A 144,179-nucleotide genomic window follows, 5' to 3' on the forward strand; every position below is an offset into this window, starting at 1 on the left:
CACCTGACCATCTTCATCAGATGTTCCTCAGATACTTTTGTTTGATGACCACTCTCCCGGGGATCAGAACGAGAAGACCAGTTTGCCCGGGGCAGTATCCATCTCCCTCAATATTCCACTAAAACAGTTAATCAAGCTTTAATGATCTTTTCTTATTAGAATGGAGGAATTTCTCCCATCATCTTTGGTGGTTCAGAAGGAAAGCAAAACACAACAGATGTAACAGCCACACGATCTGAACACCTAACAAACAGAATCCACAACTGGACATAAACATCAAATCATACACAAATCATCATCAAAGCATTTGTAACCTACTTTTTACCACAAAAGATGGATTCTTTTGCAGTCAATCAACTGCTATTAAACACTGCCACCAGTAAAAGCAACATGCAGACTATCTGGATACAATACTTGAGAGCAGGGGTCAAGAGGACTACAGGGGATCAATGTGCCCAAACATAAGGTCCATTTTTAGATCCTTTTAAGACCTGCAAAAGTTCCTTCCAGTCAGTAGACAACTGTTACTCAACAGCAGAAACACTGCTTACAGATGTTAGAAGGACCCAAAGCTTTCCCTGCACAAACAGAAGATTCCCTCTCAAAGCACTGGCTTTATACATTTTTACTATAGTAAAATTTGCTAGTAAAATTACTATAGTAATATTTGCATAGAAGTAACTCGAACTGGAAAGCGTGGCAAGAAAAGAGAATAAACTGTAGAGATAGAGACCAATGAGGGGAAAAGGGAAACTATACCTGTGATACTGTTCCCAGCAGATTAATTTATTTTCACCTTCCTAATGCAGATACACCTTTTTTTTTGTGCAAGTCACCGCAGTGTTTGCTTCAGGAAGAGTCTGGTAACAGGATGCGAACATTTGTGAAGTTAAGAAGGGGCTGATAATAGGAAACAGCTTAGAAACTATACATTTGTAATTGAAACAGCAGGGCATATCAGTTCAGCACAATAGTTAGAATTTGCCAGACATTAATGGGTTGACTTGCAAAGAAACAAAAAACAACCCTCCATACACTACATGATCCTTAATAACCGCAGCAGCTACATCATTGTTTTATGCCTTACAATCCTCAACCACAGGAAAGAAAAATAAACAACCCACCCCAGCAGTATCTTCAGGAGCAAAGCGCCCTCTTCTCGAAGGGCAGCCGTCATCTCCAATTAGGACAAGAAAGTTAAGACAAATAACCATCCATTCACAAACACCCACAGTGTTTACCCACAGACTTCTCCTACCTCTCTTACAACACAGTATTCCCCCAAAGAAGTCATTGTGGAAGAGTAACATAAACAGTTAAATTCACTGTTACTGGTCAGAATTGTCTTGATATTCTGACCATTTGCAAGCAAAATGAACCAGCTAAATTCTGTAATATTATAATCAATATAATTGGGACTGTAAGCAAGCAGGTGAACATGATTTGCTCTTCACTACAGGGTGCCTAGCGAGAACGGTCCCACACACTCGGTCTGGATCTGTGACCGATTTTCTTTCTGAATGGGGGAGCAAGCAAAGTTATTGCATGATGCAGACACCAGATTTTCTTTTCAGAAGAGCCATTGTGTTCAGAGAAATCTTGACTCAAAGCATTTTGAAATCATGAGAATTCTTCTCTGCATTTTAGCAGGTTTTTTAGCCTCCCCATTTAGCAGGCTCAATAGGGAGCATATCAGACAGGCATTTCAAAATCTGTTGTTCTAGTAAGGAATGACCTTCAGCTTATTTTCTGGAATGCCTCTGCTAAATTCTTCATTGCCTACCTTTTTAATTTGTGTACATGGCACCATGCAGTGAATAACATCACTAGCAATGTTGCTACCAACCCTCCCTCCCCCCACCAGTGTCAGTAACATGATATAAAAAGTCAGAACTTTGTGTTAAAGATGATCTACACACAAAAATTTTACTCAGCTCATTTAACAAAACCATTTTGTTAAAAAACGACTTAGTAATGATTGGAATTTTACATAGAAAATTCAGAAATTACAAAAAATGGCATTATATAATAAATATAACCTGCATATATGAGAAGAGTTAGACAAATTTGGTAGTAAGGTCTACAGAAAACCTATGCAGAAGAAAGGTCAGCTGCTCCTGAGTTGATTGTGTTTCTGTTGTGTTCTTCTGAGATAACACGATTGCAGTGTAGAATACTCTTTTTCTACCTGAGCCTTTGTGCTAGGTACATCTTTTCTATCCATTTCATGACACTGATGTTACACATGCCTTCTCCTGAAACGGTTAAGAGGCTCTCCAAGTGCCTGAGAAAGAAAATATCTGAGGCCTAAAAGAAGTAGTCCAAATGAAAAGCAGTGTACTGTGAGCAGCCTACAGGTAAAAAAAACCTCAACTCTTCCTATGCTGGCTAGCCAGAGATGCACATCTAGTAGCTGCCCTGAATGCCAGGGCTGCCACATAAAAGCTTGTTGCCTTCTTAGCCAACTCATTCTGCAATAAATTATAATGCTCCCTTGTGAGAAGTATAATTTTACTTACATACCATTACACGTCAGTAAGTCTCAAAGATTTAGAGAGCGATGGCAAGAGAGAGAGGGTGAGAGCAAGCAAAGGGAAAGAGTGAGAGAGAGAGAGAAGGATGAGGGGGAAGAGAGCGAGCACACAAGAGAGCAAGAGTGAGAGGGAGCATGAATGGTGTGAGAGAGCGTGAGCAAAGGGCGCAAGTGAGTGTAAGCCTCTGCAAGTCCTTCCATTCCTATGGCATCCCTACCAGCTCTGTGCTACCAAGCCTCTCGGCCTCCAAGCCACAGCTGCGCAAGTCAGATGGTGCCACGTGGCAACAGTGACAGGTGGTCTGGAGCCCAAGTTCGGGCAAAAGCATCTTCTCTGATTGACTGAAGCGGCCAGCCAGCACCTATCTCATCTGTCAAAGTCCCTCAGGACACCTTCCCTGTCTTCCTGCTGAAAGAGTCACTGACAGACCTCCAAGGTCTGTATTTGGATACTACATTTTAGAAGAAATTTCCTGCATATGTTAGGCTGTTCTATCAAAGTGCATCTTTCCTCTATACATATACCCATTTCTGTGAATTATTCCTTCATAAGGCTTTACAATATATCTGAAATGTTTCAAATCTGTATCTAATAAATATTACATGAAAATATTTTTCAGTATTTACATATGAAACATATAAAAATATGATCATTGTAAGATTACTTCTTTAATTTCATCTTCTAAAGAACCAAGGGTCTTAACTCCTGGCTTGCTTGTAGTGTGTTGCAAACGGTGTCTGTTTAGGTTTCTTCCTTCACCAAAAAGCTCATTGTTTTCTTTTACTTTGACTTTACTGTTTTTATCGACAAGAAGAGTATTACTAGAGTCCCAATCTATGTCAAAAACTGTTGTATCGTTATTTTTAGAAAGAAGGATGGTACTGGCACTGCTTCCAAAGAGTTGTTCCATTAAATTGGACTTCTTTTCTTTCTTACTATTGAAATCTGCATTTTCCTTAACATTTTCTTCTAAGTTGACACTTTTTTGAGTCAGCCAACTCGGTCTCCCTGATCCTTTCCCAAAGGAAGGTACATAACTACCAAATGTTAACTCACTACTTAAATCTACGGTCCTTAGATTCCGTTGCTTCTGCCCTTGTGCTCTTGTGGCATCACCCTGGCTGTCATCTACAGGAAATCCATTAGTAACCTCCCCAGGAATCTCAGAGAATTGATTAGTTTTTTCTTTTTTCTCCAGGGAATCAGATTTTCTTGCTGTATTTATGAGTGGTGCTTGGGAAGCAGGTTTCATGTTCGTTACATTTTGAGTTTCTCTATCAATTTCTTGCATTTTAGCAAGCAGGAACTCTCTTTTTCGCAGCTCTTCCAGCATTTCAGTGCTTTCTCTCTCTACTTCAGGTTTGTGGATTTCTGTCTCCATCTTGGTTTTCTCTTCTTTATCCAATGAAAAGCTGCTTTCTTTTTTCATTTTGTCATATTCTTCCCTTTCCCACTCTGCAGGAAATGTTTAAACATTATTTAAAATGTTTTAGTTTTAAAATGCCTTTAAAAGAATATTTTGAAAATAATGCAAGCAAAACCCACTGAGTTTTTAATATGCTCTTCTATACATAATGTGGTTTTTCTACTGCAAAAATAAATTCGTCAAAAATTACAACTAAATTCACACCAGGTTCTCTACTAAGATATGGAAGTTTACTGTCATCTTCCAAAGGTATTAGGACATTATCCACGTTCTAGAATTTTCAGAGGAATTTCATTTCTGCCAATTGAGTTCCGATTTCCTGAGTTTGAATGAACATGAATACAACATCACTGATTTTAATAGTTCTGACTTTCACAGTACTTTATTTTTCTTTGTCAGCACCACTGACATTAGGACAGTTCTGGGACATATGTTTGGGGTTTTTTTTTCCATAAAGGGAACTACTCCTGTGAAGCTATCAGGCCACAAAGTCATAGGAGTCATTACTGGTTTCAAGTAGTGAATGATTTAAAATATATTGCAACTGCTGCATACAGAAAACACCTTTACACGAGTGTTCTGTGCATCACCACGTGAACTCAATGAGAGTGTCTGTGCAAATACCAAATGTCAGTTTGCACAGCTATAAAGGGACACCAAAGGTGCAAAACAGTAATAAACTTCTAGATAGAACCTTTCAAATTCTTATGTGTACAAGAAAAAGGAAGGTTCTCAAATATTTCTCTCTTCAAAATATTTTTCTATTGAGACAACAGACCTGTGTTTGGCCAAAAGTTGAATGTGACTACTTGGCCCCTTCAACATACTGGCATTCCTCTTTGAACACTTCATTAAAATTTCTGACTGATGTTTTCACAAAGTTCCATGTTATCTATTGTACTTCAGCTCAAGCTTACAGAAATAACTGCAACAGTTCAGTTAATATATTTAATATATATATTTTTTCAATAGCATACCATTATACCAAGTTAAGTAAGGAGCTACCTTTCTGTATGTAAAGTGGGGAAAATAGCAGCTTATACTGTAAGACGGGTAAGGTGGTCAAATCATCTTACTTAAGAGAAGACAGAACAGAGCAGATTCTTGGCTTATGTAAGTTGTGCACTGATGCCAGCGGAGGTATAAGATTTTACACAGAATTTACCTCTGAAAGCAGCTACAGATTTTTAGAATTCTTCCTTGTCATCTAGAATAAGTGTTACTGTTCATTAACTATAATCACTGAAAGAGTATTTTAACATGACAGGATGCAGTCCATCTAAAATACTTTAGATTAAGAGACTTATGAATGTAAGTCATTAAGATGTTGTGAAAACCACATGAATATCATTATATTTTAATATTGCTTTTTTAGAAACTGACATTTCTCAAATAGCCACACCAAATGATTCAGATAACCACAAGTGAAAAGAGAAACTATAATTTCAAATGATACAAGTGAAGTAGATATGTACTGAAAAACCAGGCCATATTAAGGAAAGCAGATTCATTCTCCAATTGTAAAAATCTACTGCCTACCTCAATAACATCTAGCAAGTCAGAGATAACATCAGCATTTACCTGCTATGTCATCCTTGTTTTGTAAAGCAAAATCTCTCAGGCTTCAATAATTTTCCGTGGACAGCATTTTTTGCTGCTGCATACTTAATCACAGCTGAGTACAGATTATTCTATATCCCGTATTTCTTTCTGATTCTCTTTGCATAATATAACTGAAAATAATTTTCCACTGTAGTGATCTCTGCAAAATCATTTTGCTCTTCTCACAAGAAACTAGCAGCCTCACTTGATTAGTATTCTATGGTGTATTTTCCAGCCTTCAGCTGCCCGTTTCCTTACCATCATGTAGTTTTTGAACCCTCTCCTCTAAAGCCTGTATTTCTTGAAAACGTTTCAATTTCTCTTCCCTTTCCCTGTCTTGGTCTTGTCTTAGGAGGTCTGCTTGCTCTTTCCATCCTTTGTCTTGAGTTTCTTTTTCCTGAAATAAATTAATACAAAACTGAAACTGATGGGGAAAAATAATCAATAAAAGAAACAAACAAACGAAATCATATGAACTTCTATGTCATCCTGAAATCACATTCTTACTGCTAAACATAAAAACGAGCAAGCCATCTAAACCAAACCAGCTTTGACAACCCAGGGGTTTGGCCCTAAAATCTTATCACCTCTAACATAGTTTTATGCACCTGAAACAAAATGAATAGACAATCAACTCTATTCTGTATTACACATTTCAGGAAAGTTGCAGCTCCAATGTCATAAAGCAAAATTATCACCGTGTTAGGGTAGTTCTCTTTAGAAGTCAGAATTTGTCTTTTTCAAGGACTTTAATAGAAGGCCAGACCCCACCACCTCGTTCTTTTAACAAGCAAGCAATTAGTTACCCTCTATTTCCACAATCTGATCTTTTTACTCAAGTGAGTGGGTTGTAGATTCAGTTAGTTTCACGGTGGTACTTAAAGTTATGGAGTATTAAGTAACAAACAGTGAAAGAGAAAGGTTTAACCTTGGCTGAAAAATTCAGCTAGGGAGTATACATACACATTTGAAAGGGAAGAATCTGCAGAAAAGATATTAATGTCAGCAGTAAAAATCACTAACACAGAAAAGTAGTGACAATGAAGTGACGAGAAAGCCAGCGTAATCCAACAAGTGGATGCTAACTTCGTAGTTTGTGCTTATTTTAGAGTGAAATAAGCTTCTAGATTAAAATACACTTCTAAGAGAAACAGTTACTACTTAATGAACAAAGAAAATATGAATATTAGCCAAAAGAAATATTTTCCTTTAATGTACAACATTATCATTATTATATTTAAAAAAAAAACAAAACAAACTTCATAAAGAGATGGTGGCCAAGTATTTAAAGTGCTTGACTTAGAAAACTGATGAAAGCACAGGCTACCCAAATCTAATTTATGTTACTTAAAGCAATAGCCATACACAAACTAGAGAGGTTTGTAAGATGACATATAGTTGGACTCCATGAGCTGCACTTGTACCAACTGTGTGGTTCTGTAACTGACACACCAAAGTATATGCTGGAAGAATGCACACCTTGAACTACATCCACGCTTACAGAAAGGATTTTGGAAGAGAGAGGATATGAATGAAACAGCCATGAAAAAGCTTCAGTCCTACCAGGAAGCCAGTCAGGACCATCATGAGAGCATTATTTCTGACAAATAATCCTAGTCTTATGTAATCAGAATTTATACAATTTGTACCAGAATCTGTGTCATTCTGATTTGCAATACCTTACAAATCTCTTTGATTTTAGCCTGAGGTCACAGAAGTATTAGCAATACTTCTAATGGCACTATTTTATAATAAAAAGGGAAATGGGAAAAACAAAACAAAAAAAAATCCAACCATATTCACAAAGCTGGAAAAACGACAGAAGAAATACCAGCACTATGACAATAAGAGGAAGTATTAGATTTATGCATTGTGAAATATCTGGAAAGTAAAAGAAACCATAATTAAGGCCAAAGCAAAAAGAGAGACGAGGCAGCCAGCACTGTTACAACAGATTGCTCAAATAAGCATTAGAAATAAAGAAAAAGGGAAGAAAACCAAAATGAAGTCTTAAAAACTTCAAAGAAATTACAGTGGCAGAAAAAGAAACAAATTGAGCTAATGGTTATCAGTAAGACATAGAATATGATGAACTCAGCGTCACAAAAATGCAGTATGAGATTTCTGGAAAGGTAGAGTTTCTCTTAAAGATCAGAATGTTTTCTAAATTATATTTTCTATATATTTGTCTATTTACACATATTTTCTAAAATATAAGCTCTGCATTAAACATTCAGTCTGATAGGCGAGTTATCTAGAGCAAGTCTCAAATTTTTATGGAACTCACTGTTTTAGGAAGAATCCCTTCTTTCTTGTTTACTGTGTCGCCACAGACAAGTTCTGATTCTGGAAGAAATTCTACTGGTGAGAAGTATCCACTGGTCTGTACACCTTTTGTGAGCTGTGCTCCTTTTTTAATATTTTGGTTGTTGGCTGTAGAAAATACAAACTAATTAAATCATGTTTTCACTTGAAAATATCCCACTATATACCTATCTAATTTTTAATGATTTGCAGCAAACATAAAAGACTGTATCAGAGCCAATGGAAGTGGAAACTGTTGACAAGTTTCACATAGCTGTTTTCAGCATCTGTAAAAGCTAATTAAAAAAAGAGTTGCATGCAAAACTTCTACTGGAAAAAAATACCCCCCCACCCTAAAGCTACTTATGAAGTCATTACAGTATACTGAATATTTGTTAAAAAACCCCCACAATATATTTCACTCATCTTACTGCTTGTCACAGAAGCAACGTGTAGAGAAGCAAACGCATAAAATTAAAATTAACTTATTTGCATCTTTGAAACACATATACTTATCTCTATGGAATGACATTTTTAAAAATATGAACCTGAAATGGAATAATAGTAGAGTATCTATAATAAAATGAGCAGCAGACAAACTGTTTGAAATGCTGGCATTAAATATTTAAAACAGTCCCATAAATTCCTGCTTCTTCTGACAAGCAGGTTCTACTGATCCAGTGAAAATTAAGTACACACACAGACACATATATACACACATATTTATGTGGGTAGCATAAGGCTTGAGGCTGCCTTGTCACACTAGAAGAAATCACTGCACTGGTACTTTTAGAAGATTATGTTCTGGGACATATGTACTCTTTGAGGAAATAAAAGTGCAGCTTATCTGACAGACAGTAAATTTGAATTAGTTAAAAAAAAAAAAATCACCAAAATATTCATAGCAGTGAACTTCCATATTTTTAAAGCCTCTGTAATTTATTGTCACGTAGACGTTATCTATGATCTATTAGAGAATTTACTAAAAAAAATCTTCCCCTCCTCCTTCACCCAGGAACATCTGGTATGAAAGGAGTTAAGAACGCGGTTTGATGAAGTTCTGGGTTTTGGTTCTGCTGCAGTTACAGAACAGTCAAACAAACAATGTGCCCTTCTTTGTAACCAGTGCTGTGTTGAAAGCAGTGCAAAAAAGTAAACGCTCTTGAACAAGCAGCGGCAGGGTCAAACACTGAATGGCATGAATGATACAACCTAGCAGAGTAATTTAAAAGTGTCACTATTAACTTTTCTGCCTTTATTGCTTTATATAAGTTACCTCTTTTTCTTTGTATAATATCCATGTCTTTTCTTGGTGAAAGCTTCAACATACGATTAGCGTATATATTTTTTGCTTCAAGTTCCCTTTCTTTTTCCTGTGAATGAAAGAGGTAGGTATAACAATGAGTTACTAACATTTCATTTACAGCAAAGCTGTAAATTAAATTAAAAATACATGTTGTAAATAGAAACAGAGTAAAGTAATCAATAGTAACACCCAATGTTTTAAGGAGAACAATCACATTCCTAAGTTTGCTTATGCTGTAAGAAAGCAGATAGAACTTCCTCCCCCAAAAAACTCATTAGCAAAATATTCGGGGGGCGAGGGGGGGAAAGCACCTCTGCAGTGAAAATTAACCTAAATGCCAATGCTTCTATAAACTTGAATAAGACTTACAATGTATGTACAGATTGCACAACTGAATTTTCACTATTGTAAAGAGTTAAACATTTCAATGCTAGCAATGTTACTTGTCACAGGGCATGTCAGTACCATGGAGCAGAGGCCCACTGCATCATAGAGGAAGAGACATATTCTTCTTTAATGACATTTATTGAATAAAATACAGACATGAACAGTGAGTTATCAGAAATCATCTGATAATGAAAATATTTTCAAAATATCAAACTCTCCACTAACAAATCAGGCTTAAAACACTTACTCTAAACAAATACATTTTTGAGTTACTAACGGTACTGCTACTTGCTTGATAGCTAGTAAGGTGGTAAACTGGTACATCTCCATTATAAAAGTATGTTTGAGACTTGGGGTTTCGAGGAAATTCTTCTAGAAGCTAAGTACTTTAGCTCAAGTCTTATTTAATCTTTTTTTCTGACTAGGTAGAACATAACAATATTTTCAGTCCTTGAATTTAGAATTTGGGCAACGATGGGGTGGGGGGATGCAAATAAACCTTTGCACAAATTTAGCAACACACATGGATATCACAAATACATGAAATTAATCTTTACACAAACCTACTGTAATGCAAGTACATTAGTAACATAAAAGTACTGTATATACCTGCAGATTTAATTTTAAAAGTCAAGCCTTCAAAACGTAATTTTCCAGTAGATCTTGTGGTTTAATCGCAACGCTTGGCTATGTACTTGATCTTGCTTTTCTTAACTAGTGCTAACAATAATGATTAACATAGAGACATTCCTGTTACAAACACTGTAGGGTCAGAGCACAGAACATTTCAATTTAAAGCAGGAAAAGAACTCACATGTGGTACATAATTAAGTACACATCAGAGAGTGCAGTCACTGGTAAACTATTCAAACCTGATTACAGATACTTCCAAAGATAAAATGCCAGAACATGGTCAGCGACTTCACATTTTACCTTCAGCTTCTGATTTAGTTGATTAAGCTCTTCTTGGAGAACTCTGTTTTCTTCTTGAGCCTCATACATCTTTTTTTTCTTTGAATGTAACTCTCGTTGAAAACTGCTACCACTTAATTCAAGATTTTTTTCCAGATCCTTCAATTAAAACAAAATAATGTTTTTTAATAACTGAAGTACTTTTCTTATAGTCAAATTACGTAAGTAAAATTACAGTAAACCAGCATCTTGGATTCAGATATCGGCTCCACCACTGCTGTAACACTGAATACATTTAAACCCGTAATCCTAACTTTGAGGGGGCAGACAGAGCACCTGCAGATGCTGCAGCTCATCCTTCTGGAGTATTGAGAGGTGATGTGAGGACACAATGGGAACACACACTACTTTCTGCGAGGCTCTTGGCACAGTGGACCTCCGGATCTCTTAAGACAAATCTCAAACTGATGCTTAAGAAACAGAATACCTCCTGGAAAGCGCAGGATTAAGAAGGAAGACAACAAGAAATAATTTTTAACCTTTGTACTAGAAACAAATTTGTGATTGTGATTTCATTTACATACCCTTGCCTTGCAATAGCTGTTTTAAGTGAACCTGTGAAGATGAGAGAAGGAAAAAAAGTAGAAGAAAATCCCTTACTTTAGAGCATGATTCATTTTAACATTATCCAGTACTACACATGCTGAAATACCTGATCATAAAACTACAGATGCCAGATGGTGACAATACAGGGTGAGGTGATTTGGGTAACTCAGCAGTTTATATCTTGGTATTTTGGGATTTATTTTATGAAAGCTTAGTTTCCAGCTTAATCCTTTGGATTTCCAGATCTATTATCTCTGTAATATAATTTAGGTTTAATTACTAATACAGACACCAAACTTTAACACCGTTTTAATGACCAACATAATTTCAGCTAAAAATAGTATTGCATACAACTGCCAACAGTTTAATAGTGTTAACACAATTATTTTTAAATGAGTTTTTAGACATGTTTACAAAAATGTAAACATTTTTTCTGAACAAAATTAAAATATACTGCACAAAATTCTTAAAATGGATACCTGTAAAATGTTCTAAAGCTCATTTTGATATTAAAAAAATTGCTGTAATTTTGTTCAGCTCGGCTCTCAGATGTACAGAATAGTAGACTATCAAACACTGCATGAATGCAGTTCACAAAATTGAAAAAGAATTACTATACATATGCTTTTTAGAATTTTAGTATAGAGTTCCCTAAATACCCAGAAAATTTCTAACAAATGCTTCCCCTCCAAGAGGATAAGTTAGATTGCATAAAGTTCTATTATAGCTGCATGCATTTCTGAAACATTATTACTAGTTATAAAAGCACTTAAAAGCACAAGTCCACAGTATATATTCTGACAAAATACACTTAATTTGTAAACAGAAATTTGAATGCACAACTACCAAGTATGTAACTATATAATCACGTTGGAAATAATTTACTTGATTGTACTTATGCATAAAAAAAAAAAAGAATGATTTTCTATTTGCTCCACAACTATGAAAAAATACAATTCATGAAGCTCATTATGGTACGAAATATCTGTACCAGAATTTCTTACAAAAAGAAAGTCATCTCACCTTAATTCTTTTTTCACTGTCCTCTAGCCTGCTCTCTGCATAGGCTAGTTTCTTTGCCAGGTCATCTCTTTCAGCAAGGTGCTTATCTGCAGACAGCTTTTTCAGTTTCTGCAAGACAGTTTTTGTTCTGTACAGTTCATCTTCTGAATCTTTCAGCCGTCTCTCAGTTGCACGTTCTCTCTCTTGAGATTTTCGTAGGCGCTCCCTTAATATTCTAATCTCATTGCTGTGCCGAGCAAGGAGCTGAGAGATTTCATTTTCTGTATCTTCGAACTTATTCAAGGCTTTCTCCTGCCTGTGCTGAAGCCTCTTCAGTGCCCTGTTTTCCTTCTGCAGCTCATCTAGTTTGATGTGGAGTTCGCTCAGTTCATTTCGGAGCTCATTGATTTTCAGCAGCCTAGCAGAAAGAACTCTTTTTGTAACAAGATCTATATCTTTTGCAGGAGAATCCCTAGTGAGGCTCTGAGAACGGAAACCCCACCGCGTCCCTCTTTTGCTTGGTGCATATTTGGAACCCAATTTCTTTGTGGCTAAGAGAGGAAAAATAAAAAGCATGTTTACTATAAGACAATGCAGTTTTTCTATTCAGACATCCTTCTTGGAACAAAGCTCTGCCTGAAACAATTTTACAATACTTAGCAGAGATTGCAGCTTTCAAACCAGACAATAAAAGGCATATATATATGATAGACTTATGCTCCTTTTGATAGATTAAAAAAATTGAGATTTATGTTTGTGATCTACTGTAAGAGGTAATATTTGCAGCCATCAATATAGGACCACTGTAAAGTAATCATCTGCAAATTGTATCAGAAATAAGTGTCATATTTTGTTAATATTTGATGATGTTTACTAAAATGTTCTAGAAATACTGTACTCTTATGCATACAATATTATCAAATGCTTTTAAAATGGCAACAATTAGCTGAGTGTTAGCTAGTTATGTATTATGCAATACGTAATTCTCTCAGACAAATGCAGTAGTGTTTTCAAATCCAGCTGCCACGCTTACAGACAAAACAGCAAATTTCAAAGGCTCAAAGCAAAAAGCCTCCAAAGCAAAATTATAAATCCCATGAAAATTCGGTTTTCCCCTGAATAATTTATTCTTGTATCACAAGTTATTTTCCACACAGTATCCTTAGCTGATTACTAGTATGCATCACTCGCATTCCTGTTTGATATTATTATTTTATTATCATCCCCATAGATAAAAGGTAAACATTTTATTTCTATCTTATTTGCCTCTCAAGCCACACTCAAAGAATGAAGCATACAATCCACCAAAAATATCTCTTAAAATAACTGAATATATAGAGAGTGCGGAATTCATCAGTGGTCGGAAGCAACATACTGAGCAGCAGCTTGTAATTCAGGCTCGAAAGCTGGGGTACAGCAATAGTGCAGTTACCTATACACAGACAGTTGAGTGTGTGTGACAGCAAATTCTTCCTCCCCTTTGGCGCTGACCATGTTTCTATTCTACAGAGAATATTTTACAGCAAAAATAACAGCTTTAAAATACTTTTTTATAATTTCCTCTAAACATTTTGCACAAATACTCATTCATTTTCTGCTTGATGCTCATTTTTTCCACAGCTTGGGCAAACAAAAGGAGGGGTTTTTTTCCTTTACAAAGAACACTTGTATCACATTCAGGTGTGAAAAGATTATCTAATACGTGCACTGCAGGAATGATGCCACTCCTATCACCAACTAAGGGAATTCCCATTAACCCTAGACTTCCAGCCCCTTCAAGAATTTCTCCACATTTAGGGCAGAACAAAAATTTCCAATACCAACTTTGCACTTTTGACCATATAGTTAAATTGGGGAATAGTGTCTTTTGAGAACAACATGACATTCACAATACCTGCATGTAATAATTATGTTCAATTCTGGCTATGTAATCAAAGAACTAGTCATTCATTTGCCCCCTCCAAATTAAATAGCACAGTGGAACTGCAGTTTTTGTTTCCCAGAAAGCTAACCCATGACTGCTATGGAGAAGATGCCACTTCTGAACACAGAGAAGCTCGGCAAAACACCAGTTGCACCAGGACACCAACACTGTCAAGGATCTGAAGAGATATGCTCCCTGGGCAACTTCAATATTTACGGTTAGATCTTCTGGCACACTCTAGATCATGATGTTGACCAATGATTCACATGGTATCAAGCACTCACGAATGAAATAGAGCACTTGCGTGAGAAAGGCAGGATATGCTCTGACTTCGCCAGAAAATGTGTGCAATTCTTTACAACAAGCTGTCAAAGTGTGGCAGAGAGGCTTCACATCCCTACTTCAGCACAGGACCTGTATAACCATTCTCTCCCTTTTTGTAGGGATGTTCACTTCCCCACAATCTCAACCAAGAAAGCAGCTTATGCAGGTGAGGTGCGTGTGAGGGAGCTCAAAGTGGAGCTATTTCATCTCAAATTGGAGATGTTTTACCCTCAAGGAAGGACCAGGAAAAACTTTCTTTTCAATTTCCACATGCACCTAACTTTCACCAAACACATTTTCTCTCTCTTGCCACATCAGTGGTCTTTCATTTGTTTGTTTTTTGAAAGTACCCAGTATTACACTGTAAAGCTTAGTCAACTAGACTTCCACAAAAGAAATATCTTTAGGGGTATTTTGTCAGAGAAATTTTAACAATTCTCTCTCTTTTACTGACTGCATAATAAGGACTTGCCTTGAGTCCTTGGCCTCGAGTCTTTTTGTCAAAGACAAAAGAGAGCATCAGCATGATTCAACAAAAGGCTAGTATAAAAGCCACGTTCACTTGTTAAGAAAAATATGAATAATTCTGAAAACAACCAAAAATCCTCCTTATGCAAGAACATGTTAATTTCAGTTTTCAACAGAGCAGTTACAGTCTACCTGCCATCTGTAGCATAATTCATATGAACCTTATTTGTAGATCCTCATAACGGTAGTTTCCCACTTTTATTTCGGCTTTCAGAGATAATTAACTCTTTAGAGCAGTTACAAAGCAGCAACTTCTGCTATCTACCTACCTTGGTAGTGTACAAGGCTGTTTGAAGTTTGTGTTTTGTGATCTCTTTTTTCTTGGCTTGTAGATGGATAGCTTAGTGTTGGCGACTGGCCAGATGAATGAGATGCATTATCTTCATCTGAATAATAGGAGTCACTATTTTTATCCCCATCTGATTTCCTGTCATGTTCAGAATCTGGGCTCCTTACTCTTTCTCCCATTTTTCAGATTTAACTGCTTTCCAGATTTTTCTCAAAGACTGTTCATTTTGACACAAAGGACCTTTCAGTTGCCACAATGGCAGCAGCTGGATTATTTCCTTGGATTTATCATCTTCATCTCCAAAGCATGAGATATTTGCAGTTCAGTTCAGCGAGCAGTAGTTATCATTCAGAATGCATTTTTTCTGTAACAGTTTAGAGAGGAAAAAAGTGAGAATGGTTTTGCTGTTTAGTTAAGAAAGAAAGGTAAAAAAACCCTGTAAACTTATTCAGGATTCCTATAACCTTATGCCACCTTATGCCTTATTATTTATATTAAATGTGACAGACATCACTCTAGGAATGCTACTAGTATTACACTCAGTAGTTTGAGGCACTTCATCCCCAAAAGAGAAATCAGAAAATCAACACAGCTAAATCTAGAGTAAGAAATTACTCCCAGGTTAGAGAGAGAGGAAAAGAAGCATTTGGAAAACAAAACAGAAAACAGAAAGCTTGATGCTATTCAGGAAAATAATTTAAACATGTTTTAAAACTTTTTAACCAAATAAATTAACAACTTATTCATGTGACTAGAATTGAGACATTTGTAGAATTTTACTAAATCTTCCATATCTCAATTTCTGACACTCCAATGATGTTAAATAATGGGCTTGAAAATCAGTTGTCCCGTTTGTCTGGAGGACATTCTGTTCCTAACTGCTAATGAGACTGTACCTACGTATCACAGTCTTTGTCGCGGAAAGTACTCTTGTACCCTACAACATCTAGTGTTTCATGCCTTCAAGAACTGGCAGGAGCACACACACTTGTGTCATGTGCTTTATAGGAAAATGCAAATATAGCCTTTTGGGTTTTTTATATCTGATAAGAGAGACCACACTGCTGGTATATGGTAAATGTTATCTCTGCAGCAGGTATAAAATAAGAAGGGCTGCTCCTGCAGCCTGTCTTCTGATGGAAACGGAAAAATCCCCTAATCTCAAGGTAAAATCACCTTATTTTGCATTTTTTGAGACACTTCCTGAGAATATAATGGAGCAAATACATCCAAAATTTTCCTCACCTTCTCAGTCAAAAGAATTTTCTCATCAGTTTAGCAAGTATTTTACTGACTACGCTCAGCCCCCCATGTCTTTGTCCCTCTCACCACTCTTCACAGCTCTCAAGCTTATTTCACCATCTATCTCCCTTCAGTCCAACTCCAGGACAACAGGCCTCTAATGCGTGAATAAATAGGACTTGCATCAGAGCCCATCAGTTCTGCCTGTTGAATGACATAAGCTCCTAGCCCATTTCTAAATGGTAAAGCAAACTACACACAAAAAATTGAGCAGCTTTCAATCAAAACTCTTCTACGCTGCAGGGCATACAACATACCTGCAAATGAGCTGTAAATTTTTCACTGTATTATTTCCCAATAAAATAAACTTAGCATGCTTCTCAGCCTTCTATTCCACCGTCTATACATGCATAGCCAAGGAGAACAGAAGCGTCAGCTGCCAAGACAGGTTTCATCACAAGTCTGGGCTTTCTGGCCCAGTTCACTGTTAGCACAACTCCAGCGTGTTACACACACAAGTCTCCAGTGACTGGAATCCATTTGCCCTCATAATCTATACAGAAGGAATTAGAGGAATAAATATCCCAACAGATTTCTAAATTGGGAAGCTGCTGGGAAATTAATACTGAATTATTTGGAAGAGGGTGGTTTTCTTTACTTAGGGAGTAACTTTCCAAAATAATGTCTTTTAAGCACCTAAATATTTTCTAAGTGGTTCAAATACATTACATGCCTAAAACTTATGTCAGAGAGGATCCTGATGAAAACTAAAATTGCACTGCAAAGCCCAGAAAGAAGACAAGCTATGCTTGAGATCACTTGTCCTAGAGATTGCTAAACACAGGCTGGAAGGTATCAGCTATTGCGAACATTCAAATGATCAGTAACGACTGTCCTTTTTTCTTCTGAAATAATGCAGTTATTAAAGATATTTCAAAAGTATATACCTAACCACAATTGTATTATCTTGTTTGTCTTTAAGTGCCACGAAGACCCCCAGAGATATTCATGAGCGCAAAACTAAGATCATGTAAGAATATTAGAACATATCAGGGTGCATCCCTATTCCCAAACAGCTCCACTCCCAAGTCCCGGCCTCACAAACATCTACACAGAATGTATGTTATTTTGCTCCTTGAAGAGCAAACCAAGCCCAAACTGACACACAGGCAGAATTTGGGGGACAACCTGTTCTCTAGAGGGTGCACAGGCAAGACTGCATCAGTTCTGTCTCCACAGGACAGAATCTCAGGGAATGCAAAAAATATATAAAAAAAATAAACTAACATATTTATATTAAAATACTAAAATAATATAAAATACAAAAATAGTACTCTGGAGGGCTGTAACACAGACCTCATATTATAACAGTCATCCTGACTGAAAAAACCATTAAAAACAGTAGTTGCATTTGTAACCCACACAAAGTGTGGTGTTGTCACTGAAGCCAAAGGCTTCATTTCCAGCTAACAACACGGGCCACAAAACTTGTCAGACTTTGTCTGAACTCATCTTGGGTGCCTGGAGCTTTGCTATAGCTTATTTAGCTGCAACAAAATCAGTTAACAACCAGGGAACTTATCCAATTTGTTTTAGTTTTTTGCTTAGCTTTGTACAACTGTCTAGCACCTACTGTTACATTTATGTTTCTAAGTAACAGACAGCAGTAACAAGTAGTTACTCTGTGCAGAGCGAACTATCTACAACCCTTGCAAAAACGCAGCATAGAGGAGTAGGGGCATGGGGTCACTGCAGGGGCCTGAAAGCACAAACACAGGACAATACTGGGGCCCTAAGCTAGAACAGCTCACCTGTGCTTAATTACTGGTCATCAACGGGATGCAGTCTTGGGAGCTGGGTAAAACCAGTTTTATAGGCAACATATAGAACAAAGAACAAGGACTCAACATATGTAAAACACACCATGTAGTAAATTCAGATGTAATGTGGAATCATGAATCAATGTATAGAATAGAATAGAACAGAACAGAATAGAACAAAGAGCAAGGTGTGCAGTGTGTTAACAAGCGTATAAAAATGATCCTAAATGGACCCAAGGCAAGGAGGAAGAAATCATCACCATCCTCCCTCCTGCCAGGGAAGGATTTGGGATGCTGATGACTTGCTGTAAAGACTTTCCCCTCCCAATTGAAGCCAGTCAAGTCCCAGAGGGAGAGTGGGTGGCTGAAGATAACACCAGAGAAAGGGTTTGGTACTGGAGTTTGTGCCTATATCACTGTAACCGTATATAACTTGAACTGTGTTAGTATCTGGACTAATACTAAGTCTTTGATTAGACTGTTAAGATTTTAATTAGACTAACAATCAATTGTTGGCTCTGCATCTAAGATGTGTTCCCTGTTCTGCTCGTAACAACATACCGAATAAAACAAACTGGTGGGAATTCAAGCAACCTCGTCTGTTACTCGGATGCAAGTCTGTCCCAGGGCCACAGGGGCGCAGGTGGCATCCAGAGGAGTCCTGGACTTCTGGAGTGGGCGCATCGGTGTTAGAGGCACACCACATCCAGAGGTGTTAACCTAGCCCTGTGTGGAGGCAGGGATTACTCTATGGGGCAAATATCTTCAACAGTGTAGATATAACCAAGATACACCCAAATTTTGTCTGCCTTCAGGACACAGGAGGACAGAAAGAAATCATCATGCACAGACTTTTTCTTGAGAAGAGAACAAATATGAATGAAAACAAATGGGACTGCATTTAGGGAAAACATAAATGCCTACAGTTCAATCATCAAGATGTCTAATTATATATATAAAACAAGAACACTCAACTTTCACTTACTGACTTAAAGCTGATCAGTTATTTTACAGTCCCACAAGCGTTCACTGAAGAGGCAATAATCTTTTTGAAGAATGCTTTTCATAACAGTGTATTTAAAACAGACAAATTGTAAGAACTGGAGGATTAGAATTATCCATCACTTCTGTACTGGACATTCCCCACTTTTGAGAATATTTTGCTAAGTATCATTTTGGCATACAGCAACATAAATGAACAGTAATTTTTTATGCATTCTGGAAGTACTTTGAAAAGCAACAGACTGAAAACAAATTGAAAAAGGTAAACCAAGAAAAGCTCCCTTGAGGAATGGCCAAAAACACTTTCTGAATCTTCAAATGGTTTTCCGTTTTATAAATTGGTAATATTATCGTATTTTCCATACAAAACAAGAAAACTTAGTCTGTCAAGTCTTGCCAAATTCAGTTTTCCACCAATTTATAATGTAATTTGATTAACATAAAGAATGCACAGTTTATCTTGAGAATGAATGAATCACTAGGATATTTGAGTTTCACTTCAGTTAGCCTAAAGACTGCCTAATTAAGAAACGCTTTGGTTCATTGACTTTTCAATTGTTACCAACTAGTTCAAGCTGATTATAAAGTAAGTTCAACTTGTGTGAGTAAGATCCACAAAGATATCTATTCTCCCCTGGTACCTTTAATAAGTTTGTGAGGAGTGAAACATTGTGGGTTAGCAGTGGGGCTACTAAGCTCCACCACCACCACCAAAACCCCAACCCGCTCCCCCAAAAGCTCCATGCATGCTTTTAGAAGTCTAATGCATCAAGATCAGATCAGTATAGAATGGCTGAAGTAAATCTGGGACTTGTACAAACTTTAGAAACAGTTTTGTCTCCAGAATTTCATACTCCTTCACTTGAGCAACTTCTACTATTGCTATTATTTACATATTTTGTATTGAAAACATGCTTATTATTACAAAAACCAGTCAAGCTCCAGGTCACTGCGAAGGACGTGACAGACAAAATAGAGAACACAAACCAACTGCAGCGGTGACAGAATACTGTCTCCATATCACTCCTAAGTAAATCACAGAAACTGAAATTGAACTACTGGATTACAGGTATTAAGCAATAGAGAGAAAGGAAAATTACTCAGTAATTCTTCTCTCAACAGTACACCCAGAGCGCAGTTCTGTAATGCAAGACTCACAGAACTTTTTAAGTCCTTTTCAATCTTAATACCCTTCCAAGACCAGAAGAAGCTAGATGCTTTTACTGGTCACCATATGACACTTCCTGAGTACAAATGCTGACCTCTAACGGTCCACTCAGTTTTTCCACCCGTTCTGTGGAAGGCACAGTGCAAGAAAGAGCCAGCTTCAGACAAGTACAAAAGCATCAATCGAAATTATTAAAGTGCTGAACTTAAGAGCAAAGAATAACTTCAAAAGAAATTTGTCTCCCTCCTCTTCCTCCACCCATCTTTTTCACATCTAAATACTGTAGTTTCTCCCGAAAAGAGAGGATCAAAAGAATTAACTTGTATCACATCAAAACATATTCACTGATGAGGCTTTAGTGAAGAGCAAATGTTTTATTAGGGAAGCTTTCTGCAGCTGCTAACTTAACTGTATGCATTTCTTCCAGGTTTACCAGCTTTTTGGGAATTAAAATGCTATATCGTTTTAAAAGCCAATGTTAAATTTATCTGAGTCTGTGACAGTAATACTTCGTGTTACTTTCATCCGCAGATCTCCAAATAAAAAAGTTGCAGTAAGTCCCAGGTCAGAGATAAGGAAACGGTAGTCCAAATAGGTAATATGCAGGCCAGTCCTACAACCAGGAAAAAAGGTTATCTTTCTAAATCCACTATCAAGGAGGCCGATGCTGTCGTTCATATTTCCACTTATACCTCCGGTGTGTGTAGACTTACCTAGTTCAACTTAGCCATTCCTGAAAGCAGCTCTCCAGTTCCCAAAGTGTAAGCAAAGCAATTTTCTTTCACTGGGGCGAAGTTCTTAAAGAGCATATCGAATATTATTTTTAATTAACACTTTTTAAAACAACTAACGACTACAGGTGAGAGCACATTTTAAGTACAATCATTTAGCCCTACAATAAATGAGTTCCGAGGAAAGGGACTGAACATCGGCGGCCCCGCATACGCTGCTTTTCAGAAGGCCTACCGCCTGAAACCCGCCGCTGCTCGGGACGAAGCCTCTCCTCCGCGCCCGAGCTCCGCCGCTGCGAGCCCCGGGGCCCAGCCGCTGTCCCCGCTGCCTGTCCCGGGACCGAGCCGGTCAGCCCGGCCCACACAGCACGTCGGGAGCAAGATCCGCAGCTGCGGATCCGACCACCCCCCTCGCCGGAGGCTAAGCCTAGGCCTGGGCCTAGGCCCGGGCCCGCTCCCAACCCCCTCAGCCCCCAGGAACAGCCCCCCCCCCCCGCCCGGGCTCCTCCCTCCGCTCCGCGATACCTCAGTCGCCCCGGCCGGCCCCGGCCCGACCCCGCGGCGCCCCCCGAGCGGCCCCGCCGCCGAACGGTACCTGTCCGCCCGCCCGCCCGGCGGACGCGCCGGCGGTTGCCACGCTACGCTTAAAGGGGCCGCCGCGGCGCGGGGGCTATTGACAGCGGCTGCCCGAGCAACGGGGCGGAAGAGGAGGCGGGCTCTCGTCGTCAGCCATTGGCTACCCGCCCTGCCAGCTCGACGGCGCGCGGCGGCTCGCGGCGGCTGATTGGTACGGGCGGCTGGCGGCGGCCGAGTGGCAACCGCTCTCCCCATTGGTGGGAGGCTACATTCCGTCTGCTGATTGGTTGAGGCCCTGCGGGGGAGACGTGAGGGGGCTCAGCGCCCGGGCGCTGCCTGTGTCTCACCATGCTCCGGCGGCCGCGCAGGCTGGCGGCAGGGGCCGGGCCGGGCCTTGCGCCGTGTGAGCCCGACCAACCGCCCCGCCCCGCCCCGCGGGGAGCCTCCGGCGGGGGTGGCCACCCCGAGGCCCCGCCCCGAGGCCGGCAGGCTCCGAGGCCCCGCCCTGACGCCGCCACCTTGGCGTCACAGGGACGCGTGTGTGTCATCGAAGGAGGCGTCAAGTGCAAGACCGGAGGGGCGCCCAGGAGCGCAGGGGATGAGGGCAGCAGTCCGTCTTCGAGCTAGCACCCACCGCGTGGTGATGCGCCGTCCCCCTCCCAGCCTCTCCAAGGAGGGGGGCCGAGGGAAACCTTGGGCGGCCTCGGGCGCTTACCGTCATCTGGGGTTTGAAATGAGGCCTTGGGTCAGAGCGACCTCTGGGAGTAATGACTGATCCGGGAAGATAGCAAAAGGGATTAAAAATACTCTTTGCTTTAACATTTAAGTAGGATGGGAAGCGAGATGAATAACCAATATATGACAGGTTTTATGCATATATACATATAGATATGTATGTCTGCGTGTGCACACTGTCTGTGTGAGATGCGATTTAAAAGCAAAGTTCCCCTAAACCGGGGGAAAGAAAAAGAGGAATGGTATCTAATTATAAAATACCCCAGAACTTAAAGCAAAATGGATTATACTGGCAAAAGGATAAAACTGCTGCGTAAAGCTAGCAAATAAGCTTGAATTCAAAGGCGGGCCCAATTCAGCAAGGCTGTTGTGTTTTATTCCACAAAGAAGTAAGAGGGTTTCTAAACCTCGGCTTTTATTACTCCGTTACTGCTATTTTTTTTCCTAATGCTGACCTTTAATAATGAATATAGTCACGCAAACTTCTTTCCGAAGAGAGGAAGGGAAAAAGAAAGAAACAGCAGATCTTGCTTACCTTGCTTACTGATGGAATATGTTATTGATAGCACAGTGATGAAAGTGAGATAAGAATTTGGGTGGAGTAGAATAAAACAGAACGTTTCATATCAAAGTAGTTATAACCTGCCTGCACGGGAAGGCATAAACGGGACATTCAGGAGAGAGAGACAGATTTGCACTCAGCAGAACCGTCTCTCTGCAGTTCCGAATGTTTGAAGTTAACACTCGTTGACCACTAAATTAAAATTTAAAAAATGGAGGAAACGGGACAAGGTACCAGTTTTGTTAACCAAGGTAATGTTTTCAGGCAAAAAACCTCACCACCTTCACAATAAAATATAAGGAAATATGTGAGAAAATACAGTTTTAATGCACTTGCAATTAAAAGATTGCCATCCCCCCAGAATATAAATTTTAGGAGGAATAATTGTATCCATTTCAATGGAAAAAGAAATTAATTCATGATTATGAAAGTCTTAATCGAGAGATTCTCAAAACTGACATTGTGCACAAGAACTCTGAATATCCGTAATTAAATTTCTTGAAAATGTAATTTAATGAGTAGGCTAGAATGCAGTCATAAACGTGTCAGCATAAACTCCTGCAAAGGAAGAGGGGACGGGAATGGGTATTTCAAAAGCACAAAAGCACCTGGGAGGCATAGACCTGACATGGAGTCGCCCAAGCTGAATGGAGCTTTTAATTTTTTGCTCCTAAAATCCCAGAAAACAGGCATGAAGCATGCAAAAGAACCAACAACCAGACCGTGAATTTCGTAATTTTGATTGTCTCCCTAATTGAACTTAATATTTTTGCTATATTTGCATTACTATTATGAAATTGGTTTTACAAAACCAACAAAACCTCATGTGGATCGTTTTTTAAATTCATCCTCCTGTGGCTTTGTATAGCTCACCCTTGTGCTAAACAGCTAAAGCATATAATTCATCACAGCAACGCTGGCAGAGAATCATTGATGTCCTTCAAAAAGATCCAGGGAAATGCGGAATAACAAAGACAGAATAATTTTATTGCTTGCAACTGGAGTAAATGTATTGCTTGTATCTGGCAGCAGGCCAGGCCAGAATGTGAAATGCTGTTGCTGCTGTAAATAGGATGAAAGGGATTCATAATCCATCTCCATGCCCACTGTAGCTAGGAAAATTGTAAGCAGAAAAAGCAATTAAAAAAAAAAAAAAAGGGAAAGCATTAAAAAACGTGGAAGAGACTTTTTTTTGTGTTGATAATTTATACGCTAATTGTCATGACTAACCATTTGGAGCTTGATTAGCAGCTAGTCATTAGTTATTGAGCATAGGTAATATAGGTATTGAATTTAGGCAGTATGTATATTTAATACAGGAATTGAATACAGGTTTTGAATTATACTGAATGCAGGCCTTCTGTTCAGAAGAAATGACATCTCATCAGACCTCTCCATCAACTGCTCCATCCAGAATAACGCTAACATACTTGAATCAGCTGCTGAACTGGAATAAATTCAGATATTGTGCAATTATCGGCACAGGCATTAATTGATGGAAATTTGTTAATCTAAAACCTACAATTATTATTACATTGTGCCTTAATGTATTTAAGGTATTGTCCTCTGTGTAACAGTTGATACAGTGCAGGTAAATGGTGCGGTATTTCAGGTTCCCTTGGACAGGACAAATACATGAATCATCTGAGCAAGAAGTAATGTTTCGCAGTTTTCTTCTGTCTCTGTAAAGCAAACCTGATGTCTTAAATGCTTGCTTGGGTGGGAAGGGCGTTGAAACAGAGTATTTCATTCAGGAGCTGGAGGGAGAAGTAGAAGGCTTGAAAGGAACAGCCCTAGCTTCAGAGCTTAACTGAGGGGAGAGCTGCTTCAGAAAGGAGGGTGGAAAACTTCAAAAAATGAATGGGGTCATGGTGCCACGCAGTTTGATATTCCCAGAGGTGCCAACACGGGTAAAGCTCCCGGGCTTATTCGGATGAGTGGAACCCGTGCTCATTTAATTGTTATACGTAAATATTGATGGGAAATCCCTGATGTACAGAAAAAATGCTATTGATTTCCACTGCACTGTAGCAATGGCTGTGGCATACAGGGCAGGAACTATTACAATGACTGTATCTAGTGTGATGGATAAAACAGATTCCCTGAATTGCCAGAACAAAGACGGTGTTCAAATTTGGAAGGGGAAAATCTTCATGGTATTGCTTTGAATACCATAACTTCTTCAAGAAGTGGGGACTTAAGGAATGCGTGATGATGTAAATGAGGGAGCTAAAGCGACATGCTGCTTGCTTTAACCAGGAGCATGGCATGATGTGAAACTTCACTGTGAGATTCAAACTTTGTGGTGGGTTGACCCTGGCTGGACGCCAGGTGCCCACCAAGCTGCTCTGTCGCTCCCCTCCTCAGCTGGACAGGGCAGAGAAAATATAAGAAAAGGCTCGTGGGCCGAGATAAGGACAGGGAGATCACTCAGCAGTTACCGTCAGGGGCAAAACAGACTCGACTTGGGGAAAATTAATTTAATTTATTACCAATCAAATTAGAGTAGGATAATGAGAAAACAAAACCTAAATCTTAAAACACCTTCCCCCCACCCCTTCCTTCGCCTGGGCTTAACTTTACTCCCAATTTTCTCCACCTCCTCCCCCCGAGCAGCGCAGGGGGACGGGAATGGGGGTTGGGGTCGGTTCATCACACGTTGCCTCTGCCGCTCCTTCCTCCTCAGGGAGGAGGAGGACTCGTACTCTTCCCCTGCTGTAGTGTGGGGTCCCTCCCACGGGAGGCAGTCCTCCACGAACTTCTCCAATGTGAGTCCTTCCTACGGGCTGCAGTTCTTCATGAACTGCTCCAGCGTGGGTCCCTTCCACGGGGTGCAGTCCTTCAGGAACAGACTGCTCCAGCGTGGGTCCCCCATGGGATCACAAGTCCTGCCAGCAAACCTGCTCCAGCATGGGTTTCTCTCTCCATGGGTCCACAGGTCCTGCCAGGAGCCTGCTCCAGTGCGGGCTCTCCACAGGGTCACAGCCTCCTTTGGGCACCCACCTGCTCTGGCGTGGGGTCCTCCACGGGCTGCAGGTGGATATCTGCTCCACCATTAACTTCCATGGGCTGCAGGGGGACAGCCTGCCTCACCATGGTCTTCACCAGGGGCTGCAGGGGAATCTCTGCTCCGGCTCCTGGAGCACCTTCTCCCCCTCCTTCTTCACTGACCTTGGTGTCTGCAGGGTTGTTTCTCTCACATATTCTCACTCCTCTCTCTGGCTGCTTTTGTGCAGCAGTTTTTTTCCCCTTCTCAAATATGTTATCACAGAGGCGCTACCACCGTCGCTGATGGGCTCAGCCTTGGCCAGCGGCGGGTCCATCTTGGAGCTGGCTGGAACTGGCTCTGTTGCACATGGGGGAAGAAGCTTCTAGCAGCTTCTCACAGAAGCTGCCCCTGTAGCCCCCCTGCTACCAAAACCTTGCCACATGAACCCAATACGGACTTAGACACTCAATTTCTGCAAAAGATCAAAGGCTGGTGAAAACCATCAGACCGAGTGTGAAATACCAAAGAAGATCCCTTTCGGCTCCTTCAGCCTTCACATTTTCTGATGCTTTCCCTCAGAATAGGCTATATGATACTGCCTTGCGCATTGGAACAGATGCATAAACGTTTATACACATCTCTCTACATATACACCAGAGGGAGTATTTTGCATCTGCGCTTACAGAAAAGCTTTGTTCAAAATCCAGGAATTGATACTAAAGAGATTTTGGATCAAAGCCGTTCCGCAGATCTGGGTAGCCAAGAGTGCCAGTTCAGGCTGCTCTTTCCAGAAGCAAGGTAGATATTTGTTCCCTCTGTCCACCGCTATAAAGGTGGCCTACGATGTGACTAAGATCTCTGTATTAGAGCACGGGTATGGATGTAGTTTAACATATGTTGGAATATTCTCCTGCATACAAGATACGTTGTGTATGAGCACATACTCCCCTTTGCTCTCAGTTATCTGCGATCATATAAAAATATTTTAAATTCTAATGCAAATAAAATTAAATGTCAGTCTGTTTCGATGCTATAAATATTCATGGTCTCCTTGTACTTTTTAATGCATTTATCAAAATAAGCTATGTTTTTGTTGGAGGCTGGCTGCTTTTCTTACTGCATGCTCACCTACCTTGAGAAATGAGAGGCCCAAGATCACTTTCAAAGCTTGTCTCCCATGCTCTGGACTCTAAAATGACCCAAAATCTTCTTACTGTTTCCTTTCTCAAGTGCTCCCGAGTCATATGCTGAAAAGTAACCGCTCACCTTTTACAATTTAGTGTTATAATTCTTTGAAAGAATGTCTATTGGTGTCAATTCTCATACTGTGACTGGTTGCAGCCCGCTCAAGGGGGTTTTCTTGAGCATTCTCTGACTGCGGTGGCATTGGAGCTGTCACGGCGTTACTGACACCCCTTTTGTGCCTCTGAGAGGCAACGGAGAATGGGCTTCCGTGAACTCAGCTGAACTTGAAGATGTATAAAAGCAGCACGTTGGGCATTGTTCACGGGGAATTCTTTTTAACAATACAATTTTCCAAGGCTGTGAAATATTGAAATATTAAAGGGAAGATATAGTGCACTGAAAGAAACATTTACATATACTTCACACCACTAGTTGATCTTGGAGATTTTGCAAATTTGTTACAATTCTTTGTTTTGGTATACCTGCTTGGATTTTGAGCTCACAACTGCCTTTTGGAGAAATACTAGGTGAATAACAAAAGTGGTTGCTGGTGAATCACAGGAATATAATTTACAATGTGATGAATTAACACTTCCACATAATAAAATAAGATGCTCCATTACTACAATATGAAGCTTTAACTGCTCATGTTGTGGATATAGGTGTGTTTTAACAAAGGCCCAAATTAAAACAATGTAATTATTGCTTATGAGCTAGCAACAAGTATTTTATAAGCAATTTACATAACAAAAAAGCCCAGTAAAACCTGGGAAGGTGGAGAAGATGCTGAGGAAGCAAGTATTGAATGTTTGTTTAGAAAAAAATATTTGAACAAGACACTTCAGTTAAGGACATCTTTATCCAGAAGACATATGCTGCTGGGAGGAAAATTTCACGCAGATTGTTCAGGATCTGGCAGTTTTATGTTAAATGCTGCATTTGTTCTTAGAAGATTTTAGTAATGTTTTTCCAGAAAACTGCTTTGTGAAGGACAAACGTGGTATCTGTGGACTTGTTTCTGCTGCCTTTGCATAATCTACAATTTCATATTCACAATATGTAGATTAGTCTTTGGAAAAAATTTAATGCAGTGACCAAATAATTTTGACATATTCTTTAATCAAAAGCAATGTGTGTGGCTTCTGAACATCCATCTCTTTTGGCTTTAAAATTAATTTCTATTGCTAGGATAGCAAATGAATTTCGTTCTGTGTCTGTAGAGTTTAGTGATATAAATTATGTTGTAGGGAAATAAGGTCAAATGTATCTTTGAAACCAGTAAAGAGAATGGATATTTTATCAAAATAAATTCAGCCTCAGTGTTGACTGTGACTGCTTTGAAAACATTTTTATTGTCCCAGTTACACAAGCATCGTATAGGGACGAAGAAAAATCTTCCCCTTAAAAAAATCTTCATTCAAAATATAAATACATCTTGATTATTAGTGTTAGACTCAGAAAGAGACCTAGGCAACTCACACCACTTCTAGGCACCTGATGGTACCATCAAAAATTTTTTTTTTTTTTTAAATGCAAAATGGAATGCTTCCAGTGAGGGGGGAGAATTGCCAATATCTCAGCTCACAGTCTCACGTATCACAGACTTTGGGCAAGTAGGAGGTAGGGATTTGTGCCCGCTCAGAGGAGGGAGTTGAAACTTGGGCCCTCGAATTTCTGGATGTGCCTCCCAAGTCAAGCTTGTTAAGGGAGGGTAGGCAGACTGAAGTTATCCATGAGATATGTCCTAAGCTGCCCATCACTGCGAAGGCTGAGTTGCCTCTGAGCATAACACGTGCCTTGGAAACTTCGGGCACCGCTGGTTAGGACAGCAATGAGACTCATCTTCACTGGAAACTGAAGCTGCTGTTCTGGGGAAGGGAGAATTGTATCACGCTAAATTACCATAGCAGTGTTTGCCAGAACTGGTGGGTTGCATCCTCATTACACCGTGAGAACAATGTGGAAGGCCTGGTTGACTGTGACTACGTGTCATTTGGTGAAATAAGTGCGATGAAGCAGGCTGGAGTAGTTCTCAAAAGCAGGAAGCTGAAATCAGCTAACCTCGTGGTTTTAACTGGATCCTAGCTCCAAGGTCCAGTCTGGACCAGCCTCTGTGTGACAAGGATAGCTGGGTACCTGTGCCAGGCAGATAATTAGGTACTGATCGCTTCAACAGAACATACAACCAAGTGCATGCTAGGATACATCATGCGTGATATATGAGCAATGCACCCTTGTGGCAATGGCAGCCGGGGCTGCAGGAGGGGGAGCGCTGCCAGCAGGTGAGGGAGGTGACCCTTCTCCTCTGCTCAGCACTGGTGGGGCACATCGGGAGTGCTGGGACCAGTTCTGGGCTCCCCAGTACACGGGAGGCATGGACATACTGGAGTGGGTCCAGTGAAGGGCCATGAAGGTGATGAAGGGGTTGAGGCATCTGATATACAAGGAGAGGCTGAGCAAGCTGGGACTGTTCAGCCTGGAGAAGAGAAGGCTCAGGGGGATCTTATCAATGCCTATAAATACCTGATGTGGGGACTACAGGAAAAGGAACCAAACTCTTCTCAGTGGTGGCCAGAGACAGGACAAGAAGCAATGAGCACACTCTGAAATACAGGAAATTCCATTTAAACGTAAGAAAACACTTCTTACTGTGCAGGTGATCAAAGACAAGAAGTTTGCCCAAGGAGGTTTTGGAGTCTCCATCCTTGGAGATACTCAGAACCTGACTGGACACGGTCCTGGACAACCTACTCTGGCTGAGCCTGCTTGAGCAGAGGCGGGATTGGACTGGACGATCTCTGGAGTTCCCCACAACCTCAGCCATTCTGTGATTCTGCGATACTAGAACGCGTATTACATGCGAGGAGTCCTGGGGCTGACAATACCGGTCCTAATAAGATACTTTATCATTTGAATTCTCATGTATGCAATGTTTTGATTAGGACTTTTCACTCTGGCATCAGCACCCAACTGCTGTTGATTAATCCCTTGGGATTTCGTCTGATGGGGTTCTTTCTCCATGTCCTATTGCATTTTAGGACTCAGCCCCAGATCTAGAAATTTGATGATGTGTTTTGTTCTTAGGTGCATGAGCTTGCACCTAAGGCTCACATCTGCATTAACAAAACTGGACATTTTTTTATCTCAACAAATGATCAGTCAGTCTGTATAATAGAACTGTTGCCTTTGTTGTTTTCCACAATACCAATTTGTGTGTCATATTGCAAATTTTATGTGCAGTGATGCTATATTTTCATCAAGGGCATTGATAAATGTATTGAAAAAAATCATGCCCAAACAGATCCTTCTATAAGCTCACAAAATATGCAATCCCTTGGAATGAAAACGCTTCAACTACAGTATATTTTTATGACCTGGTTGTTACCCGGTTTTAAAAATTATCATTTAATATGTGTTACATTGATTTTGTTTAGAGTTATTTTTTAATGCGAGATTATGTCATACGTTTGGTAAAGACACTTTTTCAACCACAATCTTCATTATCAGTCTAATGCTTAATCTCATTAAAACAGTATCAGATTTGTTTGACAGTCTGGGTTCCTGGGAACCCGTGTTGACTGACATTAATAAATCCGTAATCCGTTAATTCTTTCATTAATATCCCATATCAGCATTTCTATTAGTTTGCTTGATGACGCTTGCTAGCTAAAGCTGCCTGTAGTTACCCAACCGACTATATTTATTGTCTGGAAATATTGGTTCAGCATTAACTTTTTCTATACAAAGTCCGAAACTCAAATTACTGAAGTACGACTGCCCAGCGACCCGAGGGCGGAAGCGCAGGATTGCCGCGCAGACCACTTTGTCCCCAGTTCCTTAACCCTCCCCCACTTCCTTAAAGGCGGTGGACGCGCTATTTGTCGCTCCCCCCCCCCCCCCCGCCCGCCCCGGAGCGCTGCCGGTGGCCGGTCCCGGCGGGGCGGGGCGGGGCGGGGCGGGGCGGGGCGGGGCGGGGCGGCGGGCGCAGTAGCGCGGCGATGCTCTAGGTGGGGCTTCAGCACCGGCAGAGGCAGCGAGCTGGCCTGCCCACCTCCGTAAGAGTAAAACCAGCCCTTCAAGGCGATGGAGGGATTCGAAACGGCTTTGCCCCGTCTTCAAATTCGTCCTTGTTCCTTTGATCGAATTGCCTTCTTACACCGGCTTGCCGGGCTGCTTCCTTTTCATCGTGTTAACGAGAAAACCTTTTTGTCCGGTCCTGTTTATCTTCCCTTAAAATTCACGTGCGTGTGGCAACCAGCCAGCGTGCATGGGGGAGGCTTGCACGGCAGTGCAAGGGTGTAGTCTTGTTAGCAGAAGATACATCCACAAGTCCTCTAAACTATTTTGAACGTCTCGGCCTCCCATCTTACGGCACTAGCGGGGAACATCATCACCTTGGTCCGGCACTGAGGCCTCTGCAGGCAGAAGGAGAGCTGGCCCAGCATGCGATTCGGGGTCTGAGCTGCAGGCTGGGACTCTGCATCCGCAGCAGTGAACCGAACCATGCTTGGAGCCTCTTGGTGAGCACGGCTGCCAGTTGCTGTGGTCTGCCCACTTCCATGCCTTTAGCTCTCAGCCTCCACGGGACACTTAATTTCGGAGACTTGATAAGGTGGGTGAAAACCGCAAATCAAAAGTTTGTGATCTACACTAAAAAGTCCAGCTGGGTGCTGGTGACTAGAGGCATCCCTCAGGGAGGGATACTGGAGCCAGTATTGTTTGATGTCTTTATTGTTGAGCTGGACAAGGGGGTGGAGTTTGTCAGGGCTTTGAGTATGTTCTCCCACTCCTGGGGTTTGGTTGCTGGGTTTGGGGCTAGCTCCATGCCTGTGCAGCCAAGAGTGACCTCTGGAGACTGGGGGGGCGGGGGGGCTCTCAAATGTGCTGTGGAGGGGTTGCAGCCAGAGCCAGCCCTTGCCATCGGGAGCTGCTTTCAGCTGTGTGTCTTGCACCAAGGGCGCTGATGTGCAGATGGGACCTCTCAGCTCATCCACAGGCAGCCCCGTGGCTGTGGACCAGCCTGGTGACTGCAGGGTCTGGGCTGACCCCATCACCGCCCCAGCACAGCCCTGCTGGCTTTGCAGGTGCTGTGTGGCTGGCCCCAGCCGGTGAGACCCTGTGGGCCTCACTGTCACCCTCGGGGATGGAGTAGCCCCATGTGGCAATGCACACTGGGCAAGTATGGGCCAGGAAGCAGCTCTCCAGAAAAAGCCCTGGGATCCTGGTGGACAACAGGTTGAACATGAGTCAGCAATGCGACCTGGGATCCCCAGTACGAAAAAACCATTGAAAACGTGGAGTGAGCCCTGCAGAGGAGCACCAAGCTAGCGAGGGGCTGGAGCACAGGATGTTCGAGGACAGGCTGAGGCCACTGGGTTTGCTCAGCCTGGAGAAGAGATGCTTCGGGGAGAACTTACTGCTGTCTACAGTTAGTTACCTGCCGGGAGGATGCAGAGAAGATTGATCCAGACTCTTCGCCGAGGTGCCTGGTGGAAGGACGAGAGGCAGTTGGACACACGTTGCAACATGGGGAATTCTGACCAGATGTTAGGAAAAGATTGTTCACCGCGAGGCTGGTCAAACACTGGAGCAGGCTGCCCAGAGAGGTCGTGGAGTCCCTGTCTTTGGAGCTATTCAAAACTTGACTGGACACAGCCCCAAGCAACCCAATCTAGTTGCCCCTACTTTGAGCAGATTGTCTGACTGATGACCTCCAGAAGTCCCTTCCAAACTATCTTAGTCTGTGAGCCTGTGATTCTGAAATTGTGTAGCTGTATCCAAACCAGCAGTGCTCCCTGGCCTGTGCTGCCTCCCAAACCGTGCACGGGGATCGTTGGGGAGAGTGCTAGCTGACTAGGGGGAAAGCCATGGCACTGGCCACGGTCACAATTTAACAGTGAAGGAGACCGAGTTCCAGTGTCTGGTATGGTTTAAGTAAACAAACGCAATTTCCAAAAATAGAAACATAAATATAAATATGGAAAATAAAAACACTGCTTTATTTTCATGCAAATGCTCTTAGCTTGTTCATTCCGTTAATTTCCTTTATGGCAATAGTTACAAATGTGAAATCCTGATCCTCCTCAGGCTGCATACTGGACAGGTATCACTGAAGGCTTGTGCACACCATTACTATATGCAAATATTTTTTCATTAGCAGTGATATTTCATTTGCGCTTTTGTAGATTGAAACGCCTTTTTGAAACTGAAACCTGAAATTTCAGAACCAAACTAAAGAGTTCTTAACATTTGACTGCTTTTCTGTAATAATACATATATCTAATTATTAATTCCTTATTCCTGGTTAAGATCCATTCATATCAAGATTTATAAAACATGATGACTTTCAGGTTTGCTCAATTTTTTGCATACAGAAGGCAGTACTCACTGTATACATATTTTTAAGCAGGTTTTCTGGAAAAACAGGAAGCTGAGAATCTTTCCTGCGCCTTCCAAGTTCACAGTGTCATTCCTAGGGGGGGAATACAATCCAAAGCAATTGAAAATGCCCTGCCATCAGCCTTTCTCTGTTTAATCTATTAGCCACTCAGCTGTATAATGTATTATCTGACACACACTGATAAGCAGCTTGGGTGTCTGAGATCATATTAAATGTGTTCGGTTTAGCCTAATTCTGCAGTGCAGCACGGGGAGACACCCTGATGTCCATCTGGAGCCCTTTTGAAATCAGGGATGGGGACCCTCCTGCATGGCTCATGGCCTTGGAGGAGAATGTGCTTTCTGATTGTCTCGTCCTTCCTTCTTTTCTAAAAGCCCTTCTTCAGCTCCTGTTCATGTACTTAAGAAATGAAATATTCAAGTGAGTTCATGCCCTAGAAAACAAAAATATCCCTGTAGCAGATCATCCAGAAGTTTATAGGTTAGAATGGAACTGCCTTGATCTCGTTTAATGAGTTCTGCTGGAAAAACACATTTGAAAAAGAACTCCTACCCTGCATTTTCCATACTTCAAAAATACATCTTTTTTAGTATTTTGTTAATAGTTCATTGGAAGATTGACAATCACTTCTACTCCCTATCTTCTGTCTTTAATTACTTGTAAAATCCATGTCACCTTGCAACAAACCTTGAATAATCAGGTTTCTCTTGGGTCTGCCGAAAGCCCCGACACTGAGACACAGGTGAGGTAGCAGTCTTTGCCTCTTTTTGACACCTCTCTGAGGTCGAAAGGATAAAGACTCTGTAATGACAGATCCTCTCAGCCCCCTCTCCGCTGTGGCTCCAACTGTTCCTGGCACGGATGCGTGGACTCCTTTTGCTCTTCGGGGAGCTCCATCTGCAGCTCAGTGATCACAAGCTGAATTTTAACCAATAGATATAAATAGATTTGATGGGGATGATGAATGTGATAGTCATCCCTAGACAGCCACTGCCAAGAAAACAGTGATATTTAAGAAAAAAAATCCAAAATGTTTAGCTTTTTTTTTGGGGGGGGGAAATGGGGATAAACTGAGGTGGAAGGAAGAAGCAGTTAAGACAACTGTAGAACTCAAAAATATTATTAACTGATATGAACATTGGCTAAATATAATAAATATAGCACTGGCTAAAACGCAGGTCTACCAGTATTGGTGGGTGACCCTGAAGTAAGAATTGGTGAATACTGCTTGTGGTAGGAAAAGGAGAACAAGCACAAGTTTCTGCTTTTTTTTGCTTGACTTTTCTATTCATTCTTTGCATATTTTTAAACAAAATCACAGCCCTCAGAACATTAGCTTTAAAAAAAAAATTCTGCTCAGGCTTCTTCTCCTTATAAATTCTAAAATGCCTATTTTAAGGGGATTGCTTGTACTCCTTTTGGTGGGAAATTACATTCAACGTTGGAGTTAAAGGTCATATGACCTCAAACAAGATGGGTGCCAGTGCTGAGAAAACTGAATAGAGTAGTACAATTTCCACAGGATTTAAAATTAACCTCAATGCATGATTGGCTTACATTTCTAATCCGATATATCAGGCTAAATATAGCCTTTGAAGACAATTTCCTTCCATACAAATAATCACTGCAGGCTAAAAATGAGTAAAAATGTAAATTAAGAAAGAAAAATGTTAAATTAAATTATAGACAAACTGTCATCTTGCTAGAATATTGACCTGAAACTGCTCATACAGAAGACACCTGCAAGGGAGAGAAGGCAAAAGGGAAAAAATAAATAAGAGAAATTAGTATGTTTGAATATGTATTTATAGAGGGAGAGTTTCTGATGCTGTCAGCAATTTCTGTCAAAGATCTACCTTCAGAGGCATCACTGTTGACTTTCAAATGTTTCATGTTTTATTACTGCATTTTAATCATTAACTATGAATGGCGTCCCTGGATGATCTGCAGGAGCTATGAATCATTCATTATAACTAAAACAAACTTTTTTTTTTCATTAAAATAAACAAATACAAAATAGTTTCCAAAAAACCAGGACAGCAAAACCTTTAGAAAAGAACTAATATTTTAGGAAATGCTACAAATCAATACCACAAAAAACTCCAAGGTCAGAGAAGGAACCAGAGTGTGAGGAGCTGAGATTAAGACTGTATGCAGGTTTTTTTGTTTTCTCCTCTAGTCTCCTAAATTCCCAAAGAATGCAAATATCATAAAATGTATTACATAAGCGGATATTTAATAAGTCCATACCAACATTTTGTAGATAAGAGCTGCTTCCATGTGAGAACCAGCTCTGTGGCACTAAAACCATTTGGGAACAGTCTTTCATTTCCCATATTAGCACAAGACATGAATTTCCATGTGACAGACAAAAAAGATTTGCTTCACCGACAAAGGTTCCTATCTCTGTTGGCATTCAGCAAGCTCCAAACATAGGAGAAATATTATAACCCAGTTCACTTGGTTTTATTTATTTGTTAGTGTAACTTGTACCAAGAAGTATAAATAGCCCTTAGTTCCTGGGGAAGTTCACAGCACTGTTTTTGATCAGCCTCACAAGAAATTTGCTCTGCATGCCTAAGGGGTTTATTCTTAATACATGAATTCCAACCTATGAGAGAAACTACATCTTCAACCGTGGTCTTCATTAAATCCAAGTCCCATAAAAATCAGTCTCATTCGGTTCCACGCCTAGATGCAGCTTTCAGATAAACAGGTGAGACAACCCAGGCTTGGAAGTGACAGCAACATGGAAACAGCGTGAAGATACCACAGGTAAAGCTGAATCTGAGTAAGATGGAGATGTCTGTAGGTGTGAAAACCATGACTAACAATTATCTACGGCTTGTCATGCTTAATGGCTGCATCCCAGTGAGTGACAAAATGGAAAGATCCTAAAAGAAATATTGAAAGAGAGAGAAATTGCTTAAAAAAAGACAAGCCTGCTGTACAGTCAGTCAACTGCAAAACTCAGAACCGAGCCAGGTTTCTTGGCCTATAGGCCAGTGTCTCACCACCGTGTCATGCTATGTAAGGTTTGTAAGGCCCTCAGTAGTCATATCCCAAAGAGAAGTCTGCTGTTTGAGTTCACGCTGATTCACAGTTGCTATCTCACAGCCTGAATCTGCAACCCAGTTTGCTGAGTATCATTCAGTCACACAGATATTTTTCCTTTCTGGGAAGTCTTCCATGAGGTCTTCGCTAGACCCTTGCTAGTCTTTGACCCACTGATGATGTGAGTGATCTCAGGAGGGACCCCTGACACTGGCCTCCAATGCAGCCTACCTTAGCCCAAAAACCCTGAGAAAGGGTCTGTTGTATGTTGTATGTATATTCCATGAAGAAATGCCGCATCCAATTATGATACCAAAGTATACATTGTGCTGAGTTTAATGTTTCTCAGACTTTCCTAGACTGCAGTCATCAACATTAAAAAGTTAATATTGAGTCAAAGTTATCTCTTGTTATTTTAAAATAGAACTGTTTTTTTAAGTGTAGAAAGCAGACTGGGCATCACAGATTTACCCACTTAGGGTCTGAAATAGCTGTGGTATCATATTTGTCCATTTGTGGTCAAAAGACAACTTGCTGTATACAAGTAAGGAAATAATTCATTAAAAAATTAGGTTTTTAAAAATTGCAGCTTCTTTTTCAGGAGTTATCTAAGAGCAGCCTATGCAGACCAATTCATGGCTAAAATAATAGGTTATGATTGAGACAGGTATGCTGTCTAAATTAGGCTAGTTTGCATGCATTGCTTTTGTAAACCTTAAGATTTGAGGTGTATTTCTACTTGCTAAACAACCTCCTTAATCATGTTATCTTTTAAATTTTAGTCCAATCTTTAGCATTTTTTACATAGCCCAGGGTCATATTCTGCACTCAGATTCATCCCTCAAAGCACCTGAGAGCAAAAGGTTGCTGTTAGGTTTAGCAACATAGTTGCCTGACCATACCTTCATTAGTTATTTTATATCTGCTATTCTGAAAGTAATTCTAGTTCAGTCCAGCTGCATTTAGAAAAAATCAATAGCAGCTTTGACACGCTTATCCTTGCCATGCCATTAGTACAACAGCAGACTTGACCCTGCTGGCTGCATGATACGTCTGTTGCTTAGTGAAACAGAAAGTATGTATCTTGAGAAGATGATTTTGATGAATTGAGCAAATAATATTTCTTGCAGCAAGATTAATTTTGCTAACCTCTCATAACTTCTCATTTGGCTTGCCATGGTTTTTTTACAGATTTCAGGCGAAGACCAGTTGTGTTCCTTTCACCATCCTTTTCCAATTAATTAAAAAAACCGAGTTGAATTAGTTTTTTGTTCTTACCATCCAAGTCATGCTCTGAATAGTCTGGAAGCTGTCCTAAGCTGTGCCTTCACTGGCAAAAGTAATACATACTTATTGTGTCAACCAGCAGTTCTCCCAATGGAAAAACATGGACACGAATGTCATTTTTTCTGCAGAGAAGAGCTGGTAAGGTCAAATGTGACCAGGGGTAATAGCACGGACTTTTGTAGCTAACTTTTGGGAAGTGCTAAAAATGCCACTTAGCATTTTCACCACTTTACATTTTAGAACTGAACAACAGTTATAGGTTAATTAGTCCTCTATGGAAAATATTACTTCCCAACCGCTACCTCCCCAGTACCTTTACGGCAGTAGAAAATAAATCTCAGTTAGCTCTGAGACAGAGTAAGAGCTGCACCGAAGATCTGATCTGGGAAAACATGGTGCAAAAACCAGGACATGGAAATGCAAAATGTAACAAACTTTATGCTACAAATCTGAAATGAATAAATGAATGTTAGCAAATTTTGCAGGGTTACTTTACCAAAGAATACAAAAAGTGTATCTGCTTTCACAGGTGGGTTCATGCTTAGCAAAAAAGGAGCCTGGGTTGAGAATAATGAGATGATGCATGGAAGGGCAATAATTTGTTTACCCATCACTTGAGAAGTTGTACGGTTTCTCATTTATTTAGCTGCTGCTTAGCCTGGCTTACATTGCCTCCTACATGCTCCTTTGCTCAGCGCATTAGCTGCCAGGCCAGGCAGCTGGTTTCAGCCCAGTGTGCTCCTGCTCTGAATCCACATCTCTTTTGCTTCTGTCCAGGCAGGAGAGGGTCCTCTCTGTTCAAACTAGCTCGTGAAATTGCAATCAGTTCTCACATGGGTCAATACAACCTGCCTGCAGCACATCCCTAATCACTGCTGCCACATTTTCCTTTTCTGCCTTCTTCCTCTACCGGCTCCGGCTCCCACTTGCTAGTTCCCTCTCCAGTTTGGGAAACAGGACCTGAGCACTTTCCCCACCCCGACCTTTATCACCATTCTCCTTGGGCCCTGCCCACAAAGCCTGCAATGCTGACAGGGCATCACACCCCTGGTCTAGAAGGATGCCAGTAGGTTGGCTGCAGCCATCTGCGCTGCTTTTACGGAGCTAAATTCATGCCATTTACACAGCTTCTCTGCGGGGAAGGGCTCTGTCAGTCGCGCGGCATCATCTCCAGAAAGACAGGATACACCTGCGACAGGGCAGGGGCCAGACAACACGACTGGGCCACCCACGCGGCACACAGGGACACCTTTGGCTCTGAGCTGGTGATTAGTCTGGGCCAAAGACTCTTCCCTGCTGATTCCTAAAGGTCACCTCAAACCTGTGCCCGAGTACAGTCTTGTGTCCCCACGACGTGAACGTGGCCTCCATTTGTGGGCTTGAACTCATGTTTGAAATGCAGTGCACACATAATCTTTATCCTCAAATTTATGTCAGCTTTCCAAGTTTGAGATTCTTTTTCCCCTCTCTGTTCTGTGAAACATCTAAAAAACTTCTAAGTACTATAAAAATAATAACTATTCTTAGTTTATTTGGTGCGTACACTTTAGGAAAGTTGCCAGTATTCATGTACTCAGCTGCTTCTTATTCTCCACAAGATTACTCGCTCTTTGTCCTCGTATACATAAATATTATTGCTGACCCACTTCTCCTGCATCCTGCAAGAAATGAATCTTCTAAAGTGCCTTGTCAGAGTGGAACTGGACAGACATGGAAAACCAGCTGGAAAATGGCCAAAATGAATGTGGTGGTAGATTGCTTTTCCAAGGGCTTGGCAGACTGTCCCCCAGAAAAGGGCTGGCAGGAATGTAATGCTCTATGACTGCTCCCGGAGTACACTTCGCATCTCGAGTGCTTGCTAATTCAAGTTTTGTTGGAACTGCAGATCGGGAAATGAGATTTGTGGGGGCTTTCATCCCTCATCCCTTTGCAGTAATGTAGATTACGAAAGGTTGTTCAAATTAGCAGAAATAAAGATTAATCCTTTCCCTAAATTGCAAATAAAAAAAAAAGAGAAAGCTGCTCACAAATTTGGTTTCACCAAGAAATGCAAGCCTACTGGGCTTGACATTGTTGAGCCTGTTTTGTTTGCAATATCTTGGGCTGAAAGAACGGATGGGGTAGAAGGCTGGGCACTGACTGAAACCTGCCTGGATTCCTTCCTGGATTAAAGACACAAGGGCAAAATGAACTCTGGCACTTCGTAGACAATGTAGCTGTAAGTTTAAGGAATGATGAATGATTTAATACAGAGCATGAAAGATGTTTTTACCTCTGGGTTCAGTTATTGCCAGTCAGATGACTGAGCTGAATTTCACAGGAAAATGTTTTTCTTTTCAAAGGTCCTTAGTATTAGGAATTCATGGAGGGAATCAAAGCAGCCACAGATACTAACAACTAGTCATGCTTCAACTAAAGGGCAGCAGATTGTGACTTTAACTAAAGGGCAGCAGCTGAGAAGAATGGACTCTCATATAGCTTTGGAATTATCTAGGTACATTTAGATTCAAATGGCATGAAGGAAGGTTTACTCAGCTCCCTGTGGTTTGTTTTTTTGTTTGTTTGTTTTGGTTTGTTTTTTTTTTTTTTTTTGCTGGTGGTTATAAAGAGATGGTACACAAATCATTCTGAAATCAAGAACGGCTGTACCTTTCTGCTTTCCTCAACATGGCACAAATTTGTGAATGCAAGAATCAAAACCTTTCCCAAAATTGTTCCAGCTCTGTCTCTTCCCAAGAGCCTGCTTTAACACCTGTGCTTTGTAGTAGCTTCAGAGTAATTCAAGTCAAAAGAGAAAAAGCTTTATCTTGGGATGTTATCTCTAAAATCTGACTGTGGGGAAAGCTGTGAAATGCTCTGAATGTAAACCTCTAGCCACAGTCAAGGTTCTGGAAAAAACAGAGTCCTGCACGAAACTGGGTTTGTAATTGGGACACTCTGGTGTGACTTACAAAACCCGTGAAGCCATTTTTCAAGGGATAGGGTGAACTTGACTAGGAGCTGCTTGACCTGTTGTGCATGTGGAGGAGGAGTCATAATATTATGAACAACCCATGACTGCAGGCATTAATGCACAACTGAGAGAGTGTACCCTGGAGGTTCCTTCTGTGATTAAATTAATACCGTAAAAATACAGTGGCTTCTAGGACGTATGTGGAGAATCAGGCTCCAAACAGCATTATCTCACATATATAAATATATATAAATATAAATACAAATATATCTCACCTATATAAATATAGGCTATCAGCCACCACACTGAGTGCCATTACTCAACAAGTGGAACAATCCTGTACTTACACCACATTACTTCGGCCATTTTGTGTGTTTTAGAACCTTTAAGTTATCTACTTTCTCTTGGGGTCTGCAGTGCAACATCAGCTGATGATAATCCATAGCTCTATTGCAGCTGGAGTATTCTGTTTTCTCTACCATTTATCTTCTCCTTTTGCTGCTCCCTGGCATGACAGTCGCATTTCTACCAAGGAATATTGCTCAGGAGTGTCAGAGCTTTTAACGACACTCTAAACCAGTAATTTTCAACATGTTTTGATGCTTAGAATTTTTAAAAAGTGCTAAATACCCCTTTAGAAATTTCAAGTACGTGGATTGCTGCAGAGTCTATGTGAATTCACTACTTCTTAGCAACCTTTCACAGAACCCAGAGAAATAACTGATGGGTACCAACAACCCACAGACCAGAAAACTTCTAAAATGCCTCAGACTGCTCCTTTCAGGTGAGAGATGATGCCATCTTAACCACTTTTTCAGTTCCGAATGTAATATGCCATTTCTCCAGGATTTTTCTCCTATGCCTGTTGCATCTTGCTATACAAGTAATCTTTTATCATAATTAGAATCTTCTTTGTCTGAGGTTGTACTTTTATACTTCTATTTTCACATATTCGCAAGCCTTGGTTTTGTGTGTTCTTTGTTACCTGAGCAGCAGCAAAGTTCTGTTTAATCTTCCATGAAGATCTGGCGTAACAATGAATCATTCTTACCACGAAATCTTTAGAAACTGCCCCTGCCCCCTATAAGTTCACATTTTCAACTCTAGTCTGCACCTCCTGTAAACATGGAAAACTGCTCATAAATAATTTTAACGACGTTTTTAATTTATTACATTTCTTCTACTTAACCAAATGTTTGCACCATTTGGTCTTCAAGCCTCTAGAACTGTACAATAGAAACGGAGTTAAAGGTATGGCCTCAGGACATTTACCAGCAGTGGCTGCAGGATGGAGGATGATGGCCAGTCTTAACCTGTACACCACCTGAAAGTGCAAAATGTTATGTGGTGGTATCCAATAGGTTTTACCCTCCACAGAGTAATAGTCCTCTGCTTAGGAGCCATGTAAAGTAAGAGGCTGCTCTACAGGCTTTGAAATCTTCAACTTCTCAGTGTAATACTTCTTTTTCCTAACTTTCTGGATTACTTCCACGACAGAACTAGCTTCTTTGTGTGTATGGAAACACTAACAAAAGAGAGAAATGAAAAAGCTGTCTGGATTCTCAATGTCCATGCTATATTAAAGTTGATACTGAGAAGTTATAGGTGCAAGATTTTTAGCCCAAAATATTACAAACTTACTTACAAAAATTGAGAATTACAAGAAAATTCATTGAAATACAGCTTCAGATTGTTCAAAATCTGTTTCAAAGTATGTTTGAAATGACACTTTAATTAAGTTGCTGCATTCATGACCAAGTAGTTGAATGCAGGCAGAAAGCCCCCTGCTCTGTCTTTGATGGTGTCTCTAAATATGTGTGGAATAAGGATACTGAAGCGTTGGCTAGAAGCTGTATCAAGTGTGACGGATGGAAGATCTCCATGAGCTCTGGCACTTTAGCTCAATTTGGGTCTATCAACTTTGGCCATGAGTTTGGCTGCTCAGACTCTGTTTTGAAGTTCAAGCTGTAGCAGTCTACTCACCCAAGGGCTACAGGAACAAAAGGCAGACTCTAAAAATCAGGAGAAAAAGGTACATTGTCTTGGCTGGCTGGGGATCAGTTTAGGGCATTCGAAATGGAGCAGTGGGTTTGGATTCTGCTAATGGGTGCTGGTTTTACCTGGTTTTACCACCTCTTTTTTCCCCACAGCTTTGGAGAATTTATGCAGCTCAGTAATACTTTCAAGCGGACTGAAATGAAAGTTGTTTGTTTTCCATGATGGGAAAGGAGACTAGATTTGTGGCTTTTGGAGCTGACAAAGTAGAGAACTCTTACAAGGAGAGGAAACAACCTTAAAACTACCTTAGTTACAGTTTTTGCAGTCCTATTAGAATTTCTTTATTTTCTTATTTAAATCTCATGCTTTTTTCCAGTTAGTGCTATTGCACTCTATTTCAGACTCTGCCACATGGTTATTGGTTATGTGTCAAGGTTGTCTCTGAGAGGTAGGAGCATCCTCTTCTGTTTAGCGAGAGTGAAAGATGTTCAGCACCCTTCAGAATTAGATTTCACTACCCTTTTTTCTGTTTGGTGTATCTAAGAAATATATTAGAAGGCAGGGGTTATTAATATTATAATTTAATGCTATATATTAATGCTGTGAGAGAATCAAATACAACCAGCTGTAGTGACTTGCCCTGATTCTATTTGTATGTATGGCCAAACTAGAATATTAAACCCAGTATTTTCTAGTAGGGAGTAAAGAAGGAAGTAAGTGGTAGTAAACATAGTAAACCTTTTAAAGAAAATTTAGAGAAAGACAGGAAAATATATTGGCAGAAATAATACTGAAGTGTGAAGGAATTTCACTCAGAGGTAATGGGGATTTTCCAGCAAATTCCTATAATTATTCACCTATCACAGAGTTTTAACAAGTTGCTCGGAGTTACCTTACAAACCAACATAAAAAAAAGTTTGCCTCCTTTGCTCCTTTTGCTGGTCGTTCAGCAGCAATTAACCAGTAAACACTTGCTGGTCACTGGTTTGTGGTTCCCACACTAAGAGTTGTGCTCAAATGAAGACAGGAGCACTGAAGCCAGAAAATCTTAACCTTTGTACCTAAGTCTGCTCCAATGAAGTTTACTCTGTTTTCAACAAGCACTCTCATGAAAGCAAAGTAATGCATAGTTATAAATCTTTGCAAGATTGGTACCTGAATTTACATTACAGGATTGGACTTTATATTGCTGATATTGAGCTCCACTCCAGAGTACAGTGAAGTCAGTGGAAAGTCTCCCAATGAATTCCACAAGACATAAATCAAGCTCAAAATGAGCACTGAGCATCCTGATTATTTTTTATGGCTCTTGCTAGGTATCTTCCACGAGACCTGCAGGATTTCAAAATAAATGATCAATATTAAAATGTAAAGAAAGCTTTAAGGACATATTTGGCAGCAAGTCGGGGTCTGTGCTTAGTCTGGATGATGGAGTTCACTGAGGGCGGTGGCGGTACAAAGATGTGAAGAAGGCTGACACCACGCACTTCATCATTGGGGTGAAACGGTGGGAAGGGAGAGTTTAGTCAGAGGGAATGAGTAACCATCTGGCTGTGTGTAAGGAAGTAAGAGGATGAGGGTTACAACTGTAGTAACACGTATAAGACTGCCAGCTACGTGGTTCTGAGTCTTTAAATAAAGACAGGCCACGTCCTCGCAGACCCAAAAGCTGATGAGGGCCATAGGGATTCCCCTCAGCCACTTGCAGATGAGCTGACTGATGAAGGGTTATTTGGGGTTATCTGCTTATCCTGTTGATTAATAACATCTGTTCCACAGCTGACAATATTGAGAACTGTGCATCTATACCAGGGAGTGAAAATAGACAGTGCTGTTTAACTCCTTTGAGATGTATGGTATTGGAGAGCCCTCTCGCCCAGTGGCCTACCTCCCTTGCATTGTCCCTTTTGCCTGCCCTGACAGGAATGTGCCTGTGTGGCCTGACCAGAATGGCACCATTTTCCACCCCTTCACCGCTGTAAATGGCGGCCAGCGGGGCTGGACCCAGGCCTGGCAGAGCAGAGGTGGCGCTCTGCATGGGGTAGGAGGACCAGGAGCAGCCAGGCGGGCCGAGCTGTCAGGAGAAGCAGCCCTGATGGCGGAGGGTATGAATTTAAGCGCGTTGTTCATCATACGCTGGGGCCACCTCGACCTGCGGGCAGCACACCTGGAGGGCAGCACAAGCCCCTTCTCAGCCTCTCAAACGCGAATGGTGGCACTTGGCAGCCCGGGGGGTCGGGGGCATGGCAGCTTGGAGCACGCAGGCTGCCGGCTTGGCTCGGTTTTGCTGGTGAAGCATGACCAACAGCGGGCTGGCCCCCGCCCGGGCAGAACTACAGCGCCCGTCGGCCCCTGCGCGCCGCCCCCACCTTTCCCTCCTCTCGCCGTTATCGTCTGCCTCCTGTCAGCGAGCAGCCGGACCCGGCTCGCCCGAGAGGGGCTGCCGCCGCGGGGAAAGGGGGTGCTGAGGGTGGCGGCCGCCCTCAGGGGGCGGCGACGGGGTGGAGCGGGGCGGCCCTGTCCCCGTCCCGTGCTGGGGAGCGGCGTTCCCGCAGCCTCGCTGCCCCGTCCCGTCTGGTCCCGTCGCCGCGGCTCATGAGGTGAAGATGGTGATCCGCGTCTTCGTCGCCTCCTCCTCGGGCTCGGTGGCGGTGAGTGGGGACGAGCGGCGGGGAGAAGGGAGAGAAGCGGGCCGAGGGGCCGCCGCGGCCAGGGCTCAGCCTCCGGGGCCGGGGAGAGCGCGGGGCGAAGCTGCCCGGTGGTTGTCAGCCGCCGCTCGCCGTCCCCGCGGTTGCCGAGCCTGCCGTCAGCTCCGAGACCTCGCCCCGCACGCCGACATGGACCTGAGAGTCAGGAGGCTGTTGTGAAACGCGGGTCTGAATTTGCCGGGGTTGCGTGTGCAATGGGGGAAAAAAAAGACAACTACCCCCTCCTGCCCCGCGAAAGGCTGCCAAAGCTTAACTTGTTCGTAAATTGCCTTTGGCAAACCAAGCCCCCCTGAAACCTCTTTGTAGGGGACAAATATTGGGTGTGTTTAAAGGGTCTTAAAGGTGATTAAAGTGGGCTAAACTTGCCCGCTTGGGAGGGGGGTTCAGCGCCTTGGTGCAGGGGGAGACCGCCCTGAGGCATGCTGAACCCGGTCAGGTGCGGTGTCTTGGTGCCTGCCAACTACTGCAGGTTTAAAAAATAAGAAAAGGAGAGCCTAGAGACAAACTTCAGGCCAGTAGCACCTCTCTGCATTAACAAATACTGTGGACAAGGTACAACTCCTTTCAAACTAGGTTTTGAAAGGCATCATTGCGTCCTCTGCTTAATTGAAGCTCTTATAGCTTTCTCTTATTGAATTAATTGTGCATGTGACCTATGAATTTCCATATTTTCATATAAAGTGACAGCTCTGATTTCCGTTAAGGCAATCTGAGCGTAAGCGTTCTACTGAATTTGCTCTTTAATGAGAAACATCAGAAGGATTTAGATATAATTGCTATTCTTTATGCTTCAACAGTGAAGGCAGTGGCATTTTTGCATTGTGGAAGGATGTAGCACTGTATTTTCTCATCTAAAGGTTTATTGTGTGTTCACTTCCTTCAGCCTTTTACTGCGTGATACTTGTTTTCAGTTCAGTGGCATGGTGACAGGTATGTGTTCTGATATGTTTTGGCATGAAGTGTTCAAAATGCTTAGTGGCTGCATTTCAGCTAATAACAACTAATTATCCATTTCAGTAGCCAACTGGGTAAACACAGAGTGTCTTCAGAACTCTATAATCCATGTTCATTAAGCATCCATAATAGAAACATCTCCTTCCCTGCATGGGCAGTTGGTTCATGCTGTGGTCGCTCAGTATTGCTAGGTTTAGTTTCTGTTTCATGCCTCATAGCTTGAACAATAAGGCATAGTTTTATATTTTGTTTTTGCTGAAGGGGGGGAACAGGGCCACGTAATTAGCTCAACCATATCTCCTGTTCTGACCAGTCTGCAAATATGTTATTGATGGGAGTTTTTCATTCTGCCCTCTCCTTCCCCTGTCTTTGCCTGCAAGGTACGTATCCTGTTAGCAGCAGCAATATAACCCTCTTCACTATCTAATAACCCAGCAAACCAAATGTGAGGTTGACAAGCAATTAAATTTGCACATCAGTTCATTTGCTGACTTCTTTCTGGGTTGGACAACAAGAAGATGACATGTAGCACGGATAACAGTTTGCATACTGGTGATAATCAACTTTCTTCATCTAGACAGCAGGACGTCCGAGTACAGCCTAGCCAGAGAAGAATAGGTAATTTAGTGATTGAAGGTACTGTTACAACAGGACCAGAGCTGTGACACCTCTTTTCTGTCAGTTTTTCTTCATCTGTGTTACCACAGCATTTAGGAACCTTCATTATGGGCTAGGTTCCTGCTGTGCTCAGTGTTGTATCACTGAGGCTTTTTACTGTGGGCTTTGCAGGGGGTGTCCATAGATCACGGCTAAGTGATTGAGGAAAATGACAAAGAAAAAATTATCAGCTGGTTATGTGGGAATCTGCATCTGGAGAAAAGGGTGGTTACTGTATTGCACGTCTCTAAACAGGGAAGTTTTAAACTTATTTTCATCCTCCTGGAACTAAACGTTAGTGAAAGGAAACAAAAAGTGCTTGAATCATGTAATTCCTTGTCGTCTCCTCCAGCCTTCAGCAAAACTACGTCAGCTACTTTCTGGGATCCTGTGCAATTCATGAGACAGGATGATTTCCCTGTCTAGAGAAATGAGTACCCCTTATAGATCCTACTCTGTCTTCTGCTAAAAACAGTGTCAGAATCCATGGTTTAATTTCCACCTGTAGGTCAGCTTGAGTCAAATTGTAGGCTAGCTGCTTGTGTGAGTGGATGTGGCTGAGGTTAGTATCTGTCCTGCTGTAATTGACCAAAAACTTCTATATGTAATATTTGTTGATAAACTAAGAGCAATGTCATAGTGACATGATTCACTTTGCTAATCTCACTAGAGACATTTTGTTAAATTACTCTTTCTTTTAAAATGAAAAGTCCATCTAGTCTGTCAAGTAAGCTTTTGGTTTTGTTTGTTACCTCACCAGCAGTGTGCTGTTAAAGCAGGGGCACTTCTCAGTCCTCTTTCCTCTTTGTGCCTGCAATAAGACTGGTTTGAGTTTGCAGAGAGGGAGGGGTGAAAGCAGTGATTTGTTTAAATAAAAATATGCAGCAATTTCCTTATGTTAACTTGTGAAAGAGATGATATTACCTAGCAAATATAGTAAGCTAAACTCTTTGTGTATGACTTCTTTTGAAATCTTCAGAATACCCGGGTCAAATGATAGACATTTGGCTGAAACATTCCTGAGAAATATACCAGTTGTATAGTCAGCAAAGGCTTCAGTTTGCATAAATATAACTTTCCCTGGAAACTTTTGAAATGTTTATTGATCCTCATACTTGGTGTAATTTATTTTGTGCTAAAGAAGACAAAAATATGTAATAGTCATACATAATTCTAAGAGTTCAGTGCATAAGATGTTTTGGGGGTCATTCTGGAGAATGAGAAAAGGAAATAATTGGAGTGGACGCAAAGAAGCCAAGAACAACATGAACCTTCCCTCCATTTGGTCTTGGACTTCTCCCTGCAGCATCTTCCTCGCATCTGAAGGTTCTTAGACCCCTGAGAGGTTAATGGAAGTAACTGTTTTTTGTTGTTTTTTTAAACAAAACTTGTGAATATAAATGCCTCATGAGCTTAAAAGAGCTCACAGATCCCAAAACCTAGTTATTGCTTGAGTGGAAACATTCATCTTCAGTGTTTACGGAAGCTGGACTATGGGTTTACCCTGTAGGGCTGCTGTAGACAGGTTCCGGAGACCCTTTTGTGGGAAGGGAGGAGAGAGGCATTGTGTGTATGTGTACATTTCTAAATAACCTCGTGTTGTTTTAAGCATGCATTAGGCAGATCCAATTGAATCACAATGGGAAGCCTCTGAATAGGCAGGCAGGCATGTTTCTACAAGCCTTATTGTCTCCTACTTTTTCTGACCTGAATTTCTACTTGTTGTTGGTAAGCTGTGTCTCGAATTCCAAGCACTTCTTTGTAGGACTGGGGAGGCAGGCTTTGCTACTCCTCCCTGATAAGGACAATCACTGTTCTTTTGTGCTTAAGAGAAAGGCTACTTAAAATTAGCGTTTACTTTTCTCCCTCAGCAGTGCTTCACTGTTTTCAGGAAATAGTTTATGCCCTCGTTTTTCACCAAATCATTCCAAGGTGACTGTAATTTAATCTGTTTCACATTTTCCAGTCTATCAATAAAAATTTACACTTGTGCTACCGTACTATGTATTGACTGAGTTAAATGGTTTTCCGTGTTTCAAAGCAGCTCTACCTTTGACAGGAAGCTGGTAGTATGAGCTAAGTAACCCTATGCCTGGAATTCCTACAGTTATCTAGAAGTGTCAAACCAGAGGAGACTTCAGTCCTCTTGCAGTCAGAGAACTGAAGATCAGGTAAGGGGAATGTCACTGAAGAGCTTTCAAATAATGAAGAAACTTCAAATGACTGTCTCACTTGTACTTTCTCCTCTGTGGCAATAATTTATTGCCTTGGAGCTTCATCTGTTAAGCTGAACAGATAATACAGGGGAGTTACTGAAAGAATGGAACAGCGGGTAGAATCTACTCTGACTAGTGAGAGATGCAAAACACCTTCCCATTGAAATTTTTGTGTGTTCACGAGATGTGAAAAACACACCACTGAAATGAATTGCATTTAGTGTACAGGGGCAAGTGCTGCTCAGCCACATTCTCCATGAGAACATGTTTAGTGGTACAGGAGGGTTTGGGGAGGAACAGCACCAACCCGAAAAGAATAGACTTTTTTAAATGACCAAAACTTGGACTTTGACTCTTGCTACTGAAGAGAATTATGGATTTTTTACTAGGAAGCTTGATAAGATAGGTGCAGTTATAGTTAAATTGTTTCTATAGCAAATACTGGTTTTGTGAGACTAAAGCTCTGCTTTTGTCTAAGCATATTATGGAGGTCAAACGAGTTGGAATTTTTGTTTCCTGGAATGACTTTAAATCACAGTATAAAACATCAGAATGTCAGAATAATTACAGTCATGTTTGTTTGGTTCATGTGTTGTTGCATAATGTAATGAAGATAAATACAATGCTAACATTCTTAAGGCTAAGCTTGTCTCCTAGCGATAATGATGAATTTCAACTTCACCTTTGTTTGTACAAAGTCATTGTAACTCAACATTTCTCATAGCACTTCTCAGGAAGAATGTGCTTCTTGTTGAGAGGTGTGGAATAAATTAACTTAGAATATGTCACATATAGAATATCCACCATCTAACAGTTTTTTTGCCTCTCTGGACCCCAAAAGCACAACAGTTAAAACTGAAAGTGATTTGTTTGAGTGATACAAGTGCCTTTTGTGAAAACTGTATTAGTTATGGTGGTCATTTGGAGGGATTTACAACTTGTTGCATGTGATTTACGGAAATTCAACCACCTATGATATAAAATATTAAGCTTTGCAAATTATAAACGCTATCATGATTTTTTAATATTAGAAATTTGTAAAATCAGATCAGGTAAGTTAGCTTTTCAGAAATGAGACAATAATCTTTACAATTAGAAGTGATCCTGCAATATTTACATGGGAAATAGCAGTATTTTAAATGCATAACCACAGTATTGTCTAACATCTGTCAGCATGCTGAGGATACACCTGTTGGATTGGATCCTCAAAGCCTGATTTATGAATCTCACATGAACATTGTACTGTGTCACTTCACTTGGTCAAGATGGTGGTGCTATTGGTTGTGCACCTACAGAGTAGTGCTGTAGCAACAGCAGCTATACTGGAAGAAAAGTTCGATCCTTGCTCAGTCATAGGACAAGTTATGTGTATCCGTGTCTTGGACCTTAGCGATTATATCGTGCCCATAGGAGAGATCTGGGGGCTTTCTGGGACCTAGTCCCTTTGACTGACAGAATTAGTTCCCTCATCCTTCCTCAAGTTTCTTATTGTCAGGTCAGGTGGCTCATATTCATCTTTGCTGTCTTCTGTCAGTTCTGTTTTGCAGGGTTCACGTGGCAGAGGGAGCCTGAGAGTCTTGCTTGCGACTGTGAATTCTGCGAGGCAGGGAGGTCAGTGCTGAAGACTTTAGCTATTTTTCACCCTAAGGACCCTCTGTGGATCTAGCTCTCAAGTCTGTATTCCAAAGAAGTCTAAATTATAGTTACGTCCTCCTGTCTCATGATGGAGAGAACTAAGAGCCTCTGAACAGCAGTTCAGATAGCTTAAGGAACGTGTTCAGCAGGGAGCCGGGTGAGAACCCTAGTCACAAGGATACTGGTGGAATTTAGACCATCTGTGCATGGTATTCAGTACCTAATTGTTGCACCATTCTTGTGTGCTCTAGCGCTTTTCAAATATTTACATTTCTTCTTGGCAGAGAGATTATGTCAGAAATAATGCTACCTTGAAGAACACGCTTTAGACTACATAGTGTCATGAGCAGTAGGACCGTTACTGACTTTTGATTGCAATTGTAGCTGTAATAAAACTTCAAAGGAGGTATTGTTCTCACTGGGTTTCTGAAGGCTGGAGTGTGTGTTTTGAATCTCCATATACTGATCTGCTTTGTACAGGCATATGGTTTAATGTCTCTAACTACTATATAGTGACATTTTCATTAAAGATTTAGCCTTCTATTTTGAATATATTCACATGGGTTGGAAAGAATAAAATGAGTAATAAAAGGCAACTTGTTCATTTTGGGAAGGTTTTTCCCCTCTGTTTTTCTATAGAGTACAGCAGTGTCAAAGTGCAAGTCCCTGAACGGACATACTTCACTGATGGTGACCTATTCTCCTTAATCTTCCACCCATATCATCAAAGCCTAGAAATTCTTTTTTCTAACCCTGGTCATAGTGTCAGCAATCACAGGAGGTCACATATAACTGAATTTATTACATTAATGGAAAAAAAAAAATTGAAGTAACAACTAACTTGCATGCAATTTATTAGTACAAATTACTTTTGGATTACTTTTATTTTCCACATTGTTTTGTGAAATGAAAATTAATTTGGGCACATAACTCACCTGTCTGTTTTCTAGAGGGTACAAGCCAGAAGGAAAGGCAGGGAATGAAGCATATGCCATTCTTTGGTTGTCCCCATTTTGTTGTCTGGCACTACTACACCAACATATAAACTGCCACATTTGCAGTTATGGTCGTCACATTATTCTCTGCCAACATTGCTCCTGCAGAGAGAAACTCCAGCAGAGGGGCAAGGCACATTGCTGTAACACACTGGATCACTGCAATTGCTTGCTTCAGTGCTGCTGAACTGGAGATCTTGGTACCAGCAACTTTAATCTTGTGAATTCAAATTGAAAGCAGCATGTTTTCCATATGCAGCCTACTGCAGGCTCAGTGTCTGGTTTCTTGTCACTACAAAGGTTGCTCAGCCAAGGGACAATGAACTGAATTCCATTATGTTTGGGCATCACAGAACTGCTTTCCCAAAATTTGTTTGGCTATTCTTCTGTAAACCTAGGTCAGATACTCACTTCCTCTCTAGATTTTTATTTTTTTTCCAAGAAGTCTTATTTGGGCAAAATATGCTAAGCACCAGAGCGTCGTTTGTTTTTTGTTTTTTTTTTTTTTTTGAGCTAAGTATCTTTGTAAAAAGAGATATTAAAAGAAGATGTTGAATTAAAGTCACTGCTGGACTAATGTGAATCCTGTGATCTGCAGTCATTTACTGGGATGTGGTGTCTGGTGTAGTAAATTCATGTAAGATGTGATCCAAAGCTTGTTGAAATTGGTGAAAACATCTTCATTGACCGACTGGGCTTTCATCCAAGCCAGGTGGCTTCCATGCTTACCATTAAACCTAAATGGTGTCTCGTGTGTGTGAAAAGTTCAGGACTTCAATAATGCGTATTGTTCTAAATGTTTTTATTCATGCATGTAAACAGTACAATGCTGCTGGCTCCAACCTGGGATTGCTCGAGTACTGTCTGCAAATATAACATGTCCTCATTAGCAGTAAGGAGAAATGAACCTCGGGATATAATCTTCTACCTAAAATGAGAGAACTAGATTGTTGGTAGAAGAGTTGTATTGGACTCCTAAGCCTCTGTCCTTGGGCAAACCGTAGCAAGTAAGTACCAGTTGCATGACTTACAGGCCACATTCTAGGCAAGAGAGCTGAATTTCCTGAACCTCCACCATTCTGGTGGACAGTGAGGCTAGAAAGAAATAACTAGCTCTTGCAAAGTTATGTCTCTCTTCTATTCCTGAATATTTCCCCATTTTTAAAATTTAAGGACCTATAGATGAAATGCAAGAAACAGTGAAGGCATACCAGTGTAAATGTGAAAGTGTACTAGTCAAAGTCACCTGATAGTACCAAAGCGCACCAAAGCTTGCCAATGTAATGGGACAATATTTATTCAGAGTAAATTACCTTTCTTAGTACTTGTAGGAGCTTAAAAAAAAATCCTATATTTTAACTGATATATTGAATATTCTGGTTCTAATAGTCTTGTCAAAGGTGAAGTATATTGCTGAGTAAGTCCATTTCACTTGCTATATGAATGCTTTTGATTTTAATTAAAATCCAAGCAAAAATTAAGTCTATAATGCAACATGTTTCAGTTGACCTCTGTTAGATTCTCTCTGGTACTCTTCTGTACAATCCATCTTCCAATTTAATTATTTCAGAGAGTTTATATTTCTGTTATCCAAAGAGGGAAATGTAGACAAAATTAGGATTTGTGGAAAAATAGTCAGCATTTAAGGAAGTTCTTTATTGTATAAAATCAGGATCACTTTTGTCTTTAGCAATCTGAGTGCAACTTGGAGATAAAGAATTGTCACTAAGCTGGTAACCCGGAGTGTATCGTTTTACTAGCAAGTACACTAAGGGCAACAGTTTCCTCACCTGCAGCCTCCTAAGGGAGTCTATCCAGAAGGAAATACTGCAATCTTTGTTTTGCTTGCAGAGTGAGAGCTTGATGAGAAGAGTAATGAACACAGAAATGCAGTAGTCCTTGGAATCTATTCTTAGTTGAAATCTACTGTATCCAAAACCATAATCAAGTTCCGGTATGTGAGTGTTTTTTACCAGCTTAATGTTTTGATAAGTTTTACAGAAGATAGTTAACATTTTGCAAGGCCCTTAAGTTGGTGGATTTCCTTCTTGGTGAGGTGAGGGGACATGCAGAGGCGGTCGTAGTGTTTCTTACCTGTGACTGTCAATGGAAACAGTCTGCAGTTAGCTGCAATAGCTTGGAAGAGCTTCCGAGTTCCTCAGTAGCCATTAGATTGTTTCCTTAATCTTCTCTCCTGGGGTTGGTATGTTGTTTAGTCAGCACCTGTTGGATGGGCAGATGGAGTCAATTCAGAAACCTGAGTCACTGTCGAGTCTCATTTCTAAAAACAAACATCAGATTCATTTTAGTGGGACTCATGTAGGTGAGCAAAGTTTGACCTGATCTTTCAAGGAATGACTCAAAGTTGTTGGTGAACTTCAGATGCTTTGACTGGGAGGAAGAGGTGACTGAGATACAAATATTGTGCAGGCAACTCATTTAACATCGTTTGTCTCATAGCAAGAGAGCATGGATACAAAACCTGCTTTCTTGTCTTTCTTGGGCTTTAGGCCCAAGCATGAAGTGAAGTATTTTGGGGTGAAATCTTTTGATTCTTCTGTACAAGGCTGTGGCAGTCCTTCCATTCAGGTGTGCTGAATGTAATAACAGTAATAATGTAATAAATAACTAAGTTATTTATCACCACTCTGAAGGAGCTGAGTCTAAAGCATGTGGATATCCTTCTTTTGGGGTGATAAGAGCTATAGTGATGAGGAACTTTCTTAAAACAAATTATTTCTCTCTCGTTAGTGGGGGAAGAGAAAAACAACTGGATTTTACAACAGTAAACAAGCTTATTTAGTCTAAATTTAATATTGTACTTCACTATAAAGTAATTGAATTTGGCACAGAGGAAGGGGAGTAACTGCCTTGCTAGCTGATTTATGAAGAGAAGCTCTTGGGAGACGCAGGTTGTTCAGTGACTCATGTTAATCATCAATAACAGCATGCCCTTCTGTTGTTGCCCATCTCCCTTGGGCAGGATAGAGCTTGTCTTGACAGTTAAGAGTTCCAGGATTTGTTGTTGTTGGTTTTGCTCTTTTACCTCTGGATAACTAATCCCCACCATTCCTAGTAAGACAATGTGGAAAACTGCAAGATGTTTCTCATTTCACTGCAAGGAATAAACTTGCAGAAGTTAATGCCTGGGAGTGACCTTTCCATATGTGTCAACCTGCCTTTTGTTTGAATATACATACGTAGATGAGTATTTTTGCATACACACATACATATTTATATATATATTTATGTGTATATATATAGTGTGTATATGTTATGTATATTTTTATCTGTGTGTATGTGTGTGTGTCTGTTTCTTAACCTTGGAATCACTGATAGATGCTAATGATGACTCGGTAAAAATAAACCACTGATTTTTGCATCCCAGAAGAGAAATAAAGATAACATCCTGGTGCCTCACATTGGTTGCTCAAGATATGTCAGCATCTGTTGGGGCCCTGTCAAAAATGACTGCACCTTTATTTGAATGGCTGGACGTTATGGAATTGTAACCATGGATGTCTGTCTTCTGTGTAAGCTAGAGTGCTAAAATCGTGGTGCTTGCTCAGCTATCTCTGTTACTCCATGTGTCTGGCTTATACTTAAGAGCTTTACTTATGTAACTTATTTCAGATAATGAGGTGCTTGCTTACAAAACATCAAAATAGTTATACCAATGTAAGATATCCACCAATATAATTGTGCTGGCTAATGGGGACATACAGTGTCATAAATATTTCCCTTCCTACCTAGGAAAAAGGTAACATCAGTGTAAACAATGTTACGAAGATTTTTATCTGAGACTTCTGACAGGGCTAACGGTGGCAGTTGAAGACCTTACTGCTGATAACTTCAAAGTTGCTCTTCTGCCTGCTGCAGAGCTCCAGGACAGAACACGTGCCTGCAGTCTAACCTCTTCGGTCGCAGCCTTGTGTGTTTGCCTTCACGGGTGCTGAAGGTGGGCTAGTAATACATTGAACTGTGAAACTGAGCATCTGCAGCACCAGGACATGTCCGGTTTTGCCACTGTTGCAGGGGTGATAATAACTTTTGGCAAGAGGAGGATAGCAAGCTTCTGCTTGTGACAAAACCTTAAACAGCCACAGTTTCTGGCTTTCTGAATGTCCCATTTCATGGGATTGTTCTGCTGCAAACTCTGTCAGCAGGGTTACTCTCAGAGCTTTTGTTTGTAGGCAGAGCCCTGAAACCGTGAACTTGTACTCCGTATTAAATACAAATCAAAACCTGTGATTGTGTATGTTCCCTTCGCACATGCTGATAAGTTTTTCCTGTTGGCTTTTGGCTTTTTATGCTTTTACAAAAAGACAGAATTTTGTTAACCTGCACGTGCTGGGAGATACAGCCTGTTGTGATCCTTTTCACCAATCTGCTATGTAACATGGGTCCTCTGAATTCACTGGATAGATCCCAGTTGAAGCGAGAGAATGTGACTCAGAAAAAAAATTCATCAGAATTTAATGGTGGAAATTCCATCACAACGTTCACAAATTTGTGTTATTCCCTGATATTTTCATATGCTGCAGAGGATGATATTGGGTATTATCTGTACTATTAAAAGCTTTATGAGTGATTATTTGGAACACTTTCATAGTAACATTGCAAATCAATTAAACACTGGTTTCTTAATCATGGAATTGGGGTCTGTGTTTTTCAGAGAAAGGCAAGTGAATTTTTGTGTGTCTTCATTTGAAAGCAAGCTTCCTTTGATCTGATGAACAATAGAGCATCAGCAACTGAAACCTGTCATTACTTTGCTGCAGGCTTAGTGAAATTATCATCCCTGTCTAATCTAAAGAAACACAATTCAAGTATGCATTAAACCTTTGATCTGGATCTGCATCTCCTAAGGTCAAACAATCTTCCTGAAGCATCTCTAATGGAGTGATCTGATATGTTTATATAGAAGCAGAGACACGAGTGGCATTTGAAGGATTTCGATAGCATCAAATTCTTCAGTAGGAACCTGCTAGGAAGCTAAAATTAGTTAGAAAGGAGATACAAAACTGGTCTTTGATCAGAGAAGACAGCTGCCTTGAAGGCCCCAATGTGCAAGCAGTCCCTTCCTACTCAGTGAGACTGGCTTGTGTGCAGCAAGGTCTATTTTCTGCTAAAGGTTCCCAGCATCAGGCCCCAGGAAAGTCTGAAAATCTGTGAGTTTTTTCAGCATAGTATTCAGTGATACCTTTGGCTGTGTGGAGGGGACTCCTGTTGACCTTACAGGAGATGTGTCTGCAGTTCATGGGATAATAATCAGATGGCTGCTGTGTTTGGGGACGCAGCTAGTCATTAAGAAATGGGGCTGCAGAAGTATAAAAGCAGAGGTAATTTGCACATACAGAACTGCAAGAACACACAAGCTACATGGGTATACTTGCGTTTGTTGAAAGAGAAATAACGTTGACATTTGTTAATAAAGTTAAAAGCCTCATTCTGCTCTCACTTGAGTCAAAGGTAATTCTGTTATTGATCTGAATAATAGTGGCAGTCAGCCCTAGCTTAGAGAATATCAACAAAATCCATCATCCTAGCCTTACAAAAACATACTGATAGGACTTTGCAGTAATACAGTTCAATTTTATCTGAAATCTGACATTTGTCTAGAGCTGCAAATGCATTTTTCTGTTGCTGTTTCATATACTGCTGGGAAAACCTGTAAATGTCTGTAAAAACTTAGCACAACAAATTCTGAATGACTAGCACTGCTGTTACTGCTGTTATTTTAAAGTGCATTATCAGGGGTGTGTATATCTGTAGTTGGCAGATTGACACATCTGTGCTGTGCGGATAGTAGCTGTCAGGAGAAAATAGTGAAAGTATTGACAGCTTTATTTCACAAACTTGTTTTTCATATTCTTTGGAGCATTTTGGAATCATAATCTCTCTGATCCTTCAGGATGAGAAAACAAATAAATGCAGGCATAGTTCTTCTTAGGGAAAGGCTAGATGTTTTTTCCAAGTATCCAATCATTCTCTCAAATTCATGGTGGGGGATTAGTAGCTGTGTGGGAGAAATACGGATGTGACCTTGTGTTTATGTGGGAACAGGGTTCTCCATGAAACCCAGTATACCACTGCTAGGCTAGGCAGTACTGTAGTCTTGGAGTTTGCCTTAATGTCTCTCTGAAACTCTATCATACTGTCAGGAGACTCTGCTGCATGTGGCATCTTAGGACTCCATATTCTTCATCAACTAGCTCTCGTTTCAGAAATAGCTGGAGCTGCAGTTGGGTGTAACTGGGTGTTGGGCAATGCATCCTGAGTGACAACATATCGAGGGTGCAGCCTCTCGGGTAGGGTAGGAGGTGGCCAGCGGGATTTACATCTTGAGCTGACAGAACTGAGACCCCACCCAGACGAAATGGGGCTAATTACTTATTACGTCTCATGGGCTGCTAAGTGTTTTTATCCATTCTAATAGAAAAATATTCCTATGCCACTGGGTTTTGATGCTTAAAGCTAATGAGAAGGAAGAAACATGACCTATTTTTTTTTTTGCCAAGAAATTTGCTTTTATATCTCGTTTGCAGTAAGTACAGAAAATACAGCTGGGGATGCTTTTATTCATTGTTACAAAACAATGTGACTGGTAAATACATAGAACTAGTTCACAACACTTTCAGTGCTCTGCTGATTCACAGTGTCACAAAAAAAAGCCAATTGTGTGTTTTCATCTTAAACGTTTAGGTGATAAACATGTTACATAATAGGAAATGTGTGTGTATTTCTTGTTAGGGGGATTTTTTGTTTTTAAACTTTTATTTTTCTTCACAGAATTTAGAATAGAACAGAATATTTCAGTTGGAAGGAACCTGCAACGATCATCTAGTCCAACTGCCTGACCACTTCAGGGCTCACCAAAAGTTAAAGCATGTTATTGAGGGCATTGTCCAAATGCCTCTTAAACACTGACAGGTTTGGGGCATCGACCACCTCTCTAGGAAGCCTGTTCCAGGGTTTGACCACCCTCTCGGTAAAGAAAAGCTTCCTAATGTCCAGTCTGAACCTCCCCTGGCGCAGCTTTGAACCATTCCCACGCGTCCTATCACTGGATACCAGGGAGAAGAGATGAGCACCTCTCCCTCCACTTCCCCTCCTCAGGAAGCTGTAGAGAGCAATGAGGTCGCCCCTCAGCCTCCTTTTCTCCAAACTAGACAAACCCAACGTCCTTAGCCGCTCCTCACAGGGCATGCCTTCCAGCCCTGCCACCAGCTTTGTTGCCCTCCTTGCATTCGAGTGTCTTAATATCCTTCTTAAATCGTGGGGCCCAGAACTGCACACAGTATCCAAGGTGAGGCCGCACCAACGCTGAATACAACAGGATAATCACCTCTTTTGCCCGGCTGGTTATACTGTGTTTGATGCACCCCAGGATGCGGTTTGCCCTCTTGGCTGCCAGGGCACACTGCTGAATCATACAAGTATTATAGCATTTGCTTACTTTCCAAAACCTGCTTATAAAACTGCTCTCTTCAGTGCTATTTCAGTGAACTTTAAACAATTAACAAATATTTAACATATTTTAAGAAAATAAAGAAACAAAACATAGTTATCATGGTTTTCTTCCCTCCACAAAATCATAATTCTACCAAGCAAGCTTGATTCACATTAACAAAGTGATATCTCTTAAGTCTCTGCAGATTTTCAGCTATAGCAGTGTTGGACTTCCATGTGCAAGACACCAAACTATTCCCTGCTCTCCTAACTCTGCAGGAGGAACTGTGAGATTCAAAGGTCAATTTTCTGTTCATTACTGCAGGACTAAGGACTGAGTTTCCAGTAGTTCAGAACTTTACAGTTCTCAACTACCTTGCTGAACTGGGACTTTACTGGGAAGCAAAGGGTATTCTTTGGGGGAGGTCCCGGAAGACTGGAGGCTTGTCAATGTGACGCCCATCCACAAGAAGGGCCGGAAGGAGGATCCGGGGAACTACAGGCCTGTCAGCCTGACCTCGGTGCCGGGGAAGATTATGGAGCGGCTCATCTTGAGGGCGCTCACAAGGCATGAGCGGGACAACCAGGGGATCCGGCCTAGCCAGCACGGGTTCATGAGAGGCAGGTCCTGCTTGACCAACCTGATCTCCTTCTATGACCAGGTGACCCGCCTAGTGGATGAGGGAAAGGCTGTGGATGTGGTCTACCTGGACTTCAGCAAGGCCTTTGACACTGTCTCCCACAGCATTCTCCTCGAGAAGCTGGCGGCTCACGGCTTAGACAGGTGGACTCTGCGCTGGGTCAAAAACTGGCTGGATGGCCGGGCCCAGAGAGTTGTGGTGAATGGAGTTACATCCAGTTGGCAGCCGGTCACGAGCGGTGTTCCCCAGGGCTCAGTACTGGGGCCGGTCTTGTTTAATATCTTTATTGATGATCTGGATGAGGGGATTGAGTGCACCCTCAGTAAGTTTGCAGACGACACCAAGTTGGGTGGGAGTGTTGATCTGCTCGAGGGTAGGAAGGCTCTGCAGAGGGACCTGGACAGGCTGGATGGATGGGCCCAGGCCAACTGTATGAGGTTCAACAAGGCCAAGTGCCGGGTCCTGCACTTTGGCCACAACAACCCCATGCAGCGCTACAGGCTTGGGGAAGAGTGGCTGGAAAGCTGCCTGTCGGAAAAGGACCTGGGGGTGTTGGTTGACAGCCGGCTGAACATGAGCCGGCAGTGTGCCCAGGCGGCCAAGAAGGCCAATGGCCTCCTGGCCTGTATCAGAACTAGTGTGGCCAGCAGGAGTAGGGAAGTGATCGTGCCCCTGTACTCAGCACTGGTGAGGCCGCACCTCGAATACTGTGTTCAGTTTTGGGCCCCTCACTACAAGAAGGACGTTGAGGTGCTGGAGCGTGTCCAGAGAAGGGCAACGAGGCTGGTGAGGGGTCTGGAGAACAAGTCTTATGAGGAGCGGCTGAGGGAACTGGGACTATTCAGCCTGGAGAAAAGGAGGCTGAGGGGAGACCTCATCGCTCTCTACAACTACCTGAAAGGAAGTTGTAGCGAGGTGGGTGTTGGTCTTTTCTCCGAAGTAACAAGCGATAGGACGAGAGGAAATGGCCTCAAGTTGCGGCAGGGGAGGTTTAGATTGGATGTAAGGAAAAATTTCTTTACTGAAAGAGTGGTGAAACATTGGAACAGGCTGCCCAGGGAAGTGGTGGAGTCCCCATCCCTGAAGCTATTTAAAAGACGAGTAGATGAGGCACTTAGGGACATGGTTTAGTGGGCCTGGTGGTGTTGGGTTGACGGTTGGACTCGATGATCTTAGAGGTCTTTTCCAACCTCAATGATTCTATGATTCTATGATTCTATGATTCAGAATCAAATAACTTACAGAAATGAAAAGAAATAAGCATATGAATAAAGGTAATATAGCATGGAGATCAGAGAACAACTTGCATTAATTAGGAGGTACTAAAGAGTAGCTGAATTAATAAGGGTTGCAGTTATCATACTTGTATTTATGTGTAGTATACATTTTGAAAAGAAAGATAGATGTTGCTTGTTGAAAGAGTTTCTTTCATGATGCAAAATACTTGCTATAAATGTGCCACTTGAACAAAAGAGAATAGTACGAGGAGGAGTTAAATGTAGAATGCTTAACAGGAGATTTAAATTATTCTCTGGCAACTTTGAGAGGTTTCTGTTGGAAAAATGCATGAAAATAACACTTTCTTTTTAACCACTCTCTTGAATTACTGAAACATATGGTAAATTACAAACAAAAACATCTATCTATTGAAAGAAGTTAGCTGCCAGCTAGGGTTTGAATTGTTAGTCTTTTGAAATGAATTGTTCTAGTCCTGCAGGATGGTTCCATCAGGAGAAGTTTTTGATAGCTAAAAATATGCTTTATAATCCCTGAAATCTTCCAGGCTGCTCAAAGTTTCTCTTGTCTTTTGTGCTAGCCACTAGGATCCCCAACCTTGTTTGTTTTTTTTTTTTAAAAAAGGTCCTAGCACATAATTCTAATAATTTTGAAACTTCTGGGCTTGCTGTTGGCTGAGACATTTTTAAAAACAGACCAAGTTACCAGCATGCTCTGGTAATCTGCCCTCTGTTTTAGCTAGAGGCCCAGCCGAAGAAGAACCAGTATGCCTTCCCAATGTCCTCACAAGAAAATACCTATGACTGGGAAAGATCCTGTATCTGTAGCACAAATACAGTTTCCAGCGTGCAGTTTGTCAAATAGAAATGTAAAAGTTCTCAGGATAGTGTAATTCCACAGAATGGAGCTCTTGCTGTAGGTTACAATCCAAACTGGCAGTAGGTTTTGCAAGCTTCCCTACTAGAACAACCAACAGTGCATCCTGACCTTCAATCTGGCAGTCACCTGCTGCTTGCCAGGCTAGGTTGCAAATCGTCTCGCTACTCTTCTCAGTCTGCATGGAGTCCTCTGGCTGCTAGTCTGTCAAGGTCTCTCTGATTTGGAGCTGCTTGCCTGTACACTCAGTGGGACTTCAAGTCCTGGTTCAGTTCCAGTTGCAAAGTCTTCAAGTTTCATTTTGGTTTAGCCGTTTTTTATTTCCACAAGCAGTGCTGGTTTTTTGGTTTCACATTGATGCAACGGAATACAAATTCATGACATTAATTGGAAGATCCAGCTTCAGTGGTATTCTTATTCTTTTGATGGGAAGTAATGAGTCAAGATTTGGGTCTCATAGCATCTGGTTTCCTCCAGTCCATCAGAGACTCGTATGTTAGTGGATTTTCAACACTGTAGGAACACGTTGTTACTACTGCAAGAAGCAAATGATAGAATCACTTACATCATTTGTGTACATCATTGGCAAGTCTTGTTTTCTGAAACAGAAGAAATAAAGAGAAGTAGACTTAGGAGTGGCTTGAGAGGCTTTCTCAGTTGCACACAGCTCGAAGGCGCCCTGGATGGCGCTGCCTGTAGTTGATATTTCTGTAGAATCTTCTCTTTTTCCTTTCTTGGTCTTTCCCCTTTTTCTGTTTGTTCCGTATCTGTCTCTCCTTTTCCCTTACATGCTTACTGAAATAATACCAAGTAAACCCCTGAGCAAACTCCCATCATCTCTTGTTTTGTGCAGTGATAGATGTACTTGTACTTGCTAAAGACTCCTTCATGTTTCCGAGTGTTACCTTGTTACTTGCACAGAGGACAATAGTTTCTTAATTAAAAAAAACCCACCTTAAATAAGAAACTTTCCTCTTCAGCTTTTAATAGACATACATACACAGAAATAGATTTAAAAGCATTTTATCATAGTGCAACATCTGACAAGGAAAATACAAGGTTAGCAGGCATTGGGCATGGAGCAGTTTACTGTCTTCTGTAGCTGTATAGAAAAAGAAAATAATATGTTTTCCTTTGCTGACTGCTTGTGATTAGGAGTCTTTTAAAAACCAAACCTGACTCAAATTTTAATTGCATTTCAAATACTGGACTCTTTCAAAGACACCGTACATACATTGCACAGAGGTAAAGGTGTGCAGATTGCCTGGCTAAGCGGTGTCTCAGCAGCTCCCAGGGACCCGCAAACTTATTTTGCATAAGCTGAACAGATTGCTCTCCCAGTTCAACAGAGTATTTCATATGGCGTGTCCTTAATTATGTCTCTGTATGCAAGCGGAAGATTGCGGCTAGCAGGAGACCAGGGCAGTGCAGGCTGCATGTGCCCACTGTTCAGGGACTGTTCTATTTCTTTTCAGATTGAAAAGTTCTGTGGTCAATTTTTAGGGTGTTGAAACGTTAACGTAGTTTCTTGTGAGGATGAAGCATTGAAGGTGTTTTTAGCTATTTGGAGGTCTGTTCTGAGGAGACTCTATTTTCCTTCTGTCACATGTAATGCAGTATTTGCTACAGCAGGTAGCAACTTACTTTACTTTTGGGAATAGTTATGTAATGCTGATTTTTTTATTTTTATTTTTTAAATTTCTTCTTTATTACCCTCCTTCACCTCACCACATCTCCTTTGGAGGTTTTCATCTCCTTTTTCCCTACGTACATAGCTGAGTTATATTTTCCTGTGCCAAGAACAATGAATTAATCATATCAATCTTTGTAAAGGTCTGTCACAGCACTACCATCTATCTGCAATAAAAATTGCCAGGGGTCAGTTGTGCTCTCCTTTCCTAAGCCAGGCAAAGAAAGAGAAATTTGGCAGGAAGTCTCTGTGGCTACAGGTTGCAAATGTAACAGGACCATGAGGATTTGCATATCAGCCTTGCTGAATGTGTGAGATTGTTTTTCATTGCTTCTGTATGAAAGCAGAAACACAGTGGAAACAGAAGAAAAGAATGCAGATGTTGCTTAGTGTGTTTGTGAGAGGCATTGCCTCCTCCTTTTCTAAGGAAGGTATGTGTAGGTTTGCAGTTAACACAGTTTAGAGTTCTGTTCGTTTGACGTGGTTAGGGCTTGCATCTCTTCGTTAGAGTGTAGTATCTCCTTATTATCTGGGAGTATGTGTTAAGCCTCATCTGTATGAGACGTGAAGATTAGTAATCCTTTGCAGTAACTGTATTACATCTGCATTTTACACTGCAACAATCCCTTTGGTTATGTTTGCATGACTTGTAAAGGCAGAGGCTCCTGTTTGATATTTTCAGCTGTGGGAGTGAGCTGGAGTTTGTGTTTATGTAACACAAATGCTGTTTATGCAGTTCATATTTCAAATACCTGTAGCTGGTCATGCTTCAGCTTCTGCTGAGCCATTTTCTTAGGGTGGGGTTTTGCTACTGATACAAACCGATGAGATTGTGGTGCTGACATCATTGATGCTCCTTCCCTTGTTCCCCTGGTTCCTGCATTATGCTTGTGCAAGGAAAGCTGCAGGAGCTGCTTGGCAGGAGGGAGGAACATTGCGTCGTCTCAGTGACAGCCAGTAGTGAGATCTGCTTAGCTGTTATCATCAAACTGCACCCTAAAGGTGCCCCTGCCAAATGCAATACATTCAGTTTTCAGCTGAGTCAGTGAGTGGATAACATGGCTGCTGCAGTTCTGGAGTGAGGGCAGAGGTCAGGAAAGAGTAACAAGATTGAAAGAGAAGGAAGAACCAGCAGGACCATCTCCGTCTTTAGAGGCACAAGTCTAGGTAGACATATGCCAGTCTGTGAAACAAGTCTTTGAGGTGGACTTACACATGCATTCTGTTTTGGTTTTTTAAATGTCAGACTTCTAAAATGTGTTTGTGGTCTGACAAGCCAGCTTAGAAGATATACATCGTAAGGCCTTGTTCTCAGCATGTGTGGTCTGAATATTTTTTGAGGTGGGATTTTGTGTTAGAAAGCAGGCTATTTGTTCTTGGGTTCTGTCTGCAATGAGTGGACAGTTCAGGTTAGGCTTTCGGTCCCTTCAGTTCCAGGATGAAGAGGCTGTGGGACAGTCAGTGCTACACATCTCACTCACCAGCCAATGCACTGAATTGTCATTCCCTCTGCTTGCAGGCAGGAGGACTGAAGCCCAGGGAATGCCTTATCTCCAGAAGGTGGGGGTTAGAGTCCAGAGCAGAAGACCAACCTCCCATGTCAACTTTGTGGGCACCAGACACTCAGCAACATGCCTGCTGACACCGTGAAGAGATTTGAAACTGAGAACGTGTCTGCTTTGTCCCATTTATATTAACTGGGCTAATGAAATAAGTTCTCTTTAATCATGCCTATTTCACAGTTCCTATTAATACTGCTACTTGAGTCATCTCGCCTATAGTATAGTAGGAGTAATATTCACTTATCCTATCTGGGTTAGATAAATCCTGGACTAGTGAGATTTTTGCAGTGTATTGAATATCTTGGTTAAAATGGTATAGAATAATGAAATACTGCTGCCATTTAGTAGTGGAGAGACCACATGATATGCTCCTCTGGTTCAGCAGCTGTCAGTAGGCAAACCTTTCTAGTACAGAAGATCTTCTGAAAGCAGGCTCAGGAAGCATGGGGGGGGGGAGAAGGAAATTGTGACCTGTTAGAAGTGATGAGAAGCTTCCAGGGAATTTTGGATAGAGGATGTGATCTGATATTGCTAAACTTCTGGTCCAGTCTGGACATGATTTATGATGGTAACTTCCTTATTCTGCTGTTAAATGAGCAATAGGGTTTATCCTTTTTTTTACCAGAGATCACTGTTCAGGTTAGCTGGGAGATCTGTTCCGCTCCCCCCCCCCCCCTTGGTTGTGTGGGAAGCAGAAGTCTTATAAAAGAAGAGTTTTCAGTCTAGCCAAAGATATAAAAAGTAAAGTGGCTGAAAGCTGGAAGTGAGGTGAATTCTGAACAGAAGCAAGCAAGTATTTTGAGTGAAGGCAGTTACTTAACTATGGGAACAATTTACAAGGGCTGGCAGATTCTGTTATCATCAGTTCAGGAATGGAGCTTAGGGGGAAAAAAATCCAAAGAAACTCTTTACTCCTAAGAGGAATTAATTCAGGGATGATGAAGGTCAGAACAGATAATCCCAGTGGTCCCACCTGGCCTGGCCTGAGGATGTCTTTGAAGTATTTTTCCAAAGCAGTCTGAAAGCGTATCCTCCTGTTACCTGTTGCAAAGCAGTATAAAGAAATGAAAACTAGGGGAGAAAGCCGGGATACTTTAGCTGAGACAGACTTTTTTTGTAAATTGGGCTACTGAACAAGTGATTAGCTCATTTTAGCAGTTCTGTATGTCAAAATGGACGTCTTATTTTTCTGCTTTTTAATCCTAATAAGGAGACCAGCTCCAAATACCAGCATAAAATTGAGATGTCTCTGGGAGTTTTTTCCTGTCTTACTTTTGTGAATAAAAACACAGATTAACAGTAAAACCAAACCCAGAGAAATGATGTTCAGAAAACAATCAGCCTGCTAAAAATATGTGAGACAAACATCGTATTATGATAGTAGACTATTAGTTCAATCAGAGTTTTCTTCACCATGTTAAAGATAGATTAGGATCATATTATGTAAACAGACACGGATTTTGTTTCAAAGTTAGTGTCACTGCTTAATAAAAAGAGACGATATTGCCTGTTCCTAGTTGTATTTATGGCTAATACACTTTCATGACTACAAGGAAATATAAAAAAAAATCAACATTGAACTGCCTGTTTGAGATGAGATAAATAGGATGCATATGGAAGCTGCAGTCTCTTTATAGAATAGAAAATTAAATGGGGGATGTGTTTTCCTCTGAAACCTCAAAATGGATATATATTTTGATGGCGTATCTCTCAGTGTCTGCTGGTGTGCTGAAACATTAAAAACAAAATATTTTGATGCTAAAGCAGTCTATCCTGTAAGAATACAGATGCTTTCCCAATGTGATATATGAATAGCCGTGAACCAAGTTTTTCTGAACATGGTACCTCTGATTATATGAATACTCTTTTCAGATTCCGTTTGGTTGCATCACACTCCGGAAACCTCGGAAGGTACAAGGCTAAGTTTCACAAAGAGGACTGAAGTATCCACCTCCATAGTTTGTCAAATGAGGATGTATTTTTCTCCACTGGGCTCTTGACAGGAGCTCAGATCCTCTGCATAGGCTAGTGAGGAAGGGAGAACTAACACTGCTCTTTGTGTCATGTTGTCTTTGCTCAGTGTTTCATGTGGTCGAACGCTGGAAGTTTTTATAGCTCAGAGTAACTACAGATGAGAGCTGCAGGACTGTGAGGCTGACGCGCTCCTGAGGCACAGATCCAGTTCTAGAGGAAGACAAAGGTCCTGTGGTTTTCTTGGGGAATAATCAGCTGGCTTCTGTTGTGGCAGATGCTGTGAGCATCCATCTTAAACAAGGCATAATTTAAGAGGATTTTTAATGTAACTAATGCTTTTGTTTCAGTTTACAGACTTGGATCAAATCACTTGGGGGAGGAGAAGATGTTACTTTTTTGGCTAAAAATTTTCAGGGCATTTTGTTGAAATTTATGCAGCTGGCACATCCACAGCTGATAACTCATGCAGATGTTGTGTGGAGAATGGCAAGGCTTCTGGCTAAAAAAAACCACCCCACAATTTATTTCACTTCAACATCTTAATTAGTTTTATAAAAATAAAAAGGAGAGATTAGGAAATGTGGGTTTGTGGGAGAATTCTCATGGTGTGAACAGTAAAATATTAGGGATCTGATTAAATCTGAGTTGCAGTTAAACTTGTGCACAGTGTACAGACTACTGGAAGACAGCAGATGAAAATGGGTACATGTAGATAGATGTGTACTGGTATGTGGCCTGGGCCTGAGCAATGGAGATCTCTGGTACTCTGGTGCTGTGAAACTGTTAGAAGAACAGTTACCAGCATGGACAGCTTTGGCCAAGGCTTACTTACGGTCTCACAAACAGTTTGTGGCCATGATTTAGATGTTACAGCATGCCAGGTATCATTCCCAATTGACGTGATTTAACCCCAGTCAGCCACTGAGCCGCACACAGCCACTTGCTCACTCCCCCCCCGGTGGGATGGGGGAGAGAATCAGAAGGGTAAAAGTGAGAAAACTCGTGGGTTGAGATAAAGACAGTTTAATAGGTAAAGCAAAAGCTGTGCACGCAAGCAAAGCAAAACAAGGAATTCATTCACCGCTTCCCATGGGCAGGCAGGTGTTCAGCCATCCCCAGGAAAGCAGGGCTCCATCACGCGTAACGGTTACTGGGGAAGACAAAATGCCATCACTCCGAATGTCCCCCCCTTCCTTCTTCTTCCCCCAGCTTTATATGCTGAGCATGATGTCATATGGTATGGAATATCCCTTTGGTCAGTTGGGATCAGCTGTCCCAGCCGTGTCCCCTCCCAACTTCTTGTGCACCCCCAGACTACTCACTGGTGGGGTGGTGTGAGAAGCAGAAAAGGCCTTGACTCTGTGCAAGCACTGCTCAGAGTAACGAAAACATCCCTGTATTATCAACACTGTTTCCAGCACAAATCCAAAACATAGCCTCATACCAGCTCCTATGAAGAAAATTAACTCTATCCCAGCCAAAACCAGCACACCAATGTACAGTTTGCATGCAGCCACTCTGAGAGGGTGCAGGTTTAACAGACTTGGCCAGACGATGCCGTTGGACCTCAGGGCCAGAGGACTGGCCCAGACATTATGTAGTTTGCTAGTTGCTCTGACCAGTGCAGGAGGGAATTCATGTTGATTTTAGCAGTACTCCACTATAAGGAAATGACCTCTCCCACACATCATGTTGGACGTCTTATTTCTGTTTGAACAAATACTTAATATTCGTCTTAAGAAAGTCTCAGTCTCTGTCTCTTTTGGGCCTCTCTTGCAGCTTTTTTTGGCGAAAGACAGAGGAAAATATTTTTGTCTTTCACTTCTACATTGATAACAGAATTGGTCTTTGCAATTTTTAGGGAGGCAGTGAAAGGCATGTTGTCTTTGGTACCAGCAGTGATGATGATGCAGTAATTTTGCTGTTGTTGATAATGTTGTTGATAATAATTTGCACAAAATTTTAGGAGCTGCCTTCTGTATGAAAAAGTGATCCTTTCACATATGCCTAAAAACCCCCACCAGTATATGTAAGAAAAGCAAGAAGAATGAGACACTGAGACACAAGCTTACTATGTAGCCCACTTCTTAGGAAAGACAGTAATCATTTAAGAGCTTTGCAGTTTCCTGAGATGGCTACCCTCTTTGGGATGACTACCCTCTTATTTCAAGGAAACAATGATTCCATCTGCATTACCTCCAAAAGTTATGTATTTTTGTGGTGCATTTAGGTAGACAGAATGGGTTGTGTGACAAGAACAACTAGCACATACACTTTAAAAATCCTCTGATTTCCAAATAGTATCTAGGTCATATGATACCCACAGGCATGATTCATCCACCTGGGCTTTATGCCAGTCAGCAACTGCGTGGACCTGACACTCCAGGAATACTGTAAAATTAGTAAAGCTGTATTTTTTTCCTCCAATAACACTGTTGATGATAACTGTAAAAAATACAGCATATAATTTATAGTTCTTTCTGAAAGAATTAATTTCATTAAGTAGATGCAAAAAGTACAGTATGGACTGAAGAGAATGCAGAGCAGACCTAGCTGAATGAGCCCAGGTAGCTTTCCTTGGCCCTACAGACTTTCATTTCAAAGGTTGCTGTCTTGATATAAAGTCGGCCGCTTTGAGGCAGAAGTAGTCTTTACCTGAGTATATCTGCTTGAAGCCCAGCTAGCTGTTAAGGGTTGATCTTAGTTAGCGACAATGAGCTAAAAACTGCCAGTGTTCTGCCTCTGTTAGGCTTTTGTATAAAGATGATAATTTCCTCGAGGGGCAGAAACCCCATACATTTAGTACAAACCTCATGCATTTTTTTTGCAATGAAGTTAATTTTCAAGAGATGAGATCATGCTTATTTTTAGGCATATGCATTATGCAGGCAGACACTCTTAATTAAAGATTCAACAAGCCTTGTTCAGGGAACCATCAAGCTGCATTTTTAAAAGATGTGTAGGTGTCTAGGAAAACAAAAATGTGTGTAGCTGGAGTGGTTTTTTTTTAGATGTACCAACACGTTTATCTCAATGAACACTTATTGGAGTAGATTCTTCTGGGGCTTGTCAGGTTGCTTACCTTGCATTTCTAGGTGCCTGTATACTTTAAAAATGTAGGCCCTAACGACTTTGAAAACAATCTACCTCTTTTAACTCCTACTTCTGAAGAGTCCCATACAGATTATTTTTTTTTAAAGCATCTTTAGGGAGTAAAGGCTGAAATTCCCACAGCTGAACTAGAGACACAGCCTGCTAGAAATGAGGTGAGGAAGTATAACCTTTGCCAACTTGTAAAGAAACAACAGTGTTCAACTTTTATGAACTTAAAACTGAAAAAAATATTTTCTCTTTTGTCTTCCTGAGTTTGTGACTTCCCATCCCATGAAAGTGGGATGGGAGGGGAGGAATGTTCGAGGGTTTGTAAGCACATCTGGTTTATGGTGGACTTGCTCTGAGTATTTTTTTTTTTTTTCCTTTCTTTCATCTAGATAAAGAAGAGGCAACAAGATGTGGTGAGGTTTCTGGAAGCCAATCGCATAGAGTTTGAAGAAGTGGATATCACAATGTCAGAGGAGAAAAGACAATGGATGTATAAAAATATTCCTGAGGATAGGCAGCCCGCGCAAGGCAATCCACTGCCACCACAGATATTCAGTGATGATCGGTACTGTGGAGTAAGTAGCTGTTATGGTTGTCAACGGACAATATATTAGTATACCCTGTTGGCCATTTAAAAAGCTGGGACTTGCTGTTGAGCTTTCTCAAGTAGTATCTGAATTAATGGTGACAGTTTGGGGTGATAGGAACAGGTGATGATCATACAGTGAAAATTCAGATCATTCATCTGTAAATCCTAAAGCTGTCTTCAGCTGGTGGATTCCCTCCACAAATGTAAGAATTTGTAATGTCACGTGCTTCATGTACAACCTGTTGATGGTAAAGTCCCTCGTGAAACCCCACTATAAGCTGGGGATTTATGGTTTTCTTGGTACTTGGGTCTAGTCCAAGCATAAAAATTCAGAAGGAAATCTTTGGCACAGTAAATGAGAACACTGGCTAGATTGAGTTATATTGTCATTGTAATTAAGCTCCTTCTCTGCTGCTGTCATAGTGTAAATTTCATTTATGCTCAGAGAGCCTTTATGCAATCAGAGTCTCTAGAATAAATGAAAACTATTTGCTGTTTGAATTGTAGAACAGTTTTATTTTTCCCTAAAGCAAAGCAGCTTGAGACTTGTCTTCCTCTGCTGAAAGACTGCTAAGCATGAGAGCCTGTGAATCTGACAACAGATTGATGGGTGGACTGGTTTCTCTGATGGTGTAAGCTGCAATAACTTCTCCATCCGCTAGTGCAAGCTGAAGCGGTAGCCTTTGATATGTTAAAAATGGCACCATATGAATGTTTTACTCTCCTGCTTAGCCAGCATGGTACGCTGCAGCTCTGAGTCTTGGGCACTGTTGTAGTCTGGGAGAAGCTTCCCAGAACTTTTACTCACCTTTGAACAAAATGTAAAAAGACCACAGCTGGGCCCTCTTTGCTGCATCTTTTCATACTTCAGCCATGTGACTTGTACATCCTTTAGGAGGCAGGTTTGAGGTACCTGTTAGACTAGCTGATGAGAGAAAGGGAGGTTTGATGTGCCACTCTGGCTGCATCAGGAAGTGATTGGGTAAGGTTTGTCTGTGATTTCAGTAGGAGAATGAAATGGGGAAGAGGGTCTCTCTGGTTATAATAGCTGGACGAGAGTAAATGTGGGTATTGTGTGGGTTTCTGACTACAATGTGGTGGAGATATATCCAGGCTGGTTCTAACTTGGAACTTAGCCAGACTCAATGGTGCTGTAACTAAGATGCTTCTGGCTGATGGATTGTTCAGATCTGCTGAGAACCTGTCAACTGCAGTGCAATTGTTAGCTTAATGTAGGAAGCGTGTAAGAAGTGATTTAGGAGCCTCTGCAACAAACAGATTGGGTATGATGCAGCAGCTAACTGGCTTCTTGAAGCGAGGTATTTAACATCCCTCCCATATGTTTTGTATTGGCCTTGTTTACCTCAGCAGTATAACTCGTATCTTCCTACTTTCGGGTAAGAAATGTCAGTTAAAGAAATGTATCTGGGACATGGAAGGGATTTTGACCCTCACTTACGGAGCAGCCCCTCACTTACAAATAACAACATTTACATTGTTCTGTGCGATTTTAGTTTGCCTGGGAAATACAATGTTTTACGCTGTTGTTTCTTACCCTTTCAGCTTGTCTTCATAGTATGTTTTAACCTAGTCTTAGAAATTGCTGTTTGGAATTAGCAAGGAAGAAGATGTCATGCAACATGTGAGATGATCTTGTTAATCTGTCTGCTCAGCTGATAGCTGTTTTGGTTGAGCAGAGTTAATCCTATTACTAGACCTCACTGCCTGCATGAATATCTTTAAAGAGCAAACATGCTTTGAAAGAAACTGTATTTTCTAGGATGAAGGAAGAAGTATGTGCAGGATCTCCAACATTCATCAGTTAGCCTACTGCATTAGTTAATGAAGTGCTTAGGTAATAGAGTGGAGGCAAAACATCATTAGGCAGGAGGCAAAGGAAATCAGTGCTGGAAAGGGGGTTAAAATGTCACAATTAGATGAAGTCAGCAGACATTGCACAATTTGTCTCTCTCTGTCATTTCCACAGTGAGTGTTTTCATATGTTTATCTTGACGTAAATAATAATAAAAAAATCACTATTAAATAACTTAAACTGAAAAAATACCCACTGAGTTTTCTGTTAGTTGAGTTAGTGAAAATTGTGGCTTATCATTCCTGATTTGTGTCCAGGCAATTTCTAATCCAATTTGCTCTATTAACAAACACTGTCTGTTTTTCTGCCTGCCAGTTCTACAGTCTCACCAGGAAACTGCCTATGCACTCATTCTGGCTTATACATTGTTACTGACAATACAGACTTACAATACAAACTGGTCAGCTCCATTGCTGTTCCTCTAAATGTATGAGGGCTAGACAAGGCAAAGCAAAATAGGTACACTTTTTATTTTGTTCATGTTATTTCAATAGAGGTTCACAAGGATATGGTGTATGAGCCATGACTCCATGTCATGTTCATAGCCATACTGTTTTTTCTGTGTTAGTAAAAGCATTAATGTTTTTTTTTCCTCCCCATTTTTGCTTTTGTAGAAAATCTCAACAATGCACACAAGGGTAGTACCTCAAAATAGATTTTTCTGGCTAGGACATTACCATTTGAAATAATAACTTTTCAGAATCTAACTGCACTAGAGAAGAAGTTTGTCTTCAGTGTTTTCAGTAAGTATCCAAAACGGGTTGCTGTCAGCCATTTGAACATGTGATAGCTGGTTTAAGGGGGGCGAAAGGTACAAAAAGATGACCAATGCTTACTGGTTCACAAAACAAAATGTCTTGTACCACAGGGGGAGGGATCCTTCTGGTACCAACAGACAAACTCCATGTTTTGAAGTGTGAACAAAACCTTGAAATTTTTCTGAGTTGATACAATCGCAAATATGATCATTAATCTATCTTGTCCTTTTCTCAGTCTTCTGAGATGCACTCTCCAATTTTTCAGTAACAAGTTCTGCTAATGGACTTTGAAATAAAGTACTCAGCAAGAACCATTTTTATTTCCTGTGAACAAGATAAGAGCTGTGAGCACACAAGAACACAAATCATTTTGCTGATAATCCAGTGCTATGTCATAGCACTGACACTATGATAATTTACGTATTTTTATGACTTTACAATCAGTTGTTTCATCTTAGTGACATTGCTATAATATTGTAAGTGTGTGAGAAGAGAGTCTACATTTCAGACAAATCAGACACATGAACCTGCTCTTCTAATTTACAGTAGTGTAAATCTGAAATTACTACAGTTACCTTGCTCTAGTTAGTGCTATGTAAGAGTAAGGAAATTTTAGTGCCTAGTGCATGTTCCAAGAGGGAACTTCTGCACTTTGCATAAAGAAAAGTAAAGTGGAGATACTTTGGAAAAGATAAAAACAAAAGGACAAGCTCCTTAATAGGAGCCGGTGTGTTGGGTTGGGTTATTGGGCATTGAAACGAGTTGCATCTTGCCCCGGTTCCTTACAAGGCTCATCCTCAGTTAGTTTGAGTGGCTCCTGCTGTGGTACTTTGACATACAGCTATGGCATACAACTCAAATCATGGATTATTTTCCCCCAAGGTTAAATCTCCTTGCGGTACACACTGGCTTTCCCCATCCTCCTGCATTACCCACCAAGTGCACCCTGGCCCTTGAGCAAAAGGGACCCCACAAACAGATTTGCCTTTTCCTGAGGGAGGAATAACCCACACTGTCTTTCCCAGACACTGTTCTCCACAGCAGAGAGGCTTTACCCACTTGAGTTGTTTGACCATGGCCCTTGTTTCGCATTCATGGATAACCTGTTCAATGGCTTCAATGGTCAGGTCCACCCCTCGATCACGAGCCCATCTATACATTGCATCTCTTCCTAGGTGTCCTGAGGTGTCATGGGCCCACTGAGCTTTGAATAGCTCACCCTTATGTTCCCAGTCCAGGTCCACCTTAGCCATTTCAGTTCTGGCAGCCTGGTCTACCTGCTCCTTGTTTCCATGTTCTTTGGTGGCACCACTCTTGGGCATGTGAGTATCTATGTAACGTATTTTTACAACAAGGTTCTCTACCTGGGCAGCAAAGTCTTGCCACAATGCAGCAGTCCAGATGGGCTTACCTCTGTGCTGCCAGTTAGTCAGCTTCTGTTGCTGTAGCCACCCCCACAGGGCATTTGCTGTCATCCATGAGTCAGTGTAGAGATAGTGTACTGGCCACTTTTCTCTTTTGGCAATGTCTGGGGCCAGCTGGATGGCTTTCACTTCTGCAAATTGACTCAATTCGCCTTTGCCTGTGACAGTTTCTGTGACTTGTCTTGTGGGACTCCACACAGCAGCTTTCCACTTCCAATGTTTTCCCACAATATGACAGGACTCATCAGTAAATAGAGCATATTGTTTTTCATTTTCTTGTAGTTTATTATACAGTGGGGCCTCTTTGGCATGAGTCACCTCCTTGGGCGATGCTTTGAAATGTCTGCCTTCTGGCCAGTCCCTGATCTCTTCCTCCTACTCCCCCTCAGGAAAAGCTGCTTTCTTCTTTACTAACCAAGTTGACCTATGCTTCCTTTGTTTCTTCTTGACTGCAGGAACAACTGTTGTAGTTGGGTTTCTGATTTAGCCACCGTGTCTGTTTGTATGTCCTCAGATCCAAAGACCCTCACAGTATCCATTTGTGTGTCCTCGGATCCAGAGATCCTCTTGCTCCTTTGAGCATAGACATAGGCCTACCCCAGGCCCCAACACAGTGCTGGAAGTTGTGTCTTTATGGTACATGCAAGGCATGCTTCCTTCAAGTGGTCTGCCAATTCAACAGGATTCCATGTCTGTTCAGGAGTGAAGTCCCAGACCATCGGAGGCGAAAACTGCTCTAGGCACCTGCCCAAATTCTCCCACACACCTTGCCACTGGGAATTGGTTGCCTCAGGGCACAATTCCCAACTGGTTGGTTAACCTTACAAAAAGCCAAAATCAGCTTCACTGCACTCACCCATACACCCTCCTGGTTACGTAGGGGTGTTCAAGAAACTGAAGGGCCATTGCAACAACGGTGGAAACCTCTGTCCTGGAGAAGAAGAAGATGCCGTTCTTCATTTCCTCCACAAAGTAGCTCCTGGAGGAGAAGAGGAGAAAGATGTAATTGCTAATTGTCTCCACGAGATGGTTCCTGGAGTATTGGGATGGCAGCAGCGCAAGGGCCAAATACCAGATTAGGCTCAAGGCCAATGCTTTTATCATGGCTCTCCCAGGCAAAGCAAAAGAAAGTGATAAACAATGCAGCAAACAGCAAAAGCTGAAAACAGCCAATAACAAGCTCTCGAGTTTGATGTATAGGAAGAAAGGGAGCAAGCAACAGAGCAACTGAGGGAAAAAACAAATCAGTATAAGAATAAGCAAGTCAACACCGTGACCAGCAACACAAAGTAACCGCCTGCCAAGTAACGGCTAAGCAGGTGTAACAGCTGTAAATTCAGTCTAGCACACTGATCAAATTTGTCATTATCTCGAACCTTTTTGAGGAGCCAAAAAGGACTGTTGTGGGTTGATCCCAGCCGGCAACCACACAGCTGCTTGCTCCCCCCCATTCCCCTAGCAGGATGGTGGAGAAAATAGGAAGAGCAAAAGCAAGAGAACTCATGAGTTGAGATAAAGACAGTTTAGTAAGTAAGTGAATGAAAGGGAAAAAAACCCAAATGATGCAAATGCAATCACTCACCATCTCCCAAAAGCAGACCGATGCCCAGCCAGTCTCTGAGCAATGGCTACCTTGGAAGACAAACGCTTCCCAGTTTTTTATGAGCATGATGTTATATGGTATGGAATATCCCTTTGGCCGATTGGGGTCAGCTGTCCCAGCCGTGTCTCCTCCCAACCTCTTGCCCACTCCCAGCCTACTTGCTGGGGGCAGCAGGGGGAAGCAGAGTGAGAAACAGAGAAGGCCTTGATGCTGTGCAAGCATTGCTTGGCAATAGCCGAAACATTGGTGTGTTACCAAGGCTGTTTTAGTCACAGATCCAAAACACAGCACCACAGGGGTTGCTGTGAAGAAAATTAACTCCATCCCAGCTGGACCCAGTAAAAACAGGAAGATGAAGACTGTAGTTCATTTTCTAATTTTTTGCTAACTAAATCCTTTGCTTTCAAGGTTACAGAAAAATTTCTAAATGCTCTACCTCCCATTATGAATTTATTTTGCACAGCCAGATCAGTGATTTTGCATTGTGAGTTATTCAGATTTTTCTAAAGTACTGCTGGTAGGATCCAACATAGTACTAACTTCAGTATCCTGCAGGTTAAAAACACTATTTAAAAGAATGAACAAATAGTTACTTATCCTCACTTACTTATTACTTAACGTTACCATTTTTGCACAGACCATGGAAAGTCCAGACAGAGGGAGAGATCACTGCAGATTGGTGCATTAGGGCCAGATTCACAAAGGGACTATAGCATGATGCCAAGCACTGAAATGCCTAAATTTTGGGCATGTGGCTTCCGAAGTGGAATTTGCAGCCCCCAGCTAGGGCTCTAGCTTCTTCACATGGTAGGTGAGGAGCCATAGGTACCTGTATCCAAACAGGATCTGCAATAGCCAGAACACTGGACATGGAAAGCTCTTAAAGCAGCAAGCAAGAAATGCTGGAGAAGTGATGTCTGAAATTAGGCCTGTGTCTCACACCTCCCTCTTCTGCTTGACAGAGGGAGAGATCACTGCAGATTGGTGCATTAGGGCCAGATTCACAAAGGGACTATAGCACGATGCCAAGCACTGAAATGCCTAAATTTTGGGCATGTGGCTTCTAAAGATGATAGCTGTCAAAGATTTTGATACATCTCTGGATATAACTTACTCTGAAAACTCCACAATTGAATACACAATGCTTCTTAGACTAGAAATGCCTCCTGGATCTTTCAGAAGATTGGAAATCTCCGCTTCCCAGTGAAACTGCAGTCTAATTTTAAACTTACAAAGCTGCAAGTTAGCACTTTGAAACACTGGTAGTTTTATATGCAGAAAGCTGCCACTGATGTGAGATGTTGGCAAGGTACTGTTCAGACCATCCATAAGGTCTGTATGGTTGTAACTTACAGGCTATGCCTATGCTTTTGCTGTCCACTTCTCCACTGCTTTTCTGTGTCCTGAGGCAAAGAGCTTTAGTTCTGTGTGATATGTACTTAATAAAGGGAAATGTGGTACCAGAGGCAAGGTGTAGAGTAGCCAGCCTGCCCAGTGTTAGAGCTTAAAAAATAGAAACTCCACAACTCAGTAAAAATAAAATAATCCAAGGATTTTATCTTCCCCGGAGCAGTTAGAACTGGTATCAGTAATGGCTTAGTGCTGCTGTTTACCCTGTAGTGGAGAGACTACATTGCTGTTGAGCACCGCAGTTTTTATTTGGACTCTTTCTTCTCTACTTTCTAAACTTCATGAATAGCTGTTTCAAGGTGAAGTAGCAGGTATTTTCTTGTAAACCATCCCACCACATAAAGATGATAGCTGTCAAAGATTTCATACATCTCTGGATATAACTTACTCTGTTTTCACTCTATTTCCTAAATATAATGATATAGGGTGTTTATGTATTTTAAAACATTTAAAGGTGACCAGTATAAAATTAGAATTGTCACCTTTACAGGAGATAGTAGAAAATACCACAAATGTTTTTCTTTTAGATTTTTGTATTTATTACATTGATGTTCTGCAGAACTTATGGATAATCAGTAAGTGTGACATAAGCTACTAACAATTTTGTTTGGGATCCTAATTCTCCTTTGCATGGAATGGAAACTTCCTATTGTGCCACTTTCTTGGGGAGAAGGGGTTTATTCTTGAAGGCGTCATGACTACTGTGGTTAAAGTCTTTTATAAAGGGCCTGGTCCATTCCAATATACTGAGGAAAGGATAAGAAAGCTTGCTAGGTGACAGTAGTACTTTGAGGGCACATAGTATTGCACAGGATATGGATGCAGGATGAAATAAGAAATTTAGTGCACCAGTGTTTCACTTGTAATTGTGCTAATATGATTATGTTCTAAGACACACTTTGAAGATATAGCAAAGTTATAACCCATTTATAAGTAAAAATGCTGTTAATATGTTGCAGTGCCATTACAATAAGTGTGGCAGATTCACATTTAGTAGATTCACATTTCTGTTCTTCTCTGAAGGAACCACAGCAAAGGAAAGGTTGAAAGATGTGCCAGTGTCCAATTCCTAAAATAAACAAATGGAAGGGGGAAATCTATATTTCATATAGTGCTCTGAGATGTCACCTAATATTGATAATGAGTAAAATGTTCTAAAAGGAAAAAAACCCAACGTGGTTGTCATGTCCCTTGTAAAGTTAGAGCTACCTTAAAATGTGTCCAAGTTAAAACATGTGCATGCAGACCTTCTGTGCAGCACAGTCAATTTCATGTCAAAGGATGACTGCCACAGTTAACTCCCTGACATTTCAGTCCCTGCCTCTCTCAAACTCCTGTCATGGTCTGGCTTGATAAAATTCTTATCTAAACAACTTGTAGAATAATATGGTGAGCTGGAAGGTGCACAAAAGGGGGAGGTGGCACCTGTTATCATCCATAGTACTTACTGATTCTGCCACTAACTCCCCCGAATATTCCCCTGCCCCAGGTGAGCACTATGCTAGTGTTCTGGTTTTGGCTGGGATAGAGTTAATTTTCTTCACAGTAGCTGGTATGGGGCTGTGTTTTGAATTTGTGCTGAAAACAGTGTTGATAACACAGGGATGTTTTCGTTACTGCTGAGCAGTGCTTACACAGAGTCAAGGCCTTTTCTGCTTCTCACCCCACCCCACCAGCGAGTAGTCTGGGGGTGCACAAGAAGTTGGGAGGGGACACGGCTGGGACAGCTGACCCCAACTGACCAAAGGGATATTCTATACCATGTGACGTCATGCTCAGCATATAAAGCTGGGGGAAGAAGGAGGAAGGGGGGGACATTTGGAGTGATGGCGTTTTGTCTTCCCACGTAACCGTTACGCGTGATGGAGCCCTGCTGTCCTGGAGATGGCTGAACACCTGCCTGCCGATGGGAAGCGGTGAATGAATTCCTTGTTTTGCTTTACTTGTGCATGCAGCTTTTGTTTTACCTACTAAACTGTCTTTATCTCAACCCACGAGTTTTCTCACTTTTACTCTTCCAATTTTCTCCCCCATCCCACTGGGGGGGAGTGAGTGACTGTTTGTGTGGTGCTTAGTTGCCGGCTGGGGTTAAACCACAACAGCCAGTTTGAGGTCTTCAGTGCTTGGATGGGGGAAGCCCTTGTGCAGTTTGACTCCCTGTCTTAGAGGTGAGGGATATTGGTTCTTAGAGAGTTGATGTCTGTGTAGCCTGTCATGGTTGCTGAATGAATGGCAAACATCGCATCAGCCTGAGTTTGTCATGTACTGTTCAAACAATAGAGCTGTAGCTGACATCTGCCTCCCTTTTATTAAAGTCTTTGTTTTTGGAAGCCTGCAACAAGAGATTACTGAAATAAACATCTGGCCCTTAGGAGAGGAGTAACAGGTTGCTTTGTAGAGTCAATTGTATAAGTTCTTTAAAAATCCTGTGCAGAGATCTTATCAGAAGGTTAGCTAATTGAAAACTGTCATGTTTAGACTGTCCTGTGTTATGCAAACAAGATCTTATTTTTGTGTGTTTATATAATATTAAAAAAGACTCACACATGCACACACACTCATTCTCCAAGGAGAGCTGTGCTGAGTAAGAGCTTTCCATTGTAATCCTAATCAGATCAGTGAATGAATGTCATCTGTCCTAGAGAACTGTACTGCCCTTTTCAGGAAGGATGCTAACAGCTCATTCCCAATGGCATACAGTATTAACTCAGTTAGTAGCAGAGTGCTGATTCAATGCATTTAAGTTATGAGTTCCCCATTATTATTTCTAAGAGCAATTACCTTGCCCCTTTTATAAGAATGAAGAGATCATAATCATATCTTAAAAAATTGTTGCCAAAGAGAAACAAATTCAAACAGCATGCCAAGAGACTTATCTTTAAGTGCTGTCCAATAATTAGTGCATTTTAAAAAATTCATATAAAAAGCAGTGCAAGCTACATTTGGGTGGGTTCCTTGTTTTTCTGCTTCTTGGTGTGATAAGCCATAAGGATTTGTCTGAAATGTGTAACAGGCTCGCTCTTTCTCTTGTTGCAAACTAAAAGCAAACAGTGACAAAGCCAACTTGCTCTTTTAGAGAAACTTACTGGGAGGAATTTTATTCACAGTTACTGTCTTTGAAACTTCATTAGATATAATGTTCTCCTAATCTCAGTTGTAGTAATGGATAGACAGTGTCTGTATAATTGCTAATTGTAAATGCAATCTACTTTGTTTAATGTTTTGCTTTGACCAAATGCCATCACCCTTGTGTTATGTTCCTTGAAGCACAAATAATTATTTATGCTGAACTGCAGTACTGCCAATTTTAACTTTGGTGTGCAGTAAATAGTTTCTCCCAGCAGTGACAGTGTTTATTTAAACAAGCCTCAGTGTACCTGCTTAACAAAATGCTGAGCCAAATTAATTATGGCAGCGTCTGTAATCACATCACTACAGTGATCTAGTTTCCCAGCACCAGGAATACAACACACTTAAGGCCTCCACATCACAGTTGGGATACAGCTACTGCTGTAGCCAAGTTGAGCTTTGTAAACTTGGCAGTTGCTGTTGAGAGGAGAAGCTACCCTGGAAGTGGGATTTCTAAGGAGGAGAGAATTCACAAGGACCGACAGTTTTCCTACTGGAGTAAACCGGCATAAAACCCACATGAATGCCAGAAGGACATAAGGCATTTGTGTCATAATGAGGAGTTAAATCCAGATTTCCTGAATGCTTGTCCACTATCTCAAAGACTAAGTTGCTCTTACTTCACTGTAGCATTTGGGCAGTGGATGGCTGTTGGGATTTCTGCATAATTTAGACATTAAGAGAGTTCTCCTGCCTTTGATTAATCTGGTTTTAAAGAGGTGCAAAGCAACCACAGCACCTTTTGGTTTCAGGATAAACTGCAAGGACTCTGATTTTGAAAACAAAGCTGTCTAAGTGTGAGGCTTGTTTTTTTTTTTTCTTTTACCAGCATACTAAGTAGACAATATCACTTGACTTTGCTGATTATTTTAAAACTTCGTGTAAGATATGAATTAAGATAACACAAGTGGCCTTAATTGTGTGAGACTGAAGGTCCATCTAGCCCAGTTTTGTCCCAACAGTGGCCATAAGCATATGCCTAGGAAAGACTACAAGCGAGTCAAGCATATAGAATGCTTCTGTTGAGTATTCTAGCTATTTTTCTGAAACAAATATAACTTTAATGTATTTAGTAATTCTTATTACATTTCTCTTTCATGAACTTCAGCCTTCTGGTGAAGCCATGTAACCATTTAGCATCCTTAGTGTGCTTTGGCAATGTGCACCATGGGTCCACTGAGCTCTGCATCTAGTACCAAATCATCCTGCCACCACAGTGAGCTTCACAGCCTTCCTCCCATTACCACCTGGGGTAACTTTGCTCCCGAAGACCTTTGCAGCCATAGCCTGCCTCTCTATCCTGGTTTAGAGTCACTCAGCAGGAGCAGGGAAAGCAAAGAAGCGCTTTATGCCATGCCAGCAAGATTTTGCTTGTCTCTGTAGGTGAGCTTGAAACTTCAGTTAGCTTTGCTGATTTTCAGCAAAGTGGTAAAACAGAGGGGCTGTGTCTTGCTCAGACTACTTGGTGATCAAGCTGCCATTGACTTTAAAGGTGAGGAGTCAGGCCTAAAGCAGTCAGATGGCTGTTATCCTGTTAAACCTTTTCTGGCTTGAAATAGCTTTTTACTTGCCTTATTTATACTCCTGTCACTTCTCTATCCTCTCAAACCATCCTGAGGTATATTTTTTCTCCTAACTGGCATTTTTTGTTCTCTGTAACATTTCATACCCTCGTCTTTGTGATTAGTCACCTGTATTTTTGTGGCTTTTCAGCTTTTCCGGAGGGACTGAGCATCTGTGCATCACTGATGATTCATGTTCACTGTCTCTATGTCTCCTCAGTTTTAGTAGCCTTAATCAGCTACTAATGTTGCCAGAATTTTATATGTTAATAATGTGTAATTAGCAGCTCTGGAAAGCACCAAGGATTGTAATTTAAAGCAATATGGTCAAAATTATATTTGTGCACATAGTTGCCTTTTGAAGTGGGGCAGTGGGTGGCAGTTTGCCATGCTTATATATTTTTAGGTTAACAGCTGCTTTCTGAATGCCTCCAGGGCGTCAGTGGGAGCCACTTCCTTGCACAGGGGCAAGACAGCGCTGCTCAGCTGATCCCAGCAAAGCCGCAGCACCCTCTGGCTTGGTAGAGCTGCTTGACACAGTAGCAAGGGGATTGTAGTAACTTGCTACCAGTGATGAAGCCTGGTGCAGAAACAGGGAATCACTGCCTTGCCAAAAACAGTGGATGGTGGTGTCCTTCCTCTGTGGGAGGCAGAGTGTCCCACAGAGTTTTTCCAAGTGGAACCTGTTGGCTCATGAGCAAGTTGGACTCTTGCCTGTGTATGAAGCTCTCGGCTTCCACTGAGCTTGGCACCATTTTCATTCTTCAGCCTCTGCATCTACTGCTGGTAGCAGTGGGATGTTCTTTATGTGAGACAAGAATTTTCATGTCCTCACCCATGAATTCAGTGTCTTTACATGTGGTCCAAATCTGCACAGACTTTCTCTCCTTAAAAAGGTAAGGTTGAAGGCAAGATGTTTTTGGAACATGTTATCTTGCCTGTATTACAGGGAAAGCCAGGGATGCCCACTTTGAACTCCTACTACATGCCAAAGCAAAACCGATGAGTCCTTGAGATCATGTTCCTTGAAATCATGCTTCTCAAAAATCTCTTATGAAACTACCATACTAAAGTGATTTCTTTCAACTTTTATAGGACTATTATGCATTTTTATAACTTTTTTTCCACATTTGAATATTTTGGGATCATATATTTTCATTGCAGAGATTAGTAGGAAAATTCTCCTATTTAAAATTTTACTGGTACTTTACACTATTTACAAGAAGTGAGTAATGAATACTATAACCAGGACTAGAGGGGCCCTGCCTCCAGCCAGGTGGAGGAAGGGGACAACCAGGTTTACTGGACTGTGTGGATTCAATGGCCTGGCACATCAGACCCACAGGAGTGTAAGGCTTTAATGGACACCGGTGCACAGTGTACCCTAATACCATCAAGCTATACAGGGGGCTGTATACCCATCTGTATTTCTGGAGTGATGGGGGATCCCAACACCTAACTATATTGGAGGCCAAAGTGAGCCTAACTGGGGATGAGTGGCAGAAGCACCCCATTGTGACTGGCCCAGAGGCTCCGTGGATCCTTGGCATAGACTACCTCAGGAGAGGGTATTTCAAGGACCCAGAAGGGTACTGGTGGGCTTTTGGTATAGCTGCCTTGGAGACGGAGGAAATTAAACAGCTGTCCACCTTGCCCCATCTCTTGGAGAACCCTTCTGTTGTGGGGTTGCTGAGTGTTGAAGAACAACAGGTGCCGATCGCTACCACCATGGTGCACCGGTGGCAATATCACACCAACTGAGACTCCCTGATTCCCATCCATAAGCTGATTCATCGACTGGAGAGCCAAGGAGTGATCAGCAAGACTCGCTCACCCTTTAACAGTCCCATATGGCCAGTGCGAAAGTCTAACGGAGAGTGGAGACTAACAGTAGACAAGATGGACATCGTCAGATCCCAATGGATGTGACCAACAAAATAACAGCCATGTCTCCACCAACTAGCAGAAGGAAAAAACACAAGCTTTCTTAGGCATTGTGGGTTTTTGGAGAATGCATATTCCGAATTACAGTCTGAGTGTAAGCCCTCTCTATCAAGTGACTGGGGAAAAGAACAATTTCAAATGGGGCCCTGAGCAACGACAAACCTTTGAACAAATTAGAATCATAGAATCATAGAATCATAGAACCATAGAATAGTTTGGGTTGGAAGGGACCTTTAAAGGTCACCTAGTCCAACCCCCCTGCAATCAGCAGGGACATCTTCAACTAGATCAGGTTCCTCAGAGCCCCGTCCAACCTGGCCTTGAACGTTTCCAAGGATGGGGCATCCACCACCTCTCTGGGCAACCTGTGCCAGTGTTTCACCACCCTCAGTGTAAAAAATTTCTTCCTTATATCTAGTCTGAATCTTCCCCTCTTTAGTTTAAAGCCATTCCCCCTTGTCCTGTCGCAACAGGCCCTGCTAAAAAGTTTGTCCCCATCTTTCTTATAAGCCCCCTTTAAGTATTGAAAGGCTGCAATAAGGTCTCTCTGGAGCCTTCTCTTCTCTAGGCTGAACAACCCCAACTCTCAGCCTTTCTTCATAGGAGAGGTGTTCCATTCCCCTGATCATTTTCGTGGCCCTCTTCTGGACCCGCTCCAACAGGTCCATGTGGTTCCTGTGCTGAGGGCTCCAGAGCTGGATGCAGTACTCCTGGTGGGGTCTCACCAGAGCAGAGTCGAGGGGCAGAATCACCTCCCTTGACCTGCTGGCCACGCGTCTTTTGATGCAGCCCAGGATACGATTGGCCTTCTGGGCTGTGAGTGCACATTGCTGGCTCCTGTCCAGCTTTTCATGAACCAGGACCCCCAAGTCCTTCTCGGCAGGGCTGCTCTCAATCCCTTCATCCCCCAGCCTGGATTGATACTGGGGGTTGCCCCGACCCAGGTGCAGGACCTTGCACTTGGCCTTGTTGAACCTCGTGAGGTTCACACAGGCCCACTTCTCGAGCTTGTCCAGGTCCCTCTGGATGGCATCCCGTCCCTCTGGCGTGTCGATCACACCACTCAGCTTGGTGTCATCTGCAAACTTGCTGAGGGTGCACTCGAACCCACTGTCTATGTCATTGATGAAGATGTTAAACAGTACCGGTCGCAATACGGACCCTGCAGGACGCCACTCGTCACCAGTCTCCATCTGGACATTGAGCCGTTGACCACTACCCTCTGGATGCGACCATCTAACCAATTCCTCACCCACCAGACAGTCCACCCATCAAATCCATACCTCGCCAGTTTAGAGAGAAGGATGTTGTGGGGGATGGTGTCAGAGGCCTTACAGAGGTCCAGATAGATGACATCTGTAGCCCTTCCTGTGTCCACTGATGTAGTCACGCCATCATAGAAGGCCACTAGGTTAGCCAGGCAGGACTTGCCCTTGGTGAAGCCATGCTGGCTGTCTCGAATCACCTCCCTCTCCTCCATGGACATTACATGTCGTCCACCCTTAGCATAGCTTCCAGGAGGATCTGGTCCACGATCTTCCCAGGCACAGAGGTGAGACTGACTGGCCTGTAGTTCCCTGGGTCTTCCTTTTCTTCCTTTTTAAAAATGGGGGTTATATTTCCCCTTTTCCAGTCAGTGGGAACTTCACCGGACTGCCACGACTTCTCAAATACAATGGATAGTGGCTTAGCAACTTCATCTGCCAGTTACCTCAGGACCCGCAGATGGATCTCATCAGGTTCCATGGTCTTGTGCACCTTCAGGTGCCTTAGATGGTCTCAAACCTGATGTTCTCCCTCAGTGGGCGGCTCTTCATTCTCCCAGTCCCTGCCTTTGCCTTCTGTGTCTTGGGCGGTGAGGCTTGAGCACTTGCTGGTGAAGACCGAGGCAAGAAATTCATTGAGTACCTCTGCCTTCTCCGTATCCTGGGTAACCAGGTCTCCCGTTTCATTCTGGAGAGGGCCTACATTTTCCCTTGTCTTCCTTTTATCCCCAATGTACCTATAGAAGCTTTTCTTGTTGCCCTGGACGTCCCTGGCCAGATTTAATTCTATCAGGGCTTTAGCTTTCCTAGCCTGATCCCTGGCTGCTCGGACAATTTCTCTGTATTCCTCCCAGGCTACCTGTCCTTGCTTCCACCCTCTGTAGGCTTCCTTTTTGTGTTTCAGTTTGTCCAGGAGCTCCTTGTTCATCCATGCAGGCCTCCTGGCATTTTTGCCTGACTTCCTCTTTGTTGGGATGCATCGCTCCTGAGCTTGGAGGAGGTGATCCTTGAATATTAACCAGCTTTCTTGGGCCCCTCTTCCCTCCAGGGCTTTGTCCCACGGTACTCTGCCAAGCAGCTCCCTGAAGAGGCCAAAGTCTGCTCTCCTGAAGTCCAGGGGAGTGAGCTTGCTGTGCGCCCTCCTCAGTGCCCTAAGGATCTTGAACTCACCATTTCGTGGTCGCTGCAGCCCAGGCTGCCCTTGAGCTTCACATTCCCCACCAGCCCCTCCTTGTTGGTGAGAACAAGGTCCAGCATAGCACCTCTCCTCATTGGCTCCTCTACCACTTGGAGAAGGAAGCTACCATCGACGCATTCCAGGAACCTCTCGGATTGCTTATGCCCTGCCGTGTTGTCCCTCCAACAGATGTCAGGGTGGTTGAAGTCCCCCATGAGGACCAGGGCTTGTGAACGTGAGGCTGCTCCTATCTGTCCATAGAGGGCCTCATCTGCTCGGTTTTCCTGGTCAGGTGGCCTGTAGCAGACCCCCACCGTAATGTCACCTGTCCCTGCCTTCCCTTTAATCCTGACCCACAAGCTCTCGGTCGGCTCCTCATCCATGCCCAGGTAGAGCTCCATGCACTCCATCTGGTCATTGACATAGAGGGAGACACCCCCTCCTCCTCTCCCCTGCCTGTCCTTCCTAAAGAGCCTGTATCCCTCCATCCCAACACTCCAGTCATAGGAGCCATCCCACCACGTCTCCATGATGCCAATAAGGTCGTAGCCCTGCAGGCATGCGCACCTCTCTAACTCCTCTTGTTTATTCCCCATGCTATGTGCGTTTGCATTGAGGCATTAAGTTGGGCCCCCGATGAAGCTGTCTTACTGGCTGGAGTTCCTTTGTGCTGGAAATGTAACCATTTGTTGATTTGCTAGATTCGACTGGCCCTTTCAAACCCCTTCCCTTTGACCGGCAGGATTGATGAAAAAATTACCTGCGCTCCAGAGTCCCTTACCACCGCTCCCAGGGCTTCTTGATAGTCCTCAGACTGCTCCTGGCTGTATCACTGGTGCCCACGTGAAACAGCAGCAGCGGATAATAGCCAGTGGATTGTACGAGGCTTGGTAGCCTCTCGGTGACATCTCTGATACGAGCCCCGGTCAGCAGCACACCTCTCTAGAGAGTGCGTCCGGTCGGCAAATGGGTGCCTCCGTGCCTCTCGGAAGAGAGTTGTCTACTACTATCACCCATCGCCTTTTCTTCATTGTGCTGGTTGTTATATGGGGAGCAGATCAGGCTGCCTTACTCAGCTCCAGCGTCTCTCCTGATGTGATGGGTCTTTCCTCTTCAGTCTTCAGAGTGGCGAAGCGATTCTGCAAGGGCACCTCAGGCTTTGGGGGAACTCTCTTCCTCCTGCTGGTCCTTGCCGTTGCGACCATCTGTTCTTCTGCATTATTGGCCCCCCTCCCTTCTGTGTGTGCCAGTGGGGGAATTTTTGGCTGTTTGGCCGTGGGCTGTGGGTCCACTGCAGACTGTGTGTGGAACCAGCTGTCTAACTCCTTTCCCTTCTCCCTGACGCAGTCTTCTCACCACCTCCTGCAGCTCAGCCACCTGCTGCAGGAGATCCTCCACCTGGGCACACCTTTTGCAGGCAGATCTGCTGCCTGTCCCTACCCCAGGAGAGAGGTCTGGGCACTTCCTGCAGCCCGAGGTCTGCACTGCAGCCTCTCCCTTCAGGAGTTCTGTCTGCGTGGAGGCATTGGCTGCTGCTGGGGTAGATGGTGCAGACCCCCCAGCTGGAGCTGCAGCCTTGGTTCTGAGTGCCCACCATTCTGCCTTGAGGGTCGGGTAGGATGCGTGCCCTTGACCCGTGCCCAGTTGCTGGGTTATGTGTACTCCAAGTCCCCCAGTTAGCCCATGGAATGCCTCTCCTTTGAAGAGGCGCCCTCCCTGCATGCCCTTCCGTGCGAACTGCCGCGACACGCCCTGTTTGCCCGTCCTGGTCGCGGCGCTCCTGGTGGCAGCGCTCCCTGGGGCTGCCTTTAGTGGGAGTGGGGCGTGGCTGCCGTTGCTCCTGGCCCCGCCCACGCCTCGTCAGCCGCCCTTGTGAGAGCTGTCGGCTCCCGGCGGGTCTCTGCGCTCCCCAGTGGGTTCCCCGGCTCAGGAAACCCCCCTGTACACCACGATCTGCCGCTCTGCGGCGGGATGTGCCTGCACCAGAGCTGATCGCCTCTGCGAGTGATTGAAACGAATGAATTCAACAGGAGACAGTTCATGCAGTAGCCCTGGGGCCAGTCTGGGCAGGACAAGATGTAAAGAATGTGCTCTACACCGCAGCCGGGGAGAATGGCCCTACCTGGAGCCTCTGGCAGAAAGCACCAGGGGAGACTCGAGGTCGACCCGTGGGGTTTTGGAGTCGGGGATACAGAGGATCCGAGGCCCGCTATACTCCAACTGAAAAAGAAAGATTGGCAGCATATGAAGGGGTTCGAGCTGCTTCAGAAGTGATCGGCACTGAAGCACAGCTCCTCCTGGCACCCCGACTGCCGGTGCTGGGCTGGATGTTCAGAGGGAGGTTCCCCTGTACACATCATGCAACTAATGCTACATGGAGTAAGTGGGTCACACTGATCACACAACGGGCTTGATTAGGAAACCCCAGTCACTCAGGAATCCTGGAAGTGATCATGGATTGGCCAGAGGGCAAAGATTTCGGAATATTGCCAGAGGAGGAGGTGACATGTGCTGAAGAGGCCCCAGTGTATAATGAACTACCAGAAAATGAGAAGCAATATGCCCTGTTCACTGATGGGTCCTGTTGTATTGTGGGAAAGCATCGGAGGTGGAAGGCTGCTGTATGGAGTCCCATAGGGCAAGTCGCAGAAACCACTGAAGGAGAAGGTGAATCGAGCCAATTTGCAGAGGTGAAGGCCATCCAGCTGGCTTTAGACATTGCTGACTGAGAAAAGTGGCCAGTGCTTCATCTCTATGCTGATTCGTGGATGGTGGCAAATGCCCTGTGGGGGTGGTTACAGCAATGGAAACAGAGCAACAGGCAGCGCAGAGGCAAACCCATCTGGGCTGCTGCATTGTGGCAAGATATTGCTGCCTGGGTGGAGAACCTGGTTGTAAAAGTCCGTCACGTAGATGCTCATGTACGCAAGAGTTGGGCCACTGAAGAACATCAAAACAACCATCAGGTGGATCAGGCTGCTAAGATTGAAGTGGCTCAGGTGGACTTGGACTGGCAACATAAGGGTGAGTTATTTATAGCTCGGTGGGCCCATGACACCTCAGGTCACCAAGGAAGAGATGCAACATACAGATGGGCTCGTGATCGAGGGGTGGACTTGACCATGGACACTATTGCACAGGTTATCCATGAATGCGAAACATGCACTGCAATCAAGCAAGCCAAGCAGTTAAAGCCTCTTTGGTATGGAGGACGATGGCTGAAATATAAATACGGGGAAGCCTGGCAGATCGATTATATCACACTCCCACAAACCTGCCAAGGCAAGTGCCCTGTGCTTACAATGGTGGAGGCAACCACCGGATGGCTGGAAACATATCCCGTGCCCTGTGCCACTGCCCGGAACACTATCCTGGGCCTTGAAAAGCAAGTCCTATGGCGACATGGCACCCCAGAAAGAATTGAGTCAGACAACGGGACTCATTTCCGAAACAACCTCCTAGACACCTGGGCCAAAGAGCACGGCATTGAGTGGGTGTATCACATCCCCTATCATGCACCAGCCTCTGGGAAAATTGAACGATACAATGGACTGTTAAAGACTACACTGAGAGCAATGGGTGGCGGGACGTTCAAACATTGGGATACACATTAGCAAAAGCCACCTGGTTAGTCAACACTAGGGATCTGCCAATTGAGCTGGCCCTGCCCAGTCAGAACTTTTACGTACTGTGATGGGGATAAAGTCCCTGTAGTGCACATAAAAATATGCTGGGGAAGACAGTTGGTTATTCCTACCTCAGGCAAAGGCAAACCCATCCATGGGATTGCTTTTGCTCAAGGACCTGGGTGCACTTGGTGGGTGATACAGGAGGATGGGGAAGTCCGATGTGTACCTCAAGGGGATTTGATTTTGGGTGAGAATACCCAATTATTTGAATTGTGTGATGTTAATTGCTATATAATACTGTATGTCATCACTACTATGGTGGCTATATGCCATATCAATGGTATTACAGTAAGCATCACCCAGATTAATGAAGAATGAACTTTGATGAAACCGAGCGAAGCGCAGTGATAATGGAACCAGAACTGGCTTCAGCATGCAACAATCCAACACCACACACCAACTCTCCTGCCCTGAAGGACTGTTATGAGAGATGGAGCCCACAGTCATGGACTAAATGAACCCAACAGACATTTTAGAGGGATGGCCTGGCACTAAGGGAATGATATCTGTGTGTATATATCAAAAGACAGGAAAGGTGGTGGTGATTAATTGGGAGGTATTGGAAAGTGTGGGACCTGGGCATGATGTAGATGGTATAGAATAAGGGGTGGATATTGTCCTGGTTTCGGCTGCGATAGAGTTAATTTTCTTCCTAGTAGCTGGTACAGTGCTGTGTTTTGTGTTTAGGATGAAAATGATGTTGATAACACACTGATGTTTTAGTTGTTGCTGAGCAGTGCTTACACTAAGTCAAGGACTTTTCAGCTTCTCATACTCCAGTGAGGAGGCTGGAGGTGCACAAGAAGCTGGGATGGGGCACAGCCAGGACAGCTGACCCAAAATGGCCAAAGGGATATTCCATACCATGTGACGTCATGCTGAACAAACAACTGGGGAAGTTGGCTGGGGGGCGCGGCTGCTGCTCGGGAACTGGCTGGGCATTGGTCAGCGGGTGGTGAGCAATTGCATTGTGCATCAATTGTTTTGTATATTCTTTTACCATTATTGTTATTTTCCCTTCCTTTTCTGTCCTATTAAATTGTCTTTATTTCAACCAATGAGTTTTACTTTTTTCCTGATTCTCTCCCCCATCCCACTGGAGGGGAGTGAGCGAGCGGCTGTGTGGTGTTTAGCTGCCTGCCAGGTCAAACCACGATAATCGGGGAGGTTGCTTCTGGTAGATCATCTCTTGTGGTTATTAAATATTCTGCTCCTTTTAAAATGAATCAATCCACTGGGTTTTGTGCTCTTTCAAACATACACTTACTCGGTTTAGCTCATTGTTTAACCTTCATGATTTTTTCAGTAAGTGAATCCAGGTTTAATGATCTGTAAAAATGTGGAAAAAACATACCAAATCAGGCCTGGGTACTTCTGCACGTAGAAATTGATAACTAGCACTTGCAGAAAGCTTTTCATGAATAAGTCTTAAATTACTTTACAGATGTTAAGGTAAACAGGTGTTCACAGATATTGGTGGATTAGCTGAGTCACAAAGTCATTGTCAGAGCCAGGAATGCAGCCTTATTTCTTATGACATTATTTTCAGGCTGTGAATCCTTCCCTACCCTGTTTTTCTTTCCAATTCATTAACAAAGTGAAAAAACCATGGTCTTAGAGCAGTGATGGTTTTAGAGCTAATTGAAGTACTGGGATTAAGACACTTCAGGAGAACCCCAGAACTTGAAAATGGTGATGAGAGATGATGACTCACCTGAACAGAGAGCCTTCTCTTGGAGAAATTGTTGAGACAAACAGGTGTCGGGGGGTTCATGAAAACTGCCTGTGTGCTTAGGAGGAAAGGGTGCTCTTGGCAGGGAGTGAAAATGATGTTGTGCTGCTGCAGAAATGCTTGCAATAGCTGCCTGCCCACAGGTTGGCTGCTTGTAGTTTACAGGGCTGTAATGAGCAGCTTAAGGCAATTTAAACCTGCCCTGATATTAAAGGGGTGCCCTTGTTCTTCTCACTGTGGGTTGTACTCATCCACTGCTCCCCTACCTTCAGCTCCAGAGATAGTGTGACTCACTTGTAGCTGAACCCAGTGGAGAAAATTAAGGTTATTTCTCAGTTAGATCAGGCACTGTCTTCACATGTGGTTGCTTGTATAGCTCATGCCCCTCGTGGCTTTTCATCTGCTTTAGCAGAGTCAGGCTGGACCTTTTTCAGGTTTAACAGCATCCATGCAGTTTTTCAAGTCAAGGGCTTAATCAAACATCCTTCTGCAGAGCTTCAGTATTACTTATCACTCCTCTAGGTATTCAGTGATTACATTGTTGTCCTGGTTTCGGCAGGGATAGAGTTAATTTTCATCCTAGTAGCTGGTACAGTGCTGTCTTTTGGATTTAGGGTGAGAACAATGTTGATAACACACCGATGTTTTAGTTGTTGCTAAGTAGTGCTTACACTAGTCAAGGACTTTTCAGCTTCCCATGCTCTACCGACTGAGAAGGCTGGAGGTGCACAAGAAGCTGGGAGGGGGCACAGCCAGGACAGCTGACCCAAGCTGGCCAAAGGGACATTCCATACCATGTGACGTCATGCTCAGTACATCAACTGGGGAAAGCTGGCCGGGGGGGCCGCTGCTCGGAGACTGGCTGGGCATCGGTGGGTGGGTGGTGAGCAATTGCACTGTGCATCACTTGCTTTGTGTATTATTGTTATTATTATTATTATTACTACGCTATTATTATTGCTATTATTATTTTATTTCAATTATTATACTGTTTTTATCTCAACCCATGAGTTTTTCTCACTTCCACTCTTCCGATTCTCTCCCCCATCCCACTGCGGGGATGGGGGGGAGGAGTGAGCGAGCGGCTGTGTGGTGCTCAGTTGCTGACTGAGGTTAAACCACGACAATTGTCCTCTTTTTATACATGGCATTGTTGGGGTTGCTTTCGTAGTGTTTCAGCTTATGCCATGGCCTAGTTGTGAGATCTGTCTGTTTTATTTGGATTTACTTTCTGGCTATTAATTGTGAATTTATATTAAATCAGAAATTAGCATCAGTTTATCACCTTTAATGTTTTTTTAATTGATGTAAATGTGTCTATTTCCTCTGTTTAATTATATGTTTAATTTAAAGGTTAGGTAGAACAGACCATACCTAAAATTAACAGTAAGGGAACTTAAAACTGTGTCTACTATCTTCATATGTTAGCATTTTCAAAAGTAATGGTAATAGTTCTGTCCCCATAATGATAAGCAGCATCGGTCTGCAAAGTCTGTTTTCCAGTCTGTGATGCTGATCGTTGCAGGACATTCTACCTTCCTTTGCTCCAGAACTGCTCCAGAACTGCTTTATTCCTTGAAGTGTTTAATTCCCCTGGCAGTCAATAAACTTGACTCTTCCCATAGAGTGAAGTGAGTAGATGGTATTCATTGGAAATTATAGAATGCATATAGAAATTATATGCATAGAGAAAATCATGGAACTGAAAACTAGATAGAATAAATGTGTGTGCTCTCTCTCTCTTGTACTCGGCACTGGTGAGGCCGCACCTCGAATACTGTGTTCAGTTTTGGGCCCCTCACTATAAGAAGGACATTGAGGTGCTGGAGCGTGTCTAGAGAAGGGCAACGAGGCTGGTGAAGGGTCTGGAGAACAAGTCTTCTGAGGAGCGGCTGAGGGAACTGGGGTTGTTTAGCCTGGAGAAAAGGAGGCTGAGGGGAGACCTCATCGCTCTCTACAACTCCCTGAAAGGAGGTTGTAGCGAGGTGGGTGTTGGTCTCTTCTCCCAAGTAACAAGCGATAGGACGAGAGGAAATGGCCTCAAGTTGCGCCAGGGGAGGTTTAGATCGGATATTAGGAAAAATTTCTTCACTGAAAGGGTTGTCAAGCATTGGAAGAGGCTGCCCAGGGAAGTGGTAGAGTCACCATCCCTGGAGGTATTTAAAAGACATGCAGACGTGGCACTTAGGGACATGGTTTAGTGGTGGACTTGGCAGTGCTAGGTTAATGGTTGGACTCGATGATCTCAAGGGTCCTTTCCAACCTAAATGATTCTATGATTCTATGATTCTACCTATACATGTCTATGAAAGCTGAAAGGATCAGTAGACATAAAGCTTAGTCTTGGAATACTGACATTGCCCGAGTCTATAGCACAGCAATATGCCATCTTTTAAGAAGACGATGACAAAAAGCCATCTGAAGAAGAAGGTTTACTTCTTCTACTTATGTCAGCTAATGTGTCTGAGGCCTGATGACCATCATACACTCCTGCTGGCCTCCCCGTGTCTTTCAGGGCAGATGCTTTTAGTATAGAGGGTTAGGCTGAGAAACTGCCTCTGTGCAGCTATGTGTGTTTCTGGGCTGAGGTTATTTGAATGATTATGCAACTGCAAAGTATCACTTTGCTAGGACAAGTTGTGTTCACGCTGGTGTAGCAGTATATCATTATGGAAATGCTAGTAAAGCATCTTTGTCTAGTGCACCATAAAGGTTTTAAGAGAAATTCTGCACATCTGCAGAATGATTATGGATCTCGTGGGAGGTACATTATCCCTGCAATGGTGACTATGTATTTTCTGTCTGAACAATCTTTTATTTTAGGTTGGTGGAGAGAAAAAAAGAGAATGAAGAGAAGTAAAGTCTTCATCTACAAGCACACACTTTCCTTACAAAGTTATTTCACAAAATACCAACCATCCTTCTGCAAAGATATAATTTGGTATATCTTATAATTGGGTCTGGCAGGTGGGATGAAGGGCTTTTCAGGGATTCATACTGCATTGTGAAGACCCAGAGAAATACTGGAAAGCAGAATGCTTGCCCAGACCATTTTTGCTTCCTGCTTAGGATCTGAGAAGCCAAAATGTAGGGACAAGTGGGTATTGGCTAGGCATGAGTAAACTCTGGTTGGAAGATAAAAGAAGGTTCCTAATCTTTGCATATCCTATGATGGCCTTCCAAGAACAGCCAGGTCAGAGAAAGATTTCTGCTTTTCAATTACAGCTTCTTCTGTTTATCTTACATGGTCCCCTGTGATTGTGGGGTAGTTTGTGAGGTTACAGGTTCAAAAGAAAGCAGGAGCAGAAGGAGACAAGTAGGCAAAGGAGCTGCTGTTGGGGAAAAACAGAGGTCCAATTTCATGGAAAGCATGTGAAACTAACAACGAGAGATGAGCTCTCAAACAGTAGTGAGATTAGAGGTTAGGAGCCAAAGAAGTGCTGACTTTGGGGGTCAGGTGCATTGGGAATGACTGTTACACAGATGGGAAGCATGTGGAGGCACAGAGACTGCCTATTACTACTCTGTATTGAAAGCATGTATATGCACAGTCAATATTTAAAGGGATTTCTCTTGTTGAATGCTTTCAAGTTAAGTGTAACTACTAGTCTTAGATATTAGAGATAATTGCTATGTAGTGATGAGCACATACCTGAAATTTCCTGTCATTTACAGAGTATTTTACATGTCAGAAGTGGTTACGTAAGGATTAGTATTTCCATTTTGCAGTTATGTGGAGGAGGAAAAGAGTCTGAACTGGGTTCTGTATTGTTTGCTAGTGGTCATAGAGGAAATCTTTGCCAGACCACTAAGAGAACCTGAAACTTCCTGGCTTCTTGCCATATGCTGAATCCATTCACTAACCTGTGCTCAGTTTTTCTCTTTTTCCCTTGAAAACTGAATATTGTCAGCTCATCTGATGATAGAAGAGTAGCAGGTGTCCAATGCAATAAACAAATCAGTAAAAGTAGTAGTACCACTTTGAGATCAGAACCTGATCTTAAGTAGCTGAAACCTAAAAGGAACTTAATCATGATAATTTTTTACCTTTCTATACAACAAGTTTCTTTATGGTAACATTTTATATTTAACTATGTGGTTGTCCAAGGCTTTGGACAATCAGCAATATGATTGCTGATTTCAAAGGATACAATGATGATGAAGTCTCTGTTCCACCACAGAAAAAATAAGGAGTTCAGCTGCATTAGGACTTCTTCTTGGAGGTTTCCATTTTAGGAAGTATTTTGTTTGCTAAAATACAAATTTGAAACCTGGTCAGAAACTTATTTGCATTGTTAGGCACTTAAATACCTTTAAAATATACCCCCAATAGATTTCCTTTGAATGCAAGTCCATGTTTGTATTTTCCTGTCAAATAAAGTAGTGAAAGTGTTGTAGTTAAGAGAATTTATGTGTTTTTCTTTGCCATTGTAGTTGGTGATATCATTGCAGTTTAGAATAGCTTTTAGGATTGCATAGGAGAATATGGGTAAGTATCAGTGTTTTCCTGAGCATTGTTATGTATCACCCTTTAGTCTAATACATGGTGTGGTAAGATCAATCAGGGAAACACGAATAGAAATGTTGACTCATCTTTTTTTTTTTTTTTTGTCTCTAGGATTACGATGGCTTTTTTGAATCAAAGGAGAGCAACACTGTCTTCTCCTTTCTTGGACTGAAACCTACTTTGGCATCAAAGGTCAGTGTAGTATTGCAGACTTTTCATGGAATTCTGAAATACTGAGATTGAATTTTCTTTGAACCGAAAGAACTCTGTGTGTTCGGATGCACCACTGCCCTGATCCATACCTTGTCCATATCAAATTCATGCTAATGAGGTAACTGAAACTGTTGCCATGAGAAGCAAAGCATTTTAAATGAAACCAAGCATATACATGGGAGTTAACTTGAGACAGCAGATAAATTAAGTTTAAAGAATACATTCTCCTTCACATTATCAATGTAAATTGAAAGCAACTGCCTTAATTATAACAGGAGACAAAACTAGGATCTTAATCAGTGGAGTATCTGCAGCTTATGTCACCAAAACATCATCTTACTGAGCCAGCCTGGCATAATGGCTCAACCAGGACAGCCAGGACAGCATTTATTTATTAGGGTGGGTTTTTTTTTTTAAATGCTGAAATGCTGGAGCAGTCAGGAGTTACAGCAACTTTTTGGATAAGAATTAAGTTTTAACAAATACATATATACAGGTCAGAACAGAAAGCCAATTAACATCTTTCTGTTGAGGGCAGTATAATAGAGGAGATTTTATTGCCATATGAAAGCCTGGACACTTGTTCAAAGAGACTGTACGGTGCATTTTTGGGGAGTAGATCAGACACAGAGGAGAGGATTTTTCTTCCCTTGGCTACTGTAGATACAGCTGTGTTTGATAGTAGTACTGTTTCAGGCCTGGATGGTAGCTCTTGGGTATCTACAGAGTTCCTCTTCTGCCAGGGATTAATTTATTTCTGTACCCCATGAGGGTGAGGAGTAGGAGGGAACCTCGGCAAGGAACCACAAAAGCAGGTTATTTTGGCAGCCTTGCTTCAAGCTTTGTAGCTTGAAGAACTAGTCCTAGGAAAAAGATGATGTCCTACTGCAATCAGAAATAGCAGCTTCTACGCAGCTCTGTACCTGGGAAATAACCTGTTGTAGGCCTGGAGGAGTGTCTTTATAAACTTGGCCAGATCACTGCTTCAGTCTGGTAGTACTTTAGAGTGATGCATCCTCAGCTGCTGTGTGGACTAGGGTTAGGGGCACCTAATATGCAAAGGTCACAGACAGAGGAGACGAGAATTTATTCATAGCATTAATAATCTTTTTTCTTCTTTTCTTTTAAGTAGGAGTCAGAACCCTAGAAAGCCTATCTGAAGTATCGACAAGCACATCTCCTGGATGAATGACCCTGTTCTTCAGCACACAACTGCTTCCCTAAGGATCACTGTGATAGAGCAAACATGCATCATAAGTAGTAGTCTGCTTGCCATGAGGTGGTGCTCTCCAATAATGTGGAGTTAATAACATGTATATGAAACAGGATTAAGGCCGGGCTACTCATCTTCCTTTTTAAAAATACTCATTGTTGATGTTTCACTTTTGTCTTTGGATTGCTTTTGCAACTGGCACTGATATTCTAACAGACACATATGTTTGAGAATAAGGAGTGGAAGTGTAGGGCTTCTATTGTTCATGGATATACTTATGTAGTCAGATTCCTTACCTTTTTTAACTCTTCCAACTACTGTAGTTGAAATTAGCTCATCATGATAGTTAAAGTGCTGGTGGTTATTAGATTGTTTGTGCTGGCTATGATCCAGAAGGTAAAAATCGTCAATCTTAAGATCTCAGTCTAAGTCAATAACTGCCGCATTTTTGCTCTACATTTATTTATTGATGTTTATGCTAGATCATGTTTATTGTAAGACACATGGGCTGCTAACCTTGTTAATGAAAACCTGATTTGTCTAATGATGCACATTGCAACTGGCTGTTTAAAAACAGTTGTTATCATGGAGGAGGTGCCAAAGTGAAATATTTTGACATGGTTCCTGTTCCAAACGCGGGTGAAATGTGCAGGAAAACACTTGATGGAAAATACTGGGTAGTTCAGAAGAAGAGGTCTCCTAGCTAATGATAATATTAAGTTATCTCTTAACTGAGAAAGACTTAACACCCAAAGCTGGAGCTCTGTAGTTGGACTGTCTTAAAATGAAATTTTGCCAAAACCTTGAGTTTACCTTCAATAACACACAGCTCCACCATTAGCCACATGAAAGTCAGGGGGATGCTTTGAGAGACAGGGCTCAGTCCCATAGATGGTTAAACACTCTACCATGGCCCAAGAGCACACCTAACTCGCCCAGCTGTCGTGCTGGTTATATCCCCAGGTGTGGAAATGTGAAGGTGCCTCAAAGACAGTGAGAAAGCTGAGCGTGTGCTTTGCTGGATGAGGCCACAATGGTCAGCTCAGCTGAGGAACAGGAGCCAAGTAAAGGAAGTGGAGATTGTTCCAGTGGGACTGCATTGATGCACATAGCAGAACTTAGGCCCGTGACTTGCCAATAACCATTACAAAATGCATTCTAGACAGAAGTCAAATTGCATTATGCATTTTGAGTCAAGTCTGGCTATGAAAATAACAGCCATGCTGTAATGTAGCTTTTGCTCAAGTGATTTCATAATGACAGGGTAGTGCCATTCCAATAAATGTCCTTATGTCTTTTTGGGTAAATGAAAGACAACCATTATGTGGGAAACCTTCTTTGCAATCGCAGCATCACTCAGACTGTGTTGCTTGCAGGAAGCCAAACTTGTAAAAAGTGTCGGAAAGCAACACTGTCTGTGCAACAAATCACATGTTCTGTTAAAATCAGTAACCACGGCATCTGAGACATGTTAGTTGGAAGGGACAACTGGAGGTCATCTGGTCCAGCACTGTCAAAATCAGGGCTAACACGAACACTAGCTTGGATCAAATATGGGTTTGTCTAGCACAGTGTTAAAAATATCCGGAGATGAAGATCTCATAACCCTCTAGGTAACCTGTGCCAGTGCTGCAGTACTTTCCTAGTGAAAATTTTTTTAATGTCCAGCCTCAACTCCTGGGCCATAATTTGTGGCTGTTGCCTTTGCTATGTTTTCTGGCACTCACAGGAAGAGATTGGCACCATCCTTTTTGTAACTGCCCTTAAGATAGTTGTAGGCTACCATTAGATCACCTCTTAGCCTCCTTCTTACCAGACTAAACATACCTGGCTTCCTCAACCTCTCTTCACAGGCTGTGGGCTTTAGGCCCCTGGCTGCTTTGCTTTGGTGGAGCGCTACTCTTTCCAGTTTGTTCACATCCCTTTCGAACTGGGAGAAGGTCCCAAAACAATATTTCAGATGTGGCCTCACCAGTGCTGAGCGGAGGGGTATATTAACTTTGCTCAGCCTGCAGACCACACTTCTCCTGGAGTAGTGCACTGTATGCTTTCCCCTATTTGCAGTGAGTACATTGCTGGTTTATGATCAACCTGGCATTCACTAAAATGCCCAGGTCCCTTCAGCAAGGGCATTACTCTGTCAGTCGCTTCCCAGCCCATACTGATGCTTCACGACCCCCAAGGGCAGAACATTCTACTTGTCCTCATCAAACTTCATGAGGTTTCTCTTAGCCCAGTCCTCAAGGTTATTGAGATGCCACTGGACTGAAGCTCTGCCAGCTGTTACCAACCACTGAACCAGGTTCAGGTGCCATTCACAGATTTGCTGAGGGTGTACGCTAGGTCATCATCCAAGTCCCTGCTGAAGATTCTGAACAATAGGAGAACTGTAGCCTCTCAGATTTTGGACAATGGCTTACTCACGACTGCAGAGGTATGACATGAACAATGTTCATGACTACCAGTTGCTGGAGTAAAGAACAGGTTACCTTCCTGTTCATGTTGTCTCAGCTACAAACTGCTTACAGCTGTGTGGCTTTTCCTTCTAGTACAAAGGCAAGAAAGCTTTAAAAAAGGAGATGTTAAAGGAGTCCATCCATAAGTCAGTTTCTCTTTGGATCCTGTGGTGCCTCCTCAGCTCTGTTAAAGGGCTAAATGGAGCAAGAGCACACAAAGATTTCAAGTCCATGGTTGTATTTACTGGTCAAAATCTTAGCTACAGCACCTTCTCTAGAGGAATCCTGAATGGGAGTTGATAACATGCATATACATATATGTTTGTGTATTTTTAAGAATTATGTTGTCTGGGGTAAGTTATTGTGACATTCTTGTCACCAGTCCCATATTTTCATGAGACTTGAACCTCACTATAGGAAGGGAATGTGACATGAGATGGAACTGTACGTTGTTAACCTCACCAAGCTCAATATAACTATTCCTAAAAAAAAGGTTAAAGAAAAATATTGAACTTTGCAAATGAATACAGATATAAATTTACATAATTACGCAGTTGATTACAGAGAAGCCATCCTGGATTTATCATGTACTTGATACGTTGTAAACTTTGAGAACTGCCTGAAGTCCCAGTTTTGAAAAACTTACCTAAGTGTGTAAGTATATACACGAGTAATCCTGGGCAAAATCCCAGGCTTACTGATGTGAAAGGCAAAACCACACTGATTTCTCCGGGGATGAAATTAGTTTCACAAAACTCCTCTTGAATTTTGATAACTGTGGAATAGAAGCCTCCCGCTCAGTGGAGAGCTAGTCCTGTTACAGCTGTTAGGTAAACCTAGCTTATTTCAGAGCACGTGTGTGGGCATAATCAGTTGTATGGAGGACAACACTAGCTCCAAAGATATCCTGCTTGCTTGCATGGATTGGCAGTGTAAGTCCCTTAGAATATGTGCTTTTGAATTCTAAGTAAGTGGCTAGTTTAAAAAAAAAAAGTATATATGTTGCTTGAATGTCAATTTGGTCTGTTGTGCGAGAGCCTTATTTTTGTAATTAAAGCAAGTAGAGTTCTAGTTTGTTACACAAGATGATCTGGAATTTTTTAAACCAGTTTTGTAATAATGAAACGTAGCTATCAGGTAACTGAAAAGGTCTGTGGAAACGAGAGCCATTTATTGAAAGAAATAGCAAATTCTTAATTCTGTTTAAAATGCTTACATATAAAGGTATGCTTGAGAACCAGATGATCCCAGTTTTTAGCTAATACTTATAACTACCCCAGTTTTTAAAAGGGAGAGCAGTGTGGATTAAACTGTAAATCTTTGTACCTACCTAAAGTTGCTGTGTGGGCTGACGTGCACGCGCACATTCACTGTATCAGTGGCTTTCATAGAGGTGTTTTTGTTTGTGCCACACACTACTGGATAGTGCCTTGCCAGAAAGAGGACTGTTTCTGTAGGGTCTTCTTGGATGTGCTTAAACTTTGAACTGAGAAAGGGGTAGTTTCTATATTGCTATTTTTTTAATAATGCAGTAAATTGATTTTGAGGCCTGAGTCAAAAGACACATGCTTTGTAAGGTTGAAACGGTTTTTGATGAGTCTTCTGAACTCTGGATTTTTCTTAGTGTGGCTTTCTGTTTTTTTTTCTTTTCTTTTTCATTGACTGTCTAGAATCAAACCTTCCAAGGGAAGTGGACCTGGAGTAAAGCCCCTAAATCCATGTTTACACGTTGAAATAACTATCATCTGATTCAAGTGTTGAGCAGACCAAGTGCTATCACCGAAATGAAGAGGAGCTACCAAGCTCTCAGTGGATTTCTTCGTTGTCCCTCCCTGCCCTGTCCCCCCATCAGGCCATTTGTTTAGGGAGTCCAATTCTGGGAATACTGTGATTCAGAAGTAGGACCCTGAGATTTTAGGCAGTGCCTTGTGGCACTTCACAGGAGTGCAAGAGTGGGGTCATCACCAAGAAAGTGCCAAATCCCATTAGTCTTCAGTGACTTGTCCATTGATTTCGCCAGATCTCGGCGCGAGCAGTGGGAGGAGGAGGGAGCCCCGCATGTTCTCCCTGCACAGAGAGCGGGAGTGGAAGACACGGTGCAGAATGGCCCATGGCTTGTTGATGGCACCCTGAGAAGTGGTCCTCACAGGGGCCCTTGGCTGGCAGTGCCGTGTGTGAAACCACACAGCGCCGCTCTCCACGGGACTCCAGCTGCATCATGGCCTATCCATCACTCTCTTGCTCCCTAAGGAATTTGGGAGGGGAAATGGAGAACAGCTTCTTGAGAGCAATCCTTCAGCCAGGGCAGATCTGGCTTACTCCCTTCTTCCTATTCTTTACCTCTTCCTAATGTGCTTCGTCCTGTCCCGCGTAGACCTACCTGCGTGCAAAGCTTCCACTCCCGACCATTTGTAACATCCCTGTGAGGTCGCAAACGCAGAGCTGCTGTTCACCTTCACGGCGTCAGTGTTTCGTAACTCGGTGGAGGAGGGAGCACGTTGCATCCTAGGCTGTGTACACGTGGATTTTTAAATTATATATTAAAACTGTGTGCGTCTAATAAAAAAAGTCATTAAAAAAAGACATTTGGACTGTGTTGTATGTGCCAAAGAAAACAATGAAAAAATACGAGTCTTGATCCTTGCTGCAGCTCCCTCTGGTGACTGCCTGGTGCTGTGGCTCGGGCAGCCTCCGCAGATGAAAGAGCGCTGCAGAGCTCTTTGCCTGGGATGAGTGAGCCGGATTCTGTAAGGTGCTGAGCGCCTCTGATCCCTGTTGGCTCAGTGGGAGTTGCAATGTGCAGAACACCTGCTGGGTTGAGGTCTAGGTCCTCCCCAGGTAAATAGTAGTAAAGAAAAAAAAGAAAAAGATGATTTATTGTCTTCCATTTTTGCGCTTGGGTTAGTTGATAAATACCATGGAAATAAAGGGCAGATCCTTTGGGGCAGCTTGGGCAGTGGGGCCAGGAAGTTTTTTCGCACTGAAGTTTTGCTCCTAGGGCTAAAATCTTCAGGAGCACTGCTTTTTCTTGTCTGAAAGGCATGTGAGTTCCTGGTTTGCCTATCCACTTTGCCAATCCGTAAAAGGTACTTAAATATGTTTTACCCAGTAAGTGGCTAACCAAAGGGCCAGGTTTGCATCATTGCAGCCTTTCCTTGATTCTCAGTCTAGTATGTAATTTTTAATACCTTATCATTCCTGTCTAAAACTTGCCCGTTATCTCCAGTGTGAACACCTCTATGAAAACTCTACCCATTTGTGGCTTCTTCTGTACCCTGGAACGAGGTTCTGTGCCACCTGCTCTAAGACAGGACGAGTAAAAGAGATATGGATGGGGAAGGCAAGCCTGAAATGCCAGAAATGAGATCCTCAGCCGATGTAGGATCAGCAGCACCTCTGAAGTGAGCAGAGCTATGGCAGCTCAGCTGTTGTGTCACGGTGGGTAGAAGCAGCCAGATTTTGCTGCAGGGGTGGGCGGAAACTTCTTAATATGCAGCGAGGAAGATGAAGAGATGTTCTGTATCACTTTGCTCATGTAGCATCACTGCCTGTGCTCCGTGTGTAAACCCGTGGCACTGCCATTCCTCATACATGCCAGAGAATACACTGAAGGCAGTCAGTCAGAGGGCAGAGGTCACACGATGCGGGATGCTTTGCCACTAGCTGTCATCCTCCCATGTGTCCCCAGCTCTGTGTGTGCTCCCTGTGCCAGGGGGGCATCAGTGGGTGAAAGTACTTAAAAGTCATCGCTGTGTTTGCACGCACTCATGCATGTGTGTGTCTACATCTCCTAATCCAGAGCAGTCGGCCTGGGCTGTGAGAAGGTTCTCCTGAACTGGCAAATTCACTTGGTTTGCTTTTTAGGTGCCAGAAGGACTTTCCTTTTCATTCCGTAGACTTACCAAGCTGTCGCTGAAGGTGCCTTCACGGTCTCGTCTGAAGTAACCTCCCTCAGGCTGCACAGTGCAGCACAGGCGAATGTGGTTCTGGGTGCAAGTCCTCCATACATCGATTGCTTTAAAGGTGACCATTGCACATAATTCAACCCGCTGATGGGAACTAGCACCCTAAAGAAAAGGTCAGCTGCAGCCTTGAAAAATTGTGCTTAGAAGGCAAGAAAGAAATTGTTAGATTCTGACATGGAGAAAGGGAGTTCAGAAGCAAAATCCTTGAGAAATGTGTGCCAATCCCTAGCTGCTTGGTTGCCCCATCCAGTTTAGCTGTCCACAGTATGTACATCTACGTTCAGGAGAGGCACCTCACACTCTCCAGGGAAAGCACTTCTGGCCATGACTCATTTCATCCCAGGGCAACATTCAGAAGTCATATGATTCATGTCTTAAAAATAATGCCACCTCTCCCCTCTAGAGGAACTCAGATGCAAAGCCAACGTAGGTAGGCACAGTAGGAGAAAATCTTTCCTTCGTGTCTGGGGAAGCAGGCAGCCCCTGAACAGCCCATCCCTCTCCCTGCACTCCAGGATGTCCCCAATGGGGTCACCTTGTAAGGGAGAGAGCCCTTATGTGGTGCTACTGCCATCCTCAGGAGACACCTCACATCACGCCGCAGCCCTGCATCCACCGGGGAATGCTTCCTGCTCCCTGACATGTGAGAGAGAAGGTATTGTTCACATAACGGGAATAAACAGCACAGTGTTTCAGAGCTCCTCAAGTCCCAAAGATTGTACACCTCTTCCAGGTCCAGGTGCTATCTCCCATAACTGTGCTGCACAGCAAACTGCACTTACCTTTTCTTTGCACCTCTTCAGAGACCAAGAGCAATTCCACTGAAATCGATGGACATTAAGATGTGTAAAACAAGAATTGAGCCTATGTGTCTCTGCATTACAACACCTTCCATAAATAAATTTGGCAGAGTAAGTTATTCTGCTGGGAACCAACAGAAAAAAAATCGATAGTAGCTTGTTTTTTTGCCTCGTTTCTTTGGGCGAGGCGCTTCAAGGATCAGCAAGGTTTTGCAAACACCTCACTCTGAAGTGCCAGAGCTGAGAGCAGAGCAGGAATTCCAGCTCCGGCTGCCAAACAAAAGCCGTGACTGCTTTTCCCTTTGCCTCCCAAAGGGACCGACCCACCGCCAGCTGCACCTACACACAAGGGACTCGTTTCCCCGATGTACGACCAAAGGAGTAAGACGCAGATCAGTGCTGGCAGGGAAAAAAAATCCGCAGAGGATGATCGGGTGCCCGTGGGCAAGCTTGGGTGAAGAATACAGGTCTGTAGCAGGTGAGGTTTGCTGAAGATAACGGCGCGGGTCTGTCCCAGCCTGCTTCTCCAGCCGCTGCTAGCCCGTCCCTCCTCTTCTCTTCATTAAATACTTCCAGCTCACACCTTCCTGGTAGGAAAAGAGTAATTATGAGATTTGATGGCTTTTGCATGCATTTCCAAAATAACTTCAGCCAATTTTCTTTCTTCCCTGCCAATTTGTGTGCCAACTTCTCTTCCACAGGGCGAAGCTGCAAGGACAGCACGCATAGTGCCGGAGACAGTGTGGGCACAGCCGCTGCGGGGCTCCTGGTCTCGCAGCACGTAAATACTGACTTGTCCTCCCTCCATTTGCAAAATCTATCCCATGGAGCCTGCTGCCAGGGGTGAAGCAACACTAACAGCTCTTTCCTTCTTTTTTCCTTAACTTCTCTTATTTTCACCATTTTACGTGCTTAATGGGGGGAGAAGGGAAGAATGTAGGTGTGAAGAGGCAGAGATGGATGATGTACTGACCAGCCTTTCAGGTGTGATAACTAGTAAAGCTGAATCACTCTTTAGCATGATATGAGCAGCATACTAACGTGTTCAAATACGTAACTTTTAACATTTAATTATAAATTGTCTAATTAAAGCTGTATCTGGAGAGCGGTCTAGTTCTTTCTGCCTCAGATTCCTTTGCCAACATACCCATATTGTCCTCTTTTAGCTATTGCCTAATGACTGTCTCTGCTGGGAATGGCCCTTGCAGAGCCCTTTGGTGACATCACCTGTCTGCAGCAGTGACACGGCCATATGTCATCTCCAGAAGACAGGGAAGCAGCTTGCTGAGCTGGCTGTAGCCCCCTGAGCACTGGCCCTGGCCAGTGCTGCAACCCATGAAGGCTGGGTGTCTCGCTGCCGTCCCGCCATGCTGTGCCCGGTAATGGCTGACAATGGCTTTCACCACTGACCCCTGAGCTAATGGTCTTCCTACTATGAGACTTTTATAATCATTGGCACCGTTGGTATAATTTTCCTTCAACGCATTTTCTTCTCTGGGTTTTCACAGCTTTAAATTCTTCCGTTTTTCTTCCTGGCGTTGTTGGATATGCTTTTTCTTTTAGATGTCTTCCGTGAGTGGCATAAATTTCAGTTTAAGCCATGAGAGGGCTTTTAGGTCAGGACAGCTATACAGCATTGCTGTGAAATATGCTCTTGAGTCATTAAGGTAAATTGCCGTAGCATCAGTACTGCTCCAGCTGGACTATAATACTTAAGACCTAAGTGGTCATTTCATGTCCTTTGGAGCATTCTCACTCTGAGCAAATTGTGGGTATCCATCGAACCCACTTACACCTACAGAAATCTGCAGAGGTGATGGCATTTCAGTGCAACAAAATTTCACGGTCTGTATTAACTAGTCAACCTGGAGGAGATCTCTTGGGTTACAGAGCCAAATCCTCTGCCGTTTCTGTCATCACAGAGTCTGTTTCATAAAACAACCAAACTCCAGCTAAAAGCAACCATCTGGGTCTGGGTTGACATTTTTTTCCTGTTTTTTTCCTGTTTTTTTTGGCTCTGCTATGCCACTTGGAAGGTTGTTTCAAAATCCCACTTCTCTTGCACCAAAAAACAAACCTTCTTCCAAATTCCAGCTGAAGTTCATTCGTGGCCAGCTTATCTCCATTGTCCTTGTCGTCCTTTCATTGAAATAAGTCTCCCTCGCAGGAATTGCCTGTCATACGTCGTTACGTAGTGGTTTCCTCTACTGCCTTAGCTGCGCTTTTGTCAGGTGGAAGAAGCGGCTGAGCCGGTGTGGAGTCCGGTTCTGCTGCTGGGGCCACTGACGTCCAGGGACAACTGAGATCCCTGGGATGAGGAGATCTCCCCTATACAATAGCATAGAGTAACTCCATGAAGCAAGTCCAGAAAGAGCTCTTTAATTACTTCAGCTAGCAGAATTCATCATTTAGAGGTGTGACGAAGACAGAGATGATCCTGATACTTGCTTTCAGCGTCTTGGCAGAAGTCTTGCCATTTAACAGTTTCTCATTTTAGCCCTGACTGAGCTATTGCTCCAATTTAGCATATTTCCTGAGCATATTGTGTGGGCAGATGAAAGAACTGCATTTGCTAAATACATGAATTAAACATTCTCTTGACAGACTTTAACCTTCGATTAATTCAAAGGTGTCAGAAAAATCGATAGCCGGGGATGTGCTCCTTGAACTTACACCAGCTGCAGGAACGAAATACAGATCTCGGGAAGACCATGAGTAGCCAGCCATTTTTTAAAAAATTTATTTCAGTTTAATATCTAGACATATATATTAAAAAAAGTTGGTAAAGGCAGATCCTAATTCCCCAGTAATTCGAACAAGGAACATGACTCTCCATGGCAGACAGCAGTTACCCTGGCATAAAAACCTGTATGTGAGGGGCCTGAGACCTGTTGCGGTTGCGGCTTTGTGTGTGCCGTGGTGAGTGGGATAAGGGCAATGGCCACTTTTCCCTGAGTGCATACAAAATCTGTCTCCTGCCTTTCAGCAGCCAAACGCTGCCTGCTGTTGCTGCATGGGGCTCAAGCTCTTCCTTCCCGCTCCTCTGCCGGCTCTTGTTGCTGCCTCTCCTTCACCTCCACGCACAGTCCTGCTGCCTGGCTTTCCTGCACCTCAAGCCAAAATCACTGTGTTTGCCCCAGAAATCACTCTTGTGGTATTTGCTCCAGCATGCTCACTGCATGCATCCCTCAGCAGGCTCCCACAACTGAATCCTCCCCGCCTTGTTGTACCATCCTAGCTGGACTTCCAGCACATTTGTCAGTGTATTTTCCAGTCTTCTCGCCTCACTTTAGGATCATGGATCATGGAATACCAGGTTGGAAGGGACCTCAAGGATCATCTGGTCCAACCTTTCTTGGCAAAAGCACGGTCTAGACAAGATGGCGCAGCACCCTGTCCAGCCGAATCTTAAAAGCATCCGATGTTGGGGAATCCACCACTTCCCTGGGGAGATTATTACACCTTGTTGTGTCTTCAAATGCAATCTCTGTGCCGGTGGCCTCTCCCCTTTGTCTCCCTCCCCAACTTCACTTCAGTCTCCCTGCTTTGCGTCACCAGCCAAGAGGTTATGAGATATTTAGGGATATGTGATAAGGGGAAATGTAACAACATCTTGATTATCTTCTTCCCAGGATAATCAATTGCCATTACAAAGCACGACCCGTCAGAAAACACCTCTCACTAAGTGTTAGCTGAGACCCCATGGGACAGATGCATCACTGTCCCAAGGGGTGCTACAAGGCTTATGCTCTCCAAACTCCAATGGGACAGATGGTCTTACGGTCAGTAATAATAATAAGAAAAACAGTGTTGCATATGTCCTAAAACTGCTGAGAATAAAACATGAAATGGTAACTACTTCAGCAGTTTTTCCCAGCTAAAGACTGGTGAGAGTTTTGATCACTGTAACTTTACGGGATCTTCTTTACCATTAACATTTGCTCAACATCCTCTCAGGGTTACATACAACCTGAAGTTTAAGCTAATCTGTCTTCAGGGATGGTGATGGTTGAAACTAGAAATACATTTCAGGTTTTCTTAGCTTCCTCTATCCCACCCAACTGTGCATCACACTATCTGTTGATAGTCTTCAACAGTAATGTCTTAGTAACGTCTTCAACCGATCAGAAACAAAAGTCCTTATAAAAGATCCTCTTATAGAGATTTAACACTGCAGGGGATCAATAAAGACAGAACAAATGATGACTGCCCCCTCTTGAAGACCTTTTTGACATCCTGGGGGGATAAACAGAGTGGGCAATAAAAAGAGGGTAAAGTTAGAGAATGAGGTCTCTAGTGAATATAGTCTTCACATTGTGCTGACTGAAGATCTCCACATTAGAGATGTTTAGAAAAAATGTTGTCCACTTCCCTTGTAGAATAAAATGATGGAAAACAAGCCCCCACAAAAAAATAAATGAATTATTTTCCACATCCTCTTTAAAAGATAGAAGCCCCAAAGAGAGTAGGTATATTGACCATTTTTTGTGCACTTTCGCCTACCTCATTTTTCACTGAGAAAGGCTTTGATGGAAAATTCTTTTACCAGCAGTGCCATTAATAAGTTCACCCTCATATAAATTAGCATAGCAAGTTGTTGAAGTTTGTTTCTCCTACACCTCCTTATCTATCCATTGTTGAAGATCTTCTTGTAACACCGTCAGCGCATGGTGGCATGGTGTTCCCCATCCTGATCAGGGGGCTGCAGCAATCCTCCTCCGCTCACCTCTGAGGAGAGTGTACCACCTTTGGGAAAGCACCCCCTGTTAGCCTAGTGATCTGGATGGCCTGGTCTTACCAGCACATAGCGAGAAACCGTATCATCAATGCTTGCTAACCCACAGGAAAATTTGAGACTGTCCTTTTCAAAAAAATAGGTCACAGATTTGCATCTCAGCTTGGTTTGGAGGACCATCTCTTTTGATGCTGCCATGAAGGGTCCATTCTGTATCGCAGAGACAATGAAGCCAGGGAAGGGGCAGGAGGGAAGAGCCTGGCCCAGCCATGACGCGTCGGGTGTGGGTGGGAGCAGGAAGTTGGGATGTGCTGGCTGTCACTGACATCTAGAGGACAGTGCAGGCAGTATATATATTGTGAAGCATTATAAAGTAACCAAACCTGGGGCATGATGAGTCTTCCTTTGCCCTGGCGCTGCTCACGGGCACAGCAGCGCTCACAGCTGAAACTCGCTGGCTTTCCAAGCTGGTGCTTGGGTTGTCTTTAAGCATTTTATCCAGTCCAGACACTGACATTGCATTTTTTGTTGTCAGTGAGACACCAGCACTGCTGTCTTCTTGGGGGGCCTTCTTGTCTTCCTCTCCCCAGCAAACACACAAAATTTGAGACCGACCAAACCAACTCGCAGCGATGGACACTTCCTAACGGGGAACACACCGGCAGCTGCTGTCACCCACCATGATTGTGAAGCCCACAGGCTTTACCTGACCGGGTGAGGGAGGCCAGGTGCCAGCAGAGCCCCTGTGGCTCCGATGCCCAGGTCCATAGGTGCCTGCTTGGCACCCTGTGCCGAGTGTGGTGTCAGCAGGAGACTGTGGGGTGCCGCCGGGCGCTGCATGGTACAAGCCCTGCTGCAAGATGCATCTGCCGCCCCGCTGCACCGGGGCTGGGGGCTGGATGGGGTCCCTCTGGTTGGAGGAACAGCTGGGAGCATTACGAGATCCTGTTGTCATCCATTTGTATTATGAATATTTTACGCCTGCCTATAAAGAATATGTTGTTCAAGACCCTGTTAATGCAAGGTAAGCTAGCTTTTTAAATTAAAGAAAATAAGTAGGGAGGCTCCTGGGAAATTAGTTTTAATTTTAGAGACATATTTTCACAGTAGGCTCCTCTTCCTGGCATAGCTAAAGAGGATGAAGATCAAAGACATAGCCTGCCTATAGACAGGCCACCTTCTCTGTGTCCTTCTGCCGGCACCAAGCTTTTGCAGATGTAAAAAACAACTGAAGAGGCTGAAACAGCAATTCATACCATTTCCAGAAAGCTTTAGTGGGATTATTTTTAATTGTTTGCAGCTCTTTGGGCTCCTTTATTTTGCCCCAGGAGGCTATCAGTAATCACTTCAAGCCAAGGAGCTGCTTATTCTGCATCAACAAGGACATCACCAGCAGAGACAAAGAAGTCATGATCCCGCTCTACTCAGCGCTTGTCAGGCCACACCTGGAATACTGTGTTCAGTTTTGGTCCCTGCTGTGCAAAATAGATGTGGACAGGCTGGAGAGGGTCCAGAGAAGGGCCACAAAGATGATCAAAGGACTGGGAAGCCTGCCATATGAGGAAAGGCTGAGAGAACTGGGTTTGTTCAGCCTTGAGAAAAGAAGGCTTAGGGGTTCCAGTATTTAAAGGGTGGCTAAAATGAGTCACATGGAAAAGACAAGGGGTAATGGGTACAAGTTACTCCTGGGGAGATTCCGATTGGACACAAGAGGAAAACTTCACAATGAGAACAATCAGCCATTGGAATAATCTCCCCAGGGAAGTGGTGGATTCCCCAACATTGGACACTTTTAAGATTCGGCTGGACAGGGTGCTGCGCCATCTTGTCTAGACCGTGCTTTTGCCAAGAAAGGTTGGACCAGATGATCCTTGAGGTCCCTTCCAACCTGGTATTCCATGATTCTGTGATTCCTCTCAGGGTGGCTTAGCATGTGTGCAGCAGCTCATCGTCCTGCTTAGACCATGCCAAACTGGCACTTAATGGGGCAATTTCCCAGGATCAGCAGGTTACCCCACGCCTTGTTTTTCCAGCACTCCTGAACAGGCTGTCCTCATACAGAGACTGTGAGCGAAATAGTAAAAGGATGAGTAAACTGTTTTGCACAAAGCTAATAAAATTTTTTAGAGGGATTTTAATTGAGCACTGCATTTAATTAGCTTTTCCCATGCTTTCAGCTTTGCCCTCTGGATTTACAGGGCTGAGGTCAGCGAAGGCAGGTAATGCAGTAGGTGTAACCCATGCCACTGCTTCCCAGCAGCTCTGCACATTGGCTGAGCAGCACTCCCGTCAGCCACCCACATTGCTGCCTACTTTGCAGCTGGGAAGGCTCCTACCCATTTGCTTTTGCAAGCAGTGGACCCCAGTGGCTGACATTTCCAGGGCCTTATTTTATTTTATTGGAATGATGAAGGATCTCCAGTAGAAAGAGATCATCAGTGAGTACGGTCCCCATGCCTGTGGTGTTAGAGATGGCCTTTCTGCTGCCCCTGCACACCATGCCAGGAACAGTAGACAAACACAACTGGCAGAAAGCAGGAAAACCTGTTTATCTGCAATGAAAGCATGTTATGTGTGGAAAATAAATTGGGCAGTGGACACCTGGTGGTGTTTCAGTAGAGCTGGATGACACAGGTATTGACTTCACAAAGCTTTAAGATTGCAAAGTTCTTCCAGTTGTGCCCTGGGACAAAACCCCCAAATCTTTGTTGTTTCACTTTACAAACTAGCCAGTAGCTGCTATCCTTAGGCCAAGGGAAATTTCATCAGTGGATGGAAAGAGAAGGGTTACTTTACTCTTTCTCCCTACTCCCCCAAAATGAGGGGCTGTCAGGTATGGTTTCAGCACGGACCCTGGTGAAGGAGATGTATGGACGAGGCAGAAATACCCCCACCTCTGGGGACGACACTGCCCTGGCACAGAAGCCACCTCCCCGGAGTGCTCCTGCATGAGGTCAATGGCTTTGGGGGCCGTTCTACACCACCTGAGACAGCTGGCACAGAGGATGGCACCTGCGTGCCCAGGGGAAGACTGATGGAGGCAGGTCCGGGGGGCTCAGCTAAGTGCCGCGCAGGGATGCCCCACTGCTTAAGCCGGTTACTAAAGGAAATAAATTTTAAAAGTAGATGGTTTAATTAGAGCGCCAGGCTGCCTCGTTGTTATGCTGTGTCTCTAGATATTTTTACTGTTTTATTAACAAGTCTCTCGTACTTATTTCTTTCCCGTTACTTGACAGATACTTTCATCAGGGTTATATAAAGTCCTATTTTCATCCCTACTTTGCCTAGAAATAGATTAAAGAAAAGCTGAAATACAGATTAATAATGACATGCAGAGCAAAACATTTACCACATGCATTTTATAAATAAAAAATGCAATTTTAAACCAGTTTTACAAGAGTTTATGCTTTGTAGCAGTATCTGCATACCTAGGAGTGGTTTCTCCAGGGAAGCAGCTGCTTCGCAGAGGCTGACAGGAGCTCTGCGCTGCCGGGGGAGAGCCGGTGTGAAATGCCTCTCCTTGCACAGGCATACAGAAATGGGAAAAACCCCTCCAAGAATTTCAGTGCTGCTGTTGTCAGCAAATTAGGCTCAGATTAGATGGGCTCCCATTAAAATGTGTTCCTTCTGCTAGATGTGTTTCTCAGTAGTTGGACCAAAATTATACAGAGTGACACAAGTTGACCAAAAGTTTGGTCAAGTTGACCAAAATTTGAGCGGTAAAGTTAGCCCTCCTTATTGACAGGTTCAAAGAAGCACTCACAGAAAGCAGAAGCTTGCTGGTAATGGTGTCCTTGCACGCTCACTCGGCTGGACGGTCAAAGTGATCAATAGATGTTACAAGTACATTTTGAAAGCAGCTATGTGCTTTCTTACAACCCAAGCCGCCTGAAGTACAAGTCCTTTTAAAGCAAACCATGGTCATAGCAGCCACAAGAAATAAGTATCACAACTTTCAATTGTTTGAATATTGGTTACAACCCTTCAACATTAATGACATCAATCAAGATCATAGCAACTCTATAAATACCTTCTCAACCCCCCTACCTCATCAGTTGGCTTTATCACTGAATAAATATGTCATCATTCTGTTGACATTAATTACAGTGCAACAACTGAATGCATCCTTTGGCTTTATGGTTTTTTTATCAAGTTTAGAAAACAGACAAACAGAGGGATGCCATTTAGCCCCATATTAAGATATCTAAATGCATGTTCTTATGTGAGCAAGATACCAAAGTTCCCATTGCTGCCATCTAGGGAAGGCTCAGTTTGGCTGCCTGAATGCAGGCATTTGGGTGTCTAAGCCTTGACCCAAATCCTGTCTTTTGTGGGAAAGATAATCTCCATATTTTATCCCATGCCCATCTCCAACGCACCAGCTGTCACAGCTCTCGGATCTCCAAGGATGCATTTGCTTCCTGCTTGTTCTACTACAATTGCCCAAAACTTTAATACAGTCACTGTGAGGTAAGATTTCGGGGATGGAAGGAAATGAGAAAAAGTCTGCTTGAGGACATTTAACAGTGGATATCTTTTAGAGAAAAAACTTATTTCAACATAAAATGAAAGGCCAAGCAAAGCCAAATTTGGCTTTACAAGAACTTTGAAAGTCTCAGCTGTGCTCAAGAAGATTTTCTCCAAACCTGAATGTTTACATTACGTTGATCACAATAAATGTAAATTCAGAAAATAGTCGATATTTATTTTAACTGGTGTACCTATATCTCAAAGATGGTTCATAAATAGGCCCTGTGCATCATTATCTTCTTCAAAAAAAAATCTGTAAAAAACAAAGGTGGTCTAAGGAAGGGTATTTGGCAGCAAAATCGACTCTTGCCAGATGCAGAAGTATCTCCCCATAGCACCTGCAATCACAGATCCTCATCGCACAGTGAACGACTCTGACTTTCACCTCCTGCCATCTTAACTCCAGAACAGGCAATGCATGAGCACATGCGAAACACAGGTCATGGCATCGTCTGTGGGCAACAAAGGTCCCACCTTCTGAGTGCTAACATGGAACCCAAAAAATACATCATGAGCATGCTTCCCTCTGCAAAGGGCTGGATTTCTTTTGTGACTGAAAATATACTTATTGCTAATAAAGTAGTAATACAGTTGCGCCTGATTTAATGTATCAAAAAAGAGCAGAACACCCTTGAACTGCTCTTGAGGGAAGGAGAAAAGAGTCAGGGAACAGGACGATGCCAGTGTTCCCTAATAAGTTGCTTTTAATGAACAGCATTTAACGAATGGCAAGCAGTATATGTTACAGACTCTGTGTAGTTTAACTAAAAGAGGCCATAACCCTCTGGAGTTTACAAGTGCTTTGTATGAACTAAAACAATTTGGCTGATATCTGCCTTTACAGCAGGTTTCCCATAGCATCCAGCTATTCCAGTTTATTCATAATTAAATGACATCAGAGACATCTGCTTTAAAAGTGGAAGCAAACCTTCCAAAGCAGTTACAGCTGCATGGTCTTTATTTTATTTTTCAAAGCAACGGGACCATCTTCTTTTCAAAATGACCTTTAATTTATCTCCCTCTTCTAACTACCTCTGTAAATACTACTGTTGTCCATGGCTTGTTACCACAGTAAATTACCAAACTAGAAACAATACAGAATGACCTTCTTTTTGAGGAGATTACTGGGGATGCAGCGGCAAGCAGCAGCAGGAAGGAGCAGGAGAGGCACAGTGCTTAGCAGAAATAACACTGACAAGAGCAATAATAACCTTTAAAAATGTTTCCTATGAAATGGACATCAGGTAAGAACATATTCAGGTCTTTATTGATACAAGATCATAGAAAAAAAAAATCTTACATGGACAACACTCACAAACATTTCTACTCAACTGGCTTTTTGTCTGGTTTAGGTGTTGGGAAGGAGGATCCAGCAGTGGGGCAAGTGACTCCTTTCCCACTGGCCAACTCCATTCATGAAGTGTTTTATAAATGATGATGCATAGAAATAAAGTCTTGTTCACCTGGGAAGTGAAATATCATGTCTGTTTTTTCTTGGTGCACTTTTGTTTCAAAGGAAGCCCAGGTTCCTTCTATATTTTCCTCTACCCTTTCATTGGCTGTCCTGATCATAACACCCTATCTTCATCTTCACATAATAGCTGGTCTTGAATTTGCAGTCAGTGGCATTACCCCTCTGAGAAGGTAACTGGCTGTCTGCAAGGACAAGAGAGATCACCAAAAGCTTGTGTTCCTACTAAAATTACTACAATAAATGATTCATCACCTCCGAGGAGAATATCTGAAGAAATAGTAAGTACCTTTCTCAGATACTTATAAAGGAAAATTGCATTAGCTCCACCAGATGTCAAGTAATGTGGCAAAATGTTTTGGATTTTTACTCCTCTCTTTAGCCAAACCCAGGCTTGGCCACTTTTCATCAAAAATGTATCCTCCACAAAATGTGTTTGCTCCCTGAAATGAAGTAGCAGTGCACACGTCTGCTCAAGTGCAAACCTCGAAGCAGATCAGCCCCCTCCAGCGGTGACAGATCCAGGCAGACCTGAGCCCTAGAGACATTTTGCGTAGCCTCCAGTCAACTGGAGGTTGTATCTGCCTTGTTGCCCTAGGCCTGCTGCAGCACCAGGACTGATGTTGCACCTAGCCTGGGCATCCCTCCAACACCAGGAAAGCATCGCCGTAGGGCGCCGGGTTGCAGAGGATCCGGACGGTGTTGAGATCGTGCCTCTGCGGGAAGTGGGATGGTGTCCCAAGAACATGTCCAGGCTAACGATTTGTGACTGAGCAGCAAAGGGAGAGCAGGATGCACTGTGAGCACAAAAGCAGAGTGAAAAACACGTTAGAGGATGAGCTTTGACACTGTTTGCATATGGGAAAAGACAGTGCTTGAGCTGAGTAGAGAAATCAAGACACAAGCAGGATGGCATTTCTCAGAAAGTGTATAAGGAAAGCAAACTGAAACCAGTATGAACCAGATAGTTCAAGGGGAGTTTGGAGGCTCTTTTGGGGAATGGAGCCTTGCAAGGGCAGCTGCACCTAGGAAACCATATCATTAATGCTATTTAACATTGAGATTGCATACATAATGGTATCAGAAATACCAAATTTGGAAATGGTTGTAGCAAAATAGGGATAACAGGGTGGTTTGTGTGGGAGGAGACTGGGTGGAGAAAGAGGTAAAGGTGGTGAAAAGGAGAGAAATGGAAAAAAATGGAGAACAAGGCATGAAATCAGTCAGAGAACAACAGGAGGTGGGATGTTTGATGGCAGGAGCATGGACACCTACAGGCAATGCTGAAGCTGATGGGCACGTCCCAAGCCCACTGGGATGCTGGAGGAAACCCCTTGGATAACCTGCCAGACTTTCCGTCAGGTCTATGTCCAAAAGACTTGTGTGGGAGGGTAAACCAAAGAGGGTTACTGCAGTGCAGTAACACATGGTGTGGGAGGGCACAGGGAGGGGTGGCAGAGCTGGGACCCTTCGGAAATAACCAAGGTGTGATCTGCCAGACTGTCACAGTTTCCCATAACAGCTTTCAGTCTCATAAACCGATAGATAAAACTGCAGTCAATTACTGGAAAAATCATAGTGCTATCACCCATTCTAAAAAATAAATATAATTAAAAAAATTAATATCCCCTATTCTAAAAAAAAAAGATATTTTGCATGATGTTTTAAACATCATTCTTGTTGCTGCAAAAACATCTCTGCATTCGACAGGCATTTCTTAATACACACACAGTTAGGGTGAAATATTTGTTGACAGATACATAGTTAACTTGGCTTTTCCTCTTTACGATGAATGATGATGAAACACGTATGCATTTAGAAAGTGACAGAGTAGTGTTCATCATTTATGAGCTGGCTGGTAAACTAATGATGTGGGACTGTTCCCTATTAACCATCTGTTCTGGCAGATAATGGTTCAGCGCTGAGCACCACCTTATCAACAATCCAACGGTCTCTGTGGTCTTGCACATCAACACGGGCCTGGAAGTGCAAAATACAGAAAGCCTCTCATTGCGTTAAGCAATCAGAAACTCTCCAAGTGCACCCATAATCTGCTTACTGGTTAAGCTGGTTGGGAAGCAAGTGGCTGAGATCCTGCTGACCTTGCCCAGGGGGTCATTTCTGTCCACACAAATTTTGGAGGGTCTCAGACTGTGCAAAGGTGGCGTGCTGGCCCCACTCAAAGTTACTGCTACTGCATCAGTCAGAGCTGTGTTGTTCTCTTGCCTGCATGAGTGTTTAGAATAAATCTGGGTGTGATGATGATGATAATCAGCTGTTAACTTGGAGAGATTGACAAAATAGACAAAAGGCAAATAACCATTGCAGGAAAAAAATGTGCATTTTTGTGCTGGCTTTGGCTGGGATAGAGTTAATTTTCTTCACAGCAGCTGGTATGGGGCTGTGTTTTGGATATGTGCTGGAAACAGTATTGATAATAGGGATGTTTTAGTTACTGCTGAGCAGTGCTTACACAGAGTCAAGGCCTTTTCTGCTTCTCACACCACCCCACCAGCGAGTAGGTTGGGGGTGCACAAGAAGTTGGGAGGGGACACGGCTGGGACAGCTGATCCCAGCTGACCAAAGGGATATTCCATACCATATGACGTCATGCACAGCATATAAAGCTGGGGGAAGAGGAAGGAAGGGGGGGACGTTCGGAGTGATGGCATTTTGTCTTCCCAAGTAACCGTTACGCGTGATGGAGCCCTGCTGTCCTGGAGATGGCTGAACACCTGCCTGCCCATGGGAAGCAGTGAATGAATTCCTTGTTTTGCTTTGCTTGCGTGCACAGCTTTTGCTTTACCTATTAAACTGTCTTTATCTCAACCCATGAGTTTTCTCACTTTTACTCTTCTGTTTCTCTCCCCCATCCTGCTTGGGGGGGAGTGAGTGAGCAGCTGTGTGGGGCTTAGTTGCCGGCTGGGGTTAAACCACGAGAATTTTCCAGCAGAACTAATAGCACTAAATTCAGATAAAGAGCAGAGATTTATTTTCTATGGCTCTCATTGAATGCCTCGAAGCACAAAGATTCCTATACACGACATCATATTTAGATTTTTAAAATTGTCCTGGTTTCGGCCGGGATGGAGTTAATTTCCTTCCTAGTAGCTGGTACAGTGCTGTCTTTTGGATTTAGGATGAGAACAAAATTGATAACACACCAATGTTTTAGTTGTTGCTAGGTAGTGCTTACACTAGTCAAGGACTTTTTAGTTTCCCATGCTCTACCGACTGAGAAGGCTGGAGGTGCACAAGAAGCTGGGAGGGGGCACAGCCAGGACAGCTGACCCAAACTGGCCAAAGGGACATTCCATACCATGTGACGTCATGCTCAGTACATGAACTGGGGAAAGCTGGCCGGGGGGGCCGCTGCTCGGGGACTGGCTGAGCATCGGTGGGTGGGTGGTGAGCAATTGCACTGTGCATCACTTGCTTTGTATATTATTATTATTATTATTATTATTATTATTATTTTATTTCAATTATTAAACTATTTTTATCTCAACCCACGAGTTTTTCTCACTTGTGCTCTTCCAATTCTCTCCCCCATCCCACCGGGTGGGGGGGAGTGAGCGAGCGGCTGCGTGGTGCTCAGTTGCCAGCTGAGGTTAAACCATGACAAAAATATATATAAATATGAGTGTGATCCAATTCAAGGGGGCTGGCTGGATGGGGGGGGGGGGGTAGAATTATGCCTCTATCTTGAAAACACAGTGTGATATGATACCATTGCATACGTGTTCAAGTTATCACTGAAAATCTGCCATTATACAACCTTTTATTTCCTTACTTTAAATATTTATTTATACCTCAGATGTAATGCTATAGTGACCATTTACTTGGTGTAATATTATGTCTTTTATACTTCCTTTTCCCTTCCAGGAGGAAGACACATCTAGTTCCAGGGATTCCCAAAAGCTGGTTTTACCAGGAACAATCATAGTGAAGCAGGCATTGAGTACCTTGGCTTTTTCCATCACCTTCCCAGGGATCGAGGTGAGGCTGACCTGCCTGTAGTTCCCTGGATCCTCCTTCTTGCCCTTCTTGAAGACAGAACCAACATTTGTTTTCTTCCAGTCCTCAGGAACATCTCCCAGTTGCCACGACCTTCCAAAGGTCGTGGTCAAGACTGGCTTTGCAATCACATTGGCCAGTGCCCTCAGCACTCGTGGGTGCATCCCGTTAGGTCCCATGGACTTGTGAATGTCCAGTTTCTTTAAATGTTTCCTAACCTGATCCTCCTGCACGGAGGATGTCTTCCTTGCTCCAGACTTCCCCATTGGTCTCAAATACCTGTGATTCCTGAAGGCTGGTTTTACCAGTAAACACCAAGGAAAGAAGGCATTGACCTCGGCTTTTTCCATGTTGCCTGTCACCGTCTCTCCTGCCTGATTCATCAGCAAGCCCACATTTACCCTGGTCTTCCTTTCGCTGCTGATACTCTTGAAGAAGCCATTCACTTTATGTCCCTCACTGGATTCAGCTCTGGAGGGGTTTAACTGATCACCTCTCTTTCCATGTGTGCTGTATTCCCACAGGGACTATCGGCATTTAAACTTACAGAATCTTCTACTTTTTTTCAGTAATTCTGCATGATTTTCTACAATCATTTTATATTATTAATGTACTCCACATTGCATTTATTTTAAATTGGCACCATACTATGGGCAGATATTTGTATGTGACTATTTGAGATGACTCCTCACTCCTTTAGAAGATCTTGCAGAAGCAGCAAGCTGTTACCATGTAAAAGGTTCCATGTTCATGTTATCATCATTTATGCTTAATATATATTTTCTTTTTCTAGGATGAAAGGAAGGGACTAGAGGATAGTTGGAATTTCTTCCTTCATGTGCACTTTTATTTTTTATGAAGTTGATAAAAATGGATTAGGATTTCTCTGCAGTAGAATTTCTCTGCAGAAAAATTTCCCAATTTGGAGTCTTTTTTTCTGCCTTTGAAGTGTTTTTGCCCCTGTGAATAAAGTAAAAAAAAAAATTAAGCATTCTTTCATTTATATTTGCTATCATTTTCTGCAGGGACACACGTTATTACAGGAGTTTGAACTTCACACTTGTGGGAGATCAGTAGAACGAAACCCTCAGATATGTCTGTTGCTCTGTCTTGCCCTGGGCATGAATGGATGACCTCCGCAACACGGTGGCTCTTGAAAGGCGTTTTGGAGTTTATTGCCATCTCACAGTGTTTCCTTCAAGATGCATTTTTTTTTTTAATGTAATGCTAGCTTGAGAAATTCCCACCTTGAATGCCTCTGCCTGAGGCCACTTGTTCCCCTTCTTGGTTTCTCCATCCAGTTCCAGGCACTGCAGTTTGTTGCCACTTCAGGAGTGTTGCTGTTCCTCATCTCCCTGATCCTGTTTGCAGTGTGGACCTCAGTGAACAATGGCAGAATGGGGGACAGAAAATGAACGGGAGAAAGGGAATAGTGGCACAGAGAAGCTGCTTCTGGCTTGAGGAGGACTGATTTAATCCAGTTTTGCATGAAGCCAGTCTATTACGCAATTATGATTTTGGAGGTCAGCTACTTCTTCAGAGGGTGATGAAGTAGCCACAAAACCTATGATGTTTTGAAGGATTGTTGTTGTCTTCACCCTACCAAGTCTCTTGGTTTATCCTAAGGAAAAAATCATGCTCTTGTGAAATGCAGTCATACTCTATTTCTCATCTTACACAGAAATGAGAAACCAGCATGCGTGGGAAGTGGAGAACAAGGACAGATTTCCATACGTTGGGCCCCAGGAATGCCTGAGTTTGTTTTTAAGCTGGAGTTGGTAAAGATTTGGGCAAGATTTATTCACTGTTTTACTGGAATTACAACTCCCTTCCTAATTTAAAAACATCACAGTGTCTTACCCTGTTCACCTCTGAAAGAGACTGAGTTGTTTGTGCCGATAGCAAACTTCAACCCTTCCCTCTCTGCCAACTCACACAGTCATCACTATGGAGCACAGCTTCTTACAGGTCCCCCCGGAGAAAACCTATATATGCATCCATCGGGGAGGTTCAGCGTTTCTCAGCAGGCAGGAACAGCCATCTGCTATGATTTCTGATGCTTAAACGGATCTCTGACCATTCTGAAATTGTGTCCCCACCACCATCCCTGCTCCCTCACAGCCTGCTCCCCTCTGACCTCTTCTTCTAGGGTTTGTTAGTCCTCCCTTTCCAGTGCTTTAGTATGATACGTGATGGACCAGACTATGCTAGTCTGTACTCCTCGCAATCCCCCGAAGGTCCGCATCAAGAACCAACACAGATTTCTCCTAAAAAACACAGCATAATGGGAATCACTAATTTTTACCAGCTGTATACTGACCCTGAGTTAGTTTAAAACTGCAAGATTCACGCTTGAAAAGAAGCATATGCATTCATTCTATTTAGTCATTTAATTTTAACTGTCTCTAGAGGTTTTCACTGATATTCTGGTTTCTGATGTGGTAAATACTACTTTGCTTGCAGACAGCTCACAGTTTTGACTTGCTTTGTGATGTTCTTCCTAAATATCCACTGGGAAGAAAGCATTATACGTCCATGAGTCTAGTTCATTTGAATTCTGATAAGAGCTTCATTTCAATAATGTATTATTTCTAATTTATAATTTAATGACCAAAACTACACATCGTTGTCTATTTTTTATATACTTTCTCCAATAATGTTAGTGTTTTCACTTCTCTTCTAGCCTTCGTCAGACTATTTAGCAGATTTGTATTTCCAGCTTGATTTTACTAATCTTTCTATTCCTGCGCTTCGCTTTCCTGGCATCGAGAGGAAATTAAAATGTAAAATAGTTGTTCTGTTTCTTATTTAGTAAAGCCCACTTCAAAATCTGATAGCTAAAATTTTTTGAGACTACTTTTCTCCAGCGGTAGAAGAGGCAGCCCTTGAGTCTTCGGTAGCATTCAGAACAGTTACTAAAGCAGAACAAAACTGCAATGGCACAAGGCGATGCACTGGCAATGCCCACAACAGTTCCTGCAAGACTTGCAAATTGGGCAAATCTTCCCAGCTTGGATGAATTCCTGAAGAGACTCTTTTGTTCATTAATGTACAGATTTACAGTTTCCAATCTAACACAAAGGGCTTTCCACTCTCCTGTGTAGTGACATTGCTTTCACCAGCATGGCCACAAGAATATTTGTTAGATGAGAGGTGTGCGTGGAGTCGTTATACATCGTGGGGCACTTGTGTCTCGCCATATAACATTGTCTTGTTTCTAAAGAGATTCTTAATTTTTAGTTTGTAAGATAAAAAAGGACTTAAAGCCAAAGTAGACATTTTGAGCGCTTCCTCTATAATTACTGTATCAGGTTGCATTTGGTAATGCTGGTCACTATTACAGTCACCCCCACCAAGTCTCTGACATATAGAGGATAAAGACTGAGACGGGGTCTCTCTCCCTTCAGCAGGGGCATTGTTGCTCTCTTGCCTTTAACCAGCCAGTTTTCACAAATTTAAAAAAAAAAATCAACACTTCTGTTTTCCCTCTCAAAGTAGTTTGAATCATTGATCAACGAATTCAAAGTTACAGGGAAGAAGAAGTTTACCTGGGAGAAGCAGTTCAGGTAGCCAGGCTGTCTCCTTCTTTCCTGGGTGGTGACTGAAACAGTCTTATGGGGAAAAAAGGGTTAAAAACAGGGGTTCTGGTAAGCCTCAGAAGTGAATGCCAGTTTCTGATTGCATTTCAAAATGGACAATGCTGCATAAAAGTAAGTCTCGTGAACACCTTTTTTTTCAAAACATAAATGAGTGGTGGGAGGGGAACCTCAATCCATCCCACTCCTACCAGTTTGATGCCAGGGCCAGCAACGGATGCCCAGAGCCTGGAGAAGGAACACAGGACAGCAGGAGAGCACCTGAAGAGCAGCACAAAGGAACTCCAGCCAGTAAGACAGCTTCATTGGGGGCCCAACTTAAATGCCTCTATGCAAACGCACGTAGCATGGGGAATAAACAAGAGGAGTTAGAGACGTGCGCACGCCTGCAGGGCTACGACCTTATGGGCATCACGGAGACGTGGTGGGATGGCTCCTATGATTGGAGTGTTGGGATGGAGGGATACAGGCTCTTTAGGAAGCACAGGCAGGGGAGACGAGGAGGGGGTGTCTCCCTCTATGTCAATGACCAGCTGGAGTGCATGGAGCTCTGCCTGGGGATGGATGAGGAGCCGACCGAGAGCTTGTGGGTCAGGATTAAAGGGAAGGCAGGGACAGGTGACATTACGGTGGGGGTCTGCTACAGGCCACCTGACCAGGAAAACCGAGCAGATGAGGCCCTCTATAGGAGGGTTCACAAGAGGGTCCCTCTATAGGACCAGTTCACAAGCCCTGGTCCTCATGGGGGGCTTCAACCACCCCGACATCTGTTGGAGGGACAACACGGCAGGGCATAAGCAATCCGAGAGGTTCCTGGAATGCGTCGATGGTAGCTTCCTTCTCCAAGTGGTAGAGGAGCCAATGAGGAGAGGTGCTATGCTGGACCTTGTTCTCACCAACAAGGAGGGGCTGGTGGGGAATGTGAAGCTCAAGGGCAGCCTGGGCTGCAGCGACCACGAAATGGTGGAGTTCAAGATCCTTAGGGCACTGAGGAGGGCGCACAGCAAGCTCACTCCCCTGGACTTCAGGAGAGCAGACTTTGGCCTCTTCAGGGAGCTGCTTGGCAGAGTGCCATGGGACAAAGCCCTGGAGGGAAGAGGGGCCCGAGAAAGCTGGTTAATATTCAAGGATCACCTCCTCCAAGCTCAGGAGCGATGCATCCCAACAAAGAGGAAGTCAGGCAAAAATGCCAGGAGGCCCGCATGGATGAACAAGGAGCTCCTGGACAAACTCACACACAAAAAGGAAGCCTACAGAGGGTGGAAGCAAGGACAGGTAGCCTGGGAGGAATACAGAGAAATTGTCCGAGCAGCCAGGGATCAGGCTAGGAAAGCTAAAGCCCTGATAGAATTAAATCTGGCCAGGGACGTCCAGGGCAACAAGAAAAGCTTCTATAGGTACGTCAGGGATAAAAGGAAGACAAGGGAAAATGTAGGCCCTCTCCAGAATGAAACGGGAGACCTGGTTACCCGGGATATGGAGAAGGCAGAGGTACTCAATGACTTTTTTGCCTCGGTCTTCACCAGCAAGTGCTTGAGCCTCACCGCCCAAGCCACAGAAGGCAAAGGCAGGGACTGGGAGAACGAAGAGCTGCCCACTGAGGGAGAACATCAGGTTCGAGACCATCTAAGGCACTGAAGGTGCACAAGTCCATGGGAGCTGATGAGACCCATCTGCGGGTCCTGAGGGAACTGGCGGATGAAGTTGCTAAGCCACTATCCATCGTATTTGAGAAGTCGTGGAAGTCTGGTGAAGTTCCCACTGACTGGAAAAGGGGAAACATAACCCCCATTCTTAAAAAGGAAGAAAAGGAAGACCCAGGGAACTACAGGCCAGTCAGTCTCACCTCTGTGCCTGGGAAGATCATGGACCAGATCCTCCTGGAAGCTATGCTAAGGCACGTGGAGGAGAGGGAGGTGATTCGAGACAGCCAACATGGCTTCACCAAGGGCAAGTCCCGCCTGGCTAACCTGGTGGCCTTCTATGATGGCGTGACTACATCAGTGGACACAGGAAGGGCTACAGATGTCATCTATCTGGACCTCTGTAAGGCCTTTGACACGGTCCTCCACAACATCCTTCTCTATAAACTGGCGAGGTATGGATTTGATGGGTGGACTGTCCGGTGGGTGAGGAATTGGTTAGATGGTCGCATCCAGAGGGTAGTGGTCAATGGTTCAATGTCCAGATGGAGACTGGTGACGAGTGGCGTCCCACAGGGGTCCGTATTGGGACCGGTACTGTTTAACATCTTCATCAATGACATAGACAGTGGGTTCGAGTGCACCCTCAGCAAGTTTGCAGATGACACCAAGCTGAATGGTGCAGTCGACACGCCAGAGGGACGGGATGCCATCCAGAGGGACCTGGACAAGCTCGAGAAGTGGGCCTGTGTGAACCTCACGAGGTTTAACAAGGCCAAGTGCAAGGTCCCGCACCTGGGTCGGGGCAACCCCCAGTATCAATCCAGGCTGGGGGATGAAGGGATTGAGAGCAGCCCTGCCGAGAAGGACTTGGGGGTCCTGGTTCATGAAAAGCTGGACATGAGCCAGCAATGTGCACTCACAGCCCAGAAGGCCAATGGTATCCTGCGCTGCATCCAAAGCAGTGTGGCCAGCAGGTCGAGGGAGGTGATTCTGCCCCTCTACTCTGCCCTGGTGAGACCCCACCGGGAGTACTGCGTCCAGCTCTGGAGCCCTCAGCACAGGAAAGACATGGACCTGTTGGAGCGGGTCCAGAAGAGGGCCACGAAAATGATCAGGGGGATGGAACACCTCTCCTATGAAGAAAGGCTGAGAGAGTTGGGGTTGTTCAGCCTGGAGAAGAGAAGGCTTCGGGGAGACCTTATTGCAGCCTATCAGTACTTAAAGGGGGCTTATAAAAAAGATGGTGGCAAACTTTTTAGCAGGGCCTGTTGTGACAGGACAAGGGGGAATGGCTTTAAACTAAAGGGGGGTAGATTCAGACTAGATCTAAGGAAGAAATTTTTTATGCTGAGGGTGGTGAAACACTGGCACAGGTTGCCCAGAGAGGTGGTGGATGCCCCATCCTTGGAAACCTTCAAGGTCAGGTTGGACGGGGCTCTGAGCAACGTGATCTAGTTGAAGATGTCCCTGCCCACGGCAGGGGGGTTGGACTAGAAGACCTTTAGAGGTCCCTTCCGACCCAAACTATTCTATGATTCTATGATTCTATGGGTTTCTGTGCAAAACATGTAAAATCAGATTTTTTTTTTTCTAAAAAAGAGGTGTTCACGTCAAGTTATAAATTAAACAAATGTTACTTTAGAATAGGATTGATTTTCCATATCAGGATAAGAATTCACTTCTAATAGCACAGTGTGGATGACTAATTACTTCAAACCAGATACAGAACAACCAATTTGGACATCTTTAGAAAATGCTGAAATTTATTTAGCCTTGGCTGATATATTTAATTCACTATGAAAATCCAGAAATGTATTACAAGATGCAAAATAGTGACAATTAAGTAAATTATTTAAACCCTAAACTCTCATTTTCAAAAGAAAATGGCTGGACGGGAGCGAGAACTGTGAGCTCAGTTCCCCACATCAGCTCGGGAAAGATGCTTCATACTCCACACAGTGTGCATCAGGGCAGTTGTGTTTAAGAAGTAAGTTTCAATAGTATTCACAGTTAATATTTGACCACCTTCCATCCAAAAAGCACAGAGGCTAAACAACAGATTTAAACTCGTGGTGGAGGCAGGATCCAGCTGTGTCCCCAGCTGTACCAGGCAGGGTGACTTCCAGGACCATGCAGGCTGCTGCTGGCAATTGTTACTGTGAGTCTTCTGCAATGAAAATCTGACAAATTTTGGCTCAGTCCCATCTCTCGCACCTGACTACCAAGGAATCCTAAATGACCAGGTACCAGTTCCTAGACGGCTAAAATTAATTAGATTTTGTGCCTTTTTATTTCTGGTGATATACTAAGATTTTATTGTAACTGGGGAAGATTATGAATATACAGCTATGGAAATATGCTCTCAGGAGCCCTTTTAATCCGCCCTCCAGCTCCAGAGAGGCTAAGCTATACCTAAACCATCCCCAACAGAGGTCTAAATAACGTAAAAGCCTTCCAGTGCCGGAGACCCCTTGTGCTCCCTGGGCGATCCACACCAGGGCTTCACTATCCTCACGCCTGGATAGCTCCTCCTAGCATTTCAGCTACAACTTCCCAGATCCCTCCAGCTAAGGCTCGTGCTCTTTGTCCTTCTTGCAGTAACCATAAGAATGGGTAATTCCCTTTCTCTTTGTGAGAGCCTTTTAGAAATTTTTATTTGTATCCTCCTGCACTCGCCTTCATCTTCGGGTAACCCTCTCAGACCTGCAGTCTTGCTCTCTCCATCCTCTGGGAGATGATTCCCTCAAAGTCGTCTCCATTTTCCAAGCACATTCATAATTAATAATTACAACTTTGAAATCTTAAATCCAGTTGTCATTTACAGTTCTGTCTATCTTCCATTTCTTGGCAAATAACTTAAAAAGTTACTTCTCAGGCTGGCTCTATTCTTCTAATCCATTTTGCATGATTTTTAGTTGACTGCCACGGATAACGCAGCATGAAAGTAAGCTGTGTGATTGAAAGGTATCTTTCATAAAAGCATGGGATACAACCTGCTCTCAGCATTTCACTGAAAGCTCTGCTCTATTAGCATGTGTTATCTCTGCTGGAAAACAGTCACATTGCTTCTCTGGGTGATTTGCTCCTGTGAGGGTTTCTTACTGCTAAGTCACAAAGAAATGGCAATGCTGGGGCCTGGTTTTCCTTGAAAGACAACGCCCATCTTGTAAAGTATCTAATTTCCAAGTGTGTTGGTTTTGGTTGGGGTAGAGTTAATTTTCTTCATAGTAGCTAGTACGGGGCTATGTTTTGGATTTGTGCTGGAAACAGTGTTGATAACACAGGGATGTTTTCCTTACTGCTGAGCAGTGCTTACACAGAGTCAAGGCCTTTTCTGCTTCTCACCCCACCCCACCAGTGAGTAGGCTGGGGGTGCACAAGAAGTTGGGAGGGGACACGGCTGGGACAGCTGACCCCAACTGACCAAAGGGATATTCTATACCATGTGACGTCATGCTCAGCATATAAAGCTGGGGGAAGAAGAAGGAAGGGAGGGATGTTTGGAGTGATGGCGTTTGTCTTCCCATGTAACCGTTACGCGTGATGGAGCCCTGCTTTCCTGGAGATGGCTGAACACCTGCCTGCCGATGGGAAGTGGTGAATGAATTCCTTGTTTTGCTTTGCTTGTGTGCGCGGCTTTTGCTTTACCTATTAAACTGTCTTTATCTCAACCCACAAGTTTTCTCACTTTTATTCTTCTGTTTCTCTCCCCCATCCCACTCGGGGGGAGTGAGCGAGCAGCTGTGTGGGGCTTAGTTGCTGACTGGGGTTAAACCATGACACTGAGGTAGTTGGAAAAAGGGGAAAGTCTACTCCATAGTGCCTATTTCAATACCAATTTTTATTCCAAATACTGTTATTTCAGCTGTTTTCCAGGGATCAACCCTATAATGTGAGGCAATTCTGTATCCCATTTCACTGTGATGATGTACTTTTTGAATTCCCATGTTTTCTTTTGCTTCTCTTTTCTAGTGAGAGAAGCAAAAGAAAAATCAGAGCATTTTGGAGGAGTGTACACCTTCTTTTGCCTGGAATACTTGTAGCCAAACCTTGCTGTCCTTCCCTACCCAATAAAACCAAGTTTTTTTTCCACTTTAGTTATAATAATACTATAGCTTCAGTACAGAACCCAGAGTTTTTTCTCTTTCTTTTGGATAAATTCAAAATTTGGATAAATTTTCAAATTACAGAGAAGCAGAGTTAATCATGGTACATATAGGAGCACTTTTGGAAAGCATGGCAATAGCATGCACTATTTTGTTTGCATGATAAACATGAGCTTCTTTGCTTCTTACGTGAAGACTAGCAAATCAAGTGGCTGCTACTCATCTGCTAAGGAGGAGACAGAGGGCATGATACCTTAGTCAAACAGCTGAGGCATTGAGGATGTGCCTTTCATGTCCCCCTTAAATAACCACTGGAGACAACACATGTCCCTCCACACAATATTCACCCAGGGAGATAGTTTGGGGCAGCCCAGCTCTGGAATCGCTGGCTCGAGCATTTACGGAAGAACTAGTGCACCCCAGGTCCTTTTTGGTCAGTGGAGGGAACCGAGGGAAGGGTGGTCTCTTCCAGGACACTGGCTACTTCTGCAGTGGGGTTTTGCAGAGGCTCAAAGTAGCCTGTGTGCTCTGAAATGCCTCTGGGCCAGGCCTGGCAGGTGAAATAGCAAGTAAATGCCCCATCTGCCGAGGTGGTGGGTTTCCAGGAGCTGCTCCAGCCTCAGCCAGGAACTTACCTGAGGTGCTGGGAAGAGTTATTAGCAGAGACGATGCTACAGCCGTCAGTGTCCCAAAAACAGGTGGCAGAGGCGTGTGCATGAGTATCTGAGGAGCAAAATATTTACAATTAATCTGTATCTACTGGAAGTTAGGCAGTATTTATGTGAGTGCTTGTATGGAACAAATTTAGCCAAACTGAAAGATATTTTTTGTACCATACTCATTCATGTTCTGTTGAAAATTATATCCCTTAAGCCTGTGGTTGCAGGGACGTGGGGAATAGGGGTCTCGGACTGCCTTCCCCCCTCCCCCCTTCTCTTCCTCATTTGTAAAGTTTATTCTGTCAGACTATACTGATGAGAAAAGCCTATCCAGGAACAAGTTTATCTGAGCCTTCTGATACTCAAAACCTTCTTTTTCCTGCCCCCCATCCCTACAGTAGGTGTTACAGGCACAGATGCCTATAAAGTGCTGAGGAATCCCTGGGCATGGGAGGGTGGTCCTTCCAGTGTCTTCACAAGTCACATCAACCACATAGTTAATATTTTCCAGGCTATCCAATAGGTTAGAGGGAACAATCTGTTTCTGGATCTCAGAGAGATTATTGAAGAGTAAGGCTTTGGCTATGCATCCTCATATTCCTGGAAAGTGCTGGCACTCACAGTTCTGTCCTTTTAAAACACTATAATGTTATTTTATTGCTTTCTGTCACCAACTTTTTCAGACATGGTTAAGTGGAGCCCTTTGCATATGGGCATTTTATATAAAGTTCTTCATTAAGTACATTTTTGATACAATAAATATAATGTAAATTTAGTAACCAAAATAAACCCAGCCATCCTTCTGCTTGTAGAAAATTTGAAGCGTTGGGTGACATGGTTGCATGAAAAAAGCAACCTGTCTGGAATGATTTTTTGTGTTCATAATGGTGAGCCACATGATAAAGTAGATTTTGAAAACCTTTGGGTTGGGAATTGCAGGTCAGATCCCTGACAAACTCCACTTCAGTCCCTGTTAGGGTCCCCTTGTCCTCCTACACCAGCACAGGGGGCTGATGCAGCAGAGGGAGGCTCAGGGGACTCCAGGGTCCTGTCCTCTCTTTGGGGACATGGCAGCAGCACCAGGTGCATCCGTGTGCTGCCTGGAGGGCAGTGCTTGGTTTGGGGGCTTGGCACAACCCTGTTGGTGCAAGGGGAATGTGAGGTGTTGCATTTTTGAAATGCAGGTATGATTCCTGGTAGTGGGTGTTTTTCATCACAGCCTCCTGCCGCTTCTGAGAACCAAGCAAGGAGTGCTCGAAATGGAGCATAGGCATCGCTCGCTGCTATTTTTTACTTGTATCATTACCAGTCTGCCTTGCTTGTCCTGCTGAGTTGTGCTGAGTTCTTTGAATTAGCGGGAGACTCAGTCGTGCAGAAGGAAGTATTACAAGTCATGGCAGTTCTTACGAGCAAGCGCTCGTTAAGTGTCACTGTCGAGTAGGTTAAGGATGGTACCTCTGCTCACATCCAGCTGCCAGAGCAGTACAGCTGTGTTAAGGGCTGTTTTATTCTGACATGAATTTTGGAACAATAGTTCACTGTTCCTGAGCATTATCTGGATTTTAAATAATTTTTAGTGATTTGTATGAGCGATCTGGTTTTGAGTGATACTCATGGTCTCTGCCAAACTTTGTTCCCCACTTATGAGAATAATTAGTTAAAATGGGAGAAAAAAAGTCTCTGACTTAGCTGGTTTTTTTCCCCCCATCTACTACGCCAAAGTCCCATCCAGGCTTTGTCATCTGCTGCCTACTTTGTGGCAATATTTCTAGCCAGAAACGTGCGCCTGAAAATGTAAACGACGCCTTCCACTGAACCCTCAAACCATCCAGTGGGCCACCTCTGCCAGGTACCTTCTCCAGGTCTGAAACCAGTGGCAGCTCCTAGGGCTAAGGGCTAAACCTACAGAGAGGTGCTGTAATTGTGGCACGCACCCTTTGGCATCCTGCCCCTCAGGGATGTGCTGTGCCCATCACATGCCCAGACTCCTTGGGGGAGATGGCCCCTGAGAGCATCTCAGAGTGACCCAGACAAACTGAAAATTGCCCAAAGCAACGAGTAGGAAACACCAGCAAACAAGTAAATAGCCTTTGTTTGGCATGCTGTTTGTAGTCCTGGTCTTCCACTTCCAAGACAAAGTTAAACTGGAGCAGGGGCAGAAAAAGGCTATGAGGCTCTCTTTCCCCTCATGAGCTTCTTATTGCATGCCATTGGAGCAGCTTGCTGTGTTTTACGTAGCAAAAGTAAGGCAGGGAGGGGATGTGTTTACTGCATTTGGACACTGCAAGGCTGGGAGGGGATAAGTAGAAAGGATAGAGCTATTTGAGCTATAGACACCATGGGCACAAGAACAAGTGATGTAAACTGCCCATGAATAAACTTACACTGGGAAATAAAAGATTTCCAACCACAGGTGATACAAATTCTGGAATAACTTCCACCTAAATGCAGAAAGTACATCTGCTTTCAAAGCAGAATTTAAACAATATATAGGAGGGATGACATAAGGTAAGCACATAAGCTGCCTTACTTTACGTGTTAGAATTTATTTTTCATGGGATAGTCTGAATCATGATGCAAGGAGCACATCGCACAGGGCACATCACTAGCTTCCCGTCGGATGCTTTCTGTGTCAGGGGTCCCTAATGCATGGCAGTACATGCTTAGCTGGGGGGGTCCACCCTAGCCAGTGACCAGGGGAACTGGGTATTTTTCAAGGATGAATATTTCAGATTGAACTGGGGAAGCCAGGGTTTTAAAACCATACTTCTCTGTGTCAGGTGAGCACCTGTGTCTTCTGTTTGGAGCAGCAGATAGGCTCTGAGAAAAGCTCTTGGGTCGGCAGGACCTTGCAGACAAGGCAGGTGGGGAAATGCCTGGTTTGAAAATCCTCCTGTGGCTGAGACGGGAGATAAAGCTCTGAGCAGCTTAGTGGCGTCAGGCTCTTTCTGGCTGTGCACACGCTCCCCAGAAGAAACGTAGCCGCCGTGGGGAGCAGGGAGGGGTGGAACGGTGGCTGGGAGGGCGCCTGTGCCATGCACGTGCTGGGGACAGGCACAGGTGGTCAGGCACCTCTGCTTTAGGGGCTACATCTGCTGCTCTTTCCTACATTCAAATACCCATGAAGCCTTCAGGAGGGAGATATTTTTATTATTTCACACTTAATGTTCCAGATATTTCCAAGGCGTTGCACTCGAAAAAGGTCTTTCTTTCACCTCCTGGCTGCTTCTCCACTGACTACATTGGAAGAGCATCATCCGTGTAATAAAATCAGCTGAGCATCCCCAACCAAAATGGTGCCGGTGTTTGAGGACTGGAGCTGGTGGTCAGGTCTCCTGCCTTGGAGTGGTGCAGTTCAAGCCCCCAGGATTGTGGACCATAACAGCAAGAAAACATAAGTGTATGTATGGCTCTTGCACTATGTTTCATTCTTCAGCCAAATAAAATATAATCATGTTTCCTTTATGTGCTTTTAAAGGCCCTAATCCCTGCAAGAATAAAAAGAAATTATTTAGTAGATTAATGTAAACACTTCATTATACAATCACAGTTTTTATGTTTGGGCCAAAATATTTATGTTTTCCATCAGTAGGAAAATACATAACGGATACCTGCCCATTATTAATCATCTTTATGTTAAGAAAACCTTTCATTTATGGTTACCAAGTACATATTGTGTGATTAGGGTATTTTAAAATGTGATGAATGGAAATTTTACCTCTGTTTTGCCAATGAGGCAATTTTTATACTCAGATGATATTTACATTATAAATAGCACAAGCTGACTGCATTAATACTAATAGAATCATTTGTTATTGCTCTCTCAGCACTCCTCGTGAATGCTGGCTTCATTGGATTTAAATCCAGCCAGAGTGTTTGCTCGAGAAGGTATTTGTATGCCATTAACACCCCGCTCCACGCCGGTGTTGGGGTGCCAGCAGGAAGGCGCATTTCCCTGTGTGTTAGCTCCACGTGGAAACAAATCAGTGTTCTTTCATGACTTAAATTAGACTATTTCTCCCCTCCTCCCCTTGCTGATTTTAAATGTGGTTTTCACATCAATCTGCTGAATAAAGCTCGGAGGCACCTGTATTGCATTTCCTTGACCGCTTATATATCCAAATTTCCATGAGAGGTAAATCAGGACATCCGGCTCGCTGCAGTCACAATGCTTCTCTTTTCCCCACTTCTTCATACAAACAGTATTTCCTAGGGAGAGCTCCAAGTCTAATGAGATGCTACGGTAGTTAGACAAATGCTGCTGGGCGACAGTGTGGAGTATGCTGCTAGCGTGATTAACTCACCACAAGCTCTCTTCATCACAGAAATACATTTCTACGCTGAAATATATTTCTACACTCAACCCCTTCAGCAAACAAAAGACTAGTTACACGGTGAGGGCTGAAATTACCTTCTCTCATCTTAGTTTCCAATAGTGCTTAAGGCTGTGTGACAGCCCTGATGTGAGTGGGGATACAGAAAATCCCAGTGCCGGGCCTTGCTGTGGACCTCCAGCACCGTCCGGCACCGTCCTCCAGCTCATGGGGAGTAGGAGGTTGCAAGCTTCAGCTCAGCACGCTTTGCTTTACTTCTCCTTGGGTAATAACATCTCACACACACAGACACACACAAACACACACAGAGCCACATGCTCTCGGAGCTCCAAGGAGAGGCGGTGGCCCCACGGGGGTGGCACCGCAGCCTGTGCCAGGCCCTCGGTGTGTGGTCGTCACCGGCCCCTGCTTGGCTTTTCCCATGGGGCTGCTGCCCGGTCCGGAGCTGGGGAGGCACTAGCCCCGCTTTGGGAGCAAGCTGTTCAATGTTTTGTTTTTCCTTGCTGTCGAACCTGTGGCCCTAGGCCTTATTTACTGCATGCTAGCCAAACCCTGCTCTCAAATACTAATTTCCTAATACTTTTTTCCTGTGGCATTCATTACCCCATAATGTGACTGCTTCACAAACATTAATTAACTTATCTTCACAACATGCCTGCAGCAGCGGAGAGGCACTGCTGGCCTCGCTTCCAGCCCTTCTGAGGCACAGTGTGACGAATGCAGCTACCTACCGAGGGCTGGCCCGAGGCAAGCTCGCAGCGCAGGCAGGAGGAGTGAGAAGGAAACTTCAGTGAATTTTGCTCAAACATGTATGTACCTAAAAGCCCCCCTGAACCCCTTAAGTACCTGAAGTCAGAAAGAGATGCTCTAGCTGGGCATTATTCTCTGTCCTTTCTGACATGCTGATGCACTGGGCTAGGACCATGGCTTCTGGTACCCTGGGAATCGGCATCGTAGTGAAACCAATGGGGATATCTATCTCCATCCTCCTTGTAACTCCTGCACCTTGCTCATCACAAGCATCAGAGCAGCAAATTAGATTATTGGTGCAGGAGATGGCATCTCCATCATCTGGAACGAGACCTCAAACAACTGAGCAAAAGCAAAACAACGGAGAGCTGAAATCCTAACTTTCTGTTTTCAAGCATCTTGCTTTATTAACTAGTGAAGAAATAAATATGAAACAGCCGGTAGTCACAAAGGGACATGTTCAGACCATCTGCAACAGAGTCAGCATTGAAGATGATAGCAGTGACTGATGTAGACTCTCTATTGCCATATTCTACCCCTATGGTTGATAGAGGGACTTGGGCAAGTTGGGTTAGACACCTAGGCATGAGCTATGCGAATATGGCCCTTTTATCCCTGGAGTGCAGAGACCAAGGCATGACCACCCCATGTTTTTGGAAGTCTGGACAACTCGGTGCTTTCTGATGTGGGAGAAAACTTACCTTTGTGCCATAGCAGGCAGTTTGACTATGGCACGGTATTATCAGAGACACGGAGCGAATCGCCATCTCTCTGTGAAGAGAATATGCATGAGGAATAACTGGAAGGTCACTGCAAATGGAAAACGGCAACCCTGAAATCAGCAAAGCTGCGGTGCTGCGTTACTGCTCTGTAACACTCTGCTTACCAGAAATGCATCCCCATCCTCGCCTTATGGGTCCTCTCACATTTGGACTCCAGACACTTCATTGCTTTTAATATTTAGTTTTATGTGCATAGATGCTCAGTGACAGTCAGATTCTAATTAGACAGCATTATTTAGAAATGTAAGATTTCCTAAAAGACGGCATTTGAAGTGTCTTGCTATGGTAATTGGTGTTTTTGCTCATTCCTAGATTACAGACATCAAAATTATTTCACATCATCTTCCTGCTAGTTGGAGAAAATCTGTTTACTTTTTTTTGGGGGGGAGGAAGGAGACCAGCTGCTTATTTATATATATTGGTTTGTTATGCTGAGAAAAAGAGACACACAATAGCACGAAGTGTCCCATTTCACTTTTGCTGTCTTCTCTTAGGGTATGCATTAGTTGCCACTAGAGATAATCACAGCTTTGTCCCTTGCAGGTGTTTCAAAATTTCTCCCTTAATATAGTTTATATACAACCAACATGCATTTCATAATCAATACCTTGACAAAATGTGGTTTAGGGTTATTTTTTCTGAATAAATATTGCCATTATTTTAACACTGAATCAAACTTGCTGGCTTTTGCAATTACATCACTAACCTGATTTGTACAGCTGCTAAAATAAACTTGGAGAATTATATTAGCAAGCAGCATCTCTAACCTCTTTCATGTTTTTTTTTAGCTCCATTAGAGCAACAGTAACAAAATACCCTTTAAGATGTTGTCTTTGTTCTCTAAATCATAGTATTCGATGGAGCTGAGATGAGTGTACGTAGGCCATTGTTCCATGGGATATTAGATTGCTTTGGGGGTAAGTTCTGAGCAATGAAATAAGTAAGTTCAAGTAAGTAAATCGCAGCCCACAAAATCCTCTCATCCTTCTACCATGTTATTCTCTTCCAAAACCTCAGCTTGATTTCACAGTCACAACTGCAATATCAAGATGTCTCCAAAGCAACAGATTAATTTTTTTTGCAACTGCAGAACGTGGCTTCTGCTTTTGTGTCGCTTTACACTGTCTCACCATTACCTTCTGCTCCCCAGTGCCCACAGTTTATCCAGAATCTTTGGGGCAGGGATGTTTTCTCTAATATGTATAATGTCTCTCATGAATCTGGTGTCCCTAAACACTAAGGTACCATGCATCATCATTAATAAAATACCCATGCATGCAGACAGGTTATGACAGAGATTTTTGAAGAGGCTATTGGAGGTTGCAAGTACTTCTTTATAACAAATCATTGGGGTTTAAGCAGAAATCTAGTACTTTGCTGAAATCCATGAATTTTAGCCTTATTGCCAACCTCCATCATCTGTCATTAAAACTGTACTTCATAGAAGCTCATCTGTCCAAATATTTCAGCTGTGGTTTCATTGTCCATTTTATCGCTGCCGAGCAAGCATAGCAAGCTTTAGAAGCTTAAAAAATAAGATTCCCAAAGACTTTTGGGACTAGAGATAGGTAATGCTATCTCTTGTCATAAGACCTAATCAACTGTTTTGAAATAGTTCCATTCCTTGACACTATTTCAAGAGAGCTCCTGCAGGAGCTCGTTTCTGCAGCAGCATGTTTTGATGGCTGCAGTCTGCACCCGAGGTGTGTGGGTGTCCAAAAGAAACAAACAGGTCAAGTATGGCACCGCCGCGTTAAAAAAGGGTCTCCTGGTCTCCCTCCCTTAACTTTGAAGCTGATGTGAGCTTGCTGTTGCCGTTGTGGAAATGCAGGTGGAAGAGAGCAGGTATATACATTTCCAAACCACTCTTGTGGGAAAGAGGGAGCATTTTGCAGGGACTCCCAGATCCAGTGGCTCCTCTCTGTCAGCCCATCCTACCATTGGCTCTGTGGGATGAAGGTTACAGGGAGCCATTTGGGACCCGTGGTGCTCTCCAATTCACTAACGGAGGGTGTCCTGATTTTGGTCAGAAGAAGCTGGCCCAAAGCTTGCTCCTTTCTACAGACACAACCCAAAGACCCTCTTTCAAGTGGCTCTGAATCAGGCTGGAAGTTATAGTTGTGAAAACCTCCGGCATGGACTCTCATGGGTTGTAACTGATGTCCAGGATCGCTCAGGCAATGTGGGAGAGGCTGAAGAGGTGAGGGCCAGCCCAAATGTGCAGGTGGAAATGGAAGGGTGCCACAGGACCCCAGGCAACAGCCCAGGTGCCCTTAGAAAGGATCCAGACTCTTTCTAGAGCCTGGATTTTTTTCACAAACGAACCATTTTGCATTTTTGCATGTGTCGAGGTGATTACAGTATTCCTGCCTTGTGTCTTGGACCTTAATTATACTTTCAATCTCTCTTTCAATCACTTTAATTAATTCATTATTTATTTCTCTCAGATATTCAAAGGACATGTCTGTCGGAGTGGATAAAATGGAGCCGGGGTACTGGATCAAATCCTGGCACGTGATTATCCACCACATTTAAACACAGGTGGGGGGAGAGGAAATTTAGGGAATGTCTTCTGTGAACTCTGCCAGGCCACTTGAGCATAAGGCCAGAAAGTGAGCTCCGGTCCCTTTCATTTACTAACAAAAATATGGCCACTGAGTCCAAAACAGTCCTTCTCAGTGCCTCCCTATGGCTGCGGCTGGGGAGCCGGTCTGTTTGCAGTCACTTCCACCATAAATGTCCCCTGTGAATTTTGGACAACGTGCTTGGATGCATACTTCATTTCAGTGGTAGTTCGGCATGCCAGGCATTTCCGCAAATTTAAGAAGTGTTCATCTTTGGGTGCCAATGTGCATTTTTATAAGTCAACCTCTTAGCTCCAAAAATTTTGGTGCTTCTTTCTGTGAAGATATGTCCTTATCCCGTGGTGGTCTTGTCTGGATGAAACATAGGTACTGCAGCAATAGGAGGCTCCATTGCATAACTATTGTCAGCTTAAATGATTTATGAGTGCTAAGACAATGGACAGCTCTTTTCAGATGCTATCTACATGTCCCCTGTTTGTATGCGGTGAGGTAGAGGGGACCTGGGATCTCAAATGTTGTAAATCAGGCAAAACTAAGGACATTTACACAAGTTGGCCATTTGGGTGAAGGCCATTATGTTTTATCTATGTGTTTGTTTACTTATTTCTGGAACTCATATAAATGCTATAGGTCATTCTGTAATCATTGTTACAATAGATAATAAGCAGTACTTACAGCTGGTGGGAAAATCACACCGATACTTCTGCATCTGGGGCCATACAGTGAACCAGGCTGAGGAACTGATCCATTAAAGAAGGTTCATTTAAGACCCAGACCAGGGTCATTTTATGCTCCCACAAAAGCTGTGAAGGCAAAACTAAGGAGGTGACATGGGGCTGGGAGTGCTGAATCATAGAATCACAGAATCATAGAATCATTGAGGTTGGAAAAGACCTCTAACATCATCGAGTCCAACCATCAACCCAACACCACCATGTCCACTAAACCATGTCCCTAAGCGCCTCATCTACACGTCTTTTAAATACTTCCAGGGATGGGGACTTAACCACTTCCCTGGGCAGTCCGTTCCAATGTTTAACCACTCTTTCAGTAAAGACATTTTTCCTCACATCCAATCTAAACCTCCCCTGCCGCAACTTGAGGCCATTTCCTCTCGTCCTATCGCTTGTTACTTGGGAGAAGAGACTGACACCCACCTCGCTACAACCTCCTGTCAGGTAGTTGTAGAGAGCGATGAGGTCTCCCCTCAGCCTCCTTTTCTCCAGGCTAAACAACCCCAGTTCCCTCAGCCGCTCCTCATAAGACTTGTTCTCCAGACCCCTCACCAGCCTCGTTGCCCTTCTCTGGACACGCTCCAGCACCTCAACGTCCTTCTTGTAGTGAGGGGCCCAAAACTGAACACAGTATTTGAGGTGCGGCCTCACCAGTGCCGAGTACAGGGGCACGATCACTTCCCCACTCCTGCTGGCCACACTAGTTCTGATACAGGCCAGGATGCTATTGGCCTTCTTGGCCACCTGGGCACACTGCCAGCTCGTGTTCAGCCGGCTGTCGACCAGCACCCCCAGGTCCTTTTCTGCTGGGCAGCTTTCCAGCCACTCTTCCCCAAGCCTGTAGCGCTGCATGGGGTTGTTGTGGCCGAAGTGCAGGACCCGGCACTTGGCCTTGTTGAACCTCATCCAGTTGGCCTGGGCCCATCGATCCAGCCTGTCCAGGTCCCTCTGCAGAGCCTTCCTACCCTCGAGCAGATCAACACTCCCGCCCAACTTGGTGTCGTCTGCAAACTTACTGAGGGCGCACTCGATCCCCTCGTCCAGATCATTGATAAAGATATTGAACAAGACCGGCCCCAGTACTGAGCCCTGGGGAACACCGCTAGTGACCGGCCGCCAACTGCTGAGAGACAGGGCAGGATGGGAGCTATCAAAGGGAACCTTTGTCAAATGGCAGCCTGGCAGGCAGTATAGCTGCTGTCTTCAGTAAGTCAGTCAGCTGCTAAGTTATGGGTAATCATTGACCTAAAATGTGCTTTCAGTAAACCTATACATCTATCTAGTATAGGCTCAAGCAGTTTAACCGTACCCCACATCAGTACCTGACTGGTGCAACCAGACCTGCCCAGGCACACTGCACTGGGAAAGGATTTGGGATGACACGTTACTGAGTTAAGAGGCAATGTGTGAAAGGGAAATTAACATTTATTCAGAGCCAAATTTAATTTGTTCAAAATAGCACAGGTTTTAAGTTCTTAAGGCTCCCCGGGTGTTTAATACATTTTAAATGCTTGATGATGAATTAAACATGCCAAGGTTTTACCTTTCTCATATTGATGTGGGTCTGAGGGGAGATAAAAAGTTGGATTTGGTGTCATTGTTATGTAATTAGACTTGTTTGGCCTTTCACTAGCCAGCGCAATTGCTCCCTCGGACGTGTCCATGAAGCGTGATTTGTAATTCAGCACAGAATAGGTTTTCTTGGCTTCACCTAATTGCTCAAATTCTTATTTGTCAGCTGTTGTAGATCACAAACATTTTCAGTTCTGCATAGACAGGCAAATGCTACTTAAAATAACCCACATCCTGCAATTCTTCCCTCAGGAGCTTATCCATGAACATTTTCAGTGTACCGAATAATGAGACCAAGCTTCACCCTCCCACTCATCTGATTAAAATATTTAAAGGAATACTAGACAAATTCAGATTGTCTAGTAAGTACTAGACATGCTTTTCTCTGTATTAGCTGACTCTTGCTCGTCTTGATAAAAGAGAGAGAGGAAATCTCAGTAAATCAGAAGTCTGCTACTGTCTAAATCAGGAATGCTCTCCTCCAGTGAAGGGTACAAGCTTTAACATGAAACAGCTAGGTGTCAGATTGGACCAAATATTATGAAACAAGTGATGAAATAGGCAGCAAAGCTATTATACCATGTAAGTTAAAGAAGTATCTGTTGCAACTGGATTTTTAAAAAAAATTAATAATTGGGTCTGCCAAAATGGTTCAAAGGTCTGTGATTCAAATGGAAAATGAGAAGTCCCAGTGTGAGAATTTAGAGGTCTTGGCATGAAATCTGTTAACCTCACCGTTTGTATATGATAAGCATGTCTGACGTTCAGTAATGGGATGTTACGGCAGGCATCAGGCGCTGCCCATTTCAGCTGCTCATATGTGAATCACACAGATTCTTCTTGTCAAAGGCAACGGTCTCTCTTCATCTGCTCATAATTTTTGATACCAGCTGCACCCTTAAACACAGGACTAATCTATATATTCCTAGGAGGGGTATAAAATTTATGCGAGTGCCAAGTGAACTGCATCCAAATGGGCCACTCTGAGGCTAATAGTTAATAACGAAAAACATTTATTCTACAACGATGATTTAGGAATCCTAATTTTCATATATATGGACATGAAATCAATGGGCAGACATGTGTGCTATGCTCAGCACGTGTAAGCAGGTATGTTTGGGAAGGCACAAATACAGAGCAAGAAACAGTGACTTCTGCTACAAGTACGGCTCCCGCAAATATATATCCATATACTGACTTTAAACTACCTTTAAATGTATGTGCCTCTGCATCCTCTACAACCTTTAGCCTCTTGAAACTCTTTGTGAACCACCGTCCCTTCGTGAAGCTGTGAAATACTGTTAGTGACATTTTGGAAAAGAGGAAGAGGGAGGCCGAGGACTGAGTTCACAACGGCAAACTGGAGCTGAAACACAACCGCTGTCCATGCCAGCGGCACCCCTGTCATGCCCCAGGTTACGCGCCAAGTCTCTGACAAAGCTCAGGAACAACCAGGAGCCTCCCAAAGCCAAAAGCATCTCCTCGGCAGAATGGAAACTGCTCAGCAAGCCTTCCTCTGCTACACTTGCAAGCAGGTAGTACGGCTTTGCCCCAACCTAGGAAACCCATGTGTGAGGATGGGCTGGGGCTGAGGGTGGGCTCCAGCCCCTTTGCACTGGCCAAGTCAAAAAAAGTGAGGCTGGAGAAACAAGTGCTACAGAGAGCAAGAAGTAGACTTTCTTATTGGAAAGCTCTTTCTGTATTTTAAAAATATGTATTTTCAGTACCTCTAGTAAGATTAATGGGAACTTTAGAAAGAGTTTTCAATCCTACAATTTTCCTCTGGTTTTCCTGCTAAGAAAGAAAAGTGGCATGTGGGAAGAAATGCTGACAGGAGGTGTTTCTGACGGAGTCAGTGGTGACTAGGAGCAGGATGCAGCTGCTCGACCACAACATAATAACTTAATCTCTCTATCAAGAGAAAACCCTGATAAGACAGTATTGACTGAGGAGGGAAAGTTTAAAGCTCTGCTGATAAATGCTGAATGGGAATGAGACAAGCTGCTTGGACAGGAGATCCCCGTGCAAGAGGGCACATGAGATGACAGTGACATCCAAGTCTCGCCACTCAGCTCTGGGGCTTCTCATGTCCCTGGAGAGATGTCCCCTTCGCAGTGGGTCCTGGGGTCCGTGGGGCAGGAGGGTGTGGCAGGAAGACCACGGGCAATGTGGGTTTTGATGCCAGTGAGCTGAACATGGAAGTGCAGGTATTAATGGTCCTACCAGGTTTGGGAGCTTGAGGTGTGAACCTCTACTGTGTTATTGTAGCTGATGCGGCACTGAGCCTTTGCCATCTGCTGGCCAGCCGAGCCGCCTTGTAGCACCGCAGGTTGCCCTGGATTGGCACATGGGCTTTCCGCACAGCCTACCCACTGAAATGTGTGGGAGGAGGAAAAGTGAAGGGACAAAGGAGGGTGAGAAGAAACGGCCAGGAGAGGTTCGTTGAGAGGAGGTGCAGGGCAGGCAACGGAGTAATACAGACACGAACGAGCAGGCGGAGCGACCGAGCCACACACGTGTGGTGTGCCCGGTACTGCTCCCATCCTTCCAGGTCAGGAGAGGCTGCTCTGATTAATGATTTCACCAGCACGTGGGAGAGATGCTAAAGAACTTTCTCCTTAATCCACAAGCAAGGCACTAATAGTTTCTGATGGAAAACAATATTAAAATTGTTGATTTTTACAGAAAAAAATAACATCCATTAATCAAACAAATGGCACGCTCAGGAATTGAGCAGTGTGGGAGAGCAAATTGATTGCAGGAGTTGTCTATTCCCCCTAGGTCTCTCAACATTTCAAAGTGTACATAA

General features: G+C 43.1%; 2 protein-coding genes across 7 annotated transcripts; one reads left to right on the forward strand and one right to left on the reverse strand.

Annotated features, from left to right (window-relative positions):
- Positions 1-1,879: 1,879 nt before the first annotated feature.
- Positions 1,880-21,793, reverse strand: LCA5 (lebercilin LCA5). 4 transcript variants are annotated; one of them, XM_076333115.1, is made up of 9 exons: positions 21,703-21,793; positions 21,090-21,173; positions 15,125-15,508; positions 12,101-12,630; positions 10,493-10,630; positions 9,143-9,239; positions 7,850-7,995; positions 5,821-5,959; positions 1,880-3,989 (listed from the first exon to the last, which is right to left on the reverse strand). In XM_076333115.1, the coding sequence occupies exons 3-9, from the start codon at positions 15,321-15,323 to the stop codon at positions 3,184-3,186; spliced, it is 2,055 nt and encodes a 684-aa protein (XP_076189230.1). In that variant the 5' UTR covers positions 15,324-15,508; positions 21,090-21,173; positions 21,703-21,793; the 3' UTR covers positions 1,880-3,183. The 4 variants fall into 4 exon arrangements, with proteins under 4 accessions (XP_076189230.1, XP_076189232.1, XP_076189233.1 ...); XM_076333117.1 differs by lacking the exon at positions 21,703-21,793 and adding an exon at positions 21,633-21,649; XM_076333118.1 differs by lacking the exon at positions 21,090-21,173.
- Positions 21,794-45,298: 23,505 nt separating this feature from the next.
- On the forward strand, positions 45,299-103,664 carry SH3BGRL2 (SH3 domain binding glutamate rich protein like 2). 3 transcript variants are annotated; one of them, XR_012994869.1, is made up of 5 exons: positions 45,301-45,497; positions 70,934-71,119; positions 97,318-97,398; positions 98,552-98,698; positions 102,759-103,664. XR_012994869.1 is itself a non-coding variant. In XM_076333128.1 (4 exons), exons 1-4 carry the CDS (start codon positions 45,453-45,455, stop codon positions 98,549-98,551), a joined length of 315 nt encoding a protein of 104 aa, XP_076189243.1. In that variant the 5' UTR covers positions 45,299-45,452; the 3' UTR covers positions 98,552-103,664. The 3 variants fall into 3 exon arrangements, 2 of the variants coding, with proteins under 2 accessions (XP_076189243.1, XP_076189242.1); XM_076333128.1 differs by having other exon boundaries at positions 45,299-45,497; positions 98,549-103,664; XM_076333127.1 differs by having other exon boundaries at positions 98,552-103,664.
- Positions 103,665-144,179: the final 40,515 nt, after the last annotated feature.

The sequence above is a fragment of the Aptenodytes patagonicus genome, chromosome 3 (assembly GCF_965638725.1).
Source record: "Aptenodytes patagonicus chromosome 3, bAptPat1.pri.cur, whole genome shotgun sequence".
NCBI lineage: Eukaryota > Metazoa > Chordata > Aves > Sphenisciformes > Spheniscidae > Aptenodytes > Aptenodytes patagonicus.

Coding starts and splice junctions, on each gene's coding strand:
- SH3BGRL2 (XM_076333127.1), top strand. CDS start 45,453: ATGGTGATCCGCGTCTTCGTCGCCTCCTCCTCGGGCTCGGTGGCG. Junction 45,498..70,933: donor CCTCCTCGGGCTCGGTGGCG/GTGAGTGGGGAC, acceptor TCTTTCATCTAG/ATAAAGAAGAGGCAACAAGA. Junction 71,120..97,317: donor GTGATGATCGGTACTGTGGA/GTAAGTAGCTGT, acceptor TTTTGTCTCTAG/GATTACGATGGCTTTTTTGA.
- LCA5 (XM_076333118.1), bottom strand. CDS start 15,323: ATGGGAGAAAGAGTAAGGAGCCCAGATTCTGAACATGACAGGAAATCA. Junction 9,240..10,492: donor AACTAAATCAGAAGCTGAAG/GTAAAATGTGAA, acceptor TTTCATTCACAG/GAAAAAGAAAGGGAACTTGA. Junction 3,990..5,820: donor GGTTCAAAAACTACATGATG/GTAAGGAAACGG, acceptor CATTTCCTGCAG/AGTGGGAAAGGGAAGAATAT.